General features: G+C 29.7%; 9 protein-coding genes across 14 annotated transcripts; 6 read left to right on the forward strand and 3 right to left on the reverse strand.

The window, feature by feature from the left end:
* The first annotated feature begins 11,495 nt into the window (after positions 1-11,495).
* On the forward strand, positions 11,496-16,064 carry LOC124920298 (pheophytinase, chloroplastic). The gene is made up of 8 exons (XM_047460755.1): positions 11,496-11,866; positions 12,551-12,643; positions 14,129-14,340; positions 14,410-14,554; positions 14,646-14,718; positions 15,260-15,406; positions 15,499-15,624; positions 15,723-16,064. The coding sequence occupies exons 1-8, from the start codon at positions 11,619-11,621 to the stop codon at positions 15,798-15,800; spliced, it is 1,122 nt and encodes a 373-aa protein (XP_047316711.1). The 5' UTR covers positions 11,496-11,618; the 3' UTR covers positions 15,801-16,064.
* Positions 16,065-17,719: 1,655 nt separating this feature from the next.
* On the forward strand, positions 17,720-23,453 carry LOC124920299 (DEAD-box ATP-dependent RNA helicase 42). 4 transcript variants are annotated; one of them, XM_047460760.1, is made up of 4 exons: positions 17,720-17,860; positions 17,975-18,195; positions 19,861-23,184; positions 23,264-23,453. In XM_047460760.1, exon 3 carries the CDS (start codon positions 19,880-19,882, stop codon positions 23,150-23,152), a length of 3,273 nt encoding a protein of 1,090 aa, XP_047316716.1. In that variant the 5' UTR covers positions 17,720-17,860; positions 17,975-18,195; positions 19,861-19,879; the 3' UTR covers positions 23,153-23,184; positions 23,264-23,453. The 4 variants fall into 4 exon arrangements, with proteins under 4 accessions (XP_047316716.1, XP_047316713.1, XP_047316712.1 ...); XM_047460757.1 differs by adding an exon at positions 19,510-19,646 and having other exon boundaries at positions 17,802-18,195; XM_047460756.1 differs by having other exon boundaries at positions 17,802-18,195.
* Positions 23,454-23,937: 484 nt separating this feature from the next.
* Positions 23,938-28,930, reverse strand: LOC124912145 (IQ domain-containing protein IQM2-like). The gene is made up of 8 exons (XM_047452712.1): positions 28,899-28,930; positions 28,667-28,802; positions 25,395-25,432; positions 25,202-25,316; positions 25,073-25,138; positions 24,888-24,976; positions 24,729-24,819; positions 23,938-24,652 (listed from the first exon to the last, which is right to left on the reverse strand). The coding sequence occupies exons 1-8, from the start codon at positions 28,928-28,930 to the stop codon at positions 24,050-24,052; spliced, it is 1,170 nt and encodes a 389-aa protein (XP_047308668.1). The 3' UTR covers positions 23,938-24,049.
* A 6,952-nt stretch (positions 28,931-35,882) lies between these two features.
* LOC124917213 (serine/arginine-rich SC35-like splicing factor SCL30A) lies at positions 35,883-38,603 on the forward strand. 2 transcript variants are annotated; one of them, XM_047457689.1, is made up of 6 exons: positions 35,883-35,987; positions 36,415-36,594; positions 36,781-36,858; positions 37,456-37,620; positions 37,895-38,095; positions 38,193-38,603. In XM_047457689.1, the coding sequence occupies exons 2-6, from the start codon at positions 36,434-36,436 to the stop codon at positions 38,446-38,448; spliced, it is 861 nt and encodes a 286-aa protein (XP_047313645.1). In that variant the 5' UTR covers positions 35,883-35,987; positions 36,415-36,433; the 3' UTR covers positions 38,449-38,603. The 2 variants fall into 2 exon arrangements, with proteins under 2 accessions (XP_047313645.1, XP_047313650.1); XM_047457694.1 differs by having other exon boundaries at positions 37,898-38,095.
* Positions 38,604-50,009: 11,406 nt separating this feature from the next.
* On the forward strand, positions 50,010-52,278 carry LOC124917228 (putative pentatricopeptide repeat-containing protein At1g02420). 2 transcript variants are annotated; one of them, XM_047457702.1, is made up of 2 exons: positions 50,010-50,221; positions 50,319-52,278. In XM_047457702.1, exon 2 carries the CDS (start codon positions 50,492-50,494, stop codon positions 52,019-52,021), a length of 1,530 nt encoding a protein of 509 aa, XP_047313658.1. In that variant the 5' UTR covers positions 50,010-50,221; positions 50,319-50,491; the 3' UTR covers positions 52,022-52,278. The 2 variants fall into 2 exon arrangements, with proteins under 2 accessions (XP_047313658.1, XP_047313664.1); XM_047457708.1 differs by having other exon boundaries at positions 50,449-52,278.
* Positions 52,279-53,051: 773 nt separating this feature from the next.
* On the reverse strand, positions 53,052-54,194 carry LOC124912164 (F-box/kelch-repeat protein At2g44130-like). The gene has a single exon (XM_047452726.1). It carries the CDS (start codon positions 54,192-54,194, stop codon positions 53,052-53,054), a length of 1,143 nt encoding a protein of 380 aa, XP_047308682.1.
* Positions 54,195-62,270: 8,076 nt separating this feature from the next.
* LOC124912173 (40S ribosomal protein SA-like) lies at positions 62,271-69,025 on the reverse strand. The gene is made up of 2 exons (XM_047452738.1): positions 68,879-69,025; positions 62,271-62,537 (listed from the first exon to the last, which is right to left on the reverse strand). Exons 1-2 carry the CDS (start codon positions 69,023-69,025, stop codon positions 62,271-62,273), a joined length of 414 nt encoding a protein of 137 aa, XP_047308694.1.
* Positions 69,026-72,853: 3,828 nt separating this feature from the next.
* On the forward strand, positions 72,854-75,812 carry LOC124912183 (probable LRR receptor-like serine/threonine-protein kinase At1g56140; the record flags this gene model as incomplete). The annotated part of the gene is made up of 15 exons (XM_047452750.1): positions 72,854-72,933; positions 73,003-73,074; positions 73,164-73,235; positions 73,321-73,392; positions 73,482-73,553; positions 73,649-73,720; positions 73,804-73,875; positions 74,060-74,131; positions 74,216-74,287; positions 74,379-74,450; positions 74,535-74,603; positions 74,717-74,770; positions 74,868-74,912; positions 75,052-75,119; positions 75,199-75,812. Coding segments are annotated over 15 exons (1,578 nt in total), but the record flags the coding sequence as incomplete, so codon positions are not given.
* Positions 75,813-80,459: 4,647 nt separating this feature from the next.
* LOC124912193 (secreted RxLR effector protein 161-like) lies at positions 80,460-80,926 on the forward strand. The gene is made up of 2 exons (XM_047452761.1): positions 80,460-80,658; positions 80,730-80,926. The coding sequence occupies exons 1-2, from the start codon at positions 80,460-80,462 to the stop codon at positions 80,924-80,926; spliced, it is 396 nt and encodes a 131-aa protein (XP_047308717.1).
* Positions 80,927-144,179: the final 63,253 nt, after the last annotated feature.

Below are 144,179 nucleotides of genomic sequence, written 5' to 3' on the forward strand. Positions count from 1 at the left end.
AACTTATTAAGTACAAGTCTATTCTTACTTAATTATCTATAATGTTTATTACTTTTTTTAATATGAATTTAAACTTGATTGTGACTAACATTAACATTATTCCTACACAATCATATTTTAAATTAAAGCATTTTTAATGTGAATATAATAAATTCTCATGTTTTATTTACATTTGACTTAATTTTTTTCAAACTTAAATATTTTATAATCAAACAAATGTTTGACCCTATTAAATTTATGTCATCTTGTTGTTGTTAATGTTAGATTCATTTAATACATTTTTATGAATATATATATAATAAATTTGTCTTAAGATTATCATTATCTTAGTATAAAAAAAAAATAGTCAATAATTATTTTTGAAAATCTTAGAATGACATGACATTCCAGCCCATCAATTCCTAACAAAAACAAGAATATAATAGTAATAAGTTACATCATCAATGAGAAACAAATTTGACTAATTAAAATGGAAAATCATGTAATATACATATTGTTTATTGCATTTTTTATATTGACATTATTAATTTTATAATATTTAAAAAAATATTATTAATTAATATGTGACAATAATAATAAATGCACAACTAATAATTCTTTCAAATTAGTTAAAAAGCCTATAGTGAAGTATATATGCTCATAATTTGTCAAATAAATCTATAGAATATATTTTGAAGATTGTGTTTATATTTTGAATATTTAAAGATTGTATTAATAGATATATATAAATTGCTTATAATTATTAATACTATCACGAATTAAATGGAAATAAAATGGAAAGATCAAAATGGGAAATAAAGTCTCACAGTTGGCTAGATAATCTAAAATGATTACTATAATTATCAATAAAGTCCGTCAAACATGAAAATTCAACCCAAATTGAAATATTATAATTTATTTGTTTATCATGATGGGTTTTTGAATATAGTTTAATGAAATGAACAAGTTGTTTTTTTCCTTCAACTTTCCTCATTGAATAATTTGTACAATAAACTTTGTTTCATCATTTTTTTTACTTCATGGTAAATCTTCACATTAAAAAAAATGATGGTGTAATCACTCTTAAGACTTTAAATTTTTTATAAATTATTTTTGTCACTTAAAGCTATCTTAAATTTTTTATAAATTATTTTTTTTTTGTCACTTAAGCTATCTGATAGGTGATACATTTTTCATCTATATTAATATTGGATTCAAATTTAATGTTGCAAAGTTATGAAATCAATAGTTAATTGATATATGGTTAGACAAATATTGCCTATCCAAATTCAATTCATGTGCATAAAGGATTTAAAACAAATAGAACTAACAAACTTAGCAAACAAACATGTGAAGAATAAAGAGTAGATTGACATTCATTTCTCATCCCTTTTCTTATTCTTTAAGATGTTTTTTAAATATACAAAACTAGTTAGGATGACAATGAGACGTATTGAAACTTGAAAACGTATTTATCATTTCCGTATTGTTTTACTTCAGAGATTTTTTACAACCATTCTCGCCCTGTTCGATTTCAGGGAATCCCGCGATCACAGTTTATAGCCCATTCTTTCAAAAAAAAAATTTATATAATTTTTTTTAATATAATTATTATATTAAAAAAATATATTATTATACATAAATAAACTTAAAACTCTTATAAAATATAAATAATAAATAAATATATTTGTGATTTTATATATTTTAATTAAATCTATAGTCTTTAGAGCAAAATTATGATGAGATTGAACGGGAGACACAAATACCAACCCGGTGAACTATCAGTCAAACTGAAAAAAAATGACGATAATGAAATATTTTGGATCGAAAAACACTAAGGGTGTGTTTGATAACCCTAGAATTGGCATTGGAATTGGAATTGAAATTGGAATTGGAGGGTCCAATTCCAATTCTTATGTTTGTTAGACACTTTAATATTAAGAATTGGATTTGGAATTTCAATTCCAATGGAATTCAATATAGTGTAATTTGATAGTTCTCAATTCCAATATTTTAGGTCAGAATTATAATTCAAAATTAACACATTTTTCACGTTTTTGACATGTTTAACACGTTTTTCATACATTAAACACGTTTAACACGTTTTTAACACGTTTAACATGCTTTCATGTTTTTGGCACGTTTAACACGTTTTTGACACATTTAACACATTTTTCACGTCATTGACACATTTAACACGTTTTGACACATTTAACACGATTTTTACATTTTTAACACGTTTTTGACACATTTAACACGTTTAACACGATTTTCACGTTTTTAACACGTTTTCACACGTTTAACACGTTTTCACACGTTTAACACGTTTTTCACATTTTGACACATTTTGCACGTTTTGGCACATTTAACAAGTTTTTCACATATTTGACATATTTAACACGTTTTTGACACGTTTAACACGTTTTTGACACATTTAATACGGTTTTAACACATTAAACATGTTTATCATGTTTTTGACACGTTTAACACGTTTTTGGCACGTTTAACACATTTTGACAGGTTTTTATGTTTTTAACACGTTTAAAACATTTTTAACACATTAAACACGTTTAACACGTTGTTATCACGTTTTACATGTTTTTTTACATTTTTAACACGTTTGACACATTTTTAATACATTTAACATGTTTTTGACACGTTTAACACGTTTTTAACACGTTTAAAACGTTTTTTACGTAATGGCACGTTTAACAAGTTTTTCACTTAGTTGGCACGTTTAACACATTTTTGATATATTAAACACGTTTTTACGTTTTTGACACGTTTAACACATTTTTGATATGTTTAACATGTTTTTACGTTTTTGACACGTTTAACACGTTTTTAACACATTAAACACGTTTATCATATTTTTGGCACGTTAAACACGTTTTTGACACGTTTAATACATTTTTTAATATTTTTGGCACGTTTAACACGTTTTGGTATGTTTAACATATTTTTGGCACGTTTAACACGTTTGATACATTTTGGTACAATTACCACATTTTGACATGTTTAATATGTTTTGGCCCGTTTAACACACTTGTGACATGTTTAAAACATATTAAATATGCCAAAAATGTGTTAAACATGCCAAAAATGTGTAAAACGTGTTAAACGTGCCAAAAATGTATAAAACGTGTTAAACGTGCCAAAAATGTGTTAAACTTGTCAAAATATATTAAACATACAAAAAACATGTTAAACATGTTAAAAACGTGTTAAACGTACCAAAATGTGTAAAACGTGTCAAAAACGTGTTAAACGTGTTAAACGTGTCAAACGTGTGAAAAACATGTTAAACGTGTCAAAATCGTGTTAAACGTGCCAAAAACCGTATTAATCTTATCAAAATGTGTGAAAAATATGTTGAACACATTAAAAATATCAAAAATGTGTTAAATGTACCAGAAACGTGAAAAATGTGTTAAACGTGAAAAACGTGCCAAAATGTGATAAACGTGTCAAAATGTGTAATATGTGTGAAAAACGTGTTAAACATGCCAAAAATGTGTTTAACATGTCAAAAACGTGTTAAATGTGTCAAAAACGTGAAAAATGTGTTAAACGTGAAAAATGTGTTAAACGTGAAAAACGTGCCAAAACGTAAAAAACGTGTTAAACATGTCAAAAATGTGTAAAACGTATGAAAAACGTGTCAAACATGCCAAAGATGTTTTTAACATGCCAAAAACGTGAAAAATATGTTAAACGTGTGAAAAACGTGTTAAACATGTTAAACATGCCAAAAACGTGAAAATGTGTTAAACTTGTCAAAACGTGTGAAAAACATGTTAAACATATTAAAAATGTCAAAAACATGAAAAAAACATGTTAAACGTATGAAAATATGTTTTAAGTGTGAAAACGTGTTAAACATGTCAAAAATAAGTTTAAACGTGCCAAAAACGTGTTAAACGTGTAAAAAACGTGTTGAACGTATTAAATGTGTTAAACATGTCAAAAACGTATTAAACGTGTTAAACATGTCAAAAACGTGTTAAACATGTCAAAAACGTGTTAAAAATGTCAAAAACGTATTAAACGTGTCAAAAACGTAAAAACATATTTAAGAAGTTAACAATTTTTAACCGATATTTTATTTTACAAATATAGAAATTGGAATTGAATTACAATTCTATCATCTTCCCAAACATAAGAATTGGAATTGAATTACACAATTTTATAATTTTTTCAAACATAGGAATTGAATTGTAATTTAATGGCAATTCTCATGGAATTGGAATTAGAATTCCATTGCCAATTTCAATTTCAATTTCCCCTAATCAAACACACCCTAAACGAATTATAATTATCATTACGATTACGAGTAAACCAACAAGTTACCTTAAAATTATTTTAGAAGAAAACTTTAGGCATAATACAAAGTAAAATTAATTATCTCTTGATATAGTATATAAGAAGTTGTTGGAAAATATTGACATGTTAGAAAAAAAAAACTTGAATAAATGGATAGAATGATATGAAAAATCAAAAATCTTGGTAAGAAAAATTAGTTATACGATTCTTTTTAATTATTCAATTTCATCATTTTAGTTTGTTTTTTATTTTAAAGGACAAATGGTTAGAATTTATTTTTGTATAAGAATCATATCATCTAAATATTGACTCACACTATATTTAAAATTATATTTTTTTTTTAATTTCACAATAAAATTATAACGAGCATATACAATATAGGGTTATTGAAATTTATATACTCGTAATATTCAATATTTATATTTGAAAGGAACAAGTAGTTTTATTTTTTTGATTTAAAAAATAAACACGATTATGACTGTTTAATTATAACTTAAAATATTTTTATTAGTAGCAACAATTATACATATACATACCTTAACTCCTGAAGCACACTCTCTTTATAATACATTATATAACTAGTTTCTTAAGAAAAAGTAAAAAAACATTAAAGAATTCTATCAAACAAGCCTTAAAAAAAATTAAAATTATTATTAATTAAATTTAAATATTAAAAAAATATAATATATTAGTAACGACGGAATTTGGATTGAACCTTCGGATTTTTTTTTTCAAATCTCATAATTTGAAACTCCTTATTTTTAAAGTTATACAAAAATAAGATTTTGTTAATAGTTTCAAACGATATTAACTTATAACAGAATTGGTAGTCAGAACCCTTAATTCGCTGAAATTCAATTATTAAATGAGTGACATTGATCTCTTATTTATAGTTTTCCCCAACATCTTCTCTTCAAATTCGCGATTCTCTAGCCATTCTCTATTTAGGTTTTGGTATCGTGGGGTGATGGTGATTTAAGTCTCTTCGACACTAATCATAATGTGTTGAAGGTTGTACAACTTTTTAAAAGTTATCTAGAGGTTATTATCTACCTTAACTTTAATGATGCACTAAACCGCCAATTGCTCGTTGTGTCGTCCATATACAAACCAATTCAATAGAAAATCAATATCGATGATAACAAGTAATATTGTAGGCTCAACCTCTCCATAAACTTATTGAAGATTAATGTCACTCAACCAAATCACATCATCAGGCCACTGGAACGAATGTTATAAATGTTTTGCAATAACAACAAACTACCATCTATCAAAGAAGAAAATAGATATATTTTCGTCTTGAAAGAGAGCAAAATTACATATAAACACTAAAATGTTTGTTTTTCATTTTTTTTTTGTGTTTTACTTCAACAAACTTATTTACTGTTTATATTTTTTTATTTGTTTATGAATAATGGTTCTTTTTATGATTTATATTTTAATAAGTTATGAATAGTGGTTTTTATTATTATTTATAATTTATGTTTTTAGTTTGTCAATGTATAATGGTTATTAGATATTATTTGTTTATGAATAATAGTTATTTAAAAAATTAAACCTTAAATATAATTTTTTATATATTTTTTTTAATAAAAAACATAATTTTTGTTTAAAAGAACATAAACTTTTATTTAAATTTTTAAAAAAAATCTTAAATCAAATTGAGAAACAAAAATTCAAATTTGAATTATAAATCATAAATTAGATTTATATCATCTAAGTATATTATTTTAGAATAGTTGAGCGGTATATATATATCAACTAGTTTTAAAAAAAGTGGCATGCTATTAAATTAGTTAGGTGTATTTTCCAAAATCATTCTTGTTTCTGAGGCAATCAATCGAACCCCATTGTCGATCACGTTGTCAGTTTCTTCGCTTTCGATTTCGATCAAGATTGAGGGTAGATACAATTATATAAATAATGTCATGTAAATAATAAGTTAACGGTGTTAGAAAATCATTAAGAAAAAACTTTGTTTTTGTATAATTTTAACAATAAGATTTAAAAGAAGAGGTCTGAAATCCAAATTGACCCACCACAAAGAGTCTCAATTTGACAATTCGATATATAGCTATGACAAGGGCAGCGAAAAGCAGCGAATCCGACGTGGAATGTCAAGTGTAGGCCATGTCGGATGGGAGAGAAAAATAAAATAAAAATTCAATGAAAAATGATTTAACGCTCGCACAGTTCCCATTTCATATCGTATCCTCTCTACGCTCAGTCACGTCGTCTCTCGTAAGCTTCGTTTCTTTTTCATCACCTTGACTGAAGCTCTTGTGAAGCAAAAATGATACATTTTAATTACAAACAATTCAGTTTTATTTCTCATTTCAGTATTTTTTTAAGCTTTACATTTTATTTTTATTTTTTTTAAATTTTTACGTCAATCTCTCATTTGATAATTAGGAATCACAGAAACAAATCATTGCGTTTACTAAATCGATGAAAAAATCAGAAGTTAAAGTTATGAGGTAACGCATTTAAAACTGTATTTATGTAGTATATAGTGTTAATAATTTTTTGAGATTATGATATAGTGTTTTAATATGTTTTTATTCATATTGATTCATATGTCCAATTTATACCGTTTTTATTTACGATATATGATGTTAAAAAGTAGATAATTTACAAATTTGACTAGGCTTTGTGAATTGTTTCTCAATAAATCGTTTGTCAGAGCCATGTAAAACGAATCATTGTTTTATGTAAAGTGATTTCTACCTTCATGTAAAACGTTTTACACCTTCATTTGATGTGTTCTACACTCTACTGTGAATGATTTCCTTTTAGGTTAAAAATTGTTATAATCATTTAAAATATTTGTCTACAAGACTTTTAATGTTTAAAAATTGAAATATATATACAACAAATTTTCATGTTAATTGCTTGACAGAGCCATGTAAAACGAATCACTACTTAATTTAAACGATTTTCATCTTCATATAAAACGTTTCACACCTTCATTTGAAGTGCTTCATTCTATTGTCAATGATTTGATTTTAGGTCCAAAGTTGTTATAATAATTTAGAATGATTGCATATACGACTTTTATTGTTTAAAAATTAGAATTTATTCAGCAAATTTCATATAAATTGTTTGACAGAGCCATGTAAAACGATTTACTACTTCAATTAAAACGATTGTCACATTAATGTATAGCGTTTCACACTTTCATTTCATTGGAAGTACTTCACTCTATTGTGAATGATTTTCTTTTAGGTTAAAAGTTGTTATAATCATTTAGAATATTTTCTTATAGGACTTTTAATGTTTGAAAATTGAAATATATACAACAAATTGAACTACTTATACAATTGAAATATACTACAAATTTTCATGTAAATCGTTTGATAGGGTCATGTAAGCGAATCACACATTAACATTTCCTTTTATTTATTTGATTTCATTTGTAGAGCTCAAGTAAAACAATACATGACGAGAAGTAAATTATGCAAACCTTCTACATCAATCAAGCACTCCACACCCTTGGAAATACTATCAACATCAGCTCATAAAGAGTCTGTTGCGCATAATATGCTAGAGACAATAACGATGACGAGCATTCGAAAATACATTTTCAATTGCAATTGTCATTGATAAAAAAAATCAATTATTATGGCATTTAGAACACGTCCAATGCATACATGTAAACCAAGTTTTGAACAACCAAGTGAACGACTATGAATCTTCATTTGATAATAAGTCACATCCAAGCAAACTTGATTGACCCCGACAAATGGAGCAAAAGACATGTCGTAGCGGTTGGTAAAATATGTTGTATCAAAAGTGATGACATCAGATAAGTATTCATAAGCTGTACGACATCTTCTATCTGTCCAAAACACATTTTTTTTATCTAAGATTCCTCGTTTAAGTCAAACACGTAATAAAAGTTTAAGCACCTATTTTGCATTTGCAAGAAATAATTACTTAACGCTTCATAATCTTCATTCCTTAACCTCAACCTTCTAGCTTTTAAAATGAAATTTCTACAAGATCTCTCGTCAAATGACAATTTATCATAACCTTTAGTCTACACTACAAATAATTGAAAACTCTTGGCCAAATTTATTCTAGTTTCATCATTTAATTTCAAAATTCTCTTTGACATTGAATCCAAAACAACGTGAGATCTAAGATGTCGTTACTTTCTCGGGTTCAACAAATTATTATACTCAAGAAAGACAATAGTTATCAAAAATTTACCTATTCCGAACAACAACGTTAATTTTGGTCTTAGATTTTGTTTTAGTGGAAGACCGAGGTTGTAAAATATTTTTGGCTCTCGATGCTTTAAATCCACTTTTAACACATGCAATTGTGAAGTATTTTTGCTTCCCATCTTCTCCATTTTTTACTCTTAGTTTGCAAATCTCAAACCAATGTGTTAGGACTGACTACAACAATAGAATGGGGGGTGAATATTGTTGTACAAAACTTAGCTTTCAATTCAATTTTAATCCTATAGTTTTTAAAAAAATCTATTTTTATTCTTCACAAATTGTCGCAAACTTTGAACGGTTTCAAGTGCAGAACTTGCTTGCTAGATTTAAAGCGAAAAATTACGTATAAAGAGATGTAGTAAGTAAATGATACCAGAGTTTTATGGATGTTCGGAGATAAAACTCCTATTTCATCCCTTCTTCTGTTTACAGAAGAATTCCACTAGAAGACTTTGGTTATATAGCACCTATACAAACCTAGTTAGAACTCAGAACTTAACAATTGCCTGTTCTGAACTCCTAGCTATCACTTTGTTGAACATATAACGTTCTGTTTAACTTACAACACTTAATATGCTCTCAAATATTACAGTATGCTTTTACAGTTAGAGAGAGTAATAGAATGAAGAGCTTCAAGATCTTGTTCTAACTGTCAACTGTTCGGAACTTGTAGAACGGGTTCGCCGTTGTACTTTAATGATCTTTTATAGTGAAGTGTAACAACGGTCGACTCTAATTTCTTTGATTGTAAAATGACTGGGAAAGATTCGTCGTACCTCAAATCCAGACTTTAAATTTTGTTTTAGTGGAAGACCGAGGTTGTAAAATATTTTTGGCTCTCGATGCTTTAAACCCACTTTTAACACATGGTGAAGTATTTTTGCTTCCCATCTTCTCCATTTTGACTCTTAGTTTGCAAATGTCAAACCACTTGTTTGGGCATATGCATTATAATATTCACACAGTTCAATTTCGGATTAAAAGGTCATTCCAGCTGCCAAAATTTCGACATCATCAACATTGAGAATTGAAACTCAAACTGGGATGTGGATGGTTGATCCATGAAATTTAATAAATCGAGAGAACTAAGAAATAAAAGAGAGCAATTATTTATCAGTTGTCCATTCACAATAGAGTGATTCACATTTAATGAATGTGTGAATCATTTATATGAAGCACTGATTCGATTTGCATGGCCCCGTCAAACGATTCACATGAAAATTTACCGTAAATTTTAATTATATAAGTAGTTCAATTATAGTTCAATTTTCTATATATATTTCAATTTCCAAACATTAAAAGTCGTGTAAACAAACATTCTAAATAACTAGCATGTATCCCGTGCATTTACACGAGTAATAATATAAAAAACCGTGAAAAAAATATTACGGTAAAATTTTTATGGGCGGGTCAACCCACAATCCGACCCAAGTATCCATTTACTCTCACATATATCCAAATTAACCACAGCTCTCGACCCGGCAATCCGGACACTTTAAAAATTAAGCATCATTATATATACTAGCATGTATCCCGTGCATTTGCACGAGTAATAATAATATAAAAAACCGTGAAAAAAGTATTACGGTAAAATTTTTATGGGCGGGTCAACCCACAATCCGACCAAAGTATCCATTTACTCTCACATATATCCAAATTAACCACAGCTCTCGACCCGGCAATCCGGACACTTTAAAAATTAAGCATCATTATATATATATAGATTAATTAGTTAAAAAGTTGAACTTATATTGTTAAAATGTCACGCGTTTATCAAATTTTGGGTTGAATTTAAAATATAAAGTGTTATTAGCCTAGTTGGTTAAAAGATTGTACTTATTTTGTTAGGTTGCAAGTTGGAACCATATCTATAACATTTTTAATTTTATTTTTAACCGTTTTAAATTTATGGGCGGGTCAACCCACAATCCGACCCAAGTATCCATTACTCTCACATATATCCAAATTAACCACAACTCTCGACCCGACAATCCGGACACTTTAAAAATTAAGCATCATTATATATATATAGATAGATTATAACAACTTTTGAGCTAAAAACAAATCATTCACAATAGAATGAATCACTTTACATTAATGTGCGTTTTACATGAAGCATTGAATCAATTTACATGGCCCTATCAAACGATTTACATAAAAAATTATTGTATAAATTCAAATTTTCAAACAATAAAATTCGTATAGACAAAATTCTAAATGATTATAAAACTTTTCACCTAAAAACAAATAATTCACAATAGAGTGAAGCACTTCAAATGAAGGTGTAAATCGTTTTATATAAAGTAGCGATTCGTTTAACATGAAACATTGATTCGTTTTATATAGCTCTGTTAAGCGATTTACATGAAAATTTGTTATATATATTTCAATTTTCAAACATTAAAAGTCGTATTTGCAAATTCTAAATGATTATAACAATTTTTAACTTAAAAACAAATCATTATAAACATATTCATATTAAAAACAACTTGAATACGATTTCATACATGTTATCAATTTCTTTGTTTAGTTCATACACAATCAACATCATAACTAATCAATGATTTAAATATTATGAAAAAACAAACTACATTACTAAGAACAAACTAGAGTTTCATCCTTAAGAATATACTCTTGCTTCGTTTCGCGAAAGTTGAATCGAGGCTCGAAGGTACAAACATGAGAGTGACGTTTTGGTTCGAAAGAGCTCATTTCGCGTTGAGAGAGATGAATACGGGACATGAATGATTTTCTGAAGATGTTACTGAAAATTGTAGCGAACGGAAACCTTTTTTCAAGCATTTTTGTTTCATGTGATAAATCACGTCGAATTCATTGCCTGGCATGACCCAATCATTTTTCGTGTATATATATATATATATATATATATATATATATATTTTTTTTTATGTTAAAACCTAAGTTAAATTTATGTCCTAACAATATTTAGTATATCAGTAAAGCTGGAATTAGCAACGTGGAAAAACCTCTCTCTTAGACTGCATGAATTGCCAAGGACGACGCTCTCTTTCTTCTTCGTTATCTCTCAATCTCATCCTATAGTTTCTCTCGTTCTAGAGGCAAAATATGCAGTCCGTATCCACGCCGACGAGTTTTGTAACATTTACTCAATCGCAATTTGATTTCCCTGCAATCTACCAGAAGAAATTCTCCAAGAACTTCCTCCCCCCTATCCCGTTTTATCTCTCTCGTCTTTCGAGGAAATGCTCAGTTCCTCGACATCCCAGAGGTTGCTTCGCTACTTCTAATTGGAATGACCGTGTAATTGATCCTTCATTCGATGGAATTAGCTTTGGAATCGAAGTCAAAACCTGGTAAGCTCCGTCTTCAATTTAATCTCATTCATTTCCAATTCGTTATGGATTCTTACAGTACTTGATGAAAAGTATACTGATAATGCTGTATCCACTTCAAATCTACTACACTAAACGTTGATTGGGCTGTTTGTGATAGTATTTAAGTGGATAAGATTGTAAGGTAAGAAACTGAGCGGATGTTTTGATTAAGAGATGAATAAGAATAGGCTAAGAGAAAGGCTGTTAGTATGAACAGATGTAGGGCTAATAGTTTATTTTCCTGGGAGAAGGAGAAAATGAGACTTACTTAAGAAAAGCTCCATGAATAGGATTTCAGTAGAACAAGTCTAAAACCGAGAGATATTCGATAGAATAGGTCGGACCATTTCTCATCGAGTCGATTCAGTCTTGGATTCGTTTCGGCTCTATTTTAAGAACAACACAACATGACCTCGTGCAAGCCCTTACTGATAAACACAAGGCCGTGAAAACCTTTATTGGCTGAATGGAATGGGATCATATAGATTCATTGGACAATATGTTCTAGTGACAATGAGAAAGTCCCATTTGATTTGTTATAGTGGTAGCTCTTTGTTATTTTCCTTTGAATGTACAATGATACATTACTTGAAACAAAGAAGATATTATTATGTTTCTCTTAGCTATTTCACCTTTTATTTTTTTTATTTTTTTTGATGGTAGCACATGGAACTGGAAGGGTTATTCGATTCGTTATCAGTGTTCTGGAAGCACAGGCCCGGCAATTGTTATGGTTCATGGTTTTGGAGCAAACAGGTCTTACATCATTTGCATTATGCTTCTCAACAAATAAATGATATAGGTATTAATATGTATATAACTTATTTTACAATGCCTTCGTATTTATTATCATGATAAAATACATGATTCCTTTTATCCTCTACCAATCACTGGTCACAGTTTAGAGAATACTAATCCTTTTTTAGACACATCCACTACTGCAGTTAAGGTGTAACTTTGGAGATCTTGAGGGATACCACTATTTATGAGAGACTAGCAATGCTTATCTGTAAATGATGTTATTTAGTAATCTAATATACTGAAAAATTTCAATTTTTTTCGATGGATGAGTTGTTCAATGAACAACGTTGACATCGCATGTTCAAAACATAGTATAGACATTGTTTGCATTATTAGAAGTCGCATTCGTGACAACTCTATTAATACTTAAATTTAAAAAGAAACTACATCTAGTAGATCAAACAAAACATGGATACTAAAATGAAGCCGATGTTTCATGGGCACTAAATAGAAATCAGGAAATGCGGATACTGAGCTACCTGCGTTAAAATATTATTTTCTTATACAACCTAAGTTAAAAAGAGAGGGAAATTGTAAACCGAAACACAAAAGTAATGTTATGTTTGCTTCGTTTGCACTTTTGCAGGTCCTAATAACCAAGCACAATTTTCAGTGATATTTTGGCTATTCACTAAACAGTATTTTGCTTGATGTTTATTTAATATGTAGAATATTTCCATTAGGATTAGATTCAAGTATCTTAATTACAAGCTATTTGGCGCTATCAATTCCTAATCTATTACTTGTAACACATAGCTTTCTGGGTCTACCATAGGACACAAATATACCTCATGTTTGGTCTTATCAGCTTGCTTCACCCTTTGTCTTTCCTCATTTTGAATAATCGATTTGTGGGCTCTTTTAATTTCGACCAATTTAAAAATAAATTATCACTTAATGTTCTAATGTTATGTGGGGTATTTTTGGTCCTTATTTTGATAAACTCTTACTGGTTCCATTGAGAACTGAAATAATAAGAATGGAAGATGAATCACTGAATAATCAGATGTTCCAAACATAATTATCATAAAAATGAATACTCCATGAAACACAATAAATTTCTTTAAGCACTTCCTGACTTGGGGATGCACCAATAAGCTGCTCTCATGCCCAAAGGAAACAGAAAAACTACATCAAAATGTGTCTATGTGAAAACCATAAACAAAAATCATCATTAACCAAAAGACTGACTAAAGAAAACAAAATCCTGAAAAAGACTAACTAATTACTTTCGTATAGCTTAAAGAGTTTCTAGAGTGCTGAGTACTGAGTGCTGATTTCCCATTTCCTCTCTATTTGTTTGTTTTGCATTTTATAATAGAGTTTCTAGTTGGGATATGAATGTTTAGCTGAAAATGACATGGTCTTGAGTTTTTATTTATTTTTGTTAGGCTTGTTATTGATTATTTTTCTGCTCTACTTGCTTTTTTACTACAACAGTGACCATTGGAGAAAAAACATTCCAGTGCTTGCTCAGTCTCATAGAGTATTTGCAATCGATCTTATTGGGTATGGTTATTCCGACAAACCAAACCCTCGTGAGTTTGGAGACACCTCCTTCTATACATTTGAAACATGGGGCAACCAACTTAATGATTTCTGCAACGATGTTGTAAGAGATAAAGCATTTTTCATATGCAATTCTATCGGAGGTGATTGACTCTTGATCAGCTATTTTCTGGAATTTTATGCATAAATATTTAATAGATTTCTTCCTACAGGAGTTGTTGGTCTTCAGGCAGCAGTAATGGAGCCTGCTATATGTCGCGGTATTGTCCTTCTAAATATATCCCTCCGCATGCTCCATATTACAAAGCAACCTTGGTATGGAAAACCTCTAATTAGATCATTCCAGAATCTTCTAAGGTAGATTTGGATTTCATAGCTTCTATTATCAAATTAAATTTTAATTGTTATATTGTGAAGATTGAATTTAGATACTTGTTTTTGGCCCCAGGAACACTGACTTGGGAAAATTCTTTTATAGCTCTGTTGCTAAACCTGCTTCAGTCAAAAACATTCTTTCCCAGGTATTCTTCTCAATTTTGGACTTCTTGTTTTCTAAGTTGTTATTAATCCACCCCATATACTTGGGATAGTTAATTGAAGAATTGTTCAAAGGGAAAACAACTGTGTTTGGCCTTTGGATGACGAGAATTTAATTATAATTCCAATTCAACATCTATGTTTGGAAAAATCATAGAATTGGAATTCTCAACAGATTTTTCTTCTTTTTTCTTATGTAAACACTTCTAAGCATCTAAAAACTCATTTTCAAACATAACTAAACAAAGTTTTAATGAAATGTGTGATTAAGAATTAAGGGATATCACAGGGGATTGAGTGAGGAAAAACGTTGTGGTTTGGTTGAAATGTGTGATTAAGAATTGAAATTTTTAGCTAATTTAAGTGGAATTAAAATTAAAAGAAATATATTTATCTTAATTCCATCATGATTCAAAATCTAAATTCAATTCAACTAATCAAACAACATAATTGGAACAAGTCCCTCAAATCCAATTACAATGTCAATTCATCTATTATCTAAGATTTTTGTTGTATGTGTTTCAGTGCTACCATGATACGTCCGAGGTGACAGATGAGTTAGTTGAGAAAATACTCCTTCCAGGACTAGAGCCTGGTGCTGTAGATGTTTTTCTCGAATTTATTTGTTATTCAGGTGGCCCTCTCCCAGAGGATCTGCTTCCTCAAGTCAAGGTGTGTTCATCATCAACCGAGCTGCTACTAACCATTAATTTGAATTTTCTCTCCTGTCTTATTTTACCATTTTCTCCTTTTGTTGCATGCAGTGCCCAGTTCTGATTGGTTGGGGAGACAAGGATCCTTGGGAACCGATTGAACTTGGAAGAGAATACGCCAAGTTTGATGCTGTTGAGGATTTTGTTGTAATTTCTAATGTTGGCCATTGCCCACAGGTTTCTCCTTCATATTCAATCTAATATTATTAACTTATGCTGATGAGTTTACAACTACTTAAGATTGATCTATATTGTTATTATTCTTGTGCGTGAAGGATGAAGCACCTCAGCTGGTAAACCCGCTGGTGGAGTCGTTTGTGGCTCGTCATGCTAATGTCACACAAGCGTCATGAAGTAGTTTATCATCATCGGGTTTCATGATTAATTTTCATTGTAAGCACCTGAATTGAAGGTTGGAGTTGTGACTATGGATATTACGAGTCTCTTCTGTGATGAATTGAGGTGCAGGCAAGCTGATCCTGACATTGTGGTCCTATTTTGGGACCATAAGTTTGTGAGAGGTGATTGTAGTGTTTCATATTGAAAAATTATTGAATATTTATAAGGGGTTGAAAATGTATATGTTCAATAGAGTTGTGATTGTAGTTTTGATTATTGTAATACATTCATAAAAAAATTCAAATGTTACACTTTTATTGTTTGTTAATCACGACGTCCTAAGAGTTTTAAGGATGACAATTATTTCCGCCAGTTTTCAATCCGAATTGTTTTGTTAGGAGCGGGAAATAAAATGATCATGTATATATATATATATTTATTTTTTATATTTTAGAAGAATTTTAAGTTTATTTATTTATAATAATATAATACATATATTATATTAAAAAAACAGTTTATATATATATATTTTAAGATTATGGTATAAATGATGTCTTTCCAAAACTGAATAAAGCCGGGATACTATTAAAAAAGAATCTCGAAGTAAAATAGGGCGCCCCATTGCTATCCAATCTTCTACGCTTTGAGTGGAGTAAAACTAAGGATGATAATTTGAAATCGCCCCGCAAAAAATCGAATCGCGTTTGGGACGTTTTTTCCCCGAAATCGAACGGGGATGAACCGGAGATGGTATTTGTATCCCCGTCCCGATCTCACCCCGAACACTATAAAACATAATTAAATAGATTAAATCACCAATATATTTATTTATTCACTTTATATTATAAGAGTTATAAGTTTATTTTTTTTATAATAATATAAAATTTTAATATATTACAATATATATTATATTAAAAAAATCGTTTATATAATATTAATTTTTTATATTTGATTAACTGTACCTCGCAGGTATTCCCAAAAACCAAACAAAACCGAACGTGGTGGAGATGGTATTAAAAAAATTTCCGAAATAAAAATGGGACAGAGATGGTAAATGCATTCTCCGCCCCGAACCGTCCAATTACCATCCCTAATCCCTAAGTAAAATTGTTTATTCGAATTCACGCTTTGTAGGATTCGAACCTACAATATCAGGTTTTGAAGACCCACGTTCTACCGAACTGAACTAAGAGCGTTTTCTTATTACAGTAGATACAATAGAAAAAATTATACATTTTTTTACCCCGCATACATATAGTATCATTAAATTAAATATTTTTTATGTTCAATTATTTCTTAAAAGATACCGCCCATAGGAGAAGTAATAGGTGGGGATGACTAGATTGGTTTTGCACTAAAAAAAATAAGTTCTTTATCAAGCTGCACTACATCCTTTGAAGTTGAAGGGACATAGAGATAAAAGTTATAACTAAGAGACTAAATGTGAATTTGGTTATGTTATTTTAAAGAGACTGTCCCACTTGCTGTCTCACAGATCAAAACCATGTTATTTTGATAAATTAGACAAATAAAAATTATATATATATATATGACATAAATTATAAACCCTAAATTCTATACCCTAAATCTTAAATTATAAACCTTAAATTTTAAACCCTAAAAAATTATATATATAACATTTTATTTTAATATTTAATTTTTTCTTTTCTTTCCACTTTTTTCTCTCGAGACCGACTCTTGGGACAGCATATCCTAATTCCTAATTAAAAAAAATTATAATAAAATTAATTGTAATTGTAATGTGTTTAAATGTTCGGATCTATATATTAAGTTTTTAGAGCAAATTTGTGAACGTGGAATTGCATTATTTTCTAATTTATTATATTTATATTTATATTTTATATATTAATCCAAACAAACAAATATAAAATATAAATACACAACTCAACAAAAACAAACAAGGCATATTGAAGGGAAAAGTTTTTTTTGTTTGGACATCTTAGGGCATTTTCATACCTTTACCCTGAAAACCAGAATCCCTAATTTACTACTCGTCGTCATTCTTCTTCTTCTTCTTCGCATCTCCTCATCAGAGCGGGCAAGATACATAGTGGTAAGGATTATCATCATCATCATCATCTCCTTCAACATTTTCGTTCAAGATAGAGAATCTTGTGTTTCCGCTCGTTATCTCCTCGTACGTCTCTGATTCTCCACTTTCTTGTAGATCCATAGCTTCATTGTTTCCGATTTTCCGGAAGAACGCCGAGGAAGAACTTCAAGAGTGAGAGAGAAGTTAAATAAATTCGAGTGAAAATTTGGAAGAATTTCCTTCAGAGAATTTGAATCCACCTTCAAGAATCAAGAGAGTTAACACACATTGAGAGACTAAGACTCCTTGACTCATTGGTGCTACTACTTACTGCTCCAATTGCTTCTTCTACACAGGTTAGTTGTAGTTCACTTGTAGTAGCAACTTAACTAGAATAGAATAGTATTCATACGATATAAATCTATTTCCAGTTTAAATAAGTAATGAACATTTGATTGATGTAACTAGGGTTTATGGATTGAATGATTCTATTTTTTATTGTTTAAACTGATTGTGATCATTTGGTTTGAGTAAGATTGAGATAGAGTAAAATAGATAAGTATCAAAGCTTAGGAAATAAATAACAGTAAGTACTGTTTTGGTTGGGATTTCGAACTTTAACTTGAGGTTTTTTATGAACATTTGGACTTGAATTTGATTCCTAGATACAGTGTAGATCATGCTAGGAAGGATTGAAAGGGATTAGGTTGAATTCATTTGGAAGTTGGATAATGTTTGAAATTGAAATACTCTAAACTGAATTAAGAAACTGTACCAATAATAAACCTGCTGAAATTGGTGCATAGCTTGTGATCTACTTGACCAAAATGTGTTGAAAATTGGTCTAGTTGTAGTTCTATAGGTTGTCTAGGGTTATGCATACTTGATTGGAAATGATTCATACAAATTGAATCATTTTGTAAAAGGACCAAAGTGTGTGACAGATTCTGATCTAATTATAAACCTGCTCCACTTTTTTTAAATGATTTTAAATCAAATTTTCTCTTCATAAAACAAGCTCAAATTTAGTGAAATTGCAGTTCAAGTGTTTAAAATAATGGTGTACACTTGATGGCACAAAACTTTGCTGAATTGAACTTCAATTTGATGAAAATATGAAATGTGACAGCAGAATTTTAGATTAAAAAACTTGCTGAACTTTGAGGTTTTCTCTTAAATGAGCTGAAAAGATGAGTTTGCCTTAAAAAAGCTTTCAAGGAAAAACTATTCTGAACATGTTTTTAGCTTTTTGCATTTGAAATCACTTAAATGTTCAAATCCCCTGATTCCCAAACTGCTGCATATGAAAAACAAATTGGAATAGTCAAATGACTACTGCTTTAAAATCGAAAATTGAAGATGATATTTAACTTCATGGTAGTCATTTTAATAGATGATGAACTGATTTTACATGCTTAGATTTAAATGACGAATGCTTGGTTTGCACTTGAAACAAAAACCACACTAAAAAGTTTTACATGCTTAAATTTAAATGATGATAAAGGTTTGATTCATGCACACGCCTTGGAATCTCGAGTTGCTTTCGTTCTCCTTTTCAACATAATAGATACAGTGCGTATTCTATTAAAACACATATGTATCACATATGTTTATTGGATGTCCTCATAAATTTAAAACATTGAAATTCTTTTATACAACTTCGAGGGCAGAAAGGGAATAGCTCGAAAATGCGCCATGCACTTCAAGCAAGATGTTAGGTTCTTTCTTTAACCCTTTCAACGGAGGAAAAGAGTAGGGAGGGAAACTAAGGCTTCAATACAATATCTGTTCTCGTTTAGTGAGACGGGTGTGTTGTAAGAGTTCTCGAGGTTTCTTCTTCATTAGTCTGCTTCGGATGTATACTTTCTAATTTCTGAATTCTCTGATCTGTTTCCTTTTGATGTTAGTAAGAAAGAGATCTTGATTCAGATCCGCCTCTCACTTTCTTGAGATTGCTGAGAACCTTTCTTTATGAGATATGAAATCTAACTTGTAGATTTATTTGCTTGCTCTCTGTGCAGTTGGAGAATTAACTAAGTGATGGAAGACGTAAAACACAAATCCAGGAAGGAAGATTCAGATAGGAAGGAGGAATCCAAGACAAGGAGTCGTCGTGATAAAGATGATGGTGACAGGCACAGAGACAAGGATAAAGAGAGGGACAATGGGAAGGTTTTGTCTGATCGGAAGGATAGGGAGAAACGGAGGTCTGAGAGAGAGAAGAGTGTTGATGATGACAACAAGCACAAGGACAGGGAGGAGAGGAAACATGATAGACACAAGGGAAAAGATAAAGAAAGGGACAAAGAAAGAGGTCGAGAGAAGACAAAAGATAGAAATAGAGAAGATAGAGAGTCTGTTGAAAAAGAACGAGCACATGAGAAGAGGGAAAGAGAAAGAGAAAGGGAAAGGGAGAAAAGGCAGGAACGAGACAAGGAAAAGTCTCGAGAAAGGGAGAAGAGAAGTCGTCATGATGATAGTTCTAGTGACGACGACAATGATGTGAAAGACCGTGACAGAAAGAAGCGGAGAAGAGAGAGAGAATCAAGCAGGGAGCGAGTAAGAAAAAGCAGGTCTAGTAGACATCATGACGATAACGAAGACAGTAGCCCTAGGAAGAAAACCGAGCAAGACTTGACAGAGAAGAAAGATGTAAAACCAGAGGAAATTGATATGGAAGAGGAACAACGAAAGTTGGATGATGAAATAGAAAAGCGAAGAAGAAGAGTTCAAGAGTGGCAAGAGTTGAAGAGAAAGAAAGAAGAATCCGAGAGAGAAAACCTCGGAGGTGAAGCAAATCCAGATGAATCTGCCCAAGGAAAGACCTGGACGTTAGAAGGAGAATCAGACGACGAAGAAGCTGACCCTGATGAGAAATCTGGAACAGACATGGACTTGGACGGAGTTGCAAAGCCCGAGCAGGATCTGATTGCTGATGGCATGAATCCTGAATCCAATAATGGAGTTGTTGTTGCCGCTCCGCCTACAATTCAAAATGATGGAGAAGGTGTTTCTGCTATGGAGGAAGAGGAAATTGATCCTCTAGATGCTTTCATGAACTCTATTGTACTTCCGGAGGTGGAGAAATTAAATGCTAGCGATACAAAGGAAATTAATGCTGCTAAAGAACAAGCTAAGAAGGATTCGAGTAAGTCCATGGGAAGGATTATTCCTGGTGAAGACTCCGGGCCTGATGAAGATATTGAGTTAGATGATGATAAATCCTCCGAGGATGAAGACGATGAAGAATTCATGAAAAGGGTGAAAAAGACTAAAGTAGAGAAACTGTCCATTGTTGACCATTCAAAAATTGATTACCCGCCTTTCAGGAAAAATTTCTACATCGAAGCCAAGGAAATCTCGAGGATGACTCCAGAAGAGGTCGCGGTTTATAGGAAACAACTGGAACTGAAGATACATGGAAAGGATGTACCCAGGCCAGTGAAGACCTGGCATCAGATTGGCTTATCCACTAAAATTCTGGAGACGATAAAGAAACACAACTTTGAGAAACCCATGTCTATTCAGGCTCAAGCTTTGCCTGTAATTATGAACGGTCGAGATTGTATAGGAGTTGCAAAGACTGGCTCAGGTAAAACGTTGGCATTCGTGCTTCCAATGTTAAGACATATAAACGATCAGCCTCCCGTTGAATCTGGCCAGGGGCCTATTGGTTTGATAATGGCACCCACTAGAGAACTCGTTCAGCAAATCCACAGCGACATCAAGAAGTTCACGAAGGTGTTGGGTCTCACGTGTGTACCCGTCTACGGTGGGTCGGGCGTCGCACAGCAGATAAGCGATCTGAAACGAGGGGCCGAGATCGTCGTATGTACTCCGGGCAGAATGATCGATATCCTTTGCACGAGCAGTGGGAAAATCACGAATCTTCGTCGGGTGACTTATTTGGTCATGGACGAAGCCGATAGGATGTTCGATATGGGATTTGAACCCCAAATAACTCGAATAGTTCAAAACACTCGTCCAGACCGTCAGACCGTTCTCTTCTCCGCTACGTTCCCTCGTCAGGTCGAGATTCTGGCCCGAAAAGTGCTGAACCGACCCGTCGAAATCCAGGTAGGTGGAAGGAGTGTCGTGAACAAGGACATCACTCAGTCGGTGGAGGTTCGTCCGGAGAACGATCGGTTCTTGCGACTGTTGGAGATGCTGGGTGAGTGGTACGAGAAAGGGAAGATTTTAGTTTTCGTCCATTCGCAGGAGAAATGCGACATCTTGTTTAAGGATTTAATCAAGCACGGCTATCCTTGTTTATCGCTTCACGGGGGTAAGGATCAGACAGATCGAGAGTCGACGGTTGCGGATTTCAAGAGCAACGTTTGTAGTTTGATGATCGCGACGAGTGTGGCTGCTCGAGGGTTAGACGTGAAGGAGCTCGAGCTGGTGGTTAATTACGACGTCCCGAATCATTACGAGGATTACGTTCATAGGGTGGGTCGGACAGGTCGGGCCGGGAGGAAGGGTTGCGCGATAACGTTTATATCGGAGGAGGACGCTAGATACTCGCCGGATCTTGTGAAGGCGTTGGAGCTATCAGAGCAAGTGGTCCCCGATGATCTGAAAGCTATTGCGGATGGGTTCATGGCGAAGGTCAATCAGGGGCTGGAGCAAGCTCACGGAACTGGGTATGGTGGAAGCGGGTTCAAGTTTAACGAGGAAGAAGAGGAGGTTAGGAAAGCGGCTAAGAAGGCTCAAGCAAAGGAGTATGGTTTCGAGGAGGATAAGTCGGATTCGGAAGACGAAGACGAGGGTGTTCGGAAAGCGGGAGGCGATGTCTCTCAGCAGGCTATTCTGGCTCAGGCGGCTCTTGCTGCAGCGACTGCGGCGGCAGCTGCTCCTACTTCCTCCGGCCAACAAAATGGAACGTCGGTTCCTATTCCGGGAGGACTGGCTCTGCCTGTGGACGGTGCGGCTAGGGCGGCGGCTCTGGCAGCTGCGATGAACTTGCAGCATAACTTGGCTAGGATTCAGGCTGATGCTATGCCGGAGCATTATGAGGCGGAGTTGGAGATTAATGATTTTCCGCAGAATGCTAGGTGGAAGGTGACCCATAAGGAGACATTGGGGCCGATATCGGAATGGACGGGGGCTGCGATTACTACTCGTGGGCAGCATTATCCGCCTGGGAAGCTGGCTGGACCGGGGGATCGAAAGCTGTACTTGTTTATTGAGGGTCCTTCGGAACAATCTGTAAAAAGGGCGAAAGCGGAATTGAAACGGGTGTTGGAAGATATCACGATGCAGGCCACATCTCTCCCGGGTTCTGCCCAGCCCGGCAGATACTCGGTTGTGTGACTGACTCTCGATCCTTTAGGACGACCATCACTGTAAGTTAGGCTTATTTCATTTCGAAGTTTTTACTGTTTTATACAACAAGACTAACAATTTTCCTTGTTCTTTTTACAGTGATTGCTGCTAGATTCCTAGCATATGGCAGCTTCTGCCCGGTGCTGCTACCCTGATTTTGATATTGATATTGAGAGACTTAATGTTAAAAACAAAATGATATTTATCATGATGCATGCTGTCTCTTTTGAATTTTGCTTGTAATATTTGCTGGAGTATTATTTTATTATACAAGAAATTGTTGCTGAAATAGCATAGCATAGCATATTGTAACACCACATTTGTCTAAATGTTGAGGTGTGTTATGATGGTGACTTGCTTCAAATAGGGTTCTTAAATTAGTAAATGTTTTTTTAGTATATTATAAAAAGTAAATAAGAGGAGTTTAATATTATTTTAGTCAACAAATTTATAGTCCAAACTCACTCATTGAAGTATTTTCATACATAGCAGGATCTAATTAAATGAAGCATGATATTTCACTATAATAGTCCTTCAACCTGTAATTTGTCGGTTATTGCTATTTTTTTGAATTACGGAGGTTTAATGGAATCAAACACACGTGACATTTTAAGTCGGATTATTATTTGTTTTAAATTAAAATTAACTTAACATCCTAGTCATAACCCTCCCAGTTAAGTGATATGTAATCTTTCAGTTTTTAGTGTTGAATCTTTACTAACGGTTAGAAACATTATTTCAACCAAAAATAAATAGTCACATTGAAGGTGGCCATTACATTTTCTGTGTTTCCTAGAAAGAGTCTTGGAAGAGAAAATGAAGAAAAAATCCTTGTTAAAAAAACAAACAAAAGAAATGGGAAAGCACCGGCCGATCCTCAATCTACTATCTATCAATCATCATCCTGGACGAGAATTTATGCAGCTGAGAGGTAGTAAACGGGAATCCACAACGCAAATTACCACCACTTAAACTCATCTTCTTCATCATCATCATCTCATAGCTTGACGAATCTGATCCAACACTTTCTCCTCTTGAAGAAAGGTTCGGTTTTCGACCAGCCCCGATGCTCCTCCATTTACACGACAATTCTTCAATTACCCGATTATAACTTTCATGTTTCCTTATTATGGTTTCTTTCCCTACTTCAAGCTTCACATCAGTTAAATCAACGTTATTCCCTTCAAGAAACGCAATAAAATCCTGAAAATTCTCTGGGTTTGGCCTATAATGACCACTGTAAGGCCACACCGCCTTGAGAAGACCATTGTCGACAATAATTCTCCCAGCCGCCGACGTAGCTGCTCCGGACAAGAAACTCGAGTGTTGAAAACAACCTTTCTTCTTCTTGCCTATGTACAAAACCATAGACGTACTAAGAACAAAGATCCACTTTGAATCCTTCCTTGTATTCACAAAAACATTCGTCTGTTTATACACCAGCTTTCCATCATCGTTTACCATCACCTCATAACACATCCTCTCCAACTATAAACACAAATTTTTTATTATAATTCAATTGTTTCTTTGATTTTGTTAATGCCCACAAGATTAAAACACTTACTGAATCAAGGTATTTGACGCATTGCTGTTGAAGTTTCGATCTTGGACATTTTTCGACGATATTTATCTCTTTCCCTTCGCCGATATCCAACCTGCATTTTTATCTAATTTAGTTATATACCCAATTGGACAATTAAACAAATTTTATTGAAGTTTTTACCAATAGAAGAAGGGTTGTTTGCTTGATGACTCAAACCATTTCTCATAATAGAAATTGAGATTGTGTCCATATCTATGTTGTGGATCAATCTGTTTCAAACAAATTGAGTGTTTTTAAACTCGGGTTTTTCTCGAGAAAGCTAAGAATGATTCGAGTTAATACAATCTACTACAACTACTACTTACAGCCTCAAGCCAATGTGGGAAAAAAAGTATCTGAGCTTTATTGTTCTTAGATAAACCTTTTCCAATCTGCAGAGATTTTATTATGGTTAAGAAAATTAACCCATTTCAATCAATTTGATTCTTGTTTACCTTTGCAGCTCTGGTTCCTGCTCTTGACCATCTGGAAATGGGGGTTTCATGTTTATCTTCTTCAAAGAAAGATATGGAACTTCTCTTGAGTTCCAACAAATCTAAAAGCTTCCACCTGTTGTATTGTATTACATAAGTTAGATAAATTTAAGAGATAAAGATGATGATTGAAGATGAAGATGAAGACAAGAACCAGCTTTGTTCGACGACTTCAACAGCACAATCGGCCAGCTTATTTTATACATTTGCAGGCATTGTATCATCAGAAGCAGCAGGAGTAGTAGCCTTGATTCAATCATTGGAAAATGAACATGAAAAGGAAAACCCATTAGAAATGAATCATAGTATAGATTGAAAGAGTTGAGGAACAGGGTATGTCGTACCATATTTAATAAGAAACTAAGGAGGAGGCAGGCAGAGCAGCAGGGGAAAGACCCCGATCAAATGGGGGCAACAGAATGGGGAAGAAGATGACGATTTAATTGATGATTTTACAAGGAATACCGTAAAATGCGAGAGAGGAGATACTTCACCTTCCTTGAAGAGAAATTTGCGGTAATCAATGGAGGAGAAACAATGGCTTCTTCTTCTTTTTCCCTCTTTTGTAATGCTTGTCGCTCATATTTATAGGAGGCGGATGGATACGATAGCAAAAAAAAAAAAAAAGTGAGTGTGGGGGTGTGGGTGTGACTGAGTTTGTGAGAGTAAAATTAAAGAAAATGACATATGGGAGAAAAAAAAAAAACGGGAGCAAGATTACGAATTTGATGTGTTAGATAATTTGCAAGAAAGATAAATAAAAAAATCATATTCAAATAATAAATTTAAAAAAAAAAATTATATTAAAATAATAAATTTAAAAAAAAAATAACTACCAAATATTTTAATAGAATATAAATTGAAAAATAAATATAAAAATAACTAAAGAGGAATGATAAATTCAACGAAAGTAGGTCCATGAATCCGACGTGGCCTGTCAGGTTGTCTCCACGTCCCGAAAACGCTCATTTCGTGTCCCGAAAGTACTCATTTCGGGTCCCGAAATCACTAATTTCGGGTCCTGAAACGGTCATTTCGAGAAAAAAAAATTTGATCCCGAAATGGCCGTTTTGGGACCCGAAATTACCGTTTCGGGACATTATGAAGCCGTTTTAGAACCTCAAATAAGCGTTTCGGGACATTTTAAAAAAATTATCTCTTTTACCACATGCAATGTCACGTTGATTCGTGAACTTACTTTCGTTAAATCTTTCGTTGAGTTTATCATTTTTCATAATAAAATTATGTTATGCAATATTTAAAATATATTGGTCTCCAAATTTTGGGATGAATATGGATTGGTAAACGATCTAAAATCATATATAAAAATAACTCACATATATTAAAATTATGTTACGCAATATTTTAAATATATTGTTCTCCAAATTTTCTCTCAATGATCACAAATTTAACCTTTTTTTTATTTTGCATCAAAGATAAAATTGAATAGAGAAAGATTATAATATTGGATATTTAGGAGAAAATTAAATATGAGGTACATGTGAATGAATGAGTAGTCGAAGATGGAAAACTATATTGAATTCGAAGACATAGTTACGGCTAGTCAGGGTCGGCTATTAGGTTGGGCAAGATGGATTACCGAGACCCCAAAATTAAGAAGGCCCATAAATTAGGTTTTATATTTTTTTCTACTCGGTTCTCTCTCTAAAATTTTTTTTATGCAACACTATAAAACATAAATAAATTAGGCTTTATGTTTCTTTCTACTCGACTATTTCTATAAAATTTAGGCCCTAAATCTTAGATCGCCCAGATCCTAAAAAATGAACGAGACGCCCTGCTGCTAGAACAATACTATCCAATTTGTCTATCATAATTATATATTTTTAAGATAATTATATATTTTTAAAAATATCTTATGTGTGTGGTTTTAAGTATACGGGAAAAATATAAACGAAATTTTTATAAAATATTTAATTTAATAAAAGAGAATATATTTGTATGAAGAGAAAATATATAATATATATATATATATATATATAATTAGAGAAAAAAATAGAAAAAATAATTATTATTAATTGTTTCATAATATAAGTAAATTGTATAAAAATAAATAATAAACAAATAATATATAAATAATTGTGGAAAAATTATGTAAGGAAAAATATATTTATATAAAATTAATTATGAAATATATACATGTGAGAAAAAAGAATGATGGATTAAAACTGAAAATAATAATAATACAATACAAACCAAAAGGCTTGACTTAATTTAAACTATTGAAAGCAAAATAAAAATTTAAGTTAACACAATATTAAACAAACATTCATAAAAAAAATAAATGTATAACTCTAGTATAATTTAAGATATCCTATATTATAATAATAGTTAATAATGTATACTAATAAAAAAACAACTTCCATAAAATGAAATTAAAAAATTATAAAATAAAAAATAAAAACTAAATTTTTTGTCTTTTTTGTCCTATCTCTTCAACAACTTTGTTTGTTGCTCCTCCCTAATAAAATTTAATTAACATATAAAACACATTTCAAAAACTTAAATAAGATATTAAAATAGATAATAAAAAAAACAATTTATTTGATCACAAAAAATTGAAAAAGTACCTCTTTAACAGCTTTGTTTGAAATTGATGATCATCCTAATAAAATTTAATCAAAAATATATAAACTTTTCAAATATCTAAATAAGACATTAAAAAAGATTAAAAAAACAATTTATTTGATAAAAAAAATTGAAAAAGTACCTCTTTAACAATTTGTCTGAAATTGATGCTCCTCCCTTAATAAAATTTAATTTAATATATAAAACACGTTTCAAAGTTGAGCATAAAAATATCCAAAATATGTTTACCTGTTGAGTAATGAGTGATTGACTTGGATCAAACACTTTTATAATTGTAAAATTGTGTGATTTTTTCTTGAGGTTGTAATCAATAATTTTAACTTGGAACACAAGTTTTCGCGATGACATTGATGATAACGGCAATGGTAAATCTTTGTCACAACTCGGATGTAATTGTAACAAATCTGAAACAGTTAGATTAACTAACTTATTTACAACTCTATCAAAAAACACAAATAGTGCAGCTCTTGACTCGTCACCAACCTCAATCTCTAATTTATATCTAAAATAGATACAAAATAATTAATGAAAAAACAAAATAGTTATAATTAAATATATGAATATAGTTTGTTAATGATCAAAGAGACAAAAATAAACACCTTGGAGTAGGATTTTTTGTAACTTTAACACATGAGTTGCAAAAAAAACATCGCCCTCGAGCGTTACTTTTCTGCGACAATCATCACAAGAGTAGTAAAACCAACCATTGTAGTTGCATACATTATTGATTGTCGCTTCAACGGTACGTATACATTCATGTTAACCAATAAACCAGTAAGATAACTATAAAAATATTGAAATACCAATTTTACCAACCTTGCTTTCCTCATTTGACAATAGGTTGTATAATTCCTCAATTGTGTGTCGATCTTTCATCATCTCATCTTGTAAAGACATCGAACTTTCAACAGTGTCATCCAACAAACATACTTGAGATGGATGGACAGCAAATCTACAATTAATTGAGTAAAGGTGTCACAAAAATAATAGTCATTAAAACAACAAATATTTAAACAAAGAGTATTGTTTAAAGAAAGACAATATCAACCTTTCTCGCATAGTCACCACCTCTGGAATCATTAGATTTTGAAAAACTTGTGTGGCCGTTGTTGAAGAAAGGACATGATGACCTATTGAAAGCACATAAAAATGGTTAACACAAACATATTAAGACATAAACATATTTTTTTTACAATTCATACCTTTGTATAACTTGACAAGAAAGCCGGTCACAACTATTACGATATGATCTTGGTTGTTAGATCCTTCAACAAATTCAATTTTTTCGGCTATGTTTCCCCATAAAGTTAGATTAATATCTTCTCAACTATAAAATAACACATAGAAAAGGTAAAAATTAAAATATTTAATAAATTAAAATATTTAATAGAGTAAAAAAACAAAAGAACTCATTTAACTTATAGATTTATAAATGACCAACCTATCAAATTGAAGGTTTAAACCACGTTTTGCAACTGTGTTATATCCAGTTTTGCTAAAAGTTTTAGAGCCCAAACTGATAAGACGAGCTATAATAACTATAACATAAAAAAGGAAAATGTAAGTTAAAATTTAAATGAAAGACAATAGTTAATCAAAACACTACCTGTTAGTTGTGAGCAATTGTCACTTCTAGAAATAACCTCCTTGTAATCAGAAAAATTAAATTTATATCTCGGAATATTTAGAATCTCAGAAAGTAGCTAAACAAAATTTTCAAAGAGTTTGGAACTGGTTTGTACTGAGCGTTTGACTTGACAACTCGAAAATTTTGAAATATGTACATGTTACCCTCCTTTAATAAGTTTCGATGTCTTGGAATAAATTGACGATCGATGCTGACGTGAATAACCGCACCCTATAAATTACATGTTAGTTTGCACTAACATACATTAATATATAACAAAATATTAAACACACTTACCTCCTTGTCTATTAATAAGAAATCAACACTTAGCAATTCATTATTTTTTTTTTTTAGTATTTATTGCATCCCACATGTACATAACTCTTGCAACTAAATGTTTGTAGTTGTCATCCGTAGTCAAATCTAGAATTCCAATCCAATGGAGGCTTGTGTGTCCATTTTCTGATATTTTGATATGAATTGACATTATAATAGTTAGTATAAAATATAAACATAAAAATAAAATTTAAAATAAAAAAAAAAGTAAAAATAAAAAAACTTTAAAAATATTATATGTAAATATAGATTGAATAATAATAAAAAATTAAATAATATAATATATTAAATATGAGAACAAAGACAAATATTATAAAATAATGAGAAATAATAAATATAATATATTTAAAAAAATTCTTTTATGATTAAAAATAAATATCGTGTATTAGCTTTTAATAGATTCACCATCTTTTGTAAAAATAGTTATTTATTTTTATGAAAATTTAATATATTATGTAAAAAAAAAATTATATAAAAATATTAAGAATATTTAAGTGAATAATTGGATTGTTATAATTAACGAAAATATATGTGAAAAAATGACCAAATATTTAAAAATTAGATGTTATGGACATAACAAACACATTTATTATAAAAAAAATATTTATATATCATATGTTAATAATAATAATAAATTATTAATATAATATGAATATATTAAAAATGAGAATAAAGATAAATATTGAAAAATAATGGGAAATAATAAATAATTAATTGAATGTTATAATAATATTTCAAAAAAAATTATTTATTTCTTTTGTGATTAAAAATAAATATTATTAAATACATTAAACTTTATCATGTGAAATTGTTTGGAATAGAAAAAAAAAATCTTATACTCAAAAGATAGAGATCATCTTTTTTTAACTAATAAAATTATATGTATTTAAAAAAATTAAATATATTTAACCTAAAAAATTATTTTTATTTTATTAAATCATAAAATATAGTCATTACTCCTACTTTGACTCAAAAGAAGGATGAATATTATATTGGATAACTTCAACTAAAATAATTTTAAAAATATTTAGATTGAATAATAATAAAAAGACTGTTAATATAATATAAATATATTAAATATGAAAAATATTATAAAATAATATGAATAATAAATTAATTAATTAAACGTTATAATAAGTAATAATAATATTTAAAAAAAAAATTGGAGAATAGAAAAAAAATATTGTGTTAAGAATAAAGAGATTATATGTATTTAAATTTTTTATTTTATTAATTAGTCATAAAATTTAATCAAAAAATATGACGTTGTTGCAGCGGCCTGAAATGATTAAATTCCTGAAAAAAAAACAATGAACAATAGATTGGTGAAACATAACATATTACCAATTTAATTATTGAATGAAATAATGATGTTGATAGAGAAATTGATGTTAATATAATTTAATTATTACTCACTTTAACCAAGATGGAATTCAAAAGATTGAAATGATCAAATTCCTGAAAAAAAAAACAATGAACAATAGATTGGTGAAACATAACATATTACCAATTTAATTATTGAATGAAATAAAGATGTTGATAGAGAAATTGATGTTAATATAATTTAATTATTACTCACTTTAACCAAGATGGAATTCAAAAGATAGGACGTTGTTGCAGCGCCTGAAATGATTAAATTCCTGGAAAAAAAACAATGAACAATAGATTGGTGAAACATAACATATTACCAATTTAATTATTGATTGAAATAATGATGTTGATAGAGAAATTGATGTTAATATAATTTAATTATTACTCACTTTAACCAAGATGAAATTCAAAAGATAGAATGTTGTTGTAGTTGCCTAAAATGATAAAATTTGTGAAAAAATGACAAAATATTTAAAAATTAGATGTTATGGACATAACAAACACATTTATTATAAAAAAAAGTATTTATATATCATATGTTAATAATCATAATAAATTATTAATATAATATGAATATATTAAAAATGAGAATAAAGATAAATATTGAAAAATAATGGGAAATAATAAATAATTAATTGAATGTTATAATAATATTTGAAAACAAATTATTTATTTCTTTTGTGATTAAAAATAAATATTATTAAATACATTAAACTTTATCATGTGAAATTGTTTGGAATAGAAAAAAAATCATATACTCAAAAGATAGAGATCATCTTTTTTCAACTAATAAAACTATATGTATTTAAAAAAATTAAATATATTTAACCTAAAAAATTATTTTTATTTTATTAAATCATAAAATATAGTCATTACTCCTACTTTGACTCAAAAGAAGGATGAATATTATATTGGATCACTTCAACTAAAGTAATTTTAAAAATATTTAGATTGAATAATAATAAAAAGATTATTAATATAATATAAATATATTAAATATGAAAAATATTATAAAATAATATGAATAATAAATTAATTAATTAAACGTTATAATAAGTAATAATAATATTTAAAAAAAAAATTGGAGAATAGAAAAAAAATATTGTGTTAAGAATAAAGAGATTATATGTATTTAAATTTTTTATTTTATTAATTAGTCATAAAATTTAATCAAAAAATATGACGTTGTTGCAGCGGCCTGAAATGATTAAATTCCTGAAAAAAAAACAATGAACAATAGATTGGTGAAACATAACATATTACCAATTTAATTATTGAATGAAATAATGATGTTGATAGAGAAATTGATGTTAATATAATTTAATTATTACTCACTTTAACCAAGATGGAATTCAAAAGATAGGACGTTGTTGCAGCGGCTTGAAATGATCAAATTCCTGGAAAAAAAAACAATGAACAATAGATTGGTGAAACATAACATATTACCAATTTAATTATTGAATGAAATAAAGATGTTGATAGAGAAATTGATGTTAATATAATTTAATTATTACTCACTTTAACCAAGATGGAATTCAAAAGATAGGACGTTGTTGCAGCGCCTGAAATGATTAAATTCCTGAAAAAAAAAAACAATGAACAATAGATTGGTGAAACATAACATATTACCAATTTAATTATTGATTGAAATAATGATGTTGATAGAGAAATTGATGTTAATATAATTTAATTATTACTCACTTTAACCAAGATGAAATTCAAAAGATAGAATGTTGTTGTAGTTGCCTAAAATGATAAAATTTGTGAAAAAATGACAAAATATTTAAAAATTAGATGTTATGGACATAACAAACACATTTATTATAAAAAAAAGTATTTATATATCATATGTTAATAATCATAATAAATTATTAATATAATATGAATATATTAAAAATGAGAATAAAGATAAATATTGAAAAATAATGGGAAATAATAAATAATTAATTGAATGTTATAATAATATTTGAAAACAAATTATTTATTTTTTTTGTGATTAAAAATAAATATTATTAAATACATTAAACTTTATCATGTGAAATTGTTTGGAATAGAAAAAAAATCATATACTCAAAAGATAGAGATCATCTTTTTTCAACTAATAAAACTATATGTATTTAAAAAAATTAAATATATTTAACCTAAAAAATTATTTTTATTTTATTAAATCATAAAATATAGTCATTACTCCTACTTTGACTCAAAAGAAGGATGAATATTATATTGGATCACTTCAACTAAAGTAATTTTAAAAATATTTAGATTGAATAATAATAAAAAGATTATTAATATAATATAAATATATTAAATATGACAAATATTATAAAATAGTATGAATAATAAATTAATTAATTAATTAAACATTATAATAAGTAATAATAATATTTAAAAAAAATGGAGAATAGAAAAAAAAAATATTATGCTAAGAATAAAGAGATTATATGTATTTAAATTTTTTATTTTATTAATTAGTCATAAAATTTAATCAAAAGATAGAATGTTGTTGTAGCGGCCTGAAATGATCAAATTCCTGGAAAAAAACAATGAACAATAGATTGGTGAAACATAACATATTACCAATTTAATTATTGAATGAAATAATGATGTTGATAGAGAAATTGATGTTAATATAATTTAATTATTACTCACTTTAACCAAGATGGAATTCAAAAGATAGGACGTTGTTGTAGTTGTCTAAAATGATAAAATTTTTGAGAAAAAAAAACAAAACAGTGAAAGCCACAAAAGGAGACCGAATAGGCAGAATATCACTCTTCTCTCTTAAATTGAACCTTGTTGATGTAAAATTATTTATAGGAAAACAAATATTTAGATGGAAAAGAAGATGAAAAGTTGGGTTGATTTATTATATTGATTTAATAGTAGTTACACTGTTTATGTTTTTCATAATTATTGTTTTTGTGTTAAATTTTATAATTATTATAATATGATAACTGAAAGTTAAGTTTTATATTATAATTAATATAATATAATAATTGAAAGTTAAATTTTATAATTAATATAATATATAATTGAAATTCTTAATTTTATTGTAAGTTTTAATGTTTTATAATTACTATTTAATGCTAAACATGATAACTACATTTTTTTTCTATTTTATAATTAATATAATGGGATTACGGAAAGTTACATTTTATAATTAATATAATATATATTTGAAATTCTTGATTTTATTGCAGGTTAAATTTTATATTATAATTAATATAATATGATAACTGAAAGTTAAATTTTATAATTAATATAATATATAATTGAAATTATTAATTTTATTGTAGGTTTTAATATTTTGTAGTTAGTATTTAAGGTTAAACATGATAACTTTTTTTTTTTCTATTTTATAATTAATATAATGGAATAACTGAAAGTTACATTTTATAATTAATATAATATATATTTGAAATTCTTGATTTTATTGCAGGTTTTAATGTTTTATAATTAGTATTTAATGCTAAACTCAATTAATATAGATAAATAATTAGTTTAATGTGTATATGTAAAATATTAAATTTTAATATATTTTAATAATAATTATAACATTAATATATATATACATTATAATTAATTAATATATTTACAGCAGGGAAAGAAAAACAATTTATAAGTGAAGAGAGAAACATGAAAAAATAACTTATGATATGAGAATTATTTTGGAGAGAGAGTGTGAAGTACACCCTCAACATTTCAAATTAAGCGTTATTAGATATATATAGATTATATATTTTTAAAAATATCTTTTGTGTGTGGTTTTAAGTGACAAAAAAATTGACAAAAAAAAATACACTGTATTGTAATATCACTAGAAAAAAATTGGAAGAACAAACTAAACTAAAAAGGTGTTCTACATATTTTTTATAAAAAAATCGTACAATCTTAAATGTTATTCTTGAAAGTTATTTTATTATTTTTCTTGTATAATTTAAAATTTTGGATTACCAAGAACTTTACAATTGAATAAGAGTTTTCGGAATTAATTAAACAAAAAAAAAATATGTTTGTGTCAATGCTGAAAAAAAATAAATAAACACTTTATAGTGAAATAAAATATAATAACTAAGAATTATATATATTTCAGTATATTATATTTTGATTTAATTTGTAAAAATTATATTTTATAATTAAATTAACATCAATTTTTTTTTTATTTTTTTTTATAATTTGTTAAATTTAGAGACACAAAATAAATAATTTGAAAGTTATTAAATATGTTCAGAGATTGATTAATTGATAATCATTTAATCTTACTAAAAATTTCATAATATATATACTGAATCTATTTTGTTTGAAATGTAAATTAAAATATAATCATTATTTGTTTCTTTATAAATAATATATATTTTTTAATTTATATATTATTTCGGTATATATATTGATATACCAAAATTTTGAAAATATTATTACCGTATCAATAATTTCGATACTAACACCCTACATTATATTTTTTTTCTAGTATATCTAAAAATGGATATTTTCTTTATAATATAATAAAATATTTTTTGATATACCAATAATATCCATAGTTTCTGTTTTATTTACAATGTAAAAAAAACTAAAGAAACAAAATTTGTCTTTCTAAGACAGGCCCAAATGTGTAAACCCACCAAAATATGATGGGCTACAAAATTGAAACCCTACAAGTGAGCCGAACCCTTTATAATGTGACGAAGCATTAAAACTAAACCCAAGTTCGAATTTCAGACTTACTCACGAAGCTCCAGGTTTCCCCGCTGTAGGTGTCTGTTCAATCGCCGATTCACTCTGCATTCTCTATTTTCCTCCGTTCAGGTCCGTGTTTTTGTAGTTGTTTTATCGATTTCTTCTCTAAATCACGTAGATGTCGATTGTATATATTCGTTGACGCGTTTGTTTACGCTCGATCTTTGAAAATTTCCCGTTTCATTCAATTTTATCTATTGTCTAAGAAACCCATGTTTGATTACTAGTTTTTTTTTCTGGGTTCTGTAAGAAATTGTATGGTATTTCTTGTAATGCACACGTTCTTCAAATATTGCTTCTTATCTACATAATGAAGCTACCTTGGACGGAAATTTTACAGATGAATTGTTTCTTAATTCATGTTGGGTTGTCTCTAAGGATGTTCATGTTATCCCCATAATATCATTGAGTTTGAATCTGTGTAATTTAGTATGAGGATGATGAGTGGTCTAGTATTCTTATGATCAAGGTCTTATTTATACCCTTTTTTTTACAGGTTTGATTCTCATACACAAATGAGGGGTAGGAGTTACAGCCCTTCACCTCCAAGGGGTTCACCGCCAAGGGGTTATGGCAGACGTGGGAGGAGCCCTAGTCCAAGAGGACCTAGTCCAAGGGGCCGTGATAGTGATCTCCCTACAAGTCTCTTAGTTCGCAACCTTCGCCATGATTGCAGGTATGGATTTACATTACATGGCTTTTCTTTAATTCAGTATTCTTTTAGGGCTTTTTTATTGTATGTGTTCACGACTTTTATGAGTATTTGCAAGGCCAGTTATTTTTAATGTCTGATTATACACCAGAGTAAATTTAGGTCCATGCTCTTGGATGCCTTCAATGATCACATGTGTTTTTTGTGCAGACAAGAAGATCTTCGAAGGCCGTTTGGGCAGTTTGGTCCTCTTAAGGACATATACCTGCCAAGGAACTATTACAGTGGGTAAGCATTTCCATGTTCTTTCCTTTTTATTGTCATGGCTCCTTTCCTTTTTCATTCTGTCGACGACGACAACGCTCTGAAGTTTTTCAACAATCAATGAAAATAATTATTTTTATTCCATTTGTCTATTCTAAAATTCAGTTTATACTCTTCAATTTGATCCTGTTAACGAAATTCTTGAGGTTTAACAGTGGAAATAAATTTTTGGAAGAGACCAATCAAGTTTTAAGAGTTCTGTTGAGAGAATCAAGTAGTAAAGACTAAAGAGTTGTTTACAAGCTGATGTTATGGTTTGAAAGATGGAGTTTCTGTACATTCTGAAGATTTCAAGATCTTAAAACTGACAGTTGCAAGGTCAGCAGCCAAGTGCTTGCTCTCTGCTTTTTATAACTGGCTCTAGTTTTGCAACTTTGATTTATTCTCTCGTCTATGCTAGCACATATAGAAAGGTCGTTATATTACCCTTATGTTCTTCCTTCTGAAGAAAGTTGTGATCTCCACAGGTGGTTCAAACATAATTCTTTGATATTGCTGTAACATGCACCTTTTAGCGGTTTTGCTGACTTGCTTTTGTATTATGTGCTGTGTTTTCTTCAGGGAGGCACGAGGGTTTGGTTTTGTTCAGTTTGTAGATCCTTTTGATGCTGCTGAAGCTAAGAGCTATATGGATGGTCAGACACTTCTTGGACGTCAACTGACTGTTCTGTTTGCTGAGGAAAACAGGAAGAAGCCTGGTGAGATGAGGCATAGGGAGCGTGGCAGGTATAATTGATTTCATTCTAAGTTTTACAAGCTCTTTCTGTCATAATTCTCAGAACTTGTTTGATGTAGGGCTTTTTTTAAAAACAAAAAAAATCATTTCGATGAGAAAATGGGTTATTCGGGTTACAATGTAAGGGTAATTTGTTAGTTAAGCCGCATCAAAACTCCCTTTGCTACCAACTTAAATGAAAAAGATTTTTTGAAATAATAACTTGTTTTCTTTTGTGATAAACATGATTTGATTTCTAATTGTGATATTTATAATGTGATGCAGTAGGGGTCGTGGCAATGACAGAAGACGCTCTCCTCCTCGTCGTTATTCCAGATCTCCTCCCCGTCGTTATTCCAGATCTCCTCCCCGTCGATATTCCAGATCTCCTCCCCGTCGTTATTCAAGATCTCCTCCTCCTCCATCTCGCAATAATAACAGGTCTCGATCCCGCAGTGCTGATTATTATTCTCCTTCCCCAAGGAGGTATGAAGAATTAATAATAACCAGTCTTTCTTTTCAATATATAATTTTTGCAGTTTGGTAACAACTTAGTTTGTTTTGTTTTTTGAAATGGCTCCAGGTCTGGTTCACCTCAGGAGAGAAGGTATAATAAGGAAGAAAGGTCGATTTCAAGAAGCCCAATCCTGCCCCAGAAGAATGGTGATACTGATTCAAGAAGCCCAATCCCGCCCCAGAAAAATGGTGGTACTCGTTCAAGAAGCCGTAGTAGAAGTCCATACATCAGTAGGTCAAGGAGCCGCAGCGCAAGTCCGGTTAATAATCATCATGGTTCCCCAGCTAGGCCCAGAAGCCTCAGCCCAAATCCTGAAGAGTGACCGAACCAAGATTTCTATTGTTTTATTTTCTTTCTGGAAACTGCCCTTTTGCTTGACTAGAGATTGTATTTGTGCTTTAGATAAAGTAAACTAGAATGAATTTGTCTTCTAAACTTGGATGTTATTATTTTAAATGTTTTTTTTGTGTTGATTCACTAGTTGATTCAAACTAGAGTTTGAATTGTTTATTTTCTCATATTTTTGATGTTTTTAATTGAACTCAGTATCTTTGTTATTGTATTGAAAATGAGTTAAAATACTGCCTCTTAGATGGCTAGATTTTGTTTGGTGAAAAGTGATTTAACTAGTCACAAATCTTGAATTATAAAGAAAATCATTATAGTTGGAGCTTTTTGAGAGATTTTGTTAATTCATTTGCTATAAATATAATTTTAGTTATTATAGTTTACTTCAGATTATAAGAAAAGTATGTAGTTTAGTAATTTAATTAGTGCGAGAAGAAAAATGATATATTATTATTTATGTATTTGTTTCTGTAATTATCTATGAACTAAATTTCAAAATATTAAGTTTTGTAGTGTGTTTGAGTACAATTAACTCATAGATAAACATTATAAAAGTATAAAAGAGTTAATATAATATGTAAATAAAATATATTTTAATAATTTAATTAGTCCAAATGGTTAAATTGAGTATTGTTGGAGACTAATTGGAATTAGAATATCTTGACATCTACTCTACAAACATCACAAATTTGAGTTTTTTTATTTTTAAAAAAGTATATGCAAATTATATAAATGAGAGTCGTTTAAATTATATAAATGAGAGTCGTTTAAGCACAACGACAAAAACATAAAAAAAAAGAAAATGAAAAACAAATATAAAAACAAACAAACAGCGTGACATAAATATGTTCACAAATGATTAAAGGGTATGACAAAAAAATAAACTTTAATGAGCACATAGATCTTCAATAAGATCAATGAGTTCCCCGACCGCATCAACTGGTTTTTCCAAAGAAACCTCCCCAATTGTCAAAATAATAGAATTATGAATTAGACGCATTGCTACGGTTACTAAACGTTCTTCGGTTCTTTTCAAGCCAAATGGTCCACCAAAAGATAAGTGGGATAGTGGTCCAACGAGTCAGCCCAACCGAACTCACAGTCTTTATCCAAACTTCCCAACAACTAACAATAGATTTTGGCATAACCCACTAAATACCAGTCATATTTCATAAAAGACTCCAAATCGTCAGCACTCCATCACAATGTAAGAGCAAGTGAGGCGCTGACTCCACCTCTTTATGACACATTCGACAACGACTCGCCATAATACACCCTTTTTTCATGCATCTATCATCCGTTAAAATCCCTCCGTGCATGACACTCCATCCAAAGAAAGAGATCTTCGACGGGAGTTTAGACTCCCATAACTTCTCCCAAATAAAATTGTAAGGTGCATTCTCAGCAATTAAGGAGTAGCAATAACTAACCTTAAAGGTATTAATATCTTGCCAACGCATAATATCATGCGAAGACGGATTCACCTCTTTGCGTCCCACCAAGTTCAACACTTTATCATGTAAAGCTAACTCATCAACATGAAGTCTTCTCCTATACCTGATTCTCATAGAAAAACCATTAGAGCTCATATCAAACATGTTCTTAACTGTAGCATCTCTACAAATAGCGATTGAGGCAAGAGTTGGAAACAAAGAGTAGAGACTTTTAACACTACACCAAACGTCATCCAAAAACTAATCGAAGATCCATCGCCTACCAAAAATCTGCATTGTTCACGAAAAGTCTTCCATATTGAGTTTTTTTATTAATTTTATTTTATTAGATTTTTGGAAATTGGAGAAGAATTAACATTTCACCCCCACAATATTTATTTTAATAATTTTAAAAGTTGTTAACTTATTATAGTACATTATGAGTTTTTCAATTCGGAAAAAATGTTTAAAATAGATTTAAAATTCCAATTACACATTTGAAATTACAATTACACCAACAAAGAGTCCGAGTTTGACATTTCTACTGATTTAATTAAAAAAATGATCATGACAACGAATTTGAAAAGAAAAACAAAATAAGGAATATACATGACGTGGGAGAAAAAAATTATGTCTAAACCAGCGCTGAAGTGAGACATATCCAGCGCGGAATATGACCATATCCAACGTTGTGAACCAGCGCTGAAGTGAGACATATCCAGCGCGGAATATGACCATATCCAACGTTGTGAACTGAGACATATACATCGTTGTATAAGGCCATATCGAGCGCAGTGTAAGCCATATGCAACGTTGTATAAGGCCATATTCAGCGCGTTAGGACTGACAATTTTTGACCCGACAAGAAAACACGACCCTGATCGAACACGGAAAAATCAGGTTATGGTCATTAATTTATTTGTTCGGGTCAAAATTAGGTTGATTTGTTTAACTTGATTAATAAAATGTCAAAACCGGGTCGACTTGAAATGACCCAAAGTGACCCGATAACTCGTTTACAAGTTTTTTTATTGAGTTTTGTGTTATTATTTTTTATTCACCCACTCATTTTCTTTTGTAAAACTTTTTATAAGCGGATATGTGATTTAACTTCATTTTTGTTATGTGTTGACGTAATTTTAATTTGAAATAGAGAGATGTGAATTAATTGTATCGAGTTTGGTTCAAATTAAGTTAGGTAAATCAGGTTAAACGGGTTGGGTTCGGATTACTCACAAATAAACATGTAATGTCCAGGTTAGAAATTTTGACCAAAATTACTAACTATGTCAGGTTCTATTAGTATTGTTCAATCCGTTAACCTACTAACCCGAGCCCGCACGGACATAAATGGCCACCTCCCATCTTCTACCAACGGGATAGGTCATGTAAGATTCGTTCCATTTTTGTATTATTTAATTAATGGCACAAAGTCGATATTATTATTATTATTATTAGAGGTATGATAAACCCAACGAAGGGTTAGCGAAAGCAAGGCCACGAATCCTACGTGGCCTTGCCAGCTAGGAGAGAGAAAAAGGAAAAAAAATTCCACATTTCTGCATATCCTCTTTCACCCAATAGGGTTTCATATTTCTGCATTTCTTTCTCTCTCTGAAACGCATCATTTATTTCTCTTCTCCGGCTCCGGCTGCATTTATTTCTTTTCTCCGGCAGCATTTACTTCTCCATGGTATCCTTTTTAAGGATCTTTATTATTATTTTTTAATAGATCTAGGGTTTAGATTTTATAGATCTAGGGTTTAGATTTTACAGATCTAGGGTTTACATTGTACAGATGTATTTATGGATTTAAACTGTTTGAATTTTCAGGAAACCGAAGCACCGAACTTGAACAACCCAGTAGATGAAGAACTTAACCTGAACAGATCCACCCCCGTTGAACCTGAAAGGTACCCTGAACAGATCTAGTAGTTTCGGGACAAGAAATTGTCCTTCCTTGTCCCAAAATAGTTGGTTTCGGGATAAGAAAGGGTCCTTCCTTGTCCCGAAATGGTTGGTTTCGGGACAAGAAAGGGTCCTTCCTTGTCCCGAAATGGTTGGTTTCGGGACAAGAAAGGACCCACCCTTGTCCCGAAATGGTTGGTTTCGGGACAAGAAAGGGTCCTTCCTTGTCCCGAAATGTGTGGTATCTTGTAAAAAAATGTTGTGTTTCGGGTCAAAAAATTATGTGTTTTGGGACCCGAAATGAGTCGTTTCGGGACAAGAAAGGGTCCTTTCTTGTCCCGAAACCAACCATTTTGGGACAAAAATTGTTGTGTTTCGGGACCCGAAAGGAGGTTTCAGGACCCGAAATGGGTGGTTTCGGGACCTGAAAGGGTGCTTTCAGGACCCGAAATAGGTGGTTTCGGGACCTGAAAGGGTGCTTTCAGGACCCGAAATAGGTGGTTTATGGACTTTTTTCTTACGGTTTCACTTAATTTTTGCAGTCACATTCCTAGTGTTGGAATGACATTTTCCTCCGAAGAATAACTTCTTGAATTCTACACATCATATGCCCACTTAACTGGATTCGACATTACCAAATTAGGGAGCAAAAATGTAGGTGGTAAGAGGAAATACTTCAGCGTTGGTTGTGCCAAGAGTTTTATGAAAGAATTGAAGGCAAAAAATAAATTTCATCAGCCTAGACCAATAACGAAGACAGATTGTAAAGCAAAGATTAATGTTGTTGTTCGAAATGAAGGGGAATATGTGATAACAAAATTTTCTCTTGAGCACAACCATACATTAAGCCCTAAGAGAATACGTCATGTTAGATCCTACAAAGTGATTGACGGAAATGTAAAGAGAAGATTGGATACAAACGATGAAGCTGGAATAACTGTGACCAAAACATTTCAATCACTTGTAATTGAAGCTCGAGGGTATGAAAACATGTCTTTCGATGAGAGGACATGTAGAAATTACGTTACAGTAGCACGAAGGTTGAGGTTAGGGAGTGGGGATGCTGAAGCACTCACTAATTATTTCTTAAGAATGCAAACCAGGAACTCAAACTTCTTCTACCTTATTGATTTGGACGAGGAATCCCGAATTAAAAACATGTTTTGGGAAGATGGTAGGTGCAGGGCTGCCTTTGAAGATTTTCATGATGTTTATCTCTTTCGATACAACCTATTTGACAAATCGCTATGACATGCCTTTCGCTCCGTTTGTTGGTGTTAATCATCATGGTCAATCCATTTTTCTTGGATGTGGATTATTGTCAAGTGAAGATTCAAATTCTTTCACTTGGTTGTTTAGAACTTGGTTGGAATGTATGCATGATAGACCTCCAAATGCCATAATCATAGACCAATGTCGATCCATGGCGATTGCAATTGAGAAGGTATTTCCTAAAACTCATCATCGATTTTGTTTGTGGCATATAATGAAGAAACTTCCTATAAAACTTGGAAGCCATACTGAATACCATCTAATAAAGAAGAGGCTGAAAAACATAGTATACAATTCCATAAATATTCAACAATGTGAAGAGGATTGGAATAGACTAATTGAAGATTATCAGTTGGAAGATAATGTTTGGTTGAAATCTTTGTATTTGGAAAGATCTAAATGAACACCTATTTATGTCAAAGGAAAATTTTGGACCGGCATGTCAACTTCTCAACGGAGTGAAAGTATGAACGCCTTCTTTGATGACTACGTGCAGTCTAAAACATCCCTCAAACAATTCGTCGAGCAATATGATAGGGCTCTGTTGAGAAATATCGAGAGAGAAAAGAAATTGGATTTCCAATCGTTTAATTCTTTGATACCAACTGTAAGTGGATTTGCCTTTTAAAGACAATACCAAACCTTCTACACTCCAGATATATTTAGATTGGTTCAAGAAGAAGTTAGAGGTTTGATGTTGTGCGACATCTCAGTCATTGAAGAGGAAATGTCAGTTTGTATATTTAGAGTTGAGGAAATCATTTTGGGAGTTAATGGAGAACATCTAAGAGATGTTTCTTACAAAGTACATTACACAGAAAATGATTGCAATGTGAAATGTCAATGTCGATTGTTTGAGTTCAGAGGTATTTTGTGTAGGCATATCATGGTTGTTTTGAAAAAAAATGAGGGTGAATGAGGTACCAATGTATTATATAATGGACCGGTGGCGTAAAGATATTAAGCGTGGGTATCAAAATATCACCAACATTTATGATTCATATATGTCTATGGAAGAAAAAAACGTCACAATAGTCTAACTCGATTAATGCAAGAGGTTCAACAAGTTGGAGTAAAATATGAAGTCAGTTGTTCTTTTTCGATGAACGGAATAAAAGGCTTGATGAAACAGTTTATGTCACTTAATCATGGAAGCACTGAAGCATCTAAAGACCAAAGCACAGAAGCATCTCCATCTCCATCTCCATTTCAATCTCCCGCTACATCCATTTTGATACACTCTCCTAACAAAGTTAGAAGTCGAGGACGACCACCAACAAAGATGAAACAATCTTTAATTGAAAAAATCCTCAAGACTTCGAGATCAAAAATGAAGGGAAATACGGCCACAACATCTACAGTTTTGGATTCAACACAACAACAACAATAACAACAATGGAATGATCCACTTTCAACTCAATTATCCTTCACATCACTTTTGTCCTCTCAAGTATATGTCGAAGATAATGCGTGTGGAGATAACATTCAACGAAGATAATATTTATTTGATCATGTTGTTGTCACTTTGAATATTTTTACATTTTTATCATATCTTTAACGAAGATAGTACTTATTTGATCATGTTGTTGTCACTTATTTTTGTGCCGAAACAACATTTCGGGTCCCGAAACCACCCATGTCAGGTCCCGAAACAACTCATTTTGGGCCCCGAAATCACCCATTTCGAGTCCCGAAACACCATTTCGGGTCCTGAAACCAACCGTTTCGGATCCCGAAACCACCCATGTCGGGTCCCGAAACCACCCATGTTGGGTCCCAAAACCACTCATTTCGGGTCCCAAAACCACTCATTTCGGGTCCTGAAACACCATTTCGGGACCCGAAAAAGGTGGTTTCGGGACCTGAAACCACACGTTTCTTGTCCCGAAATGGTGTTTTTTAACTCATATTATACTTATTTTTTATTCCGAAATGACATTTTTTAACTCATATTATACTTGTTTCTTGTCCCGAAATGACGTTTTTTAACTCATATTATACTTGTTTCTTGTCCCGAAATGACGTTTTTAACTCATATTATACTTGGTTTTCTTGGTTTATACTTTATACTTAGTTTAAATTTATTATAATTGAAGAATATAAAATAATTGAAGATAAAAATGTACTAAATTAATTAAGAGTCGCTCTTTACATATAACTTATACGTTTCAGGACAATCTTCTTTTAAAATTTCCAGAAACTTATTTAAGATGTTCTTCAGATTTTGGTTCAAACTTGAACGGATGATCATTGCGGTGTATTTGACTCGCAAAGCTTCAAGCATTCCCTTTGCCTAAAAAAAACTGATAATTCAGCGGTTATTTATTAAAGATTTGTGAAACAAATAAAATGTGAAAATATGTAACTTACATTTTTTATTCTTATAGCACATTCCCAATTTGCATCGCCCATGTAAGTATGAATATGTCTCATGCAGTATATTGCGCAATCCGTTTTATTTGAACTGTCTTACCAATGTAAATTCAAAACATTGACCGGGAATTGGGCAATTTGGGTTGAGATCTCTTGGTCGATAGTATTGAAGTACTCCACAACGTTTTCTACCTGTTTTACAAAAGAAGTTAATAAACACTTTAACATACATTATGTGTAAAAAACACTTCAACATTACCAGTTTTCGAATTGTGACATATTTATGTTCCCATTCTATATCTGGGTCCAGTGGGAGGTTGTCGAGGACTTCAATTACTTTCTTCGCAATGTTGATGACAACAACATAATAATGACTTTCGTATAAAAATGAGAAAAATATCTGCAAAAATATCACCAAGATTCAGATGATATATATGAGCAAGAATAAGTATTTAATATAAACATATTGGACTTACCAGATTAGCAGTTTTCATGTCTTCGGGTGTTATTTTGAAAATTCTCATTTCTTCAATCATTCTGTCAATAAAAAGGTCTTTCGTTCTCCAAAAGTCCTGCAAATTAAATCAACATGACAATAAGACAATTGGTTTATACAACAATGTAAGATATAGAGACTTACAGTAAGGACTGCTGAAAAAACGATTTTCGCTTCAGAGGATAATTTGCAGTGCAATGTGATCATGTTTGCCCACGCATCAATGATACCACTTTCAACATGGCATCTATTTTTCATGGATTGAAATTGCTCTATGTTGATATTGGTATGCTCGGATACATACAATACTTCCTTCCTGAAACCACATAAAGAAGAAATGAAGTTATAAAAGTCATTTCGGGACAAAAAACACCCATTTCGGGACAAGAAACACCCCTTTCGGGACAAGAAACACCCCTTTCGGGGTCCCAAAACCACACATTTCGGGACCGATAACAGCCAAACACATAAAGAATACACATAAGAATTCAACTTTCAGGTCTCGAAACCACACTTTCGGGTCCCTAAACCACACTTTCAACATAATATAACCAACATCAACTAAGAAAGATTGATTTACCTCGCATTCTCATCAGCTTTATTTGCAAAAATGAATCCAAAACGACTTCATCCCGGTAATCTATCATGACAAAATCGAAGAAAACTTGATTTCTTTGCTTGTTCTTGATCATATATTGACATTGAAGGCGTGGTGGAATTTTCATGACATCAAGGGGATATTTCCTAGGTTTTTTGACCAATTTTCTTCCTTTCATCACCACTTTAGGAACTTCTTGACCACCCTCTTTTTGTAATCATGTGCAACTTCATGAATTTGGGCAGACTCGAAGTTCTTCGGCTTGTCCTGTGTCATATATGGAGATTTAAGGTGTGCTGGAACTTTCATTTGTCGCACAGAATTTTTCCTTCTTTTTCTTGGAGCCACCTCTTTTCCATCGTCCTCAGTGTGACACCCCTCATCAAGACCCCTCATTTTGAGCAGCAACCTCCTTGTCACCGGCCTCATCAAGACCCACCTCATCAAGACCCACCTCCTTGTCACCGGCCTCATCAAGACCCCCCTCATTTTGAGCAGCAACCTCTTTGTCACCCCCCTCATTTTGAGCAGCCTCATTTTGACCGGCATCTTTGTCACACCGCTCTTCAGATGGTGTTTGATCCTTGAAGTATTTATGCATGGAATCCCTGAAAAGTTTATTCTTGTCCATTTCTTTGTAAATGATGTGCATGACGTTGTCATACAATGGCGTTGCATCCCAGCCTGAACTTAAAGATTCCATTTTTCTCATGCCTTTTTCAAGCATCACTGTACATTTCGTAACCTACACCAAATTCTCTGTAAAAGTCATTCTATCGAAGTCTGGAGCTGTGTTCAGAGGTGTTATATTAAGAAATGGTTGGCTATCATTCATAGTCCTTGGTGGTGACCTCTTCCGAGGTGGTGACCTTTTCCAAGGTGGTGACCTATTCCTAGGTTCTACTGTTGCTGCTGCCTTTGGGGTCTCAGACACCCCATCATTCATATCATCCTCCTTCTCGTTCTCCTCCTCCTCGTTCTCTCTGAAATCATTATCCTCGTCGTCGCTCTCCTCCCACATCCCCGGTAGTGGAATGCGTCCCAGAACACTTCCACGTCCGAATCCTCCATTATCAAACCATGTATCCAGCCTAAACTTCAACGCTGTGTCATTCCAACATGACAGTATAGGAAATCGTCGCTCACTAACTCCTCCCAGTTTAGGGTTGCTCACCCTATACACGTAGCATAGCTGAAAACATACATATGTTAAAACTAAATATTTTTGAAAACATGAAAATGAATTAGTGATAACTTACGATAAAGAACGTATGTGGTCCTTGGAAATGTCATTTTTCATTCTCCTTCACTTTTGCGCATGATTGAACTAATCCTTCAAGTACAAATTTGCACCAATTGAACTTCTTGATATTGTCAACATCTGAAATAGATTTCAGAATTCTATACCTGCAAATGAAAAAAAAACATATTTGAGAATTATTTAACAATACATATTTGTTGTCATGCAATTGAAAATAATAGAAATGAGATATACTTGGATAGGTTACCTAGGTGATCACACCAGAGAAATCAACTGACAACAAATAATACGAAGTCTATCTTGAAATTGTTGTCAGCAGCTTTGTTCTCAATGATTTTGATCGGCATAGCAGTCGCTAAAGGAGCGCCATTAACAGGGTTACCCCATCGAGTCTTAAATGCCTTCAACTTGTCATCAGTCTCGTTATTCTGATATTCTACAATGTCCAGCTCCCCTCTAGGGAGACCCAATACCATATGAACGTCCTCTTCTTCGATTTTCACTTCCTCGCCATTCTCTAGGGGAATGAACATTTATTGCAGTCAAACTGTCTGACTAGATAACGAGCGATCTCCCCGGGGCATTTTGAAAACGATAATGAAAGTAGAGAGCCAAAGCCTATTGACTTCACAACATCTTTTTGTTCCTTAGACAACATTTGAAGAAGATTGAAAAGGCCACTAGACGATGTCCTAATTAAAAATAAGTTGTGGGGGCTGTTTTGGGAGCTATTGCTCTGGGGGATTTGGGAACTGCTTTGGAAGCTGCTTTGAGAGCTGGTTCGGGAGCTGATTTTTGGACATTCCTTTTACATTTATTTGCCCTACAAAAACAAAAGATAAATATTTAAAAACCCATGAAGCAGATAATCACATAAATGAAGCAATTCGGGTCCTGAAACCATCCCTTTCGGGTCCCGAAATATCCATTTCGAGTCCCGAAACCACACTTTCGGGACACTACATTTAGCCAAACATGAAGTTATCCAACTTTCGGGTCCAGAAACCTATCATTTCGGGTCCCGAAACCACACTTTGGGACCCTAAATTCAGCCAAACATGAAGTTATCCAACTTTCGGGTCCAGAAACCTATCATTTCGGGTCCCGAAACCACACTTTCAGGACCCTAAATTCAGCCAAACATAATATAATAGTACTTTCGGGTCCCGAAACCAATCATTTCGGGTCCCGAAACTACACTTTCGGGACCTTAAATTCAGCCAAACATAATATAATAGCACTTTTGGGTCCTGAAACCAATCATTTCAGGTCCCGAAACCACACTTTCGGGACCCTAAATTCAGCCAAACATGAAGTTATCCAATTTTCAGGTCCCGAAACCTATCATTTCGGGTCCCGAAACCACACTTTCAGGACCCTAAATTCAGCCAAACATGATATAATCCCACTTTCGGGACCCATAACACCTTATTTCGGGTCCTGAAACCCATCATTTCGGGTCCTGAAATCACACTTTCAAGACCCTAAATTCAGCCAAACATAATATAATAGCACTTTCGGGTCCCGAAATCACACTTTCAGGACCCTAAATTCAGCAAATACACAATAATTTTAGTTTTCGGGACCCATAATTCAACCAAACACAATTAAATCATACTTTCGGGTCACGAAAACTTTGTTTCGAGACCCATAATGCAACAAATACACAATAATCATAGTTTTCCCTAACCCTAACCGCAAAACCCTAACCACAAAACCCTACGATTCTAAAAGAGAAGATGTCTTATTTACCTTGTCCTTGAAGATCTGGGAGATCTTGGAGTCTTGCATGGAGATTTACCTAGACCATCAGCCTGAAAAGAAAATATTACGAAATGAACACGAAAGCGGACGATTCTGAAACTGAAATATTAAAGAATGAGAAGTCTCTTACCATTTTTGATCGAAAGAAGAAAGTAGAAGTCGGGATGCCGGAGAGAAAAATCGCCAGAGAAGAAGCCGGTTCGTTCGCCGGAAGTGATAAATGAAAAGAAGAAAGAGAGGGAAGAAGAAAGAAGGGAAATAAAAACTGAAACGTTTTAATTTTTTTAAATTTTTTTTATTTTTTTTTCTCTCCTGGCTGGCAAGGCCACGTAAGATTAAGATTGTGGCTTGTTTATTATTATTATTTTCTTACATTTCTAGTTCTAACCTGAAAACTTACTAACCTTTCATACTCACTACATTCCTCCTGCCGAAGTTGCCGCCGCCGCCAAATTCTTAGCTGAACTTCCATATCTTCTTAAATCTTCAATTAATCGACGAAGTAAGGACCGACCACTCACAGCCACGACGACGAACTTCTGGGTCTTCTTCAATATTCAATTGATCGATCAACTAAGGACCGGCCACCCACCACGACGAACTCCCTTGCGACGAACTTCTGGGTCTCGAACGCATCTCCGGGTAATACAGTTGTTTGCTTGTCTAGATACATTTTTAGCTTTACTTCTGTCTTACACATTTATCTGGTCATCATCTATGGTGAAAAAATGTATAGCAGATACTTTTGATTCTACAATTCAAGAGGAACTTAGAGCAAAGCGAAAGATGATTAGGGCTTAGTTTTCAATAGCTCGAATAAGAATACAATTCTGGTTGATGATGATGCAAGTTTCATTCGAAATTTTCAGATAAATTCTCGAAGCAAAGCACCTGATTTAGGTTTAGGGTTTTATGGCAGCTAAATCAGTGATAACGGCTAGCTACTGTCCTTCCCTCCTCAAACTATCAACTCGTTTCCATGGCTCTCTTTCCTCCCAACCATTCTTTTCAGAAACCCAAGCTCAAGACAATGATGTTACCAAAGTACTCACCGTTATCAACTCGTCCTGTTCATCAACACAACTGAAACGATCTTTACAATCAAGTGGAATCTCCATCTCCAATGATTTGGTCGATAGGGTTTTGAAAAGGGTCAGATTTAGCCATTGCAATCCTCTTCAAGCTCTAGAGTTCTTCAATTTCACAGGCAGACTAAGAGGGTTTATTCACACATCCTATTCCTTAGACACCATGCTTTATATACTTGGACGGAGTCGAAAATTCAGTCTGATTTGGGATGTACTAATCGAAATAAAGGGTAAAGACCGATCGTTGATTTCAGTTCGGACTGTTAATATTGTCTTAGCTCGTGTTGCCAAGGTTTGTTCGGTTAGGCAGACGGTGGAATCGTTCAAGAAGTTTCGTAAGTTGGTTGTGGAGTTCGATACTAACTGCTTCAATGCTTTGTTGAGAGCTTTATGTCAAGAGAAGAGTATGACTGATGCGAGAAATGTGTATCACAGTCTTAAGTTTGATATGAAGCCGAATTTGCAGACTTTTAATATATTACTCTCGGGTTGGAAGTCTGTGGAGGAGGTAGAGACATTCTTTGATGAGATGCGAGAAATGGGAGTAAACCCTGACGTTGTTTCCTACAATTGTTTGATCGATGTGTATTGTAAAGGAAGATGTTTGGAGAAGGCTTACCAGGTGTTTGATAAAATGCGAGATGAGGATATAACACCCGATGTTATATCTTACACGAGTTTAATCGGGGGACTTGGGTTAATGGGTCAGCCCGATAAAGCGAGGGCGGTTTTAACCGAAATGAAGGAGTATGGTTGTTATCCGGATGTTGCAGCGTACAATGCTGTTGTGAGGAACTTCTGTATAGCAAAAAGGATCGGAGATGCTTATAGCGTGATGGATGAGATGGTGGGGAAAGGGTTGAAGCCTAATGCTGTTACCTACAACGTGTTATTTAGGTCGTTTTACTGGTTTAACGATATGAGGAGTTGTTGGAGCTTGTATATGAGAATGAAAGAAACGGGGTGTTTACCAAATACGCAGAGTTGTATGTTTTTGATGAAGATATTGAAGAAACACGAGAAGGTAGAGATGGCGATTGAGGTTTGGAACGATATGGTTGAAATGGGTTTTGGATCGTATAGCTTGGTTTCGGATGTGTTGTTTGATTTTCTTTGCGATATGGGTAAATTGGTTGAGGCGGAGAAGTGCTTGTTGCAGATGGTGGAGAAAGGGCAACGGCCTAGTGGTGTTTCGTTTAAGAGGGTTAAGGTGTTGATGGAGTTAGCTAATAAGAAGGAGGATCTTGAAAGATTGACTATGGTTATGGCGGATGCATTTGGTCCTCCTTTTAATGTTATTGAATTTGAAGAAGAAGAAAAAGACCCGTTAGAGCAATCAATTTCTTCTCGTTAAGGTATGCTTAAATTAGGTTTTAGGTGGTTGAATTTGGTATACCATGTATTTTATCAAATTTTGACCTGAGTTATTCATAATCCTGTAAAATGAGAGCGTTGTTGCGAATTTGATCTATTTTAAAATAGTAGATGTATTTTGCAGTGTTACATTTACGACAAAGGATATATATATGATAAAAAGGTTAATGAGACTATTATTGTATAACTCAATCTTTATCCATCCATACATAATTTCAGACTACTTACTAGTTACAACAGTATTGAATTATTAGATAGAATCTTCATTTTCTGTCTGGACATTGAGTAGGTTTTTGAGTTGAAATGTTCAATAAACATGATGCTGAAGTTCTAGACTACTTAGCCCACACTTCATTAAATTCCATTGTTTCTGAAGTTTCCTCAATTTACATCTTCTTTATTCATTTGTATTTGTTTCTCGCAATGTTTGTGTAAATGACAGATATCATGTCTTGACTAAGAGACCAAAAACAGATCTCAGAAAGAATCTACGAGAAATACGAGTAAGCCCTTTATCGAAATTAGGGATCGGGGGAAGTTGGTTCGACTCTCAATTCTATGGGTCAAACACGATGATTAGATGTTCAGGACAACATGACATTGCGGTCAGTCATGATTGGAGTAGAATAATGGAGGAGCAGCAAACCAGATGATTCGTAAATTTGAGACTGTTATTAGGTGGAGCCATTTAAAACAGACACGACATGCTGCAGGTATGTCCTTCACACTCAAGAAGAAGGATTTCAGGCAATCTGTCTAAACATTAATAGACTCTTATGGAAAATATTTATCTTTATATAACATATTAATAATATGCTATGCGCACTTAAGAAATTTGAAAAAGCATATTCATTGAAAAAACAAGCAACATAATCAATTTAGATAGGAAGGGACAAACACAAAAATGAAAACAGATGAGAGGATACCCTTAAACATGTAGGACTCTCTTGACAAGAAAACCAACAAAAACAAAACACAACCTTACCCTCTAATTCAACAAAGATATCAATTCAAGGCACCTCTACACAACACATTGAATGAACATCACCAAAAATCTGATGAGGCACCTCAATTTTATCAAACTTATCTTCCTCTTGTATACTAAGTGATGTAATACCAGATATTATATCATCTTCTTTCTTATAAGTAATAATTAAACTACGATCACCCAATGGTAGTTTACAAACTTTAAATCTTCCTCTCCAGTCATTGCTTGAACAACGTGATAAAACCTGATCATCTGCTTTAAACCCAAAGTAAAATTCATAGGGGCGAGAGTACAAACATAACTGTTCAGATTCAACCTGTTTCCATTCTTGTAATTCAAAATTGTACATCTCAATTCTCTTCTTGCAATAAGCAAGGTCAAGAGTTGCAACCATAAACTGGTTCCCAATTAAACGACCATGGCTGACGCCAACACTACATGTTGTCGGAGGCAGCTCAGACCACTCATCTTTCCGCACATCATACATCCATGCAGAATGTGAGCCACGAAAATGTGGAAATGTACCACTAGTGCCACCGGCAACAAATACCCGACAGTCATCAGAAGCAGCGATGGTAAAATGTAACCTACATATCGGCAGGCTCTTTCCTTGCCACCAGCGCCCAGTTGCAAACTCAAACACATACAATGGATTCCCGAGTTGACACTTCCAATGGACAGCATATTTCATCAAGATGAGTTTCCCTTGGGAGCTAACAATCTCGAAATCATCATCAATGGGATGAGGAAGAGGGGGGAGTATCTTACACACGCGACTCACAGGGTTAAAAACATTGATCTGACTTGGAGTGGGATGTGACAAAGATCTGAAAATGAGATTTTCCGGCAAGGATAAATCAGAAAAGCATGATGGAGGTTTGGATTGGAGCAAGCAAGCAAGGTGATTGATATGTCCAAGCTGTTTTCTGAGCAAGTAAAAATCACGGCTTTCAAGAAGCTCCAGCCATTTACTGCATACTAGAGATGCTTTGTATCTGGATTTGTTGGGAAGACGAGCCAAACACTCGAGAACAAGTTTATCAGGCAAACGAGAAGAATGTTTCATTTTTAATAATTGTTGTTGTTTAAGAGATTGAAGAAGATGATATGAGATATTAATAGATTCAGTTTTACCCTTACTGCCTTTTGGAATTGCCAATGCCATTAATGGTGGGTGGTATTTAATAAACTTGGGAGGATACGAAGAGATTCAGAACAAACCATATTAATACTGGTCGCTTTTATTTAATACTTGGTTGAGTGAGGGTGGTGGAAGATCGATGGAGTGTAGCTTTGGAAATTGATAAAAATGTTATAATCAATCCTTAATTAGGTTTATGTTATGATTTTTCATTTCTTAATTAATTCGCAGGTCGAGACTTCAGAACCACCTCTTTTATATAAGTTGTTAATGACACTAGCATTTAGCCCGTGCATTTGCACGAGTAATAATATAAAAAACTGTAAAAAAAATTACGGATAACATTTTTAATTTTATTTTTAACCGTTTTAAATTTATGGGTGGGTCAACACATAATCCGACCCAAGTATCCATTTACTCAACATTATTATATTATTATATATTAGTTAGTTAAAAAGTTGAACTTATATTAATATTAAAACGTACCGCATTTATCAAATTTGGTGTTTGAATTTAATATATAAAGTCTTTGTACCCTAGTTGGTTAAAGAGTTGTACTTGTTTTGTTAGGTTGCAAGTTCGAAACATACCTCTAGCATTTTTAATTTTATTTTTAACCGTTTTAAATTTAAAAACGGGTAAACCCACAATCCGACCCAAGTATCCAAATTAACCACAGCTCTCGACCCGGCAATCCGGACACTTTAAAAATTAAGCATCATTATATATATATATATATATATATAGATTAGTTAGTTACAAAGTTGAACTTATATTAATATTAAAACGTCCCGCATTTATCAAATTTGGTGTTTGAATTTAATATATAAAGTCTTTGTACCCTAGTTGATTAAAGAGTTGTACTTGTTTTGTTAGGTTGCAAGTTCGAAACATACCTCTAGCATTTTTAATTTTATTTTTAACCGTTTTAAATTTAAAAACGGGTAAACCCACAATCCGACCCAAGTATCCAAATTAACCACAGCTCTCGACCCGGCAATCCGGACACTTTAAAAATTAAGCATCATTATATATATAGAGATTAGTTAGTTACAAAGTTGAACTTATATTAATATTAAAACGTCTCGCATTTATCAAATTTGGTATTTGAATTTAATATATAAAGTCTTTGTACCCTAGTTGGTTAAAGAGTTGTACTTGTTTTGTTAGGTTGCAAGTTCGAAACATACCTCTTGCATTTTTAATTTTATTTTTAACCGTTTTAAATTTAAAAACGGGTAAACCCACAATCCGACCCAAGTATCCAAATTAACCACAGCTCTCGACCCGGCAATCCGGACACTTTAAAAATTAAGCATCATTATATATATATATATATAGATTAGTTAGTTACAAAGTTGAACTTATATTAATATTAAAACGTCCCGCATTTATCAAATTTGGTATTTGAATTTAATATATAAAGTCTTTGTACCCTAGTTGGTTAAAGAGTTGTACTTGTTTTGTTAGGTTGCAAGTTCGAAACATACCTCTAGCATTTTTAATTTTATTTTTAACTGTTTTAAATTTAAAAACGGGTAAACCCACAATCCGACCCAAGTATCCAAATTAACCACAGCTCTCGACCCGACAATCCGGACACTTTAAAAATTAAGCATCATTATATATATATATAGATTAGTTAGTTAAAAAGTTGAACTTATATTAATGTTAAAACGTCCCGCGTTTATCAAATTTGGTGTTGAATTTAAAATTTTAAGTCTTTGTAGCCTAGTTGGTTAAAGAGTTGTACTTGTTTAGTTAAAAAGTTGAACTTATATTAATATTAAAACGTGTCGCGTTTATCAAATTTGGTGTTGAATTTAAATTATAAAGTCTTTGTAGCCTAGTTGGTTAAAGAGTTGTACTTATTTTGTTAGGTTGCAAGTTCGAAACATACCTCTAGCATTTTTAATTTTATTTTTAACCGTTTTAAATTTAAAAACGGGTCAACCCACAATCCGACCCAACATACCTCTAGCATTTTTAATTTTATTTTTAACCGTTTTAAATTTAAAAACGGGTAAACCCACAATCCGACCCAAGTATCCAAATTAACCACAGCTCTCGACCCGGCAATCCGGACACTTTAAAAATTAAGCATCATTATATATATATAGATTAGTTAGTTAAAAAGTTGAACTTATATTAATGTTAAAACGTCCCGCGTTTATCAAATTTGGTGTTGAATTTAAAATTTTAAGTCTTTGTAGCCTAGTTGGTTAAAGAGTTGTACTTGTTTTGTTAGGTTGCAAGTTCGAAACATACCTCTAGCATTTTTAATTTTATTTTTAACCGTTTTAAATTTAAAAACGGGTAAACCCAAAATCCGACTCAAGTATCCAAATTAACCACAGCTCTCGACCCGGCAATCCGGACACTTTAAAAATTAAGCATCATTATATATATAGATTAGTTAGTTAAAAAGTTGAACTTATATTAATGTTAAAACGTCCCGTTTATCAAATTTGGTGTTGAATTTAAAATATAAAGTCTTTGTAGCCTAGTTGGTTAAAGAGTTGTACTTGTTTTGTTAGGTTGCAAGTTCGAAACATACCTCTAGCATTTTTAATTTTATTTTTAACCGTTTTAAATTTAAAAACGGGTAAACCCACAATCCGACCCAAGTATCCAAATTAACCACAGCTCTCGACCCGGCAATCCGAACACTTTAAAAATTAAGCATCATTATATATATATAGATTGTTTTCAAACATAGGTTGGAATAATAGTTAAGAATGGATCTGGAAGTAGAGTAGCTGGATTTTAACTAATGTAATAATATCTATGAAGGAGACTATATTTTATAATTTTAAATAAGTTTAGTTTCACCAGATTTTACAGTTTTTAGTTAAATCAGGATCAATATAGTATGTCAAATAAATAATTTTGGTAAAAAATAATAATTATGTAACGCTCAAATCTTGTCCCTCGGAGTAGGGATGATAATGTGACGGATCGGAGCGGAAAATGCTTTATATTTTAGAGTTTTTTTTTGGAAAAAAACTCGCTTAGACGTATATATTTGTACAACTAGCTCACTTAGACGTATATATTAATAAAATGTCATTTAAACCTATGTACTATCAAAAATTGGCTCATTTAGTCTCTTTTAATAACTATAGTTAACTTTTATTTTTAAATTTATATATTTATTAATTAAATATTAATATATTTTTTCACTCCTTCTTTTTCATTAATTAAACTAGATAATTTATTTTATTCTTAAATGTTTTATTATTTTAATATTAATTTTTATTTTTTATTTTATCTTTTTTTTATTAGTTTTTATTTCTTATATTTCTTAAATTCTCATTTTTTTTAATTTAACAATTTATTTATGAATTTTATGTTTTACTGTAATATTTTTTTAAGGATTTTTTTTATTTAATTTAATATAATAAAAATGATTTTTTTTCTTATTTAGTTTAATATAAATAAAAATAAAATTAATAATTTTTTATTTAATTTTTATTCACGACTTATATTAGTAGTAAAATAATTGTTTTGTCTAATATTTGATTATTACTATTTTGGTGTTTGATGAATGAGTTTTTATTATTATCTAATTCTTAATTTTTAATTAATTTATTTTTGTGTTGAAGGATTTTTATCGTTGAAAGAATTTTCATTGTTATATTCAATTATTGGGATTAAACAATTTTAAAATAATTAATGTGAATATAAAAAAATATATATAAAAAAGAAGAAGAAATATAGAGTTAAATTAATTAATGATGAATACTCATATATATAAAATAAAATTAAAATAATTAATCATAAATATTCATATAAAAATAATAAAAAATTATAAATAAAAAAAATAGAGGATTCATTTATAAGTAATAAATGAAATAATAAATGAAAAGGGAAGAGAGAGAAAATATATTAATATTTAATTAATAAATATATAAATTTAAAAATAAAAGTTAACTATGATTACTAAAAAGGCTAAATGAGCCAATTTTTAATAGTACTTTTTAATAGTACGTACGTTTAAATGACCTTTTATTAGTACGTACGTTTAAGTGAACTAGTTGTACAAGTAAATACGTCTAAGTGATCTTTTTTTTTAAATTAAAGGAGAACTTGACACCCAACAACCATGATCATGACCTCCCATCTTAAACTCAAAGCGTTTTCAGATGGAATCGAATCCGCGATCTTTGAGTCTCTTAAACCGACTCTTGTCACTGGGCTAGTGAGATTATTTTGGAATTTTTTTACTATCACCCACAATGTCGCTATATATTTTTACAAAATAAAATATATTTTAATAAAATTATATAAACGACTTTTTAATATTATATATATATATATATATTTTGTGAAAGACGACGTAGCGTCAATTAAATAAAAAGGCACAAAAGAGTTACATGAGTTTAAAGGAAATCGGAGTAAAAACAAACTGAATGAAAAACAATAATGAAAAATGAGAGATAACAAATGAGAATCGAGAATTAAAGTGCAATGAAATCAGTGGTGATGGTGACTTTCTCGTAAGCGATGTTCCAATTATGACAGATTAATCAATTCTTCTCGCATATGGGAATACGTCTTATAATATTGAAAATTATATTATTCTAAAAAAATAAACTTAAAACTTTTATAAACTATGAAAAAAAAATCTCGTTAGGAGCAGTTTTTATCGCGCATCAGCTCGATAATCGTTGTTCCATAACTCACATTGCTCTTAGGTTTCGAGTGGAACGAGTAATCAAAATGGAAGACATGATTAGAGCTCATTTTAGAAGTTTTAATTTTGAACTAGCTTTAACTTTTTAGATTCGTCACATAATTTACTTTTGAAAAATTATGAATAAAAAATATTTTGTGTAGAATCTGACTCTTGTCAAATAATGAAAAACGATACAAAATTATCAATTATTTTCATAATTTTAGTCTTAAAAACGTCTTCATAATTTTAGTCTTAAAAATGTCATACCTTCCTAAAAAAACAAAGTAATTTATCGCATCTCGGCGTTTTATCACTTCCGCACCTTTTATTGACATCTTCAAACCCCTTTGTAGAAAAATGAGTTTTCAACCTATCTTTTTGCGTTATACTAATTGAATCAAAAGTAATACAATTCAATTTAGATATGACCTTAAATGACGCATCAAACAAATGCTTATAAAATTTGACAATACTCGTAGAGATTTCTAGTTCACTATCATGAACTTCCCCCTATTTTTTTAAATGTTTATACAATATTATATAAACGATTTAAACCTAATAACAAAACAATACAAAAATACGAGTGCTTATTTTTGTCACCAAACACACTTGAAATACCACAAAAATTAATTAATCATTTGAGAACAATAATAAAAATATAAACAAAATATGCTCACTAATGAACAAACCTAACATAACATTTATCGTTAATAAATTCAGATATTCTCAAAAAGATTAATGAGTTCACCGATCACTTACACTGATTTTCTAGAAAAGATATCCCTTATCGTCCATACATTATAATCATTAAATAAAATATTACATAAACATTAAAAAAATTAAAACAAGATATATCACAAAAATAAATGTCAAATTTATTAAAATAAAATAAATATATTTTTTTTTTATCAAAATAACATATTATATAAATAGTAAAATAAAATATATTAAGTAAATATTTAAATAAAATAAAATACACTACAAAATAAGTTAAACTTAGATAAATTTATTAAAATTAAATATTTATTTTATTTGACTTTTCTTATTTAATAAATTAGTTTTTATTATAATACATTTTATTTTAATGTTTATTCTAACTAAAAAGAATGTGTATAGTTTTAAGAAAAATAAATTCTAAATGAATAATATATATATATATTTTTATATATTTTTACTAAATGTAGGAAGAATGGTAAATGTAACAATATATTTCCCCTTTTTATTGTATAGAATTTCAAAATTTGAATGAAACTGAGATATATGTTTTATTTTGAATTATTTGATTATTTAAAATAATTTTTTATTATATTATATATTTTTAAAAATTAAATTTTTCAATTTCTTAATTAAAATATCAAAATGTTTATATTTATTTTATACAAAACTAAAATTTAAAATATAAATAATAATGTAATCGAAACATTTTAATCAAATAAATTTTTTAATTTATTATCTATATATATATCATGATGTTTATTTTTCAAATTTATTTATTTTGTGGTTAATTTAGATATATACGTGAGAGTAATGAATATTTGATGGATCGTAGGTTATTCTGTCCATAAACTTTAAATAGTTCAATTTAAAAAACTAAAACATACTCTACCAAGATAACGTAGTAGTAAGAATCGGTTCAAAAGATCAAAATGTCATGAGTTCGATTCCATCTGTTCTCATTTAATTCAAAAACTAAAACATAATATTAATATAAATAGAGGTAAGAAACTTGAAAACAATATTTATATGAGCAACAATCTAACCAACTAAGTTAGTTATAATTTATATTTTAAAACCAATAAAATAAATGTAAATACACATGATGATGATATATACAAAATAAAAATCAAAATATTAAAAAGATTTTTAGGCACATTAAAAAAATAAAAATAAAAATATATGCAACCATAATGAAATGCGCAAAAAAGATAAAATATATTTTTATGTCTTTTTCACTATAAAAATCGTCATTAGTCGGTTAGCATCTCTAAATTTGTTTGTAATTTTAACAATCTAATCATGACATTAAACACATTAAAACATGATACGAAAAACAAATTACTATACAATAAACAACAATTATCTATTTTGATACCAAGTGAAATATCCAAATTGATCCAACAAGCTCTAAATACAAGTACTATAAACATTGAAAAAATTAGGAAGATTCCCGTACAATGCAAACAGATAAAAATATAAACAAAACAAATTTAATAAAATAAATTATAATAATATGTATTTAATTTTTAAAATTCTTAATAAATTACGAATAATATATTCAAATAAAAAATAGAAACTCTCATTCTACATTTTATTCACAATAGTAAAAAATACATCTTTTCACATATCTCATTACATATTTTTTCCCAATAAAACCTCTCATCTCGTGACTTTACACTTTTACTTTGGTCAATCAAATATTTTTAATTTTAACCATTTTAAGTTTATGTGCGGATCAACCCACAATCCGACCCAAATATTTATTTACTCTCACATATATATCCAAATTAAGCACAGTTCTCGACCTGACAATCCGAACACTTTGAAATTAAACATCATTATATATATAGAAAACAAACCTCATATTCTGTAAGATGACTTAGTTATATATTATTCGTTCATCTTTTTTATACGTTACAAATTTGTGAACAAAGTTAAAGGACTATCAAGATTGATGGTAACAGATGAGATTGACAAAAACATTTTAGTAACCTTCTTACTAACAAATTTTGAATCACTAAAAAACAAATATCATGAGTAATTATAAGGAGTCGCATCCCTCCAAATCAAAACCCTAACATGATAAAAAAAAGTCTATATAAAAAGAGGAATGATAAACTCAGCGAAAGGGACAACAAAAGCAAAACCATGAATCCGACGTGGCCTCCCACGTTGCCCCCACATCCCAAAACACACATTTCGAGTCCCAAAATGTTTATTTTGGGTCCCGAAAAATCACATTTTGGGACTAGAATTTATTTATTTTTTTGTCCCGAAATGAGCATTTCGGGACATTTTTAGTTATGTCTCTTCTACCCACGTGCATTTTAGGACATTTTTAATTTTTCTCTCTCCTACCCACATGGCATGCCACGTCGATTCGTGGACTTACTTTCTATAATATTTTCGTTGAGTTTATCATTTTTCATAAAAAAATATAGTGTATGTACATTACCTCATAATCAAATTTGACATATGTAATATTTTTTTGCAAACTATTTGACATATGCATTCAACCGTGGCTATTTCTAAGTTGTTAGACTCGTAACTTTTTTTTTTTTTTATCATTTTGCCCCCATATAATTGGATTCTGCACTGAAAATAAAACCTCTCAATTATGATATCTTACATTTCTCAACCATTAAAAATATTAAATAAAACCTCTCAATTATGATATCTTATATTTTCTCAACCATAAAAAATTATTAACTATTGGTATGCTGATGGTTAGTTTTGAGATCAATCAGGATGAGAAAACGTAGCTCACTAAATGACGTATGAATCTTGTTAGTAAATGTTCTAGGAGTACGAAATCTAACAGTTGCATGAGCATCAATGTACTGTGCAAACCTTAAAACTGCTATTTGTCCATAAGGCCAATCAGAATGAACAATGATGTCCTGAGGGTTCTTAATTGCAACAATTACCATAACAATCATATGAAACTTCTCCCATGTCTTCCTAAGGTTGATCTATAACAAATGTAATTGTATATTCTATATTGTTCAATAGTAAAACTTTCAGCAAAATGATCACTTTTTCTACTTTCATAGGGTTATAGACAATAAAATTAGAGATTCAATAACATAACTATCTAAACTTGCAAACATAAAGAAATTTGCATCATCATAAACAAAGAAAAACATAAACTACTATGTAAACAAAGATGATTGAAGATCATCATTGTAGCGCTTGAATACGTATCTCCCCACCTAGAAATCACAATTTTTTGTTCCGAGATTCACTCAATCTGCCAACATAGAATAAGTCAGATCAGAAAGATGTGTAGGAGAATGCAAGTTTTGAAGCAAAAGTCAAACTAGAGACTGAGAGTCTAAGTTAGGATCCATAGCTCACACCATTCTCCAAATCAAACAAATAAGTTAGATCAGAAATTTAGACAATCTAGTCATTATTACAATACTACGATGAATACCTGAACCAAATCGATAAATAAAACAATCTGGCCATCATCCGGGAGATGATATTACTATTATAACTAGCAATTTTTAACATGAGATAAAACAATAAGATAGGTAGGAGAATGTAGATTGTTTAACAAATAGTCAAATCAGTGGTTAAAAGTATAAGTTAGGATCCCTAACTCACAATATTCTCAAAATCAAACAAATACTTGGTCATCAGTTTCAAGTGTAACACTGCCACGATGAGTATCTGAATTAGATCGGTAAATAAAACTGTTAAATTAAGTAAAATGGGGAAATTGTTAAATTAAGTTAAAAGAGGAAATCGTTAAATTAAGTTGAATTGTGAAAAAAAGTTTATTTGATTAAAATGAACTTAGGATAATTAAAATGAACACACTTAGTTTTGATGAATGAATAAAACTAAGTTCAGAGTTTTGATGAATGAATAAAACTAAGTTCAGCAATGTGTTAATGCGCAGGTAAATTAAAGACTCGCTAACAACAGAGTTAACATCAGCTGAGCTGTTTCATCAGCAGAGTTGCGCTGACAGTAGAGTTATTCTATCAACTGAGCTACTCCATTAGCATAGTTCGCTGACAGTAGAGTTGCACTGACAATAGAGTTACTCTATCAACTGAGCTGCTCCATCAGCAGAGTTGCGCTGACAGCATAGTTGCTCTATCAGCTGAGCTGCTCTATTAACAAAGTTCGCTGGTAGTAGAGTTGCGCTGACAACATAGTTTCTCTATCAGCTGAACTGCTCCATCAGCAGAGTTTGCTGACAGTAGAGTTGATCAACAGTAGAGTTCGCTGATAGAAAAGTTGATCAACAACAAAGCTCACTATAAGTAGAGTAGTTCATCAACAAAGTTGATCAATAGTTGAGTACACTATCAATAGAGTAGTAGCTCATCAGTAGAGTTTATCAACATTTGGGTACTCTATCAGAGTAACTCATCAGCAACAGAGTAGTAGCTCATCAGTAAAGTTGATCAACAGTTGAGTACGCTATCAGTATAGCTGATTATCAACTGAGTACACTATCAGCAGAGTAACTCACCGATAGAGCTGATTACCAGCTGAGTACGCTATCAGTAGAGTAGCTCATTAACTAAGTTGATCATCAACAGAGCTGATCATCAACTGAGTTCCACATCTGCTAAATACAACAAAATGTATAATTAGCTCTTTGCTCCGACATGCAAAATGACAAACAGATATTCCATTCCATTGCACATTAAAACCCTGTACGCCAGGACATTCAAAACAATAAATGAATATTCCATTTCATTGCGCACTAAAACCCCGTACGCTAGGTATACGACAAACCTACAGTTGCCACATATCGACAAAATGGATTCGACCATTGCCATGCTTCAAATATAAAAAAGCATCAAAGAACAACTTTAAAGCTCTTAGTTTTTCTGCTTCTTGTTCTCCCGGTCACTCTATCTCTCTCGGTTCTAAGCAAGCTCGAAAAGCTCGTTTTCTAAGTTCTTTACAAGTCACTAAGTTGCGCATACACGAGAGACATTTTTTGTTGTATCATTCGATAATCATATTACTTGTGTAAGTTGAACAGATAGTCATTTGTTCAACAAAATAGTGTGAGAGCTAGAAGTTCAGAATAGTCAAGTGTTAAGACTTGTGATCTGAGTGATTTTGTTTAGCGGTTATACAAATCAAAGATTTCTAGTGGAATCCTTCTGAAAACAGAAGAAGGGGTGACGTATGAGTTTTATCTCCGAACATTCATATAATCTTGTGTTGTCTTTTCATTGCTTCATTCATTCATATAACTGTCGCTTCAAATCCTGCAAGTATTTTCCGTACTTGAAACCGTTCAAGAGCTTACTACGATTTGTCCAAGAATATAAACATATTTTCAGTCCTTAACAGGATTAAAATCGCATTTAAGTGAAAAATATAACAACAATATCCAACCCCTTCTACTATTGTCTTCGATCCTAACAAAAACAATCTAGCCATAAGTTTGAAGTTGAGATTACTACTGTAATTGTCAATTTTCAACATTAGAGTATCAACTTTTATTCAATAAAAACTATGTATTTGAGTATATATATATATATAATCATAGATAAATGAGTTTAGAGAAAATAGGACATTAAAAAATGGTACGTGGAGTTTTCATGCTTCATGTGTCTAGATTGAAACGTTGGAGAGCCCTAGAGAACGATTTGGGGAAAACGCATGAAATGATTATACCACAATGAATACCAACTAAAATTCTGTATTTGAGTACATAGATTGATACAAGTAAATGAGTTTAGAGAAAATATTACCTTAAGAAATGACGATAGGGAATTTTCATGCTTCATGTGTCTGGATTGAGAAGATAATTATATATTGATAAGAGTAAATGAGTTTAGAGAAAAGATGACCTTAAGAAATGATGACGTTGAGTTTTCCTACTTAATGTGTCTAAATTGAGAACGTTGAAAAACGCTGAATAACAATTTACGAAAGACACATGAAATGATTATACCACGATGAATACCAACAAAAACATGAGAGCATCATTTCTTATCCAACAAAAACTCCGTATTTGAGTAAAAGAATAATCATATATTGATAAAAATTAGGATTAGAAATCGTTACAATAATAAGTAATTATAACTATAGAGTAAAATTCTAATTCAACTTAAATTTTTAATAAATAATTAAATATTTTTAAAATATAATTTTAATTTAAAAATTAAAAAGATTAATACATTTAATATATATATATATAATATACTTATAATTTGTAAAATTAATAATAAATTAGAAGATATTTTAAGTAATGTTTTTTTAAATAATATATATTGTAAGCACTAAAAATTTACACACTAATTTATAAAATTAAAATAATTATTTTGACTTATTTTTGAATAAATAAAATCAAAATAATTAACCCCATGACCAAAACCCATTTAACACAAATTAATTAAGCTAATTATTGTGATAATTAGAGCCTAATTAATTAAGGAAAATAGTCATAAAATTATTTGGGATAAATGTTGTATTCATTTATCTTAAAATAATTTTAGAAAAAAATAAGATTAAAATAAATAATTTAGAATGAAATGAGGTACCCATTTCATCTCCTAAAATTATTTATTTAACCCTAAAAATATACAAAAACAAATAAAGAATTGATAAAATATTTGCCATATTTATTTTAGTATTTTGTATATTTAAAAAGATTAAAATTAAAGCTAAAAGGGTGAAAGAAAAACCAATTTCAAACAAATCCTTAAAGATTTAATAAAAAAAATATATAATCGTAATCGGGTCTAGCTGAAACTGGGAAAAAAAGCTACAGCCAAAAACTAGGCCATCAGATAAGTGCTGGGATCTCATCCGACAACCCAAGCGCGCCCGTGTAGCCCGCTGCAACGGAGGGAACGCGTGCCCGCACCGCACCCTATAAACTAATTGGACGTTAACCGCATTAGCTAGATCGCTAACGGAATGCCCAGACATTGACGTATCGCCAACGAAACGCCTAACCGCACTCAAAATAACATTGTTTTGAGTGCCACCTTCGTCTCTAATGCGACACCGGAAAGATAAGATCAAAGACCCATCTTTGATCTTCTCTTTTTGGAACTTACTCCATAGTCAACAATTTCGGCTGATTTAAAGCCTAAAATGATCACCCTACCACGGTGATCATTTCTCCTACAAAAATAGTGATGATTCATCCCTATTTCAGCAAGTTGACTAAAGAAAAACCAAAACGTCATTAATTACTTTTGACTACTTCAGTCTACTTGAAGCCTCCACCGATTTAGGGCAACTATAAATAGACCCCCCGAGTCATTCTGAAGTCAAAAGATCCACTCTCCACCTTCCAATTATCGATTTTTAGAAATCCGCCATTAAAGCTTTCAGATTTTTTTGAAAACTTTGGATAAGACCTTAAAGCTTGGATCTGAGCTTCCCAACAACTTTCCTAAGGTCTAATGAGTATTTTCTAATTTCTGGTAAGGATTCTATCATCCTCTAATTCATATTTACAGTTTGAATTTGAAATTTTTATATTTCAAATTGCATAAGCTTATATGCTTGTTGTTTATGGTATTTTATGGTTGAATATTGATCATAGGATTATTTAGAAACTTTCTGGATAAAATAGAATCGATCAATTGGTCTCAAAAGTAAAAACCCAAATTTGAATTTTTTAAAATCCAAACATCGGGTTTGTTGTTCTTGGGTTAATTCTGTTGAATCACAGCCCACAAATCATTCCAATATGATTATAATGATGTTGGGCAACTATTTGGATCATGTATGATCCATCCTGGTCATGTTTGATTAAAATCAAAATTTTCAAAATAATTGAAATTTTTTAGTTATTGATTTGGTCAAAATGAACCGACAATGTTCTTGTTTTGGTACCAATCAAGTATATGGGTATAAGGAAGTTATTGGGTATCTCATTTCCCCTCAAAACAACTTTAAAATAAAAAAACTCAAAATTTGATCACAAACTGTTTTGAACGATTTAATTAGCATCTAAGTTGATTGGTACCTTGAGATGATGATCAACATGTTCCTATGAGCTTTGTGAAGCTATCCAAACCCTTGGATCAAAGAATCTAAACTAAAAAATGAATTTTAAAAAATGAACCTTGTTGTTCTTGAGGACCGAGGCTTGTTAGCCTAGGACCGAGAAATTCGAATCTAGGACCAAGACCTAGGACCAATAATTTCAACAATATCGAAAGGTTCGACCGATGATCTTGAGCTAGTATCGAGAGGTCCGAGTGATAATTTTAATCTAGGACCAAGAGGTCCAACCTAGGACCGAGTATCCCCAAACCTAAGACCGCTGAACTTAGCCCAAAGCTAACCCAAGACCGGTGAGTTTATGCACCCATATCGAGAAACTTAGCCTAGTGCTAATCCAGGACCGATGGATTTGCACACCCAAACCGGTAATTTCAGCCAAGGACCGAGTGTCATTAGCACCCAGACCAAGGGACTTCGACACTCCGACCGAAGATCCCGAGCCTCGACCTAGGCTGAGGATTTTTAGACCGAACCTGTTTGGTTCCCCTTTTCAAAACTAAAATTATTTTTGTAATTTTGGAGCACCAAAACATTTTTTAAAAATCCCAAAAAATTAGAAAATGATTTCAAAATATTTTTGGGAAATTTTCACAAAAAAATATTTCGAGTAAGCACTTGTTTGGTGTTTATTTCTAAACCCTAACATTCTTAAAAACGACTGATATTCTTCATGTATAATCCTCTCTAGCGATCATCAGCAACATGTACCACCATTTAAATATTGTTGTTTTAATATTTTAAATAACGCTAAAACCTATAAGCATGACTATAACCGAAAAACTAATTGGTTAAAATTCAAATCTTAAACAACCGATTTTCAAAAGTTAACTTTATAAGTAGAGACCGTTTTCTAAACGGGCATAGAGGATGAAGCGCGAAAGCCCCTTTCCCGAGTATCACCAAACTAAGAACTAAAATAAACTCTGGCCAATACGTTTGTACACGCCAACTTTTATTGATTTTCAAAAATCAATTGGCGATTCTGTTTCAAACAAATAATCTTTTAAAGTAATTATGTTTAATTAATTTAAATTAACGGATTTTTAAAAATAAAATTGTGATTTGATTACCACAAATCACCAGTTTATTTAAAATTGAACCCATAAAATTAATTTAAGTTGCGACATACTCTCGTATGTTTCTTTCGGCAAGAAATATTCACAACGCCTCCATGGAAAACTCGAAACTTTCTTTGGAGCCCTTTTCCATTCTCATAATTCAATATTGTACACCTTAATGTCACGCTTCTTACTCAACAACCAAAAGGAGATAGTTATAACAATGAATTTGTTCCCAATTACCTCACCTCTACTGATGCCGTCAACATGTTTGAATGAGGCAACTCAGACCACTCGTCTTTCCTAACATCATACATCCATGAAGAATCAAAGACGCCACATTCTAGATGGATTCCACGTGCGACAAATACTCGACAATCATCAGAAGCAACCATAGCGGAAAGTGATTTCCTTGTCGGCAAGCTCTTTCCTTGACGCTATCGTCCAATTGCAAAATCAAACGCAAACAATGAATTCATGTGTTGACTATTTAGGGGGCTGAGTATTTCATTAAGATGAGTTTTCCTTCGGAACTAACAATCTGGCAATCATCATCAATGAGAAATGCGAGATTAGGAAGTGGATGGAGTATTTTACACACCACTAAAAGGGTCAAAAACATTGATAACATGACTTGGAGTTGGAGGTGGGTTTGAAGATGATCTCCTCTAAGGTATTTCTTGTTAGAAATCTTGTCTTGAAATAACAGAAAATATAAATAAAATGGTGTTACAAATAAAAAATAAAATAAGATATAGGAAGAACGAAATCACCGATTGAGATGTTGATTCGAGGCACGTGCTTAACAAATTTTCCTTAAAATAATTCCACTGTCTCCCGTTTGTGCTGGAGCTTATCGTAGATGGCTGTCTCTTAGGGTACAACGAATCTAGTAGTGATTCTGCACTGAAATCACTACGCATCAAACTTGATCAATGTACCTAAACTATCACCGGGTTTCAACGGAAAATATCGAGTAAAGAACTTGAAGAACACTCACAAAATAAGAGGAGACTTTTGGAATTCTAGAGTGAGAAAATATAAGAAGATGAAGTGGTTTGAGATTAGAGACGAGGGGTTTTATATTGTTGAAAAGATAATCTTTCATAAAATAAAATCAACCATTAATTTTTTATCTAACACGATTGTCTTTTCATTGTCCTTTGCATTTTCTCTTAATTAGAAAATACACGTTAAATGATTTTCTAAATTGCTAATAAATTGATAGCAATAATATCATGAAGGTTACAATGTCAATTAACAAAATTAAATATATTTAATTTGATAATTGTTCTTTAAGTCATTAAATGTTTATTACATATTTAACAAATTAATTATAATAATTTAATTATTTAGATCAAATTTCACTTTAATTCACGTTTAAATTTCGTGTGAATTTTGTTTGAATATTATTTGATTTTATTTATCTAAATTCTCATTTCCATTCATTAATGGAATTTATGAATTAGTTTAAAATTCTAACATTTCTGACATACGATAAAAACGTGTCGGAGGAGGAGGATGGGGTTGAAGCAAACAAGCCAAGTGATGGATATGTCCAAGTTATTTATGAGCAAGTAAAGTTCACGACTTTCAATAAGCTTAAAACATTTTCAGCATACAAAAGATGATGTGTATCTGGACTTGTTAGGAAGACGAAAAAACACACGAGAATCATTTCATCATGCAAAAGAGAAAGATTCATTTTTAATAGATGTTTTTTCTAGGACAAAGAAGATGGTGTAATGAGATGATGGGTCAATCGTAGTGCTTCAAGATTATGAGATGAAAGATTGATTGAGCATTGATTGACTAAAGTTTATTAAAAAAGAGATTGATAATGTTTGAGATTTTTTATTTGATTAAAGTGAAAGTGTAAGATCACGAGATACGAGATTCATTGTGAAAAATATGTAAGAAGATGAGTTGTTTTACCGAAGTGAATAAAATGTGGAATGCGAATGTTCTATTTTTTATTCTAATATATTATTCGTGATTTATTAAAAAATTTAAACATTGAATACATATTTTCAAATTATTATATTTTTTTATTAAATTTATTTTGTTTATATTTTTATTCTTATATATCGCACGAGAATTTTTTAATTTTTTTTTAAAGATAATACAAAATGTGTCACGGGCCACTCTTTATACATTAGGCGGATTTTAATCGTGCAGCACAAATCTGCACAAATGTCCACTAACCCATTAGATCACTCATCGACTTCTAGGCTCCAGCTCCAATAAATATGGATTTGATTTAAATCACTAAATTTATATGGATTTTATTATACTACAGGCTCAGGTATTTTATTTCCATTTTCTCCCTTGATTATACGGTTTTCCTTGAATCAGACAATAAATAGCTTAATTACTATATGCTGACTATGTTTATTTTTTTTTTATCAGTTGTTTTAAATTTTTTATTTTATTTTTTCATAACTACTATCAAAATTACTTTAATTATATATATATATATATATATATATATTTTTGAAAAAGGTCTATATATATTAAAAGTGACAAAAAAAAAAAAAAGTTTAATTAAAACAAGAAAACATTACATAAAAATAACAAATAAAAATAATAATAATAAAAAAAAATACTTAATAAGTTATCGACTTTGTAAATTTTTGAGAAAAACGATTAATATTCCGACAGACTCTACCAACTTTCCTGAACGAATCTTAGAAAACATCATAATAATAATAGTATTATGAATGATACACAATTAATTTCACAATAACACATTCATAATACTTATCATTATCGACATTTGTACAACCATATAATTTCATCTTCGTTTATCGATATCCAATTAGATTTGACAGAATATAGTTAAAATTTAATTGTATTTATGAAATTTAGATTTTTTCATTTTCAATAATTACAATAAACAAGGACGGATCTGATTTAAAGTTGAGCGATCTTAAAAAAATAGCATAAAAATTACGGATAAAACGAGTGAATGATAATAAATTTACAATTTATTTTATAGAATTAAAAAAACAAATATTGAATTAAATTAAAAAAATTAAATGATAATATCAACATTTTCACTTTAATAAAAAATGTCAATATCAAAACATATGTTTGCACAAAGAAAACTTTAGTAATCTTTGTGAGAGTTTTCATTTTGATGCCCCAAACTACTACGGTTGTAAATTGTGTCGATTTTTATTGGATTTTTAAAAATAAATAGCATTTATTCCGAGTCACGCACATTGACCTAATTACAAATTTCAAGTGTTTGACAGAATAAACAAAATGAACTGTCTTTGAAAAGGCAAGTCTTACTCAAGGTAATGGAATCCATAAAAGGGTCCTCATATTATACAAATCTTTTGGGGAGAAAGAAGTTGGGTAAGATAGGCAATTGATGAATTACAAATTCAACCCAAAATAGATTTGTCCCTACCAACAACGTTGTTTATGAAAAGGTATATTTGGATGGATGTAGTCAATGGTCAAAAAAAGTGGCCATTCGTTGGTTAATATAAAGCAAGCAACCACATCAATGAAAATTGAATAATCAAACCAGAAAATTTTAAAAATCTTTTGGTTGTATGATCTTCTTTCTTATGTTCAATTTAAATAAATATATATATTTTTTAATTACCGAGAATTAAATTTACACCCGCAAATCATGTTCCCACTTTAATACAAAACGCTTATAGATAAAACTAAATTCGTGATTTTTCAATCTTTTAAATTAGTCTTGCAATTCAGCTTTTAAAACGAGTCTTACCGCTAAATTATTTTGGTGGGTTATATATATATAACAATCCATGTGTGTGCATGCTTCTTCATTACTTAACCAACCAGGTATGGAAGCTATAGTCCTGTTCTTGGCTGCTCTTCTCTCACTTTTTGGAACTCTTATGGCTCAGCAGTCTGCTCTTACTGCACCGGATGAAGGTCATTTTCTCTCTTTTCCAGTTCATTCTCTTTTGCCATGTGGATGATAGATTACTGGAATTTGAATTTCTATCAGTGGCGGCTATGAAGAAGTTAATAGATTACTGGAATTTGGGGACGAAATTGAATTTTACGGGAATTGATCCTTGTTCTTCGAATGCAAGCTGGGCACATGACCCTGCAAATCCTCTAGTTGCATGTGATTGCTCCTCTAATATCTGTCATGTAACTAAATTGTAATAAGCACACGCCACCCATTTCATTGATCTAGCTAGCTTTATCTCTGTTTCACTCTATCTATCGATTGTTACAGGAAAATATATGCCCTGGACATCTCTGGTGAAATTCCAAATGAACTGTTTCTATTGAAGAAACTTAAGGATCTGTGAGTCAATATATTAATTCATTATTGATTCATAAACCCTACCCTCATTCTCATTACTTACTACTGCAGGAATTTAGGCCAAAATGTATTGAGTGGTAAGATCTCATCAGCAATCGGACAACTCTCCGATATGGAATACCTGTAATCATCTTTACTACACTTTTCACTTCAAAATCATTGTTTCTTCTTCCATTTTGATGTTTTTTTCATTGATTGACCACCGGAAACAGAAGCCTAGGCATAAACAATCTCTCAGGGGAACTGCCGACAGAGCTTGGCAATCTCACTAAATTGCGTTCCTTGTAAGCTCTTCCTTTCATCTTCTAATCAGAATTATAAATTACAAACATGTAGCCTGGTCTCATTTGTATTGTTTTGTTATTTCAGAAGCTTTAGCTCCAACAATTTCAATGGATCATTACCTCCTCACCTTGGAAATCTGACCTCCTTACAACAGCTGTAAGCTGTTCAACGAAATGCGTAACTCACTTAATTGTGTAATTATTATTAGAACATTCATAATTCTTTCATATATTGACTGCTGTCAGATATATCGATAGCAGTGGTGTAAGCGGACCCATTCCAGATGAACTATCAAACTTGAAAAGTCTCCAAATCTTGTATCTTCTTCACCACCCTTACTTTTTTCGATCATATTAAGTCTATATCCACCACCACCACCCATCTAAATGGTCAATTATTATTATTTTTTCAGGTGGGCATCTGATAATCTATTCACAGGAAAGCTTCCGGAGTTCCTTGGATCTTTCAAAGATCTTAATGTCTTGTATACAAGAGCTTCCATATGCTGTTTCTGAAATTATAAATTAAAGTTTTCTTGAGTTCTTGGTAATGAAGTTTTAATTTCAGGAGACTTGAAGGAACAATGCTTGAGGGACCAATTCCTTACAGTTATGGTTCTCTAACAAAGCTAGATGACCTGTAAGCAAAGTAGATTTCCTTTCAACTTATACCCTATTTGGAAACACTTATTGTTTTTGCATCTGAATAGGTTTTCAGATACATAAACAAATATATGAATCTTAATCTAATTTAGTTTTCATTAATTGAATAAGTGTTTCAGGAGGGTGACAGTTTCATATCTCTCCTTTTCTTTTCTATATAGGAGGATCGGTGATCTAGGCGGGGAAGATTCTTCTCTCGACTTTTTGGAGAACCTCGCAAACCTGACCATAATGTAAAGCTGCTAGTTTACATTTCCGACAGGGTCTTACATATGTTACAATCAACTGACTACATCTTACCTCCTAATTGTATATAGATCCTTGAGGAACAGTAGAATTTCGGGTCAAATTCCTGCAAAGCTCGGAACTTTCACTAATCTGAAATCATTGTAAGTCATCGGTATACATTCTAACTGGCTCGTTCTTTCCTTGCATAGTTGCAAAGTTTACTAATTTTTTTAATTATGTTCTCTGCGTAAGGGATTTGAGCTTCAACAAGCTGACGGGTTCAATTCCAAAATCCTTCCAGAATCTTGGTTTATTGGGATACTTGTAAGCATTTTAGTTTTAGTCAATTTGTCTTTGTTAAATCCTGAAATCAGTTATAAAACTGCCTACTTTTCTATCTGTTTTCAGATATCTTGGAAGCAATAACTTGAGCGGTGAGGTGCCTCGAAATATTGGATATACTACTCCACTTGCACTGTAATCCCCATTTAGAAACACTTATTGTTCTGTTTATGTATCTTGATACGTTTCAAAATTTTATTTTTGTTTGAATATCGGAAACATAATTCTCTTATAATTTTAATTCATAGCGATGTTTCCTTCAACCCTTTGTCTGGACTTATTCCTCCATTCGTCAACACATGGTATTAATTAAGCTTCTTATGAAGTGTAACTTTCATTTTCAAGAGCCAAAAAGAATCAATTTCCTTATCATCACTGCCATTGTTGTTTTCGATACAGGAATAGCATCGGAACGTCCATTGCACAGTACAGATACGGGAGAAGGTAAGTTTTCCTCACAGTTTGATCTTATTTGAAAATTGTATTTTGTCTTAATTTTAGTCACATATTTGTGTTTTTAATCATACATGAAGAAAGTTACTAACAAAATAGCCCATTGTAATATGTTTGTTTACTTTTCCAGGAAAGAAGTCCAATTATTGAGATGCATATCAAATGGCAAAAAGTGCTCCAACAACACAAACCCATCAAGTATAAGTTTGATCCTTTTTTACACCATATTTACAAAAGTTTTATTTGAAATGGTTGATCAATTCTTGCTTGGTTGCAGCTTCATTTTCCATAAAATGTGGAGGCAGTGAAATGGAAACCTTGGATGGCAATAAATTTAAGAACGACTCAGAAACACTCGGAGCAGCCACGGTAAACATTGGCGGAGATCATGCATGGGCAGTAAGTAACACCGGAGCTTTCCTTTCCAACCCACAAGGATCAAAATACACGACAGAAACATCTTCACAAATTACCCAAACACTGAACTCCGAATTATACAAGTCGGCTAGAGTTTCACCCAGCTCCCTTAGGTACTACGGTCTTGGAATGAAGAACGGGGCGTATAGAATCAAGCTTCACTTTGCCGAGATTCAAATGGATGACGATCCCAATAGTTGGAAAGGCCTGGGAAGGCGCCTTTTCGATATCTATATTCAGGGGAAGAGAATAGAGAAGGATTTCAACGTTAGAAAAGAAGCAGGAGGATCGAAGAGAGCGTTGATGAAAGTATTTGAAGCAAACGTGACGAACACTATATTGGACATTCATTTTATGTGGGCTGGGAGAGGCACTTGTTGCATTCCATTTCAAAGCACATATGGACCTCTTGTTTCAGCCATTCATGTTTCTCAAATTCTAACAAATTTCTCCACTTTCTCTCCCAACAACTAGCTAATTTTTATTTCTGTACTTGCGTTAATAAAATTCACATTTATAAAGTTGAAATAAACAATACTCACCTATTTGTCGTTGCCGTCATCGTCTTCATCATCTTTTTCATCAACAATATCTATGATCTGAACATGTTACATGAGAAGCTTCAATGGTTGGGACAACCTAGTGATCGTCTTATTCCTCTCATTCAACGTTATTTTTGTTATTAAAAAAAAACAATAATGAGAAATTTGACAATGAAACATTAATTTAATTTTGTTCTCACTAGTTCACAAATTTCTCGGTTAATCAAAAATATCATTTATTACATAATAGACATCTCATATTACTAAATTCGTAATCTCACTTCTACACAACTATCTCAAAAGTACCAAACACCTTTTAATTAATTTTACTTTTGACAAACCAACAATCTCATCATATCGCTAACCTTTTTACCTTAAATTCTTCGATAAATCAACAATCTCATTCATATATTTAACCACCAATATTTTTTGTTTTTCAATTAATCTCATCTTATCCCTCGGAAAACCAAACACAAATCTCTTATAATTGGCAAACCAATGTTACTACTCTCTTATCACTCGGCAAACCAACTACAAATTTTAATCACATTTCCACACGCTTCTTATCCCTTGACAAACCAACCACCAATCTCAATCAACTTCTAATCTTGTGACCTAACGATCATTTGTTACCGACCTCTTATTCCTCGACGAACCATATCCCAATCACACTTTCACGTCTCTTATCCTTTGACAAACAGATCACAAATCTCAATCACACTTTTACATTTCTCTTATCTCTCGACAAACCAACCACCATTCACAATTTCACACGCCTCTTATCTCTCGACAAACCAACCACCAAATCTCAATCGATCTCTTATCCATCGGCAAACCACATCACAATATCAATGTTACCGATCTTTTATCCCTCGACAAATCAACCATCAATCTCAATCGACCTCTCTAATCTCGTAACTTCACTTCTGTTGAATAAACTTAAATTAATATGTTATTTGATTTTTTGATGTTTAATAGAGTAATAACTAGGGATGAGTGGGATAACCAAGAGATTTGGGTGGGAGCTATTTAATATGCAGAATAATTTTGTTTTGTCATTTGAAGAGTAAGCATATGAAGAGTCTATGCTTTCCTATAAAGAATTGTAAAAATCTATTTGAGATATAAGAAAGATATATTTTGCCATCTTGTTATCAACAAATTGGTATCAGAGCTATTTTGTGTGAGATAAGCGTGAGAAAACCTGTTAGTCTCAAAAGAGAACGTCGCGGTGTGCGCTGGCCGAGAGAGAAAAATAAGAGCGATCGAGAGCCTTGTGAGGTGTGTGTTGAGTGTAAACACTTGAGAGGAATGGCAGGTCTAACCAATGGCATCCCGCTACCCAAGTTGACAAAAGGCGTCAACTACGACAACTGGAAGGTGCAGATGAAGGCCCTTTTCGGTTCCCAAGATAACTGGGATGTGGTCGAGACTGGGTATTATGAGGAAACTGAGAACATAGATGGGTATTCAAATGCCTAGTTGAACACATTGAAGGTCGTTCGACCTAAAGATAGAGCGACTCTATATCTACTATACCGATCTGTCGACGAACCTGGTTTTGAGAAGTTAGCTGACGCAAAATCTTCCAAAGTGGCATGTGATACACTCGAAATAGGAAACAAATGAGACGAACGGGTGAAGCAAGTCCGACTTCAAACCCTAAAGGGCGATCTGGAAAACATGAGGATGAAAGAGTCTGAAAGTGTATCTGAGTTCATTACTCGAGTGGAGACTGTGGTCAACAAACTAAATCGGAATGGTGAGAGTCTTTCATCAAACCGAGTTGTTGAAAAGATTCTAAGGTCATTGATAGATAGTTTCGAAAATATTGTGTGCGCAATAGAGGAATCTAAGGATCTATCAACGCTCACCATTGAAGAGCTTGCTGGGTCCTTGGAAGCGCATGAGTAGAGAAGGAAAAACAAGAAGGGGGAGTCTCTTGAACAGGCTCTCTAGGCGAAGGAGACAATAAAAGAGGAGAAGGTGCTTTATGCTCAGAGTACCAGAGGCAGAGGAAGAGGTAGAAGACTAGGTGGTAGAGGAAGAGGAGGACGAGGAAGTGAGCAAGTCGGCCAACAGAACTGGCATGGCAGAGGTCAAGCTCGGGGTGGCCGGACAAACACAAATAATAACATTGAGTGTTATAACTGTGGAAAGAATGGGCATATTTCCAAGGATTGTTACTCGATAAAATGCTACAATTGCAGAAAATTGGGTCATATTTCCAAAGATTGTAGATCCGAGAAGAAAAAGGAGGAACCAACAAACTTCTTTGCTAAGAAAGAAGATGAAGGGTTGTTGTTGGTGACAAAAATTCCAGAACCTGATATCAAACCAAGTTGTTCTAATAACTCATTTTGGTACTTGGATATTGGCGCAAGTAACCACATGTGCAACGACGAAAGCTTATTCAAAATACTCTCAAAGGTGGAGTCCGGATCCATTTCTTTCGGCGATGCTTCAAAAGTAGTCGTCAAAGGTCGAGGAACGATCAAGTATTAGTAGAAAAATGGGGGAATTGGAGAGATCAGAGATGTTTACTACGTACCTGATTTCAAAAGCAACATACTAAGCATGAGACAGTTGATGCAGAAATGGTACTCGACTATAATGAAAGACCGAGAACTACAGCTGAAGGATAAACTTGGGAGACTCATTGCCCAGGTAGAAATAAAGAAAAATCGTATGTACAAACTTGAGCTTAAAATAGTTCAAGATAAATGTATGCAACTTGATCTAGAGGATGAGGCCATAAAGTGGCATTATCGATTCGGTCATCTTCACTTCGGGGGGTTGAACGAGCTGGTGAAAAAAGAGATGGTGTTTGGACTGCCTAACATTATATTCGAAAAGAGGTTCTGTGAAGAATGTGTGATCGGAAAGCAAACGAGGACTTCTTTCCCAAGCAGTTCTGAATACAGAGCAAATGAGCAACTCAGACTGATTCATACTAATTTATGTGGGCCAATAACTCCAGAATCATTTAGTGGTAAAAGATACTTCCTTTCTTTAATTGATGATTTTTCGAGAAAGATGTGGGTTTATTTTCTAAAGGAGAAGTCAGAAGTGTTTGAAAACTTCAAGAAATTTAAAGTGATGGTGGAGAAAGAAACAAACAAAGTTATCAAAGTAGTCCGATCTGATAGAGGATGTGAGTTTACTTCTAACGAGTTCAACAAATACTAAGAGGAACATAGAATCAAGCATTTCTTGACTGTTCCATATTCTCCGCATTAAAATGGTGTAGTAGAACGAAAGAACCGAACTATTCTCGATATGGTTCGATCTATGTTGAAAGGAAAGAATATGCCGAAACAGTTTTGGGCAGAGGCAGTGCAGTGCGCAGTCTATGTGCAAAATAGATGTCCACAAGCCAAGCTAGGAGAGAGACGCTTCAAGAGATTTGGAGTAGTATGAAGCCGAGTGTCTTTCATCTCAATGTATTCGGTAGTGTGGCCTATGGGCAAGTACCAAGTCAACACATGACAAAGTTAGAAGATCGAAACAAGAAGTACATATTTATCGGGTATGATGAAAAATCTAAGGCATATAAATTGTTTGATCCTATTAATAAGAAATTGGTGGTGAGTCGAGATGTTCACGTGGAGGAATCAATGACATGGAACTAGAGTAACCCGATTAAGGAAGAAACAAGTATAGAGGTTGTTATGCCTCTGATATCAACAACTACCGAGCTTTCAGAAGATGAATCCGAGCCTCTATAACCCAGAATGAGAAGTCTACGGGAGATATATGACACTACAAATGAAGTTCACATTGTATGTCTCCTCGCCAACTCAAAAGATTTGAATTTTGAGAAAGCCGTACAAGACGATAAATAGAGACCGGCTATGGATGAAGAAATTGGGGCAATTGAACACAATAAAACTTGGGAGCTAACCCACCTTCCTGAAGGAACTCGACCCATTTGAGTAAAATGGGTGTACAAAAAAAGATGAATGTCGAAGGAGAGGTTGAGCGTTATAAGGCTCGACTTGTGGTGAAGGGCTATAGACAAAAGGAGAGAATCGATTATGATGAAGTCTTTGCTTCTGTCACGAGAATGAAGTCAATCCGACTTCTGATCTCGTTAGCTGCTCAAAACCAATGGCTGATTCTACAGATGGATGTGAAATCAACCTTTCTAAATGGAGTGCTAAAGGAGGAGGTGTACGTCGAGCAACCACTTGGGTATATGAAGAGAGGTGATGAGAAGAAGGTGCTGAGATTAAGAAAAGCCCTCTATGGGCTGAAACAGGCTCCTCGTGCTTGGAATGAGAGAATTGACGAGTATTTCAAGAAAAAATGGGTACCAACAATGTCCGTACGAGCATGCCTTATACACAAAGAAATCAGAAAATGATATGATGGTAGTCGCTCTCTATGTCGATGACCTCATATTCACCGGAAGCAACACAAAACTGATTGAGGAGTTCAAGGAGGTAATGAAGAAGGAGTTCGAGATGACAGACTTAGGTTTGATGAAATATTTTCTTGGCCTAGAAGTGAAGTAGTCGGAGGAGGGGATTTTATATCCTAAAAGAGGTATGCGCTTGAAATTTTATAGAAGTTTAAAATGGAGGACTGTAACCCAGTTTCAACTCCAATAGAACCGGACACTAAACTCTCAAAGTTTGATGGAGGAGAACGAGTTGATGCTAGGAGATATCAAAGCTTAGTCGGAAGTCTAAGGTATCTTACAAGCACGAGACCAGACCTAATGTTGAGTGTTGGGATAACAAGCAGATTCATGGAGGATCCAAGCTATACACATTGTAAGACCTTGAAGAGAATTCTGAGATATGTTCGAGAACTCTTTCACTTGGTATTTTCTATTCAAAATCAGATAACTACCGATTAGTGGGTTACTCTGATAGTGATTGGTGTGGTGATGTTAATGACCGGAAAAGTACTTCGGGTTATGTATTCTTACTCGGAAATACGGCTTTTACTTGGTTGTCAAAGAAGCAGCCTATTATAACTCTGTCGACCTGCGAGGCAGAGTATGCGGTGACCTCTTGGAGTGTGTGTCATGCAGTATGACTTTCAAATTTACTAATACATTTGAGAGTGATCTGAGATGAAGGGACTGTGATTTGAGTTGATAACAAGTCGGCGATCGAGTTGGCAAAGAATCCAGTTAATCACGGAAGGAGCAAACACATTGACGTACGATTTCATTTCATTCGAGAACAAGTCAAAGAAGGAAAGGTTGAGTTGGAGCATGTTGAAAGTCGAGCTCAAGCCGCTGACATATTCACCAAGCCATTACCGACCACACTATTGGAGAGTTGTAAAAGGCTGATTGGAATGAGAGATGGGAAGAATATTTAAGTTTAAGGGGGAAATTTGTTGAATAAACTTAAATTAACATGTTATTTGTTTTTTGATGTTTAATAGAGTAATAACTAGGGATGAGTGGAATAACCAAGAGATTTGGGTGGGAGCTATTTAATATGCAGAATAATTTTGTTTTGTCATTTGAAGAGTAAGCATATGAAGAGTCTATGATTTCCTATAAAGAGTTGTAAAAATCTATTTGAGATATAAGAAAGATATATTTTGCCATCTTGTTATCAACAATTTCTGCACCCAACTATCTCAACAATACCAACATCTTTTACCTTCACTTTTGACAAACCAATAATCTCATCATATCACTAACCTCTTTTACTTTAACTTCTTCGATAGACCAACAATCTCACAAATATTTAACCACCAGTATTTTTTGTTTTCTAATTAGAATCTCAAATTATATATCTCTCGACAAATCAACCATAAATCTTTTATCATTGAAAAACCAATATTATTGGTCTCTTATCAATCAGTAAACCAACCACAAATCTTAATAACACTTTCACATCTCTTATCTCTTGGCAAACTAACCACCAATCGTAACCGACCTTTAATCTCGTGACCTCGCGATCCTTTGTTACTGACCTCTCCCACACTTTTACACGTCTATTATCTCTCGACAAACCAACCACCAATCTCAATCAAACTTTCACACGCCTCTTATCCCTCGACAAACTACATTTCAATCACACACTTTCACAAGTCTCTAATGTTTGGAAAAAATAATGTTATCGGCCTCTTATCCCTCTTAACGAACCAACCACTAAATCTCAATCGACCTCCTATCCATCAGCAAACCATATCCCAATCTCAATGTTACTGGCCTCTTATCCATCTACAAACCAACCACATACTCAATCGACTTTTCTATTCTTGTTCCAATGTTACCGACCTCTTATCTATCGGCTAATCACACCCCAAAATATCAATCGACATCTAATCTCATGACATCACGATTATTTATTATTTTGCACCCAACTATCTCAATAATACCAACATCTTTTACCTTCAATTTTGACAAACCAATAATCTCATCATATCACTAACCTGTTTTAACTTAACTTCTTCGATAGACCAACAATCTCCTTCATATATTTAACCACCAATATGTTTTGTTTTCTAATTAGTCTCTCAAATTACTAATCTATAACCTTATCTCTCGGCAAACAAAGCATAAATCTTTTATCATTGACAAATCAATGTTATCGGCCTCTTATCCCATTGATAAATCAACCATAAATCTTAATAACACTTTCATATCTCTTATCTCTCGATAAACTAACGACCAATCGAGTTTGAGTCGAGCTCGAACTCATATAATATTTTCTCGATTATTTGACGAGTTTTTTCGAACATGATAATATATAATATATTTATTTATTTTAATATTAAAAGCTTAAAACAAATATTTCTTTTTACTCTCTCCTCAAAGTCCATATACCATGCTCACGATCCACATTATTATATCTTATTACCTAAAAGTTAAAAAGCAAAACCCTAATTCCCTGAAATATTATCATATCTTACATTACTCTTTCTATTCACCATTTCTCACAAAAAGTTCTTTATTTCTTCATATTATCTCTCACTTTTACCATTTTCATATTTTCTCTCACTTACACTATTTCTCTAATTCGTTCATAAGAGATTGTTTCATTGTTTCATTTTTTTTTATATTATCTCCCATTTATTCACAAGTGTAGTATTATCTTAGATCGCTATTGATTTTTTGCTTTTAGATAACTCTAATTTCTTTTTGTTTTAAGGAAAGTCAACAACAAAGAAGGAATAAACTCTTTTATATATCATGTTTTGAAATTTTGAATAATTATAATGCTTTCATATTTTCATTTAAAATATCATGTTTTTGAATGTTGAATAGGTATAGTAGTTTGATATTTTCATTTTGAAAATAAAATTTGATTTGAATTTGAGCTCAAACTCGAGTTTGAAAATTTAATTTATGTTAACGTTTCCGAGTCGAGTTTGAGCTCAAATTTATAAATTCGTTCGATCTCGAGTTCGAATCGAGCTAATAAATACTTAATCGAGTCGAGCTCGAGCTCAAACAATCTTGAGCTCAGCTCATTTGCAGCGATACTCCAATCCTCGACTCTGATCGAGTAATCTTTTCCCGACTCCGATCATCGAGTACTCACGACTCGAATATACGAGTATCCATTATCATATTTTAATTAATTGCCATAATATTAAAATACTATATATTTGTAATTATTATTTTATTTTATTTTATTAATATATATTAATACCTTAATAGTTTTTTTTACCATAAAAATCATTATATTTTTTTTGCTCAATGTTTGATTTATAATTATTCATTTTGTGGTTGTTTTTGTTGAGTTTTAAACTTATATTTAATTAGAGTTTATATATTGTAATTGGGCTTTAAGCCTTTATTGGGCTTAAGAGTAATAGTTTAGTCTTTTGGCTTTTGATGTACTCTTATAAATAGAGACATTGTAACATAGAGTTACTTGGACCATTATTCCATGGAAAATCAATAGAATGGACGACTCCCCGAGGATGTAGGCATTGTTGGTCGAACCTCGTTATATCTTGTGTTCTTTATTATTTGTTACCACTTTATCTTTATATCTTTTTTTATCGCGTGTTTAGATTAGATCGTTTCTCAACAAGTGGTATCAGAGCATGTTTTGAGAATATTAATCATAATCTATTTATGAAGATATGAAGGAAATCCTAACCATCATTGAAAAAGTTGTTAGATATTTGTGCTTTTTTTGAAGATGGCTATTTGAGAAAACAACATTGGTTGTAAAAGAATTAGCCACTGTGAAGATTTGAGTCGAAATCTTTAATTGCTAAGGAGATGTCAACAGTCGTTAAAATATTTCTTAGTTCTGGGTGACGATGTCTTGAGAAGATGTGAGAAGAAGACAATGGGTCTTTTGTTCTTCTCGGATGCGCCATGGTTATAGGTGACGAAAAGTCGTCGCGTATGCAGCAACACCAGAATGAAGAAGATGAGGTATATTCTTTTGACTTATTTTAATTTGGGACATATGTTCTATTAAAATATACAAAGGAAAAAGAAAATATATCTCCATATATATTCCATATATATTCCATATATATCTCTCTATATATTCCATATTAATAGATATTATATTATGATATAATATAATATATAGAGAGGAGCCAATAATCTTTGAAGCGGTCAACAACTAAGACTTTTTCAACTAAGACTTTTTATTTAAGTCTTGTTTGATTTCGTAAAATAGGTTAAAGACCTATTTGATTTTAAAGCCTTGTTTGATTTTAATCAAACTCTCAAAGCTTTGTATGCTTTGATCTTGGATTTGTATTGAGGCTTGTTTGACTTGAATTTCTCAAAGATGGAGATTTGTGATTTATCTGCTAAGAGATTTGATATTCGTCAATATGAAGATTGAAAATTGGAGTTGAAAAAAAAGGTGGAGTGCTTATTCGATGTTGCAGATTATGGAAGACAATTAATGCAACATGTAAATGGTTTTTTGATTAAAGCAGGTGGCTTTAATGTTTGTTTGCAAGAGTATAGTTTGATATGTGTGTATAAAGATCAGATTTGAATTTGCATCAAACCTTGTGAGTAGGTTTTGATTGGCAATATCTGGTAAGTGCTGGCGCGAAGTTGTTAAGTGGATGTTGATGCCTCAAGGGTTCTACCAAGAATGATAATTTATAAGGTATGAGTTGAGGGTGCACTAATCATATATATATATATATATGGTTTGTTAGATTCTTTCTATGCAGGATTTGGATAGAAGAATGTAGAGAACAAATGATATATCTTCATGCTTGTTGAAAATTAGTTGAAGGTTTTATTATAACCGATTATTGTCTTGGCATACATGAATGACATTATTTCACTATGTTGTGGGATTTGACTTGAAGAAATTCTCGGCTGAAATAAGTTTGAAGAGATTTTTCTTTGGAAAACGGTTATTAAAGAAGTCAAATTAAAAGAGAGGTAGAGTGAAAATCTAGTAGTAGATTTTCGCCTACAGCCGGGCAGGGTTCATCAAACTGACGATCGGAGATTCAAACAGAGTCCGATTGCGCTGAGATTTTGTCGAGAGGGTTGGTAACTCATTCCTCTACATTTTCAACGGTCGGATCAAGGTTTGGACATCCCGAAGTTTGTTTTTCTGGAGCTTAAAGTGTCTGCCTAATTTTAATTTTATTTGACTTATTTGGGACCAAAAAGTTTGTAATTTTTGGTTATGACCTTATCTTATTGGAAGAGCTAATCAAGATGAAGACCGTGGTGATATTATGTGCTTTTACACTTGACAAAAACATGATCGAGTATAGAAAGTTGTTATTTATAAGGTGTTTACCGATGATAACATTATTGACATGTTGACAGGGCAATCCTTTAGGCCAAATTGCAAGATTGCATTGAGTTGGCGGGTGATTAAGGATTGGAACAATTCCAGTTAATACATATTATCAATGAAAAACCAGGAAGAGGAAAACTAATGAAAGACACTTATAAGTTGAGGTGGAGACATTTTGAGAGCAACTCTCAAACGACCAAGAAAAAATCATTGCATTATCTTCTAATGTGAGAAGATAAATAAAAATTTGAGTGGGATTCCTAGTCATGAAAAAGGGGCTAGATGGGAGACTCGGTTAATTCGAATGTAATGATTTTGTTACTTCTTTTGTTCTATCTTAATTGTCTATACATTGTAGATCATATATTAGATGAATGGGATGATTGAGACCTTGAATAGGGATTCCTAGTCATGAAAAAGGGGCTAGATGAGAGGTTCGATCAATTCAAATTAAAGGATATTCGATTTCTTTCAGAGAAACTATAGATGAGCATTTGAAGCATGAATGAAGACAATTGAAGAGAGAGAGATATTGAATATTGAAATGATATTTCTTGGATTTCTAGGCGTTTTTGGATTCAAGAAAATAGCAGATTGCAAGCTAATTTGTTCAAGGAGAAGTATGAGGTTCAAGTTGATTGAGTATGCAACGTTCAAGACAAGATGGGTGACAAATACTTTGTCAGATCTTGAGGTAGAGAAAAGAGATGTCGTGATAGCTTAATTTATTTGTTATGAAGTAGACGATAAAAGTTTGTTTTGGGTCTTCTCGTTTTCGATCAATAACTTATTTTGAGAAAGTAGACAATGGAAGCTCGTTTTGGGTGTCCTCAGTATTCGATAGATATCCGATTCTGAAAAAGTAGACGATGAAAGTTCGTCTTGGGTCTATTCGGTATTTTAGTTTTAGTCGATTGTTGGACTTGAAAAATAAGACACTCGGTTTGTGGCAAACAAAGGTAAAGATTATTTTGACATAATAAAGAATTGTTAATATTAGTTTTCGCATATGTCAACGGGTATGAACAAAGATTGAGAAGAGTTGTTGAATGTCTCTAGTCGCTGAAGTAGCGTAGTTGCCAAATTTACTTGGAGTTATAAACTTTATGATATTATCTTCTAAGGGTTTTTGAACGGAAGTGGAGGTATAATGATTTATCTCGTGAATGTCTCGAACAATGAAAATTGATGTGTGGCTCATAACTTTTTGATGGCGCGATATACGTAATGGTGGAGATTTTTATTCTTCTAAGGGCTCTTGAGTGGAGTGGAGGTGAAGATTGATGGGTACGGTTCGTGTATTTCCTAAGGGACGTGAAATTCGTCAAGGTGGAGATTTGTAATTTATTCATCACATCTCAATAAGCGCAGTATTCGCCCAACGTGGAGATTGTTGGGTTTTGGGTTCATATTTAATTAGAGTTTATATATTGTAATTGGGCTTTAAGCCTTTATTGGGCTTAGGAGTAGTAGTTTAGTCTTTTGCCTTTTGATGTACTCCTATAAATAGAGACATTGTAACCTAGAGTTACTTGGACCATTATTCAATGGAAAATCAATAGAATGGACGACTCCCCGAGGATGTAGGCATAGTTGGCCGAACCTCATTATATCTTGTGTTCTTTATTATTTGTTATCACTTTATCTTTATATCTTTTTTTATCGCGTGTTTAGATTAGATCGTTTCTCAACCGTTTTTTCATCTCGGTAAATTAATGTAAGATTGATATTTTTCACAATTTTGCGATCTTAAGAGTAACTAATTAATGTTTCACATTTTAATCATTCACATTTTAATCAACAATGCTTGTTTCCAACCTAGAGCAATACCTGCACATTTTAATCAAGAGAGCTTTCAGATTTAAGACAACCATGGAAGATCAATGACTGACAACATTGAGTTTTAGAAAACCAGATAAAATACTAAAACTGAAAAAACAGAGTGATACTGAACTATAAATAGGCATCAAAACCAACTGAGGGCAGGACCTAACTTCTTTGGGTATTTAGCTAGGACCAAAATATTATTATCCTCTCTATTAATATTTTAATGATTTTTTATTACTATAAATATTATATATGTGAACAACATGAACTTGATACATATACTTCACAAACTGCAATAATATTTATTTGCTCCACTTCTTTCCTCACATCATACACCCAAAACGAGTCAAATAGGTTCATTTTCTGGTTCTTCCCACCTGCAATCAACATGCACCATATAGTAACAAAAACCTATTTGACGGCATGTCCTGCCTTTCCACCAACGTTGAACTACAATTATTGATTACATTAATTTGTATCACAATCTTTAATACCTTAATATTTCAGTACATAGTACACTTGACCCTTGGTAGCCATGCATGTTACAAAACAAAAACTATTACACTTCCCATTTTAAATTTATATTAATTCGAATCATAATCTTAAACCTTGTAAGAAATACAAATAATCATATTCATTAAAACAACTTCCAACAACATAATCATTTTTTATAAAACCATTCATGGAAATTTAGCTAGAAAGGGAACAATGACAAATACATAAAAGACAATGTCCTTAACATGAATCTAGGACTGTCCTGTGTGACAACAAAAACAAAGACACATCTTAATTACCTATGAAAATAAAACTAGTGGACCTCTATAGGACACATTGAATAAACATCACCATAAATTTGAAGAGGCACCTCAATATTAACATTCTTATCATCATCTTGTAAACACATAAACTCGATTTCCTTTCTCCCTGTCCTATAATAAATCCGTAACCATCGATCACCAAGCGGTAGATTATAAAATTTAAATTGCGACGTCCTCTCATCTGTTTCATTCGGAGAGAAATGTTCATATTGCTTCCATTGCGAAATCAAAACTTTGTTTGGACACCTTTTCCATTCTAGTGATTCAAAATTGTATATCTCATTGTCGCGTTTCGAACTCGTAAGGCTTTTGCAGAGAGTCATAACAATGAATTTGTCCCCAATTATTTCACCTCTACTTATGCCTTGAACGTGTTGGAATGGAGGCAACTGAGACCACTCGTCTTTCCTCACGTCATACATCCATGAAGAATTACAGTCGCCTCCTTCTGGATGGATTACATGGCAATCGTCGGAAGCAGCCATCGCGAAAAGTGCTTTCCTTGTCGGAAGGCTCTTTCCTTGACGCCAGCGTCCAGTTGCAAAATCAAACACGAACAATGAATTCCCGAGTAGACGATTCACGGGGGAAGAGTGTCTTTAATCAAGATGAGTTTCCCTTGAGAACTAACAATCTTGCAATCATCATCAATGAGAATTGCGGGATTAGGAAGAGGAGGGAGTATTTTACACAAACCACTCACAGGGTCTGTAACGAAGTCACAATCAGGACTCCGATGATCGAACCGTGAAGAAATATATATAGGAAAGTGAATAGAAAATTTAGAGAATGAAAAGCAAAACTGGAATGAGATTTTGTCTATTAAAATTGATGTAAATAAGAACACGATTACAATCCTTAAAAATAAAGCATAACTAAGACATTAAACAAAAGACATGAAGGGTCTCATTACTAGATAAGATCAAGAGTCTTGGACAATCCAATAGGCTCTCTTTAACAACTAAAGATTCCTTAATTATTATTATTATTATTATTACTTTAATTTCTAACACTCCCCCTTAAAGTGATGCCCGATGAACTAGTCCCAACTTAGATCGTAGATTTTCGAACGGACCTTTAGGAAGTGCTTTTGTGAAGATATCAGCAACATTGTCTTCACTCCTTACTGCAACCATCTCAATGATTCCCTCTAGTACTTTTTCACGAATAAAGTGATGCTCCAACTCAATGTGTTTTGTCCTCGCATGAAACACAGGATTTGAAGTCAATTTAATAGCACTCAAATTATCTCCATGTATAGGAATTGGATGATCAAATTTGACATGAAAATCCTCCCATAGTCTACGAAGCCATATGCACTCCTGTGATGCGTGAGTTGATGCTTTGTATTCCGCTTCTGTTGTAGACAAGGATACCGATCCTTGTTTCCTACTACTCCAAGATATGCTAGTGTTTCCACAAAGAAAAACAAACCCAGATGTGGACCTTCGATCGTCTCGATCTCCAGGAAAGTCAACATCTGCATATCCTTGCAAGACAAATTTTGCATCTTTCTAATATAGTAGACCAATATCTAGTGAGGTATTAATATACTTCAAAATTTTGTTCGCTTCTTCGAGGTGTGGTTTCCTTGGCTCCTGCATGTATCGACTCACCACTCCAACTGCATAAGCAATGTCAGGCCTTGTTATAGTCAGATAAATCAAACTTCTCACAAGAGCACGATAAGGACGAGGATCTGGTAGACATGTTCCTTCGTCTCGACTAAGTCTAGGATTTACGTCGAGAGGAGTATAGCTCTTTTTTCCATCAGTCATACCAAAATTTTCTACCAACTTTTTTGCGTAGTTGATCTGCGATACAAACAACCCTTTATCGAAATTTTCGATTTGCAGACCAAGGAAGGTTCCAAGTTCACCAAGCTTCTTCATCTCAAAACGAAGCGAGAGCTCATCTTGTAGACGAGCAACCTCATCATAGTTACTGCCCGTCAAGATTATGTCATCCACATAAAGAAGCACCACCACCATCTGTCCTTGACTCTTCTTTATAAACAGACTTGAGTCGGATTCTGAAGCCTTGTACCCACAAAATTGAAGATATTCTGCAATCTTTCCATACCAAGCACGCGGGGCTTGCTTTAATCAATATAGTGCCTTCTTAAGTCTACAGACCAATTGGGAACCATCAGTCTTCTCGAATCCAGGTGGTTGTTCCATATATATTGGACGATCAAGTTCTCCGTAGAGAAATGCATTATTGACATCCAATTGCCACAACTTCCATCGAGAACTTGCTGCTAAGGCCAACACAGTGCGAATTGACGTCATCTTCGCAACTGGGCTGAATGTCTCCTCCTAATCTTCTCCATACTTCTGTGAGAATCCTCGAGCTTTGTATCGATCTATGCTTCCATCAGCCTTTCGCTTGATTCAATACACCCACTTACATGTGACTGCTTGAGTATCAGGAGGCTTCGGAACAACGTCCCATGTCTCATTCTTCTTGAGAGCATGCATTTCCTCCTCCATTGCTGTCACCCATTCCTTGACATTTTTTGCTTCATTATAAGAAGTGGGTTCCTCGTCGTCTATTGCGTTTGCCAAGAAACAAGAAAATGTTGTTACAAAATTATCATCCCTGAATCGACAAGGCCTTACAATGTTCCTTTTTGGTCGAGATTCCCCATTTTGTTGTTGACTTGATTCTTCCTGATGTGGACTTCCTGGTAACCTTTCACCTTTGGCTCCTTCATCGACTAAAGTATCTTGAGCTAAGTCAGGGCTCCCCCTGTCACTATTATTACTACTACAGGAGCTTCCCGTAGACGTTGGAATGGGAAGATCAGTCTGAAAAATTTCTTCAACATCCTTCATATAGTTCGAAGAAATTTCGTCGAAAACAACATCTCTCGACACAGTGCATTTGTGAGTTGATGGATCCATACACCGCCACCCTTTCCTTCTCTGGTCATAGCCGACAAACACGCATTTGACTGCCTTCGCATCCAATTTGCTCCTTCTCGAGTCTGGAATATGGACATAACAAGTAGATCCAAAAACTCGAAAATGTTTAACATTTGGCTTAAAACCAAAAAGCATCTCGAATGGAGATTTGAACTCATTCGGGCTAAGCGGAACTCGATTGATGACATGAGCAGCACAACTCATACCTTCTGCCCATAACTGCCTTGGTATATTCTTCATATGCAACCAAGACTTACAAGTCTCTGTAAGGTGTCGAATCTTCCTTTCGGCTATCCCATTCTGTTACGGGGTCTCAGGGCAGGAGAGTTCTCTTTTTATGCCATTTTGCCTACAAAACAGTTCAAACTCTTTTGAGCAAAATTCTCCACCATTGTCTGTTCGCAATACTCGAATTTTCCTTTCTTGTTCTCCTTCTACCGTCTCCTTGAACTCGAGAAATTTAGAGAACACTTCAGACTTCTCTTTCACAAAGTACACCCAAGTGAACTTGGAGATATCATCCACAAACAACAACATATATTTACTTCCCGAGTATGAGGCAGTTCGAGTTGGTTCCATCAAGTCACTATGAACACGATCCAAAGGACCCTTACTTCTCGATACAGAGTTGTCGAATGGAAGTCGATGAGCCTTCCCATATTGACATCTTTCACGCACACTGCCCTCCTCAATTCTCAGATCTTCAGGTAGACCTTCGACAAGTTTCTTTCGAGACATGACACTGAGCTTAGTCATATTGACATGCCCAAGTCTTGCATGCCATAGAAAAGAGGTGCTTTTGTCGTTCACCCTTTCTATGTACGAATTTGAAGCTGAAAGGACAAAGAGATCATTTACCCGAGTTCCAGTGTGGACCACATCCGCCTTGATTTCTTTCACGTTCCTTAATAACTTCAAATCATTTGGACCAAACAACACCAAATTTCCAGCGTCTACAGCATTTGCAACCGAGAAGAGATTCTTCTGAATTTCTGGAACGTGGTAGACATTCTTCAGAGTAACAGATTCTCCTTTATCGCTTTCAATGACAACTGATCCTTCCTTTTTAACTTTGTGAACCGAGTTATCAGCCGTGACAATGCCAGCGCCCCCATTATGAACTCGACTCGACGAGAACACAGAACCATCTCCAGTAACATGATGTCCGCACCCTGAATCGACGATCCACCTTTGATCGATCTCCTGTTTACCATGAGAAGCCTCTGTTTTCTTTTCCTTCGAAGTCGTCACATCGACATGAAAAGCCTTGTCCCAGTCCTCCTCAACACGCTGGTTAAACTTTTCTCCGAAATTTGAACCAGCAAAATTTCCATTCAAATTTACTCGACAGTCTCTCTTGAAGTGTCCAGTCTTTCCGCACCTGAAACACTTAAGGGACTTCTTAGGAATATTTGAAGAATCTTGACCTGTTTCTTCCTTCTTCGACTTTCCCTTTTTACAGCTCGATTTCTTCACGAACAACGCACTGTTCGACTCCTCCTTTATACTCGTTCCAGCCATTTGTGCGGCCAACGACTCTTGAGATGACAAGAGATTTTCAAACTCCTCGAGTGAAGGTTGTTGAGCCCAACCTTGAATCAAGGTGATGAATGGTGTATATTCGGGTCGAAGTCCTCGAACAATATGCCTCTTTGTTCGAGCCTCTGAGATTTTCTCATCTGGATTCAATAAAGAAATTTTTGAGCATATGTTCTTTACCTTAAGAAAGAACTCCGAGACAGATCCGATTTGCTTTGCGGCTGCCAACTCGTTTTTAAGCATCTGGAGACGAGCCTCGTTCTTCTTATTGAAAAGACGATCAAGCGTTTCCCAGATCTCACGAGTAGATCCACAACCAATGATGTGCTCAAACAGATTGTGGGAGATTGACCTCTTCAACACAAATTCTGCCTTCGCGTTGAGTCTCTTCCACTTCTTCGATGCTTCCGCATTTTCAGCAACATCCTCAAGAGCTACATCATCATCGTCTACGACGATGTCCCACAAATCTTCCCCAACCAGGTACGATTCCATACAAGTTTTCCATATCCGGTAGTTTGACTGGTTTAACAACTCCAAACCGAGTCCAGCTACACGACCACCACTTTCCATATCGAATAACAACGATATCTTCTTCAACAATATTACCAAAGCTCTGATACCATGTAACGAAGTCACAATCAGGACTCCGATGATCGAACCGTGAAGAAATATATATGAAAGTGAATAGAAAATTTAGAGAATGAAAAGCAAAACTGGAATGAGATTTTGTCTATTGAAATTGATGTAAATAAGAACACGATTACAATCCTTAAAAATAAATCATAACTAAGACATTAAACAAAAGACATGAAGGGTCTCATTACTAGATAAGATCAAGAGTCTTGGACAATCCAAAAGGCTCTCTTTAACAACTAAAGACTCCTTAATTATTATTATTATTACTTTAATTTCTAACAGGGTCAAAAACATTGATAAGAGGAGGTGGGTTCAAGAATGAGCTCATCTTGTGTTTTCTCGGAGGAGGATGGGCTTGGGCCTTGGAGCAAACAAGCCAAGTGATTAATATGTCCAAGTTGTTTCCTGAGCAAGTAAAATTGACGGTTTTCAATAAGCTGAAGCCATTTACGGCATACAAGAGATGCCGTGTATCTGGACTTTCTGGGAAGTTGAACCAGACACTCAAGTATCAGATCTTCGGACAAACGAGAATGTTTCATTTTCTATAATTGTTCGTGTTTCAGAGATGAAGAACATAAGATACTGCCTTTTCAATTTAGATATAATTGTTAGGAATGGATCTAGAATTAGAGTAGCTGGATTTTAACTCATGAATAAACTATAACATATATTTTTGTGTAATTGAATCAAAAGTAATACAATTCAATTTAGATATAACCTTAAATGACTCCTCAAATAAACGTTACAATACTCGAAATCTATATTTCACTATCATGCACTTTCTGTCTCATTTTTTTTTAATGTTTATACTGATATAAATGATTTAAACTTAAACATAATAAAAAAATAATAAAAAAATATGAGTGCTTATTTTGTTTCCAAACACACTTAAAATAGGGAAATTTGAGGAAATAACCCTTCAGATGGGCCTAATTACGGATGGTGCGGGCCCATAATTTTAATAGCGCTGGTGACCCTTTTTTTTAATGACAATTATACCCTTGCGTAACGCAACTCCAGTTGCGTGACGCAACCGATTTTTTCAAATTTTTTTTCAATTTTTTTTTTCAAAATTTAATTTTTTTTTCGTCTCGCGGTTGCGTGACGCACCTGGAGTTGCGTGACGCGATTGCGTAACGCAACGGGGGTTGCGTGACGCACCTGGAGTTGCGTGACGCAACTGGGGCATTTTCGTCCAAAAAATTTCATAATTAAAATTTTTTGATAAATAAAAAAATAAAAAATTGCGTCACGCAACCTGAGGATGCGTGACGCAATAGGGACATTTTCGTCAGAAAAAAAAGGGTCACCAGCGCTATTAAAATTATGGGTCCGCACCATCCGTAATTAGGCCCATCTGGAGGGTCATTTTCTCAAATTTCCCCTTAAAATACCATAAAAGTAACCATTTGAGAGCAATAATGAAAATATAAATAAAATACGCTCCTAACATAATTATTTATCGTCAACGAATTTAAATATTTTCAAAAAGATCAATGAGTTCACTAGTTTTCTAGCTCTATTGGTTTTCTAGAAAAGACTATGTTATTGTCAATATCATATAATCATCTAAATAAAATTAAAACAAGATACATCACAAAAAAAATGTCAAATTTATTACTCGATTTATTAAAATAAAATACATATTTTATCAAAATAACATATTATATAAATAGTCAAATAAATATATTAAGGAAATATTTAAATAAATACATTACAAACTAGGTTAAACTTAGCTAAATTTATTGAAATTAAATATATATTTTATTGGACTTTTCTTATTTAATAAATTTATTTTAATTATAATATATAATATTTAAGTTAAGTTGTATTTTATTTTAATGTATGATATTTAAGCTATTTTTAATTGTTTAAAAAGAGATATTGGGTAGTTTGAAAAAATGAGAATGTTAGTTTGAGAAATTGAGTTAGCAAGTTGTTAGAAGATGAATGGATGAATATACGTTCAGAGTGGTTTGAAAAAAATATATTTAATTGGATATATTATATTATAATTAGGTAGCGTTTGTTACGCGGTACTAATTATATAAGTATAATTTGTAAGAGGTATAAATTGTAAGTAGGTATTAGAAAGTATAGATTATATATATTATTTGTGTTTGGTTAGGAGTATAAATTATATAGATTTATTATTTTGTGTTTAGTTGGTAGTATAAAAAAAGTAATAAGGAGGATAAATGACTATTTTATCCTTATATTTATATAAATTATTTATTTTAATACTTATTTAATAGATAATTTATATTATTATTTATATTGAAATTATATAGTTTACATTATTTTATATATAATTTCTTATAGTTTAACTTATATAATTATATAAATAAAACTTATTTATATATTAATTAATATTTAATATTTTTTTTAAATTGACGTATTATTAAAAGTATTTGTATACTTGAAAAATATTAATTATTTATTTAAAATAAAATATTAATAATTTTATAAAAAATAATATTTGTAATTAAATAGTATAATTATAAATTAGTTTAAAAATATAATTTATATAGATATAAGTTGTATTAATAATAATAATATCGACTAATTTATGTAATTAAATATTATTTATTAATAATATAATTTTATTTTATTTTATAAATGAATAATATATACTACTATTATTTTTTAATTAACATTATTAGTTTTTAAAAATAATTGTTACATTTGATTATATATAAAATTGTCACATTTAAGTAATTAAGTATTTATTACTATTATTTAAATTATAAAATTAAACCTAGTTAAATATAAATAATATTATATTTTATTATTATTATATTTTAAAATATAATAAAGAAAATATAATTTTAATAATTATATAAAGTTAGAAGGTTAAAATTGAATTATATTTTATAAATGCTTATACCCTTTTGTAACAGGTTGTAATAAGTACAAAATTATACCTCATTTAATATATAAATTATATATTAAAATTACTGTATATATAAAAATTATACAACCAAACAGCCAATTTAATTGACTATATATACAATTATACAATATCTACAATCTTATCCTTTCTACCAAACATAGCCTTAATATATATATATATATTATATACTTGATTAAATATTATAATAATGATAACCATTCGAACTAGCTTTAGAGTTGGTTTAATTTATACGTCCATAGTACTGTACTTATTTTTTACTTAATTAATTTTGTATCATTTAAACAATTATGTTATTTAATTTATTAATTAAAATTTTAATAATTTATCTTAAATAATTCATTTTTCTTATCACGTAATACCTTTTTTTTAAGGGAAACCCATAAAAATCCTAAAACATTCAGGATCAAACAAACTCTCTAAACTGTGTCTATTTGGAAGAAAAAGATTGGTTTGATCTCATTTATTGAAAAGCAAATTATACTTAAAAGAAGGGGGAAGGGAGACAAAGGCCTTGCTTAAGGGTTTAGTTTATTAGCTGATATAAAAAAGGACATAATCTAACTAAAAAGAATGTGTATAATTTTAAGAAAAATAAATATATGAATGAACATTTGTTTATATATATATTTTTAACTTGTTTAGATAATTTAGGATGTTATAACGAGAATTTAATAAATAGTTATTTACCTAATATAGTTACATATAACTTAAGAAAAGACAAACTAGTTTGACCATTTCCAAAATTATGTAAATTCTTAAATTAGAGCAGAAATCATATGTCAAAAGTTGTAGACATCTGAATATTCAAACACAAGTAATTGTTGTTTCACTGTTCAACCATAAACCATTTCAACAATTAACAAATTAGTTGGGAGGAGGACGATTGTTTATCATAATTCAAATTGCGAATTACTATTTTAGAAAAAATCTTGGCCGCAAAAGGTGCACTCCAACATAAGAATGTCGACCGCAAAATCCTAACCGTTTTCTTGTCATTTATAAGACGAATATGATGCACTCTATTCTGGTAACCTGGTGTAGTAAACTACAATACAAAAAAAAATACTTAAAAAGTTAAAAAAAAAATCAAAAGATGTAATTATCAAGAATACCTGCATTAAAGTGAACGCAGCGCATGACTTAATTGAAGAATATGAACTTCCTAACATGTCAACAAAACGTGCAATTTCGGTTCCACTGAACAAACAAAATATTTCAAATTTTTTTAGATAAAGTTAAAACTTGAAATTATAATATATTTATGGAAATAATGCTTCCATTAGATACCTGCATTTCAATTGATGCACATCCCGTATACGAGCAAACTCAACAGCTCGATACAAATCGATGGATGTTAAAGATAAATCATCACATTTAAGTGTTTCATCATCCAAGAAACTGTTAATAAAATCTTCAATATGCTTCATTCCAATCCTTAAAGTCTTTGTTGGTTCATTAGATGAATTTCTATTCATAAGAACATATTATTATAAATGTTCCAACTTCCAACCATATAATAAATAGAAACAAATATTAAACTAGTACCTTATAGTGTATATGCATCCTTCCGGGAGGACATGAAAAATGTAAGCCATTACTAAAATAGCCAAGAATCTTGCTAGTTCAGATCCGGAAACCAAACAAATGCGTACAAGAACTTGAATTCCCTTTTTTTCAACTACACGAAGAGCGATTTCCGGTTTGAATACAAGATTCCAAAGGGTTGCCATTATAGTGACATGTATATCCTGAGCAAAATCAGCCAAATATTTCTTTAAATGTAACTCACATTAACTATTTCATATAGTTATTTAAAAGTATTGACAAAAATATATAAGAAAATGATATGTCATTCCTTCATTAGATTGAAAATTTTAAAATTCTCTATTCTATTACATTTTCAATCTAATGGAAGGATGACACATCATTTCCTTACATATTTCTGTCAATATTTTCCCGCCCTCTATTATTTATTTATTTCTAAATAGTTAACATAATATGTACTTACATCTTTAATAGAGAGGGTATGAGACATTAGACTTCTAAAACGTCTAAAATGTCCTATAAAAATAATTAAATTGTTAAATGAAATTAAAAATAGTAAATTCAACCCAAAATAAATGTTGAAATCTAAATAAATCAACTTAATTTTTTACTTTACCTATTAGGTTTTGTGATCTCGTCCGAATTCTTTCCTCACTAGCTCTCTTCCATTTTATCCATGAATAATTGGTAGTTTCCTTTGCTAAACAAACCTGTAAAATGGACATTTTTTAAGTATAAACTGAAACTATTATAATAAAAACAAGTAATGACAATAAATTGACATTATTAATTTTAATTTATTTCTTTAGTTAATTATTGATTTTAGATCACAAGAGATATTTGACAATACATAAAAAAAAAATGTATGAATTTTTCATCTCTACTTAGAAGAAAAATATATTAGGAGTTAAAAATGAAGTAAGAAAAGAAAAAAAAATAAGTCGAGACAAAGATGAAAAACGAAGATGGAACCTATATCGCAATTAAAAAATATGAAACGGTAAAATAATGCCTAGATTGTGGAAACAAAACACAGAACAAGAAACAAAGCCTAAACAGCGAGAGACAATGCATAAAAGTGGAAAACATAAGTGATTTGGTATTCTTAGACTATATCCGAAGCTTACTATTATTTCCTCTAATAGTGAAGATTTTGAAGGAAATTATCGGCCATAATTTGTGGTGGAGACCAGAGTTTGGAAGAAAAATTCATTAAATTAGGCATTCAAGTTTTTCATTTGTTCTAAGATTGGATTTCTCGATTGGTTGAACTTTTATGATACTTTACTAGTTTGTAGAACTGATGAGATCGTGATTAAGTTTGAGATAAAGTGAGATGGGATATACTTGGGAAACCCGCGTTGAAATACAAGGAAAAAATATAAAAGAATTATTTTTGGCACCACAATCCTTAAGTAAGTCAGAGAGGGATTCCATCACATGTGATCCATTTCAGTTTTATTCTCTTTGGGTAGGTTTAGGTCATACACTCTAGTCTGAGTTGTTCTATCCCAATTAAGAGTGATTTTTAGATTTGTCAAAAACAATTCTAAAACTTTAGAGATAAACTCTCCCAAAAATCTAATCGGATTATTCTATGGTCCATTAGGGAGAGTTTCACTCTTATTTTTTCATTCTTTTAATTTTTCTTGTACGTTTGTGGAAGTGATGAGACCAGGATTGAGTTTGATATAAAGTAAACTTGGCTATATTTGAGAAAAACATACATTGAAAGGCAAGAAGAAATTGACAAAAAGAAAAAAAAGAATTGTTTACAGCACTACAATCTTTGGGTATGTTGAGATTGAAGGGATTCCATCATATCCTAATCATTTCGGCTTCATTCCCTTTGGGTAGATTTAGGCCATACACTATAGTCTTCCGATTGAGAGTGATTTTGATTTGTCAAAAAGAATTATGCGTAAAACCTTAGAGATAAACACTCACAAAAAGCTAATAGGATTATTCTATGGTCCATTGGGGAGAGTTTCAGTCTTGTTTTTTCATTCTTTTAATTTTTCTTGAGTTTGTCTTGTCGTTTGTGGAAGTGATGAGACAAGGATTGAGTTGATATAAAGTAAACTTGACTATGTTTGGAAAAACATACATTGAAAGGCAAGGAGAAATTGACAAAAATTGAAAAAGAATTATTTACGGCACTACAATCTTTGGGTATGTTGAGATCGAAGAGAATTCCATCATATCGAAATGATTCGGCTTCATTCCCTTTGGGTAGATTTAGGCCGTACACTATAGCCTTCCGATTGAGAGTGATTTCGATTTGTCAACAAGAATAACCTAAGAGATAAACACTCACAAAAATCTAATTGGATTATTCTATGGTCCATTGGGGAGAGTTTCACTCTTGTGTTTTCATTCTTTTAATTTTTCTTGAGTTTGTCTTGTCGTTTGTGGAAATGATGAGACCAGGATTGAGTTTGATATAAAGTAAACTCGGCTATGTTTGGGAAAACATACATTAAAATGCAATGAGAAATTGACGAAAAGAAAAAAAAAAGAATTATTTATGGTATTAAAATCTTTGGGTATGTTGAGATCGAAGTGGATTCCATCATATCTGAATCATTTCGGCTTCATTCCCTTTGGGTAGATTTAGGCCAAACATTATGGTGTCAATTGAGAGTGATTTAGTTTTGTCAAAAAAACCGTGAATAAAACCTTACAGAGAAACTCTCCTAAAAAGTTAATCGGATTATTCTACTATCCATGCATTAATTAATTGGGGGAGTTCACTCTTGTTTTTTCACTCTTTCAATTTTCCCAAGTTTGTCTTGTCGTTTGTGAGAGTGATGCATTGAGTTTGAGATAAATTAAGTTCAGATATATTTAGGGACCCACATTGAAATTCAAAGATAAAATAAAAAAAAATAAAAAAAAAATTATTTGTGGCACCACATTCCTCTCGTGGTGCCACAAATATTGAAACCAAATGGATTCCATCATATCTTATTCATTTCAGATTCATTCCCATTGGTTATCTTTAGACCATCCATCATGGTTGGAGTTGTTCCATTTCGATTGAGAATAATTTAGGATTCTTAAAAAGAATTGTGCTTAAAGCTTTTTCGATCTATTGTGTTGTTTTCCGTGCTATTCTAGTTTGTATAGTCAATTCAATGAGAAAACCTAATTGTATCCCTTATTTGTGATTGGCCTCATCTAGTGGTAGAACTCATTTCAACTTTGTAACTTTATGGTTGAAATGAAAATTGTAACTTTGAAATAATTGACAAAAAGAATCTATGTACTTGTATGAATCTATTTCATGATACTTTTTTTTATTAAACACTTTAATTTATTATTTAAGTGTAGTTCACATAATAAGAAAAAAATAGATATAATTTAAGCAAGAATCAATGAAAGTTTTATCATAAAGATTTACTTACCAAAGTTTCAATGCCATCAACAGCTACAATTGCTTCCCGATTCCTTTCATCAAAAGACAAGTTGCTAAGTGCCTCAACAGCTTCTTGACTGCACCAATAATAAATTCACAATAATCTATTATTAGTGTAAATTATTTAAATGAGATTATCCAAATTTTAAAAAAAAAATATGAATTCACGCTTATTAATTGAGTTTTTCATATTAATACATATACAATAATTACAAACATTTAAACTAAGTAACGTTCAAAATAAGTTGTTATAATACCTACCATGTATGTTTATCTGGTGAACGAGTGAGCCGTACAAGTGTTTGAAGGGCACGTAATTTGTATCCAACTATTATATTGTTGTCATTTGTATGTGTATTTCCTATCAAGTTAGCAAAGATATGAACAACCTACACAAAAAAAACACAGTTATATATATATATATATATATATATATATACATAAACGATATAAAAATTAATAAATAGACTCACATGTGAAGATATATTTTGAATGTAATCATTTCATAAATTAAATGTGAATTTGGGATGAAATAGTTTTATTGAGATTCTTTCTTTTGAAAATAGATTTTATATTACCTAATATTTATCCGAAAGCAAGTTTAAAAAGACATAAATTATCTTACCTGCTCCAATACTCCAACAAACACACAATCCTGAGTAATAGCCACAAGTGCATCTAAGCAACCATTTTTGCTAATTTCCACGTTTATTCTTTCATCTGATGTCATAATTGCTAGTGTACCAATAATATTTTTCTGTAAAAAAGTTTGTTCATAAGAAAATAGTGAAGATGAATAAAAATAAAATTTTATTCAAATTAATTCTCTTCAAAAATGTCATAATTTAAGTGGAGATTTTTGTGAGTGGTCAAATATAAAAATTAAATAAAGTGAAATAAATAAATAAGACGAAGAATTTACCAACACATTTTCGCTTATAGAAGTCCATCTTTGCAGAAGGTTATTCAATACTTTTAAGTCACCACACTCAAAAATAATACTCTACAAAAAAAAAGTTATAAATAACTTTTTATTATTCGGATAGTCAAAAAGAAAGAATTTTGATGAAAATAACAACCTTATATTGATTCTTTGACACCTTTTCACGCAAACACTTTAATGCATTACTAGCCTCTTCAAGGATTAATTTATTCCTAGACTCGAGCAATTTCATTAGAACTTCCATCCCTCTTTTGGCTGTCACACTCGCAAATTCTTCACTCGAAAACAACATATTTATTGCCTGAAAAACAAATATACTTACAACAGGTAGAAGAATGCAAATATCTAAATCCTCGCATTATATATTCTTACATACCTTAGCCACCTCTAATTTAACTCCTTCGCCGGATGATTTGACTAGATTTAAAAAAATTGTTACCCAATCTACTATTGCCTCCACTCGTTGATCAATAATCTCATCATCGTCCACCCCTCTATAAGTAAGTGTCGCAAATTTTGGAATTATTCTAATTGCCCTTCTTTGTACCTCCTCTTCCAAACTTTTTAAAAACTTAGTCATTAAAGTTATACCTCCATAAAGCCAAAAATGTCTCGTCGGAAGAAGTTGATTGATATTTGCAAAATGAAGAAGGCAACGCGATAAAACTTGTTCAATCCATGGCATGATCATGATGATATCTTGAGAATCCAACAATGTGGATATGGAAGTTAGAATGGATATCAACTCTACACCCATTTTATTTCTAGGGCTAAAATTAATATCTTGCTCCATTTCCTCACAATGGAAAGCACATAATACCTTTAAAGTTGGAGAATAGGAAAGTAATCTATCAATAGCATTTGCACTAATATCTGTTCTCGAAACATCCAGTGCCAACAAGTTTTCAAACTTAATCCAATGCTCTATAACATGATATGAATTCAACCGTTTTGTTCCAGCAATTGAGAGAAATTGAACTGATACGAGATTTGTCAGCGCTATCTCGTCCACTTTTCCACAATCCGTAAACGCAATTTCTACCAAACTGTGACAATTGCTACTTAGAGCATTAATCGCTGTTGAGTTAACCTCTTTCAGGCCTGAAAGCCAAAGCTTCTTGAGATTAAGACAGCACATAGCAATTGATTTGATTCCTTCACTACTGATTCCATTACAATAGCTAGAACCGAATTCAATGATTTCAAGTAACTTATTCATATCAACAATTGTAGATAAAGTTATGTCATTAACTCTACCATAAAAGTTTCCGCTTAGCTCAATCAAAGTGCTTACATTGAGACTGATTATGGCCTCAGCAGATTCTTCTCCTTCAAAATAAAGTTTCTGAAGGGAAGAACATCGAGAAGCAAGAGATGTGGCTGTAGAGATATCAAATTTGCGCGCTCGAAGATCAAGGGAGCGCCATAAGCATGGAGAAGCAGCTAGAGACCACCAACTTTGACAGACAGATGATAAATTCACTCTATCGTGATCATTCAGAAGAGAAAAAAGTTGAATAACTGTATCACCTGGAAGTTCAGTCCAGTCCATGGTTGAATTCCAGCTCCGATCTCCTTGAACTTCGTTGTTGTTTGTTGAAATCTCCTTAGCTTTGTCATTTGTGATTGTTAGGATGACCCTCCTCTTGTTCATACCTGAAATCAATTCAAGCAGAATTAGAGCAATGGGAACTGCCGTTTAGATTCTGCTGAAAATGGTTTTTGTGTAGCAGTAAGAAATTATTCATCTTTTCATTTTTTGTAATCTCACCAAGATTACAACTATCCAACCATATTACAATAATCCTATTTTAATAAATATATGGCCTTGTTTAGATTATACTGTTTGACTCATATGATTATATTGTTAAAAGTTGAAACAAAATAATAAAGTCAATCTGGACCTAAGAGGAAAATATAATTATTAGAAAAAAAAAAGGAAAAGGAAATGTATTTATTAGCAAATATAAAAGAAAGTGTACTTATTAGAAAAAAAATGGAAATGTAATTATTATAAATAAAATAAAGGGTAATGTAGGAAAAAAAAAATGTAAATGTAATAATATATTTTTCATTTTTATATTATAGAATTTCCAAATTTGAATGAAACTGTAATAGTCTGATTAAATGTTTTATTTTGAATTATTTGATTATTTTAAAATATTTAATTTCTTAATTAAAATATCAAAATATTTATATTTATTTTATACAAAACTAAAATTTTAAAATATAATTAATATTTTAATAATCTACATTTTAATTAAATAAATTTTCAAATTTATAATTCTTATATATAATAATGATGTTTAATTTCAAAATTTTAAATTTGTAGTTAATTTAAATATATATGGAACAATGGATATTTGATAGCGGGTTAATCCGTAAATAAAATTTTAAACAGTTCAATTTATAAAATTAAAAAAATATAAGATAAAAAATTAGAGATCTAAAACTTAGAGCAACTCCAATGCTGCAAAATGATACCTAAAATGAGATTAGCAGCTCCATTTGTACACCAAACGCAAACCCATTTAGGATATCACAAATTCTCTCTCTAAAGCACCCATATTTAGGTTGTTACGGTAGCAAACGCATAATTTTTTTTTTACATTTTAATCCTTCAATTTTTATTTTATCAATTTTATATATTAAATTTATTTATATAATTAATTTATATAAGTTATTTATATTTTAATTTATTTATATGTTTTATTTATTTATATGTTTTATTTGTTTATATTTTTATTTTTATCCTATATTTTATATTAAACTTATTTAAATAATTATTAATTTAATTAATTTATATAATAATTTTTATATAACATAAATTTATAATAATATTTAAAAAAAATTATAATAATATTAAAAAATAAATTTACTTTGATATATATATATATAATATTTTTAATAAATTTTTATAATTAATTTATATTTAAGTTTAAAATATTTGAATGATATTATAATATTGTGGTGTAATTTATAAGTTTGTAAAATATATGGATGATATTAAAAAGTTATAAAAATTAATATAAAAAAGAATATATAAGAATATTCTTTTGAGTTTGAGAATGAGTTTTTCGGTTAAAGAAGAATTACGGTTGAACGTGACATTTACACCAAAATTATTTTAGTTTAAAAATGAATTTTTCAATTGAAGATGGTCTTAAACTAAATTTATATTTATACATACAATACTCTAACCACTCAAATAACTCATTATTTATATTTTAAAATTAACTAAGGCCTTCTTCGGTTATTTGGTGGTGGGTTTTTTAAAAATAAGGAAGAGAGGAAACTTAGGCCTGGTTGTCTTTTGATATTCTTAAAAACTCATTCAAAATTAATTTTTTAATTAATTATTTTTCAACAATTACATCACTTATTTTATTAACCAAAATACTAAAATATTAAATACCTTCAATTTTAAATTATTACTTTTTATTTTATTTATATATATCAATACCCTTAAAGGCTATGTTTGGTACGCGATAATAGTTATATAGGTATAATTTGTAAGGGGTATAAATTGTAAGAATGTATTATGAGGTATAAATTATATATGTTTTTAATGTTTGGTTGAGAGTATAAATTATATAGATTTTATTATTTTGTGTTTGGTTAGTGGTATAAGAAAATAGTAAAACATGTAAAAGACTATTTTGCTCTTGTATTTATATAAATTGTTTTTAATTATTATTTTAATATTTATCTTATAGGTAATTTCTATTATTAATTATATTAAAATTAATAAAAAAAAATTAATATATAATTATCAATATAAATAGATTTTTAAAATAAATAATACTATTATATTATTTACATTATTTTATATATAATTCTTTATAATTTAAATTATATAATTATATAAATATTTATCAAAAATTAATACTCACAAACAAAATATATTAGTTTCTAATATTTTGTTATTCCTTATCATTAGTTCTAATTTCATCTTCAATGGTTGTCCTTATTGTGTAGCCATCAAAAACAGGAATGTCAATTATTAACATATTAACAAAATCGAATGAAACATTTCAATGACATGCAGAAATAAACTATGAAATCAAAGGTTATTGGCGACAAAATAAAATCAAATTAACACAAGAGTCTAATTATGTATCTTTTTTAATGAAAGGATAATAGAAGATGTTTTTATTAAAAATAAGTAAAAAGAAGAAATATATAAATCTATATGTATTTGTTGAATATTATGTAAGCAAGGTGCAAGGATGAAGAAAATGATAGAGAAGAATTTAGGGAATTTTATGGAAAATATAAAATATAATAAAATTATATATAAGGGTAATAATGAAATAAGATTTTAGTAATAGGTTGAGGGAGTTACAATTTTATACCTAATTTAAGGTATAACTTATACCTTTTAAATTACTATACTTACAAAATTATTCAATCAAACATCTAATTAGTTTTACTGTAGATATAATTATACTATAACCATATTGCTATACTCCCTATCAAACATAAATTTTAAGTCTTTTTACCAAAAATAATCATTAATTTCTTAAAATTATCACCTATCATTATTTTTTTTCTCTCTAGGTTTTTAAAAAAATTACAATCCCACACAAGGCCTTAAATGATAGTAATAATTTTGAGGAGATAATGATTATTTTTTGATAAAAAGACTTAAAAAGTATTGATATATATAAATAAAATAAATAAAAAGTATTGATATATATAAATAAAATAAATAAAAAGTTTAAAATATAAGGTATTTTTGTATTTTAGTTAATGAAATTAGTGATGTGATTGATTAGAAGTGATGGATTGAAAAATTGATTTTATTTAGGTTTTTAAAATAACTTATAAAGAATGAGGCCTAAATGAATTTTGTTAATTTATGGGAGAATCAGTTCATCAGGCATATGAAAAAGAGAATGATGTATGTTTAAATTTATCTTTTAAATTTATCTTTTATTATTCTTATAATAATTTTATATAAATTAAAAAAATTAAAAGAGATTATAAAATTATAAAAGAAAAGGTAAAAAATGAATGAAAATGAATAAAGAGAAACCGTTAAGGTCTTCTTCTATTTGAGTTTTAAAAAAATTTAATCTAAATCAATTTTTCAATCAATCACTTCTCACCAATCACATTAATCATTTCATTAACAAAATATTAAAATACTTTCTAATTTAAATTATTATTTTATATTTTATTTATATATATATCAATACTTTTTAAGTTTTTTTACTAAAAATAATTATTACTTTCTCAAAATCATCATATATCATTCAATTTTTCTCTCTCAATTTTTTTAATAAAACTCATAACCGAACAAGACCTAAGATAATAAATTTAAACTACATAGAAAATAAAATGTGTTTAAGGAAAAAAAAATATGTTTAATTATAATTTTATTCATTATCTTATTATATAAAATTATAATACCAGATTCTTACATAATCTAAATTATAAGCCAATCACTGGCCGCCGAAGAAGAGATCCACAAAAGCGGACGCTAATGATTTAGTTAAATCTTTAATATATAAATAATGGTTGAGTTGAGTGACTTTCGGAGTCGCTACAAATGATATTACGCAAGGGTTAAATATAATTTATTTATTTATTAATAAAAATATTTAAAAAAAAAGTTAAATATACATTATCTAATTATCCTATTGGTAAATATTATTTAATAATTAAATTATAAAAAAATAATTTTATATTTTCTTTAATAAATATAACAATTTAATTAATAAATAGATATATAATAGTTGAGTTTTAAATAAAATTTACAAAAATATGAAACAAACTGGATTTTATACACTTTTTATTTCTCAAATATCCACCTTTTAATTATCTTTTATAAATCATATATTTTTTTATTTAAATTTATAAATTATTTAATATAAATATATAATTAAAATAAACCTATTATATTAAGAATACCGACAAAAGAAAGAATTTCAATAAAATTACTTGTGAAATATTTTGTATGCCAATAAAATTGCACAATTTCCCTTTTTTCAAATTTCATCCTTCTATACTTCTATTATATTAAATAATAAAATTAAAATATTATATATTTATTAAAAAATAAATTAAATGCATTACAAACTAACTAATATTAATGGTTGATTGACATACAAAATGGAGTAATGGAACCATTTATCAGCTTAAACAATTAGGACTGGTTCAGATTGTGGTTAATTTAGAGAAAGAAAAAAAATTAACGATGGCAGAGAATTTTGAGAAATGTTAATTATTTTTAATAAAAATATTTAAAAGATATTAATATATATAAATAAAATAAAAAATAATAATTTAAAATATAAAGTATTTTAGAATTTTGGTTAATAAATTAAATAATATAATTAATAATAAGTGATTAATTAAAAAATTAATTTTATATAGCTTTTTTTAAACCTTTGTCAGAACAAGGCCCTATATTCCCTTTTTTTTTTTATTCAATTTTCAAAATATTTACGATGTTAATTTCATAATTAACTCATTAATTACATATTTTCAAATAATTAAAAATTCTCAAATATATTAAATTAATAATATTTATTTATAATATATTTTATGTATATAATTAAATTAAAAATATTTAAATAATTAAAATAAAATAAATTTAAATATTTTATATTAAAATAAAATATATATTAAATAAATATTAAAATTACAAACATATTTTATCTTTACTTAATTTTATAATTATAATTTATATAAATTAAATTAAAATTTTTAAATAAATACATATTTTATACATGGTCAAATAAAGTTATATAAATAAAATTAAACTATATAAATAAAATATACATTTTATTTTAATGTTTACTAAATATATTTTATTTTAATTTATAAAATTTATTTAAATAATTTAATTTAAAGTACATCTATCCTTCTTTCTTAATTGACTAGTCGATAGATTTAATTATGTCCTAATCACCTACGAATTCATGTTTTATAATAAAATTAAATATTATATATTTATAAAATTAAGTAAAAATAAAAATAAATAATTCAAATAAAGGCCGGTTCTTTTTGAGTTTTTAAAAAACTCAACTAAAATCAATTTTCAAATCAATCACTTCTCAACAATCACATACTCTCTATTTTAAATTATTATATTTTATTTTATTTATATATATCAATATCCTTTAAGTCTTTTTTTACCAAAAATAATCATCACTTACTCAAAATCATCACCAATCATTATTTATTTTCTCCCTCTAGGTTTTTAAAAAAACATGAATCCGAACAAGCCCATAATGTAATTATATAAAATATATAAAGATCAAATAAAATTTTATTTGATTTTATATTTTGTAATATATTTTATTTTAACATACAATATTTATTTGAATTATTTAATTATATTTATAAAATTTAATAAAGATAAAAACATGTTAATATTTTTTTAATATTTATATAATGTATTTTATTTTAATATATAATATTTAAATTTAATTTAATTATTTAATAAAATATTTTTATTTTTAATTATATATATTATGTTTATAAAATTAAATAATTATTAAGTTTATTAAAATATATATATATATATATAATGATGCTTAATTTTTAAAATGTCCGGATTGTCGGGATCCTGTGGTTAATTTTGATATATATATGAGAGTAAATAGATATTTGGGTTGGATTGTGAGTTGACCCACCCATAAACTTAAAACGGTTAAAAATAAAATTAAGAAGGAAAAAAGTTCGTCTAGACGTATGTACTTGTACAACTAGCTCAATTAGACAATTAGACGTATAAACTAATAAAAGTTCATTTAGACGTATGTATTTTTAAAAATTGGTTCATCTAGCCTCTATTAATAAACTCTGTTGATTTTGTTTTTAAATTTTAAATATTTATTATTTAAATATTTATTTTTCTCTCTCTTTCTTCTTTATTAATTATATTTTTCTTTGTCTTTTCATTTTCTTTCTTTTCCCCTTTTCATATTCCTTTTCTCCATCTTCTTTCTTTTCCCTCTTTTCAACTTCTTTCTCAATCAGCTTTCTTCCTATTCAAAGAAGTTTTGCTTAACCAAAAAAGTTTTTTCAACCAAAGAAGCTCGTTCAATCATCTATTTGCGACTTCAAAGGTTAGTTATCATTCTCCCACTTTAGTGTTTATGTTCAAACTTTACCAAACTAATGATGAGATCACAGTTGAAAATGTAAGTTCAGTTTTAATTATTTTTTGTTGTAATTTACAAATGTGTACTCTATTTTATAGCCTGGAAGACGAAGAAGATGAATGATTGCTACAGTTGACGGTCAAACATCGCAATCTTTATCAACACAAGAGTGTTAGAGCAACTGCATCAGCTACTCTAAATCTGAGTATCTAAAATACATTAAAACAATATAAACCTACTTTAACATCTCAAATTTTAACTGGTCAATACATCAACTACTCTAAATTTTACAATTCTATCCTATAAAATTATAAAATATTCATTTTCTCCAAAATCTATTATTATAATAAAAGAGAAAGAGGAGAGAGAAAGAATGATAGAGAAGAGAGATGATAGAAAAAGAATTATTAAAAAATTATAGAAAAGAGAGTAGAGAGAAAGAATTATTAAAAAATTAAAAAATTTGTATTTGGTATGCTAAATTTAAACTAGGAGAGTCAAAATTTTAGAATTTTTTATTTTAGAATTAATGTTTAGATTAACTGATGTATGGTCTTTTTTGAAGATTTTTTTGTTAAAAAATCTAATATAGCATAGATGGTTGTGTTTAGAGTAATAGATGCACTTCCTCTTAGTTGATATTGTGAGATAATTTAGATTTGACAACTTGTTTGTATTTGAGATCTTTTAGATGTATTTCAAAAATTATTTTTGGAGGTTTTGTGAAGTGTTTGTTCTATTGTAATAGGCCTTCTACTTTTGTAAAAAGATTTAACAATTTTTTTGTTAATTTGGTTCTACTATAATATAATGTTTTGAGAAGGGTTTGTTTAATTGTAACATGTCTTCTAATTTTGTGAAAAGATTTAACAATTTGTTTGTGATTTTTTTTCTTAATATAAACAAAAATGAAATTAATAGTCTTTATGTTTAATTTTTGATTTATGATTTATAATTTTTAATAGAATTAAATATTATAGTAAATAATGAACTATTTTATACAAAATATTATGTTATATAAAAAAAAGTAAAATAGTAGAAAAAAATAAAAATAAAATACTCAAATAACAAAAAAAAAATAGTAAAAAGAGATAAATAGATTAATTAATTAATTAATTAATAAAAAAAGAATAAAAAAAGGAAATAAATAGATTAATTAATTAATAATAAAGAAAGAGAGAAAAATAAATATTTAAATATTAAAAAAAATTTAAAAAAATTAACAGAGTTTGGAGTTTACTAACAGAGGCTAGATGAGCAAATTTTTAATATTACATACGTCTAAATGAACTTTTATTAGTTCATACGTTTAATTGAGCTAGTTGTACAAGTACATACGTCTAAATGAACTTTTATTAGTTCATACGTTTAATTGAGCTAGTTGTACAAGTACATACGTCTAGATGAGTTTTTTTATTCAATTAAAAGTGTTATTTGTATGTTTCGAACTTGCAACCTAACAAAAAAAAAAGTACAACTCTTTAACCAACTAGACTAACAATACTTTATATTTAATATTCAACAACAAATTTGATGAACGCAAGACATTTTAACAATAAAAGTTTAAATTTTTAACTAATTAATATATATATATAATGATGCTTAATTTTTAAAGTGTTCGGATTGCCGGATCGAGAGTTGTGGTTAATTTAGATATTTATGTAAGAGTAAATGGATATTTGGGTCGAATTATGAGTTGACCCGCCCATAAACATAAAACGGTTAAAAATAAAATTAAAAATGTTATTTCAACCTAACAAAACAAGTACAACTCTTTAACCAACTAGGCTAACAACACTTTATATTTTAGATTCAACCCCAAATTTGATGAACGCGAGACATTTTAACAATAAAAGTTTAAATTTTTAACTAACTAATATATATATATATATATATAATGATGCTTAATTTTTAAAATATCCGGATTGTCGGGTCGAGAGTTGTGGTTAATTTGGATATTTATGTGAGAGTAAATGGATACTTGAGTCGGATTATGGGTTGACCTGCCCATAAACTTAAACGGTTAAAAATAAAATAAAAAATGTTATTTGTATGTTTCGAACTTGTAACCTAACAAAAACATGTACAACCTTTAACCAAGTATGATTGAGATGTGGTTTGCCGAGAGATAATAGACTGATATCATTTAAAAATGGTTAAACAAATATGAATCAAATATTTGATTGACCAAAGTGTAATGTCACGATGCTAATTATTAAAAAATATGAATCAAATATTTGATTGATAAAGTGAAAGTGTAAAATCACGAGATGAGATTTATTCGGAAAAAATATGTGATGAAAAATGTGAGAAAATAAGTTGTGTTTATCGAAGTGAATAAAATATGGAATGAGAGCGTTATATTATTTATTTTAATATATTATTCGTGATTTATTAAGAAATTTTAATATTGAATAGATATTAGTATAATTTTTTAATTTATTTTGTTTTTATTTTTATTCGCGTGTAATCGAAAATTTTTCTATTTTTAATTAATGGGTTTAGTGATAAAATTTAAGTATTTTGGAAAGTAAAAAAATAATAATAATAAAAGTTAAATGGAAAGAGAAATGGTTTATGCTTTTTATAAGAGGCAATCAAGTTCAAATTATAAATTTTTATTTTCTTATTTTTATCTAAGCACTAGCCCATATTGCAAAATATAAAGACATGTAAGGGTTTGTTTAATGTTTCGTTATTGGTATAAATTTCAGTTTTTATCTCAAAATTCAAACATTATATCAACTAGAGTTATTTCCTTACGTTGTAGGGGTATTTTACACATGATAAATAATTTTTTAAATATAAATATTGTTAATTATAATTTAGAATAAGATAAAAGATAAGTGTAAACTAATTACATTATAACGTTAAAATTATAATATTATATAAATCACACCACCATTCATTAATATTAGAGTGAGTTTAAAAAAAATGACATATTTTTATACTAATAAATTATATTTTAAATATTTTATTTTTATTTTTATAATATTAAGTACTTTAAAAAATAAATAGATATTATTTTAAACTTTTAAGAGAAGATTCATATAATACCTTTAAATATGACAAATTATAGATATAAAAAATGTTTAACAAAAAATTTAACTGAAATTAATCATTAATAAATAATAAAAAAATTTTAACAATATAATAAAAAAAGTCTTATAAATAAAATAAACAAATAAGAATTACAGAATTAAAGGAGAGGAGAGCACATGGAGTCGCTCCGATTATGTGAGACCCAACTTTTACTATCTATGAGCTATTTTTATGACCTTACATTTTAGAAGGTTAGCGGGACATGAGAGCCTTTCAAGATAGATTGGTCCAGTTTCTACTGTAATTCAAAAGAATATATCCGAGCTTTTCCTGGCCTTTTCTCTCTTGCTTATCCGCTTTTTTATATTTAATCGGTCCACCTCATTATCTGGATCAATTTCAGATATAAAAACTTTATTATTGACCTAAAAATATTATAATTTGACATATTATAATAAATAAATATATTTATCAAACAAATTTTAGAATTAATAAAAAAATTAATATAATATTTAAATAACACCATTATATTATATTACTCAACTTTTAGGTGTTAAAATTTATCTTCACAATTACTTCTTATCCTTAAAATAATTTGTCGAACTATAAAATGTGAAAATATTTGCATTGTTTTTATTATAAAAAAATAAAAATATATTTTTAAATATCTTAAATCAAAGATTATAATATAAAAAATATCATAGTTATAAAAAAATATGATCTTTAGGCCCTTTTTATATAAAAAAAATAAAACAATAAAAATTAACTAATAAGTTTTGCTTACAAAATACAAACTACATTATCAAACTATTTGAAAAAAAATAAGTTCTTTTAAATATTTTTAATCTAAATATTTTTAGAAAAATAAAATATATTATAAAAATTTAAAAATTAATGTAATTTTCTAATTAACTTTTAATGATATGATATTTATTTTAGATTCATTATCTACCTATTTATTAATCAATTCCAAATTCAAGAAAAATAATAAAAGAAAAAATATAATTCATATATTTATATATTTATATATTTATATACATAATAATCAAAAAAATATAATTAAATTATAAGATAGAAAACAAAAAGTGAATAAAAAAATAAATTAAACTTAAAATAATATTTAAGAAATTTTGATAAAAAAAAAAAAATACAAATTTAGTACATCAAATTTAAAATTACATTATTATTATTATTATATAATAAATGTTTGAAAATATTTAAACTTAATTTAGATAATAAAAGTTATATTATCTTATTTCATTTTTTTAAATCATATAAATTTTTTGATTTTTTATATTAAATATTATTTTATATGAGATAATAACATTTAAATTAAATATATATATAATTAAATAAATAAATAATATTATGAGTTTATAACTATAATTTTAAAAATAATTTATTTTTATTAAAGTTATTTAAACTTAAAATAAAAATTGAGAAAATTTGATCGAAGAAGAAAAATAAAATTTAAAATTACATTATTATTATTATTATTATATAAATAAAGGTTATATCATTTCATATCATTTTTTTACATTATATAAATTTTTTAAATAAAAAATATTTTATAAATTTGTAATTTTAATTATAAAAATTATTATACCCATATAAAAATGTACTATTAACAAAAACATAAAAAATTAAATTTCACTCTAAAAAAATAATTAATCTTTTTTTTTTGATGTAGTTTAAATAAAGTATATATTATTATTTTTCTTATATTAAATTAAATCTCTCAACTCTAATTTAATTTATAGACATATGTAGATTTACTGGATGGTTCTTAATTCTTAAAAATGATGGTTCTTAATTCTTAAAGATGAGATTATTGACTCTAATTTTTAGTTACATATTTTTTTTTGTCTTAATTTCTTGTGTCAAAGTGCTATGCAAATCCTTTAAATTTTTATATAATTTTGTTGATTGTTTTTTAAAAAATATTTTATTTTATGAATTATTGTTATACAATAATAAAAATAAATTCATAATCAAATGAAGATAACATTACTCTTGATTTTACGAACTTCATAAAAAAACGAAATTAGAATTCATTATATATAAAAAAAACTAACATAATTTAATAGTCAATACCCTATTTTAATTTAAAAATGAATAAATATAAATAAATTATATTGGCTTCAAACTTAATTTATCTTTTGAAAAAAAAAAGATTGTTTATTAGACTTCTAAAATATTTTATTAAATATATTTTTTATTTTTATATATTTCTAAATGTAATTAAAAAATTAGATTTTTTTTTTTTATAGAAGACTAATTTTTGTTAGAAAATTTTTCATCACAAAAGAAACGAAATAATTTACTCGAAGATAAGAGAGGGGATAAACTCATACGGGATGAATGATATAATAGTATATAACACATTTTACCTATCATTGATATAGTTTAATATTATAGTTCAGCATTTAAATAAGTATTTATAACCAATTTTCAAAAAATCTCTTTTTTCTAAGACCAACTTAGTCCAAAAAATTTGAAAGTAGGTCATGGAAAATTTAGATTAATAAAACTCCTTCACTAAATTATAAAAAAAATTCTCTTTAACAGTATCTTGTAAAAAAGAAGATTAACCAAATGATACAAATTCTATATTTATAATCTAAGTAAGTATTAATATATTTTGTTTAATAAAAAATATATCACTAGTAACTTAATTCTAATAATAATATTAACTTAAAAGTAAGATATATGTTTATATAATATAAAATATGTTTCGATCATATGTATATTAATTATTTTTAGTTGTTAAAGTTGACTGCATCAAATTTTTGCAATGAGTTTCAATAAATTTAGTAAAAGAATTGTTGAAATGAGTTTCAATAAATTTAGTAAAAGAATTGTTGAGACCTTTGTATTTTTTATAAAGTTAAAAAGGGTAGATATACAAGAGTCAAGACAAAAAAAAATATTTTAGAGATAGATCACACTCAGTTACTATGAAGATGAAACTACGTGGTAGTAGGATAAATACCAGTATTGATAACATTCAAGAAAAATGCAGAAAAATTATCAAATAATAAATAACTGTAATAAAAAAAATATTGTCCACAAATAAATAATTTCTTGAACAACCAAAACAAAAATTCAAACTAAAAAAATAGTATTATTTAAAGAAAAAATAAGTTGGACCTTTGTATTTTTTTATAAAGTGAGATAGTATTGATATACAAGAGTCAGAAAAAAAAAGAATATTTTAGAGATAGAACTTTGTTTGAAAGTTTAAATCACACTCGGTCATTGTGGAGATGAAACCACTGTAGTAGTGTAGTAGAGTGATTACCGGTATTAATAACATTAAAAAAAATGCAGAAAATTACTAAATAATAAAAGTTGTGATATAAAAAAAAATATTGTCCCAAATAAATAGTTTCTTGAACAACCAAATTAAGAAAATTCTCTTAAAACAATTCAAACTAAAATAATAGTATTATTTAAAGAAAAAATAAGTTAGCTCAATCAAATTCTCTTTAGACCTTTGTATTTTTAATAAAGTGAGATAGTGTAGATATACCAGAGTCGAGATAAAAATAAGAATATTTTAGAGATAAAATTTTATTAAAAAGTTTACATCACACTCGGTCATTTTGGAGATGAAACCACGCTTTAGTAGAGTAATCACCATAACATTTAAGAAAATGCAGAAAATTACCAAATAATAAAAACTGTGATATAAAAAAATAATATTGTCCACAAATAAATGATTTCTTGAACAATTAAATTAAAAAAATTCTCTTAAGCAATAAAAAAAATTAGGTACGAAATTAATATATATAGATTTTAGTTGAGAGAAATATTTAATATTGTTATTTAAAATATTTATTTATATATAACCACCTATTTAAAATAAATAGTCTTAACTTACTTAATATATATATAATTTTAAATTTTTATATATTATGATAAGTAGAAAGTGAAAAAAAAAATAATTAGGAAAAAGAGTAATATTAGGAATTAATTAGAAAGATAAATTATGAAATGAAAAAAATTTGAATATAAAATAATGAATTGAGATTAGAAATCATAATGAATTTGTGTATAAACCTTTGTATTCATCTATTAAACATTATTATATATTGTTATTATATATATATAAATAAATATGTTATGTAATATTATATATTTTAATATAAAAAATATTTTATATTATTAGTGTGAAAAAATATAAATATCTATATAGTAAGAGTAAGAAAAAAATACTTAATAATTAGATTAAGAAAGAGAGTCAAAATATATATAAAAAAAATTAATTTAAAAAGTAGAGTAATTTATAAAGTTAATTAAGAGAGAGAAATTATGAATTGAGATAAAAATAATTTGTGTATAAACCTTCATATTCATCTATTAAACATTATTATATATATTGTTATTATATATATAAAAATAAATATGTTATGTAATATTATATATCTTTATGTAAAAAATATTAATAAAAAAATATTTTATATTATTAGTGTGAAAAAATACAAAAATTTATATAGTAAGTAGAAAAAAATACTTAATAATTAGATTAAGAAAGAGAAATATATATATTATGAAAGATATTTATTCTCATACTTAAAATGTTTATCTCAACCCAAAAACTCAAACTCAAAAGAATATTCTCAAAATATTTATTTTTATAATAAATTTTAATTTTTTCAATATTATATATATATTTATCTAAAATTATAAATTGAACTCATAACTTTATAGCAACTTATTAATTACTTTTAAATTCTCATTCAATTATTTATACAAAATAGAATAAATTAAACATTATAACATAAACACAAATTACATCTCATAAACAAAAAAATACAACAAAACAAATCTTATTAAAATTATCATATATATATATATATATATATATATATATATATATATATATATATATATATATATATATATATAGATTAGAGATAAATAATAATAAATTAAGTACGAAATTAATATATATAAATTTTAGTTGAAAGAAATATTTAATATTGTTATTTAAAATATTTATTTATATATAACCACCTATTTAAAATAAATAGTCATAACTTACCATATATATATATATATATATATATATATATATATATATATATATTTAAAATTTTTATATATTATGAAAGTGAAAAAAAAAATTAAATTAGAAAAAAGAGTAATATTAGGAATTAATTAGAAAGATAAATTATGAAATGAAAAAAATCTTGAATATAAAATAAAGAGAAATTAATTTAGAAAGTAAAGTAATTACATAGAGTTAATTAATAGAGAAAAATTATGAAATGAGATAAAAATCATAATGAATTTGTGTATAAACTTTCATATTCATCCATTATTATATATATTGTTATTATATATAAAAATAAATATGTTATGTAATATTATATATTTTAATATAAAAAATATTTTATATTATTTGTATGAAAAAATATAAATATTTATATAGTGAAAGTAAGAAAAAAAATATTTAATAATTAGATTAAGAAAGAGATGTAAAATATATAAAGAAATTAATTTAGAAAGTAGAGTAATTTATAGAGTTAATAATTTGTATATAAACCTTCATATTCATCTATTAAACATTATTATATATATTGTTATTATATATATATATATATAAATAAATATGTGATGTAATATTATATATCTTTATGTAAAAATATTAATAAAAATAATATTTTATATTATTAGTGTGAAATATATAAAAATTTATATAGTAAGTAGAAAAAAAATACTTAATAATTAAATTAAGAAAAGGAAATATATATATTATGAAAGAAATTTATACATCTCTAACCCAAATACCTATTCTCATACTTAAAATGCAGTAAACATCTCAGTAATTTATCACCAACCCAAAAACTCAAAAGAATATTCTCAGAATATTCTTTTTTATAATAAATTTTAATTTTTTCAATATTATCTATATATTTATCTAAAATTACAAATTGAACCCATAACTTTACAACAACTTATTAATTCTTTTAAAATTCTCATTCATTTATTTATACAACTACATAAAATAAATTAAACATTATTACATAAACACAAATTATCAAATACCAGTATTAATAACATTCAAGAAAAATGCAGAAAAAATATCAAATAATAAATAACTGTAATAAAAAAAATATTGTCCACAAATAAATAATTTCTTGAACAACCAAAACAAAAATTCAAACTAAAAAAATAGTATTATTTAAAGAAAAAATAAGTTGGACCTTTGTATTTTTTTATAAAGTGAGATAGTATTGATATACAAGAGTCAGAAAAAAAAAATATTTTAGAGATAGAACTTTGTTTGAAAGTTTAAATCACACTCGGTCATTGTGGAGATGAAACCACTGTAATAGTGTAGTAGAGTGATTACCGGTATTAATAACATTAAAAAAAATGCAGAAAATTACTAAATAATAAAGTTGTGATATAAAAAAAAATATTGTCCCAAATAAATAGTTTCTTGAACAACCAAATTAAGAAAATTCTCTTAAAACAATTCAAACTAAAATAATAGTATTATTTAAAGAAAAAATAAGTTAGCTCAATCAAATTCTCTTTAGACCTTTGTATTTTTAATAAAGTGAGATAGTGTAGATATACCAGAGTCGAGATAAAAATAAGAATATTTTAGAGATAAAATTTTATTAAAAAGTTTACATCACACTCGGTCATTTTGGAGATGAAACCACGCTTTAGTAGAGTAATCACCATAACATTTAAGAAAATGCAGAAAATTACCAAATAATAAAAACTGTGATATAAAAAAATAATATTGTCCACAAATAAATGATTTCTTGAACAATTAAATTAAAAAAATTCTCTTAAGCAATAAAAAAAAATTAGGTACGGAAATTAATATATATAGATTTTAGTTGAGAGAAATATTTAATATTATTATTTAAAATATTTATTTATATATAACCACCTATTTAAAATAAATAGTCTTAACTTACCTAATATATATATAATTTTAAATTTTTATATATTATGATAAGTAGAAAGTGAAAAAAAAAAATTAATTAGGAAAAAGAGTAATATTAGGAATTAATTAGAAAGATAAATTATGAAATGAAAAAATTCTTGAATATAAAATAATGAATTGAGATTAGAAATCATAATGAATTTGTGTATAAACCTTTGTATTCATCTATTAAACATTATTATATATTGTTATTATATATATATAAATAAATATGTTATGTAATATTATATATTTTAATATAAAAAATATTTTATATTATTAGTGTGAAAAAATATAAATATCTATATATAGTAAGAATAAGAAAAAAAATACTTAATAATTAGATTAAGAAAGAGAGTCAAAATATATATAAAAAAATTAATTTAAAAAGTAGAGTAATTTATAAAGTTAATTAAGAGAGAGAAATTATGATCAATTGAGATAAAAATAATTTGTGTATAAACCTTCATATTCATCTATTAAACATTATTATATATATTGTTATTATATATATAAAAATAAATATGTTATGTAATATTATATATCTTTATGTAAAAAATATTAATAAAAAAATATTTTATATTATTAGTGTGAAAAAATACAAAAATTTATATAGTAAGTAGAAAAAAATACTTAATAATTAGATTAAGAAAGAGAAATATATATATTATGAAAGATATTTATTCTCATACTTAAAATGTTTATCTCAACCCAAAAACTCAAACTCAAAAGAATATTCTCAGAATATTTATTTTTATAATAAATTTTAATTTTTTCAATATTATATATATATTTATCTAAAATTATAAATTGAACTGATAACTTTATAACAACTTATTAATTACTTTTAAATTCTCATTCAATTATTTATACAAAATAGAATAAATTAAACATTATGACATAAACACAAATTACATCTCATAAACAAAAAAATACAACAAAACAAATCTTATTAAAATTATCATATATATATATATAAAGATTAGAGATAAAAAATAATAAATTAAGTACGAAATTAATATATATAAATTTTAGTTGAAAGAAATATTTAATATTGTTATTTAAAATATTTATTTATATATAACCACCTATTTAAAATAAATAGTCATAACTTACCATATATATATATATATATATTTAAAAATTTTATATATTATGAAAGTGAAAAAAACATTAAATTAGAAAAAGAGTAATATTAGGAATTAATTAGAAAGATAAATTATGAAATGAAAAAATTCTTAAATATAAAATAAAGAAATTAATTTAGAAAGTAAAGTAATTACATAGAGTTAATTAATAGATAAAAATTATGAAATGAGATAAAAATCATAATGAATTTGTGTATAAACTTTCATATTCATCCATTATTATATATATTGTTATTATATATAAAAATAAATATGTTATGTAATATTATATATTTTAATATAAAAAATATTTTATATTATTAGTATGAAAAAATATAAATATTTATATAGTGAAAGTAAGAAAAAAAATATTTAATAATTAGATTAAGAAAGAGATGTAAAATATATAAAGAAATTAATTTAGAAAGTAGAGTAATTTATAGAGTTAATAATTTGTATATAAACCTTCATATTCATCTATTAAACATTATTATATATATTGTTATTATATATATATATATAAATAAATATGTGATGTAATATTATATATCTTTATGTAAAAATATTAATAAAAATAATATTTTATATTATTAGTGTGAAATATATAAAAATTTATAAGTAAGTAGAAAAAAAATACTTAATAATTAAATTAAGAAAAAGAAATATATATATATTATGAAAGAAATTTATACATCTCTAACCCAAATACCTATTCTCATACTTAAAATGCAGTAAACATCTCAGTAATTTATCACCAACCCAAAAACTCAAACTCAAAAGAATATTCTCAGAATATTCTTTTTTATAATAAATTTTAATTTTTTCAATATTATCTATATATTTATCTAAAATTACAAATTGAACCCATAACTTTACAACAACTTATTAATTCTTTTAAAATTCTCATTCAATTATTTATACAACTACATAAAATAAATTAAACATTATTACATAAACACAAATTACTTCTCACAAACAAAAAAATACAACAAAACAAACCTTATTAAAATTATCATGAATTAAACATATAAATAAATTCAAATATAAATAAATAAAATATGTAAACAAATTAAAATATAAATAAGTTATATAAATTAATTAAAAACAAACTAAAATGACTTAAATGAAAGTTTTGAAAACTTTTTGAGTATGTGAAAAATGTTCCTGCATATTTGGGTTTGGAGGAGAAAGATTTTGTAGGATAAGTTGGAGATGATCTTATATTATGAGAGAAAAATAAGTAAGAGAAATAAATTAGGAAAGAGAAATTACCTGAATTTTGTGAATGATTGTAGAGTTAGAAGCTACAAAAGGAGACCAATGATGTTTTTGCAGCTGTCTGAAATGATCAAATTCCTGGAAAAAAATATAAATCAGTGAAAACGGATTGTTGAAACATAACATAATGCAAATTCAATTATTGAAAGCATGATATTGATAGAGAAATTGAGAAGATTATGAATAGAGATAGCACACGACAAAAGGAGATCCACGAAATAAAATGTTCAGTATATGAAGATATCACTCTTCTCTCTTCAACTGAACCTCATTGATCTAAGATTATTTATAGGAATAAAATATTTGGATGGAGTAATATATTGGTTTAATTGTAGTTATATACGTTGATATAATCAATATTTATTGCTAAATTCAATTAATAGATAATTATATTATGATAACTGAAATTTTTTATTTTTACATATTTTCATTAATTATGATATGATAATTGAAATTTTTATTTTTATATATTTTTATTAATTATAATATAATAATTGAAATTTTTTATTTTTATATATTTTCATATTTAATATTTAATGCTAAACTGGATTAATATAAATAAAATAATTTTATAATAAATATAATATAATAACTGAAACTCTTATTATTTTTGCAATTTTTTATAATTAATATTAATGCTAAATTCAATTAATAAAAAATATTAATATATAACATAAATAATTATAAAACTTAGTTAATAGAATTGTTGAAAAAATATATATTTTATATTATTAGTGAGAAAATATATATATGGTAAGGGAAATAAAAAAATTAATTAATAAAGATAAATGAAGAGAGATAAATATATATATCTAACCCATAAAATTATCTATGATGTAGATCATTTTAGAAAGAGCGTGATCTACACCTCCATCATTTCAAAATTAAGCGTCATTAGATATATATAGATAATCTAATCAATAATTTTATTCATTTAAATATTAAAATTACTCTTTAATTTTATCATCTCTATTTAAGTCATCATTCTCTCATTTAAACCATATCCTTTAAACACAAACAGTAAATTAATTTTCAAATTTTAAAAATCTATTTTTTTTCTTCAAAGGTTTTTAAGAGAAAATATAAGTAAAATAAAAAAAAAATCTTTCATCAAACAAACCCTAAGACCATCTCCAACCCACAAACTCATTCTCAAACCCAAAATGCGGTAAAGGTCATCAATACTAATTCATCTCCAACCCAAAAACTCATTTCCAAACTCAAAAGAATATTTTTAGAATATTCCTTTCTTACACTAACTTTTTTGATTTTATTAATATTATCTATATATTTATCAAATTTACATATTTAATCCTAAACTTTTCTTATTCCTTTAATAAAATTAAAATAAAATTAATTATATATCAATAATTCATACCTAACAAAATAATTCAATAATATATAATAAACAAACATACTTTATTAAAATTTAAGTTATACAAAATAGAACATAAAATAATATATATATATATATATATATAATTTTAAGTATAATATAATTTAATTATAAATTTAAAAAATATTATAACTTTTTATTTTAAAATTAAAAATTAAAACACCAAAAGAAATGTTTTAAATAATTTATATAAACAAGTTTAATAATTAAATTCAAGAATCAGATCTTCGGACAGACGAAAATGTTTCATTTTCTATAATGTTGGTGTTTTAGAGATGAAGAACATGAGATACTGCCTTTTCGAATTGCCAGTCCCATTAATGGTGAGTGGTATTTAATAAACTTTAGGGAGAAGACGAAGAGATCAAGTTATATATTTAGTTTTACTAGATTTTAAAAAATAAATTTATTTATAAATTATATATTTTTAACTAGTTCAATATAAAGGGTAAAATAATCTATAAAAATAATTATGTAATACCCAAATATGATTGGAGAAATGCATCGAACATCTCACTCACATTCTTTTTCAAAGTTTTTTTTACTGTCATTTTTGTCTTTTTGATTTTTGATAATTTTCGTAGGCACCGTTATACTTGTATATTTAAATATATATTTTATAAAATTTTATTTTAAAGTTTTTTTTACTATTATTTCTATCCCGTTTGATTTTGAAATTTTTTCGTAAACTATATATATATATATTATAAAAAATGATTTTATAATTGTATATAAGGTAATTAATGAAAATTTATATTATTATAAAAAAAAAATAATAAACATATGAAAAATAAATAAATATATTGTTAATTATTTATTTTCTTTAAAAACGATTAAAACATTTCATTAAAATCCAAAGTGGGGGTCAATGATTAAAATTACACAAATTTTAGTTATGATTAAAAGATAACAATCAAACGACCCTAAAAAAATGATTAGTAACAATCAAATATACAGACAAAGATTACAAACAAATATTATAAACTGTATCAAATCATAATTATTCAAATTATTATTTTTATTTCCATACCAACCTGTTGTATCAATTGATTGTTTTCCTCTTCCCCTTCTCCTTCCTCTTCCTCTTCAAATAAAAAAGGGATGAACTGAAGAGGTTGATGAATACTGTCTATTCTCATTTTGATTTTTTTTATATGAATCTATTCTGATTTGATAGAAAGAATTATTTTCCATGATTTTTGGCACTTCACTTTGTTGTTCTCAACTTGAATTTCTAGATCAGTCTCAAGATTTTTGTCTTCGCTTCCTTCAACTTCATCTATGGTATCCTCTACAACAGCCTTGGTAACATCTATTTCAGCTTGATTATTCTGAGTATCTTCCTCTCTGATTTCCTGTATTATAGCTTGACTTGTTTGAGAATCAACTTCTTTCATCTTCTTCATTCTATGTTTCATTGCTACATTTATTTTCTTTTTTAACAGAAATCCCCTTAATAGATTTTCTTCAGTTTTATTGATTTCTTCATTTTTAGAGTCCTCCTTGGTTTCTGCTTCTTTCTCTTACTCCACATTTTGCTATTTGCTTTTAGACTCTCTTATTTCTTTTTCCTGATTTTTTGTTTCTTACCTTTCAGTATATTCTGCTCATCTTTCATAGCTTGAGCACATTTCGTGCTGACATGTTAGAAAGTATTGTAGAATGCATACATGTTCGGTCTCCGCTCATAAGTGATTCTCATGACATTATATTTTTCTTTATTGTCAATCACTGTCATATTATTCGGCAATGTGCTAAGAGGATTCACATATATGCTAATTCTAGCAATGATAAATGCTATCCTCTTCTGTTATTGAGTCCGTGTATAAGGTTTTCCCAATAACCCTACAAAATGACTAATGGCTTCTACTTTGTATATGTGTGTAGGGATATTACAAAGCTTGAACCATATTAGTGTTGTCTACTTAGATTTTCTTAACAGGTTCAAATTTTCAGACCATCTTTCCAACTTCATGCAGTTGGATCCAATATATGCATGCCCATGTTCCAGAATTTCATTCAGATTCGACCCATTCTTGAATTGAAGAAAGTAGAGATCATGAATATTTGTAGAGATTTTCTCCGGCCCATTTTTTTTCCACTGTTTCATTAAAGCTTCTTTAGTGATTGAGAATGATACTCTGTTTTTTCTAATACTTAATTGGAAAGTTTAAATTCAAAAAAAGAATTAAGTACTTCCATTTTTGTTTTAACATCCTCCAAGAAGATTTTCCTTTGTATGCATGGTCTTCAGCTTTTTTTTTCTGCATTTTTATGCCATACCTCATTACTTACCAGGTAGAGTTGCTCATGATAATATAAGTTTTCGATTTAGGGGCCTTCATCAGCTCCCTCATTATAGACACTGACCAATTTACTATCTTTTTATATTTTTTTTCCAGCAAATTCCAGTTCTGAAGATAATGAATATTGAGTTGAATTGTTATATGTTGGACTTTCTCTTTGTTAAGAACAATCTCTCCTTTTTTAGAATGCATCAGAAGCTTGGTGATTTTATTTTTGAGGCCAAACAGATTGGCTCTTTCATTGTAACCAACTTCCAAACTTCTTCCTTTTTTCCTTGTTTTTCAGCATTATTTTCTTTAGAAACCTTCTTTTCCTGCTAACTTGCATTATTTTCTTCTGAATTTTCTACAACATTTGTTTTTCCTTTGTTTTTGTCCTGTTTTTTTTATTGAATGACTTCTTCAATTGTTGAAGAGCAGAACAAAATAATAAAGCAGAGTTAATGCAGAAATATGGCAATTTAAAAACCCTAAAGAGTTAACAACAAAATCGTTTCAAAAGACAACCTCCGAGAACACCAAAGATTAGAGAACACATCGCTGCTCGCAATCAGGAAATAAGCATATAGAAAAGCCACCAAAGAAATTCTGAGAGATTTAGGGTTAACAGAAATTACTTCGCAAATTGTGTCGTTCGTGTCGATCGTGTCATTCGTGTCGTCGATTGTGCTATGCCAACCGTGTCGATCGTGTTTCAATCGACGAACGTCGTTTCTTGCTTTTCTGGTGATGTGATTGAGTTTTCGATTTGTTATTATTGCTAAGTAGAATGATGTGCAAGTTCTTGGAGAAGAATTTCAAGAATTCGTCGTCGAAAAATTCATACCGGAAATCTCTAAAGTTATTCTCTCCTGTAATATAATATTATTAATTTAATATATTATTGTTAATTATATAAGCATGGTGAGATTGGGGCGAATTCGGAAAACACAAATATCATCTACGCCACACCCTTGGTAAGCTACCAGTTAAACCGAGAAAAAACCGCCCCTGACAAGACAATTCAGATCGAAAACTGCGTGACGAATTATAATTATCATCCATGCTTGGAATTATCGTGCATCGGCTCGATAATCATAGCCTCATAACCCACATTAAAAATATATTATAATTTTTAATTTAGAAATAAAAAAAAATTATTTAAAAATATTTTATTCCAAAATATCATTAATTTTAATTATTATAAGTAGTTTTAAAAAGATTCTCAATAAAATCAATAAGTTCACCCACCCACCACCATGTTCAATATTTTTCCGTATATTTTTTTTATGTTTTAAATTTATTTAATATTATGGATTATGAGTAAATATTTATGAAAACAATAATTTAAATATATTGTTATGGCCATATAAAATGTCTCTTCCGTAAATTAATAAATATTTTTAAATTTATTTGATACTTTTGAAAAATGAGTAAATATTTATGAAAATGTTAAATTTATTTTATAATAACACAAATATTAAATATATATTATAAAAAATAATGTAGTAGTTAGTCTGGTAAATTAAAAGTTGAACATTAGTATCAATCTATATCATCAAATAAACCAACCCTTAAACAATTTTTGAATAACCATATCCATCCAAACAAGTATGACTTTTCATTGATATAATGGTTTGTTTTTTAATAAATTTGTATTCATCAAAATACCAAATTACTCAATTTTATTTATTCTTTCTCAATTTTCAATTTCGTCTATTTAAAAGATAAAATAGTAATTAAAACTCAGATAGATAAAATTCAGATAACCCAAGGATCAAACAACCTCTTAGAACAACATAATCAATTTTTGATATAAATAAAAAACAGAAGAGAGATGTCGTTAACATGAATCTAGGACTCTCAAGAGGATGAGAGTATTGGAGCGAGCAAGCAAGCAAGCGGCGTGATTGATATGTCCAATCTGTTTTCTACAATTCACGGCTTGTTTGATTTTTGTTTATTGGATAAAACCCTGTTTTTATCCCAAAAATGAACTTCGTTCTCGGAATAAAGCAATACTCACAAAGCCTCCAACTTAACCGAAATTTTTTTTTTGGATCCCTTTTCCATTCTCGTAATTCAAAATTGTATACCTCAATGTGAGTCTTCAAACAAGTCCTGATTCTGCACAGAGTCATAACAACGAAATTATCCCCAATTACTTTACCAGTGCTGATGCCCTGAACATGTTGGAATCGAGGCAACTCAGACCACTCATCTTTCCTCACATCATACATCCATGAAGAGTCAGAGTCACCTCCTTCTTCTTCTGGATGGTATCCACCTGCGACGAACACCCGGCAGTCATCAACGGAAGCATCCATCGCGAAAGCTGATTTCCTTGCCGGCAGGCTCTTTCCTTGATGCCAGCGTCCTGTTGCAAAGTCAAACACAAACAATGGATTCCCAAGATGAAGATTCAAGGGATCAGAGTTTTTCATCAAGATGAGTTTCTCTTCGGAGCTAACAATCTTGCAATCATCATCAATTTGAATTGAGGGATTTGGAAGAGGAGGGAGTGTTTTACACAAACCATTCCCAATTCCAAGAACACTGATAACATGACTAGTTGGAGTAGGAGGTGAGTTCCAAGAACATGTCGGAAGAGTAGGAGGAGGATGATGTGGCTTAACGAAGCAACCCAAGCGATTGATATGTCCAAGCTGTTTTCTTAGTAAGTAAAATTCACGGCTTTCAAGAAGCTCCAACCATTTACTGCATACAAAAGATGCGGTGTATCTGGACTTGTTTGGAAGACAGCAAAACACTGGAGAATGAGCTCATCATCGGGCAAACTAGAAAGATTCATTTTTATTAGTTGTTGTTTGTTGTTCCAGACAGACAAAGAAATGAGAGATATTAATAGAGAAATTCTACCCAACATGTCTGCCTTTTGGAATTGCCAATGCCATTATTAATAATGATGGGTGGTGTTTAATCAACTTGGGAGTTGGGAGGAGACGAAGAGACCAAGAACGAACGTTATTATGTTTAATTAATATGCTTGAGTGACTCATGGAGAATAGAATCGATGTATATAGTGTAGCATTAAGAATTGATAAAAAAAATAAATGTTATAATCCATTATTTTGTTTATGTTATGGGTTCTCATTTCTTATTTTATTGGCATGTTAAAAAGCTTAATGATTTCGTGCAAGGACTTGTTTGATGGATAGATTATAGGGATAAAATTCAGTTTTAATTTTAAAATTCAAACATTATATTAACAATATAATCAATTAATTTATTATTTAAATACTAAAATTATATTTTAATTAAATATTTTATTTTATATTAATAAAAATTCATTTTAATATATATATATATTATTTATTTCATTACATTTTAAAATTTATTTTAATATAAATTAAATTATAAAATTATTTTATTTTAAATATTTTTATTAAATACTTTAAATAAAAATTAAAACACAATATAAATCAAAATATAACATACCATATTATCTAATATAACATTAAAATTTTAAATAATTTAAATAAATAATATACCAAAAAATAAAATCAATATATTTGAATAACAAATATTAATTTATAAATAAATCTTATCTAAATTAAATATTAATATAAATTAATATTAATATATATATTATTTATTTTATTACACTTGTAAAAATTATTTTAATATAAATTAAATTAAAAAATTACATTAATTAAAATAAATTTACAATATAAATAAAACTATAACATGTTATATTATCTAATATATCATTTGAATTTTAATAATATTAATTTATAAAAAAAATTATATCATTTGAATTTTAATGATATTAATTTATAAAAAAAGTTATTCATTTAAATTTTATTTTTTAATAATAAAAGTTAATATTTTTATAGTAGTGCAAGGCACAAGTTAATATTTTTTTTACGTTGAGTTTTCTCGGTCGAATTCCTTTTTGGACACCCATCTAAGAAAACAAGATATGACGCTCTATTTACGGTCAAAAACTATGCCAACATTCTCGATCGCTAGCTAATTTGATCGAGCGAGCTAGTTTTCTCGATCGACAAGTAAACCGCGCGAGGCTTACAAACATTTACTAATCTATCCCCAAACCCAAAATTTCACAAACCTTTACTTTAGTTTCCGACTTTGATTCTTTCCATGCATACAACACGAAATGCAATTTATCTACGCTAATTTAGACACAAAGACAACCACAAATGTAAAAACTCGGTTCTCTAAAATTTGGTAGTTAAAACTCTTAATTTATTAAAATTCGATAGTTAAATTAATGATATAAATATTTTATTTATTTATAAATGTCACACAAATAATACATTAACGACGTTTCAAACTCTTAAGACAAAATCTTATTTGTTATAACTTTAACTATAATGATCCTCAAATTGGTTGATCTTCCAAAAAGAACCTTTCCAGTCGGACATGTGTCTGTACGCAATCACCCAAGGTTGAGATGATAGATTCACTATTGAAGTGTGTTTCTGAGAAGGTTGGATTTTTCAACCTAAAATGCTGCAAAAAATGTCTTTCTTTCTCGGTGATCAGTCAATTAAATCATTATGGATCCCTGACTCTTCTATGAAGAACTGCAATCGGGGGATTAGGGTTGTAAATGAGTCGAGCGGAGCTCGAGTAGAGATCTACTCGAGCTCGAGCTCAAAAAATCCAACTACTCAAACTCGAGCTCGACCGAGTACCAAAATTAAGGCTCGAGCTCGAACTCAAAATAAATGCTCGAGCTCGACTCAAACTCGACTCGATTAACTTGGATTTAACCGAGCTCAAGAGCTCAGCTCGAGCTCGACTCGAGCTCGACTCGATTAGTTCGATTTATAGCTCGAGCTCGAACTCGACTCGAAAACATATAAAATTAAAACATATCAAATCATTTCAACTCAAAATAGTTTCACTATATCATTCCTTTCACCTAAAATATAAGCATTCCATCAAATTGAAAATACAACATTACACATTTAAACCATTCCACTTAAAACATAACCATTCCAACTAAAAATATCTAAAATCCAAAGTCCAAACATACAACATATTCAATTAGTCCAACATAAAACATTACTTAGAATTCGGAATCCAAATTCCAAAGCCCAAACTCAAAAGTTCAAAAATATAACATATTAAATCGGTCGAACATAAAATAACACCGGAAGACAAATTTCTTGATAAGTTTTATCTCTATGTAAAAAAACAATATATAGTTAAATTAATGTTCAAATAATAATATATTTTAACGTAAAATAAAGAGTATTGAAATTTAATTTACCTTCGTATTTTTTTTCACTCCATGCAAATGTCGAAGCCAATCTCCTTCACATAAAAGAACTTGCACCGTCTCTGGGAAAAGTGATGAACGATAAGAATCAATGACCCTCGTCCTAGCACTAAATGTTACTTTGAAAGCTACCGAACTTACATGAATAGCTAAAATATCAGCTGACATTTTTGATAACACTGGATATTGTAGTCTATTCATTTTCCACCAATCTAAACATGAAAAATCTTTGGGAATTTCAGTCTTCTTCAAACGACCCTTTTCAAGATAGTCTAATAATTCAGATTTTGAAGGCTCTGAAGTCTTAATTTCCGCACAATAAGCATCAAAGTCATCCCAATTGGATGAAGAATCACGTTGAATCGCAATAGAGTTAGAAGAGCCAAGATTTTCCAAATGGAATGAATGAGAAATCCTTTCACAATCATTTTCAGCAACATAGACATCATAAGGGCTAGCAAGAGCATCTTTAACCTTACAAATATTTCTTTGGGCATTGTTGGAATTTTTAAACTAGTTCTAAAAATTCCATTAATGAATGGAAATTAGAATGTGGGTAATAAAATCAAATCAAATTCACATGAAATTCAAACGTGAATTAAAGGGTGAAATTTGATCCAAATTTATAATTTAAATCAATTATTTCGATTAATTGATCTAAAATGCTTTGATGACCAATTAACAAAATGTTGTTAATTTGTAGTGTAACTTACATGAGTTTGTTATTATTATTATTTTTTATGATAATTAATATTATTATTAACAAATTGGAAAACCATGTAACGTTAGTATTGAATTGTAAATGCCTTAAGTGTTTTGGCAAACAATTATTCTATAACGAAGAGAAAAACGTTAAGGTAATGAAGAGACAAACAATGTCAATCGTTGGATCAAATGATGATTTTATTTAGTGGTTTAACTTTTCAACAGTATAAATTCTCTCATCTCTAATCTAAAACTCACTTCATCATTTTATTCTTTCTCACTCTAGATTTCCAAAAGTCTTCTTCTTGTTTTGTGAGTGTTCTTCGAGTTATTTGCTTGATATTTCCGTTAAAACTCGGTGATAGTTCAGGTATGCTGATCAAGTTCGACGAGTAGTGATTTCAGTGCAGAATCACTACTGGATTCGTTGTACCCTGGGAGACAGTCTTCTACGATAAGCTCTAGCACAAACGGGAGACAATAGAACTGTTTTAAGGGAAATGTGTCTAACACATGCCTCGAATAAACATCTCAATCGGTAATTTTGTTCTTCATATATTTTATTTATTTCATTTATTTGTACATCATTTTATATATATTTCTGTAATTTATTTCAAGACAAGATTTCTAACAGGCATCACCATGAGAATATAGTTTTGGAAAACAAAAGTCAATTGTTAACATTTTTTTGGTTGGATCTAGAACTGCAGCTAAAGCCATCAACAAGTTACAATCACCCCAATACTTGTCAAATTTTTTCTTCATTTTCAAAGCTAATTCTTTGATAAAAGAATCCTCATCATTCACATGCCCATCCAAGGTAAATTTTATTTTTTGAACTTCTTGAAGAAAACAATTAGAAGTGGGATATTCACTACCTGAAATGATGTGTGTTGCTGTCCAAAATTCTTTTAATAATGAGCAATTTTTTTGTGCTTTCTCTCAACTTTCTTCTGAAGGGCAACAATCATAAAAGGGATCGCGTTCGTTAAACATATTGAAAGCTTCTTTAAATTTGAGTGCACAACATAACATCTCAAATGTAGAGTTCCATCTTATTTTACAAACACGAATCAATTTCTGATCTTTTAACTGCAATTGTTGGACACACTCAGCAAATTATACACGCCTTGCCTCTAAGCGATTAACATATTCCACGCCTTCTCGAATATCACCAATGATATCTTCAATCACTCCTAATCCATCTTGAACACATAAGTTTAATATATGCGCACAACAACGCACATGGAATAGATTTCCATCACATGGCAATGATCTAGACCTTCGAATGGTATCTTTCATATACCGAATAGCTACATCATTATTCGAAGCATTGTCAACAGTAATTGTTATAACTTTATTCTCAATACCCTAATCTTTCATACATTTGAAAATAGCATTAGAAATTTGAAGACCCCCTCTTGGTGGTGGAATATTGGCAAAACTTAGAACCTTTTTTTGTAACTTCCAAAAAAAATCAATCCAATGGCCTATAATAACCATGTATGAAAACTTTCCAATTTTTTTTTTCAACTTACTTTTCTCAATCTCAAAAATCTTAACGCAATCAGCCTTGCAAGTAACTCTATTAATTTTTTTTCCATTTAGGCATCCCTTATTTTCATCATCAAATTAAATCATTCCTCATCTAAAATAGTGAATGGATGCTCATGCATCATAACCCAGTTAGTAGCCTGCCTCTCTCATTTGTTCCATATCAAATTTTCCAGTATGTAAATAAGGAAGAGAATTTGAACATGAATCACTTGGCAAAAAGTTCAGCTTCATTTATTGTTCAGCTTCTCTCAAATTTATCTTTTTCTTAATGCAACTTATATTGTGTCTCAAAAGACTTGTTGTAGATCCTTTACATATTGTTAAAAGAGAGAAACAATGCTTGCATTTTTCCTTTTCACTTCCATCCACCGCCGTAACAATTTCAAAATCATTCCAAACAGTTAACGTTTTTCTTCTTTTATTGATATGAAAACCTTCCTCATGTTCTTCTTGATTTTGATTTTGTTGTGATTCTTCCCCATCAACATTAGTTGAATTTAATTTCAACATTCCTAATGTTTCATCTTGTTGAACTTCATTGCTCTCAATTTCAGCCACACTACCATCTACGGACACGATTGATCTAAAAGCCACCCAAAATACAACTATGGATTTACAACTATGGATTTACCAAAATCATGTTGGTGTTCTAAAAATACTCCTCGCACGTCGTTGATGCAACTAATTTCATCACCTCTCTGTTCTTTCTCATATATAAACAACAACAGCAACTGAACTTGTAATCAATTCAAACACAACCCGTTTAACCATGGGAAACTGTATTAACATTCATGCATCTACTTTCTCTCTAAAGAAAAGATCAAACACAAAAGCATATGACTTTCAAGAACAAGAACAAGAACCTGATCTGTCAAAGAAGAAGATTTACGCAGAAGAACACATGGAATAGTTACTATACCCGATCTGTCTTCAACCGAAACATGTGGTAGGATTCTGGAGACTGAAGAGAGAAGAGAAAGAACCTGATTGACGTTGATCCTCCGAATACAGAGGAGGACCCAATTCTAAAAAGAAACCCTAGCTTTCTTTGTTGTTGACGGCTGAATACAATAGAGTGATGGACTGGATGGAGATTGGAGAGTGAATATAATTAAATGCATTTTTTTATTATAAAAATTAAATATGAAATATAAATTAAAAATTAAAAATATATATTATAAACTCGGGTAGCTCGATGAGTACTCGAGTCGGGTATATAACTACTCGAACTCGGCTCGATTATATAATGAGCCGAGCTCGAGCTGAGCTTTGACCGAGCTGCTCGCGGGAAACTCACGAGCAGCTCGTCTCATTTTCAGCCCTACGATAGATTATGTATTTTCTTTCTAAAAGGGATTTTAGTCATTATGGTTACGGGTGTTACGAAAGCCCTTCCCTAGTAGGAGACTGGATAAGTTAGTTCCAATAGTAGTGTGCATACTCACTATCATTGTTCATATTTAATTTAGTCTCATGAGTGGGCATAAGCGTTAATAGTTGTAACAATGAAAGCCTTATTGGTGTTAAAGAAGAGCTTCTTCGAAATTTAAATTGATCTAAATAGTGAGCCAATTCGACCATTTAATTAATGGTTGAGTTACTCATGAATGATCATGTCTATGTTGTTCTAGGAATCGGTAAAATGTTATAATCCATTATAATGTTTATTGTTAGCAATATTTTTTCATTCATATTATTAGAGTAAAATTTATATTTTATCAAAATTACATTTTTTTAAAAAGTAAATTATAATGATATAAACGATAATCGTTTAAACATAACGTCAAAACATTAAAAAAAATACGACTATTCACCTATCCACTAACCACTTATTGAAAGAAAATTATCTACAACCATAAATATAACGAGATTAACCATTTGAGAGCAATAATGAAAATATAAGCAAAAAATTATCAACAACAAACAAAAATAAGATAAAATTTAGCATTAACAATCTCGGGGTTCTTCAAAAATTTAATGAGTTCTTCGACCAAATCTATTAATTTTTTCGAAAGAGGTCTCATATCCTTATCGACAATACATTATAAAATATATTGAGTAAACATTAATTAAAAACTAAAATAAGATACATTAAATTTTTTTTTTGTCAAACTTATTAAAATAAAATAAATTAAACTAAGTCAAAATTATTAAAATTAAATATATATATATATATAAAATTCAAAATGGAAATACTATAACATATCTAATTAGTATTTTGAATTTAACTTTTTATTTAAATAAAATCCATTTTGAAAAGGAATTTAAGAATGCATATTCATTGAAACAGCCTTAAGAACAACATAATCAAGTTATAGCTAGAAAAAGGACAAAACACTAAGAAGATGAGAGAATGCCCTTAAACAAGTAGGACTCTCTTGAAAAGAAAACCAACAAAAACAAAACACAACCTTACTCTCCAACTCAGTGTACCTCTAAACAACACATTGAATAAACATCATCATAAATCTGAAAACATTTGATAATTTCTTATCTTTCTCAATTTAGTGCAACTCTACAGAACAGCTTGATAAAATGTGATAAGGAACCTCAAACCTATCAAGATGACCGGCTGATTCATCGCGTATAAAGTTCGATCCCCCATCTAGTGCATTCTGATAATCAATCAATAAAGTTCGAACCCCCAATGGTAATGTATCAAACGGATGGAAGTTGGAACATAGAAACATGGAAAAATCCGGAACAATTTTAACATGTCTCCATTCTCCAACATCAAAATTGTATATATAAGTCGAGAACATGGATAAAACCCTGAATTCGTTACCAATCAACTCCCCTCTGCAGTGACCTTCTTTATAATCTCTGATCGGAGGCAGCTCGGACCACTCGTCCTTCATCACATCGTACATCCATGCCGAATTTGAGTCACGGTCTTGCTCTGACAATCTAAAGCCACCGGCGACGAATACCCGACAGTCGTCGGAAGCAGCCAGCGCGAAAGAAAACTTCCGTGCTGGCAAGTTCTTTCCTTGCCGCCAGCGTCCAGATGAAAAGTCAAACACAAACAATGAATTCGAAAGTGAACTAACGAACGGATCAAAACTATTCAAAAGGACGAGTTTCCCTTGCGAGCTAACAATCAGGCTAAGATCATCGAACTCAACTGTGGAATTAGGAAGAGGGGCCAGTGTTTTACACTCACCACTCAACGGGTCTAAAACATTGATAACATAACTGGAAATAGGAGGTTTGTCTGATCTCATCTCAGGAGGGGCATGGAGCAAGCAAGCCGAGTGTTTGATAAGTCCAAGTTGTTTCCTGAGCAGGTAAAATTGACGGCTTTCGATAAGTTCAAGCCATTTACGGCATACAAGAGATGCCGTGTATCTGGACTTTCTGGGTAGTCGAACCAGACACTCAAGAATCAGATCTTCGGACAAACGAGAATGTTTCATTTTCTATAATTGTTGGTGTTTCAGAGATGAAGAACATGAGATATTAATAGATCAATTTTCAAATTGCCAGTCCCATTAATGGTGGGTGGTATTTAATAAACTTGGGAGGATACGAAGAGTTTCAGAAGGAAGGATATTAATACTGAGCCACTTTTATTTGAACTAATTCTGTTATATTTTTCAAATAATTTTTCTCAAATTATCTATTTTTTTTCTCTAAATCATTAATCAAACTTTTAATTATACATATTTGACATTAAATTCATTAATTACTTTATTTTATAAATACAAAAATATATATATATATATATATATATATTTTAATATATAATTAAAATAAAATATTATAAATATAATTCAAATAAATATTATAAATTAAAATGAATTACATTACATAAAGTTTTAATATTATATTATTTATTAAAATAAAATAAAATATATTATATTATATAAATATTAAAATAATACATATACTACATAAATATTAAAATAACATGTATATTTTAAAGTTTATTGTAATTTATTGTAATTTCAAAGTTTTTTAAATTAATACTTTTATAAATATTTTAAGATTTATAAATATTTTAAGATTTAGGTAATTTATTTTAAGGTTTAGTTTATTTTATTTTATTTAAAGTTTATTTTATTTATTTAATTTTAGTTTATAATATTTATTTTGATATTTAATTTAATATGTTTAGTTTTAATTATATATATTATATTTATAAAATTAAGTAGAAACAAAATATATGTGTTATTTTAATATTTAATGTAATATATGTAATATTTTAATATTTATATAATATAATATATTTTATTTTAATATATAATATTAAAGGTGTAGGTAATGATTTTTGTTTTAGTTTATAATATTTATTTGTATTATTTAATTTATAATGCTTATTTTTATTTATATATATTATATTTATAAAATTAAGTAAAAATAAAATATATGTGTTATTTTAATATTTATGTAATATATTTTATTTAATATATATTATTAATTTTAATTATATATATTTGTATTTATAAAACAAAGTAATTAGTGAATTTAATGTAGAAGATGTGTAATTAAAAGGTTGATTAATGATTTAGAGAGAGAAAGTAAGTAGTTTAGAAATGTGAATGAAGAGGTGGGTAATTTAGGAAAAATTGTTTAAAAAATGAATAGAATTGGAATTGGTTCCTTTTATTTAATATTTGGTTGAGCAATGATGTAAGATCGATGTAGCTTTGGGAATTGATAAAATTGTTATAATCAATCAAATCCATTATTATTTAATGAGATGATGGAAGATCGATGGAGTGTAGCTTTGGGAATTGATAAAAAGATGTTATAATGAATCAATCCATAATTATATAATGTTTATGTAATGGGTTCTCATTTCTTAAATGATTTCAGGCAACCTCTTCTATATAGCTTAGCTAGGTAGGTTGTTAATGACAAACATAAGTAATGATAGTTAAGAATGGATCTGGAATTAGAGTAGCTTGATTTTAACTAATGAAGAAACTATAATATATATCTAAACAGAGACTATATTTTATAATTTTAAATAAATTTTGTTTTATTAGATTTTACAACCTAAATTCATTCATAAAATTTATGTTTATAGTTAAATCAAGTTGAATATACAGGGTCCAATTATCGGTAAAAATTAATTATGTAACTCTCAAATCTTGTCTAGGAGCGTAGGAATGACAATGGGGCAAATCAAAACGAGGCGAGAAATGCGTTTATCATCTCTGTCTCATTTTATTTTAAAGTTTATTTTACCATGATCCCCGTGGACACTATATATTTTTACAAAATAAAATATATTTATAAAATTATATAAACAATTTTTTTAATATTATATATTATAATATATGAAAATTTATATTATTATAAAAAATAACATAATTTTTTTATAAATTATGAAAAATAAATAAATATATTGTTAATTATATATATTTAATTGTATTTATTAGTATTCGGGTAAAATCAGAGTCAGATTGAGACAGTTACAAGACGGAGAACAAAAATATCATCTTCACCCTTATTCATAGTGAATTACTGTTTAAACCGGGAAAAAATTGCTCCTAACGGGATAATTTAGATCAAAAACCGCGGGGCGAATCATAATTGTCATCCATACTTGAGAGTATCGCACGTCAGCTCGATAATTGTCGTCCCATAACTCGCATTGCTCTCAAGTTTAGAGTTCGTTTTAAAAGTTTTAATTTTGGACTAGCTTTAACTTTTTAGATTCGCCACCTAATTTAATTTTGAGAAATTATGAAATAAAAATATTTTGTGTAAAATTCAACTTTTGTCAAATAATAAAAAACGATAAAAATGATATATTTCTTCCATAATTTTGGTCTTAAGAAATGTCACGCCTTCTTAAAAAAAATAAAGTAACACGTCGTATCTCTGCGTTTCATCACTTTCGCACATTTTAATAACCTCATAAACCTCCTCCATCGAAAAATGAGCCTCCAACATATTTTTTTAGCGTTGTACTAATTGAATAAAAAATAGTACAATTCAGTTTAGGACCTAAAATGACTCCTCAAGTATATCCTTATAAAAATTTTCAGTACTCGTAGAGATTTTTAGTTCACTATCATGAACTTTCATCTCGATTTTTTTTAAATGTTTGTTTAATAGATATAAACGATTTAAACCTAATGACAAAAATAATACAAAAATACGAGTGTTTATTTTGTCACCAAACACACTTAAAATATCATTTGAGAGCAACAATGAAAATATAAGCAAAATATGCTCACTAATGAACAAGCATAACCTAACATTTACCATCAACGAGTTCATCAATCACCTTCACCGAATTTCTAGAAAAGATATCTCATATCATCGATACATTATATTTAATCACCTTGTATAAACATTAAATAAAATTAAAACAAGTTACATTAAAAAAAAATGTTAAATTTATAATCCAATTTATTAAAATAAAATACATATTTTATCAAAATAACATATTACATAAATAGTAAAATAAAATATATTAAGTAAACATTTAAATCAAATATATTAAATAAATACATTACAAGCTAGGTTAAACTTTTAACTAAGATGGAGTGTGACCTCTAGAAATTGCCACTCTTTCCCAACGGCTATATGAACAATCATATTTCTACTTTTTATAAGCCTATTGGATCTAGCATACGGCGGCAATCAAGTGCTTTCATAAATTTTTAATTTATTATTTTTAATTAAAATAATAAATTTGTTTTTTTGGAAGGTAAACTTAATAGTTAATTTATACTTAAAAAAAAAACATATATACATATATATATATAAGAGGAGGAATAAGTGAGAAAATTTTAGAGAATTATGTAAGATGAGTTCATTGACTAAAAAAAATATAAAAATATAATGAAAATTTCTTTTTTTATTATGTTTTCAGCCGTTCATATTCAGTATATATATATATATATCTTTTTTCTAAATATATATATATAAATTCTAATAACTAGTTTCTATATAGGTTATTATTATTTATTTTTTCAATATACCTTATCAAGACAGTAATATGACATCTAATTTAAAAAAAATAAAATGACACTAAAAACTTGTTTGATAAATGTGTTATTGAGATAAAATTTATTTTTTTATTTTAAAACCTAACAATCACATCATTAATTTAATCTATCTATTTATAGAGAAATGATAAAGCCAACGAATGACTAGCGAAAGCAAGGCCACGAATCCTACGTGGCCTTGCCAGCTAGGAGAGAGAAAAAAAAAATAAAACGTTTCTGCATATCCTCTTTCACCCAATAGGGTTTCATATTTCTGCATTTCTTTCTCTCTCTGAAACGCTTCATTTATTTCTCTTCTCCAGCTCCGGCAGCATTTATTTCTCTTCTCCGGCTGCATTTATTTCTTTTCCACGGCTGCATTTACTTCTCAATGGTATCCTTTTTAAGGATCTTTATTATTTTTTTAATAGATCCAGAGTTTAGATTTTATAGATCTAGGGTTTAGATTTTATAGATCTAGGGTTTTACATTTTACAGATGTATATATGGATTTAAACGGTTTGAATTTTCAGGATACAGAAGCACCAAACTTGAACAACCCATTAGATGAAGAACTTAACCTGAACAGATCCACCCCCGTTGAACCCCAAAGGTACCCTGAACAGATCTAGTGGTTTCGGGACAAGAAAGGGTCCTTCCTTGTCCCGAAATGGTTGGTTTCGGGACAAAAAGGGTCCTTCCTTGTCCCGAAATGTGTGGTGTCTTGTAAGAAAATGTTGTGTTTCGGGTAAAAAAAAATTGTGTTTCGGGACCCGAAATGAGTCGTTTCGGGACAAGAAAGGGTCAAAACCAACCATTTCGGGACAAACATTGTTTTGTTTCGGGACCCGAAATAGGTGGTTTCGGGACAACAAAGGTGGTTTCGGGACCCGAAAGGTGGTTTCGGGACCCGAAATGGGTGGTTTCGGGACCCGAAACGGGTTTGTGGCATATAATGAAGAAACTTCCTATAAAACTTGGAAGCCATACTGAATATCATCTAATAAAGAAGAGGCTGAAAAACATAGTATACAATTCCATAAATATTCAACAATGTGAAGAGGATTGGAATAGATTAATTGAAGATTATCAGTTGGAAGATAATGTTTGGTTGAAATCTTTGTATTTGGAAAGATCTAAATGGATACCTGTTTATGTCAAAGGACAATTTTGGGTCGGCATGTCAACATCTCAACGGAGTGAAAGTATGAACGCATTCTTTGATGACTACGTGCAGTCCAAAACATCTCTCAAACAATTCGTCGAGCAATATGATAGGGCTCTGTTGCGAAATATCGAGAGAGAAAAGAAATTGGATTTCAAATCTTTTAATTCTTTGATACCAACTGTAAGTGGATTTGCCTTTGAAAGACAATACCAAACCTTCTACACTCCAGATATATTTAGATTGGTTCAAGAAGAAGTTAGAGGTTTGATGTTGTGCGACATCTCAGTCATTGAAGAGGAAGGGTCAGTTAGTATATTTAGAGTTGAGGAAATCATTCTGGGGGTTAATGGAGAACATGTAAGAGATGTTTCTTACAAAGTACATTACACAGAAAATGATTGCAATGTGAAATGTCAATGTCGATTGTTTGAGTTCAGAGGTGTTTTGTGTAGGCATATCATGGCTGTATTGAAAAAAATGAGGGTGAATGAGGTACCAATGCATTATATAATGGACCGGTGGCGTAAAGATATTAAGCGTGGGTATCAAAATATCACCAACATTTATGATTCAGATATGTCTGTTGAAGAAAAAAAACGTCACAATAGTCTAAATCGATTGATGCAAGAGGTTCAACAAGTTGGAGTAAAATCTGAAGTCAGCTGTTCTTTTTGGATGAACGGAATAAAAGGCTTGATGGAATAGTTTCTGTCACTTAATCATGGAAGCCATACTGAAGCATCTAAAGACCAAAGCACAGAAGCATCTCCATCTCCATCTCCATTTCAATCTCCCGCTACATCCATTTTGATACACTCTCCTAACAAAGTTAGAAGTCGAGGACGACCACCAACAAAGAGGAAACAATCCTTAATTGAAAAAATCCCCAAGACTTCGAGATCAAAAAAGAAGAGAAATACGGCCACAACATCTACAGTTTTGGATTCAACACAACAACAACAGCAATAGAATGATCCACTTTCAACTCAATTATCCTTTACATCACTTTTGTCCTCTCAAGTATATGTCGAAGATAATGCGTTTGGGGATAACATTCAACGAAGATAGTATTTATTTGATAATGAAGAGAGTACTTATTTGATAATGTTGTTGTCACTTTGAATATTTTTACTTTTTTATCATATCTTTAACGAAGATAGTACTTATTTGATAATGTTCTTGTCCCGAAACCACACGTTTCTTGTCCCGAAATACCTTTTCGGGTCCCGAAACCATCCATTTCGGGTCCCATTTCATATTATACTTGTTTTCTTGTCACGAAATGGCATTTTCAACTCATATTATACTTGTTTTTGTCACGAAATGGCATTTTCAACTCATATTATACTTGTTTTCTTGTCACGAAATGGCATTTTCAACTCATATTATACTTGTTTTTGTCCCGAAATGGCATTTTCAACTCATATTATACTTGTTTTCTTGTCACGAAATGGCATTTTCAACTCATATTATACTTGTTTTTGTCCCGAAATGGCATTTTCAACTCATATTATACTTGTTTCTTGTTTTTTAACTCATACTATAATTGAAGACTAGAAAATAATTGAAGACAAAAAATTTATACTTGGCTTATACTTGGTTTATACAAGTTAAATGTTTCAGGACAATCTTCTTTTAAAATTTCCAGATACTTAATGAAGATGTTCCTCAGATTTCGGTTCACACTTGAACGGATGATCATTGCGGTGTATTTGGCTCGCAAAGCTTCAATCATTCCCTTTGCCTAAGAAAATGATAATTCACCGGTTATTTATTAAAGATTTGTGAAACAAATAAAATGTGAAAATATTTAACTTACATTTTTTTGGCTTATAGAACATTCCCAATCTGCATTGCCATAGTAAGTATGAATATGTCTCATGCAGTATATTCCGCAATCCGTTTTATTTGAACTGTCTTGCCAATGTAAATTTAAAACATTGACCGGGAATTGGGCAATTTGGGTTGAGATCTCTTGGTCGATAGTATTGAAGTACTCCACAACGTTTTCAACCTGTTTTACAAAAGAAGTTAATAAACATAAACACTTTAACATACATTATGTGTAAAAAACACTTCAACAATACCAGTTTCCGAATTGTAACATATTTATGTTCCCATTCTATATCTGGGTCCAGTGGTAGATTGTCGAGGACTT

Source organism: Impatiens glandulifera, chromosome 1 (assembly GCF_907164915.1).
Source record: "Impatiens glandulifera chromosome 1, dImpGla2.1, whole genome shotgun sequence".
Classification (NCBI taxonomy): domain Eukaryota; kingdom Viridiplantae; phylum Streptophyta; class Magnoliopsida; order Ericales; family Balsaminaceae; genus Impatiens; species Impatiens glandulifera.

Bases quoted from the DNA above. Each gene is read 5' to 3' on its own strand.
- LOC124920298 (XM_047460755.1), top strand. From the start codon at position 11,619: ATGCAGTCCGTATCCACGCCGACGAGTTTTGTAACATTTACTCAATCG. The intron at 14,719-15,259 runs GTATTCTTCTCA...TATGTGTTTCAG, and splicing joins TCAAAAACATTCTTTCCCAG to TGCTACCATGATACGTCCGA. The intron at 15,625-15,722 runs GTTTCTCCTTCA...TTGTGCGTGAAG, and splicing joins ATGTTGGCCATTGCCCACAG to GATGAAGCACCTCAGCTGGT.
- LOC124920299 (XM_047460760.1), top strand. From the start codon at position 19,880: ATGGAAGACGTAAAACACAAATCCAGGAAGGAAGATTCAGATAGGAAG.
- LOC124912145 (XM_047452712.1), bottom strand. From the start codon at position 28,930: ATGATTCCAGAGGTGGTGACTATGCGAGAAAG. The intron at 28,803-28,898 runs GTTGATATTGTC...AATTAATTGTAG, and splicing joins GTGGTGACTATGCGAGAAAG to ATTTGCTGTCCATCCATCTC. The intron at 24,820-24,887 runs GTAAAAACTTCA...ATAAAAATGCAG, and splicing joins AAACAACCCTTCTTCTATTG to GTTGGATATCGGCGAAGGGA.
- LOC124917213 (XM_047457689.1), top strand. From the start codon at position 36,434: ATGAGGGGTAGGAGTTACAGCCCTTCACCTCCAAGGGGTTCACCGCCA. The intron at 36,595-36,780 runs GTATGGATTTAC...TTTTTTGTGCAG, and splicing joins AACCTTCGCCATGATTGCAG to ACAAGAAGATCTTCGAAGGC. The intron at 36,859-37,455 runs GTAAGCATTTCC...TGTTTTCTTCAG, and splicing joins CCAAGGAACTATTACAGTGG to GGAGGCACGAGGGTTTGGTT.
- LOC124917228 (XM_047457702.1), top strand. From the start codon at position 50,492: ATGGCAGCTAAATCAGTGATAACGGCTAGCTACTGTCCTTCCCTCCTC.
- LOC124912164 (XM_047452726.1), bottom strand. From the start codon at position 54,194: ATGGCATTGGCAATTCCAAAAGGCAGTAAGGGTAAAACTGAATCTATT.
- LOC124912173 (XM_047452738.1), bottom strand. From the start codon at position 69,025: ATGGTTGCTTCTGATGATTGTCGAGTATTTGTCGCACGTGGAATCCAT. The intron at 62,538-68,878 runs GTGAGGTAATTG...CATTTGTTATAG, and splicing joins TGTTGACGGCATCAGTAGAG to ATCAACCTTAGGAAGACATG.
- LOC124912193 (XM_047452761.1), top strand. From the start codon at position 80,460: ATGGAGGACTGTAACCCAGTTTCAACTCCAATAGAACCGGACACTAAA. The intron at 80,659-80,729 runs GTAAGACCTTGA...ATTCAAAATCAG, and splicing joins GGATCCAAGCTATACACATT to ATAACTACCGATTAGTGGGT.